The sequence below is a fragment of the Colletotrichum navitas genome (genome assembly GCF_030913465.1).
Source record: "Colletotrichum navitas strain CBS 125086 chromosome Unknown LY79scaffold_28, whole genome shotgun sequence".
NCBI lineage: Eukaryota > Fungi > Ascomycota > Sordariomycetes > Glomerellales > Glomerellaceae > Colletotrichum > Colletotrichum navitas.
The window spans coordinates 1-112,704 of NW_026850574.1; the positions used below are offsets into that span (position 1 = coordinate 1).

Consider the following 112,704-nt stretch of genomic DNA (forward strand, 5'->3'; position numbering starts at 1 on the left):
TATAGTTATAGGTTATTATAGCCTTACTACCTTAAGGCTTATTAGCTTTAGTTAACTAAAGTAGGCAGTAATAATAAGTAGTAGTAGTACTACTAAAGGTATAGCCTTAAGCTTTAGTTAAATTAAAAAAATTACTAATAAAAGCCTATATTTATTTAAATTTAGTAGCGCCTACCTTTATAGGCTTAGTAAAATAAAAGTATTACTTATAATAGGCAGTAAGGTTATTAAGTATAATAATAAGGCTAGCCTAGGTCTTAGGGACACATAAGGTAAGTCTTAATAAAGTAAATAGTTAGATAGGTAAGTAAGCTAGTAAAAAGAATATTCTTACTATTAAGCTCCTTTTAAAAGTCCTCTAGGTTAAAGTTAACTATATTATCCTTATAGTTAAGCAGTAAAAGCACTTAAAGGGTTATAATTTTGTTATCTAATGTGTTAATTATATTAGCCTTACTAGTAGTTAACAGAGGAATATCTAATACTATAGTAATATAAAGAAAACAATAATAATAGGGTAAAGGGTTAATTAGTAATAAATAATATAGTTAATAATAGGTTAACAGTAATAGGTTAGCAGTAATAGGTTAGCAGCAATAAGTTATTAACTTAATATTGTTACGCGTAGGTAGGTAGTCTAGTTAACCCTGAAAAAACGCAGAGGATATAGTGGACCTACATTAACTGGATTAACCAATCAGAATATCCAAATATATCTATTATTTTAATATAATTAATGTTAGTTGCAGTGCGGTACTTCAGGGGCCCATGGGCAGACCCACAATGTGTCTGCCTGTTAACCGCTACCCCTCCAATTCCCCCTCCGCTCCCGGACGCTGTAATTTCAGCACATGAACATGAACTCGGCGCCCCACTGATCAAATCACGTCGTCCTGTTTATTACCCTCGACCGTGGCTCAGTCGCCCACTTTCGGCGTGGCTGGAGCACATGCGGTCGAGCCCCGCAAGTGGAAGGAGGCGGGGACGCCGGGCTTGGCTTCCCGTTCCCGCTTATTCTTACATCTCCCTAGGTTCCGTTGTTTCGTCATCGTCCGAGATGCTCGGCAGATCGAGCAGACAAACAGACGCGAGGCCGAGCTCGTTTGTTGAGACAATCGCCGGACTTGTGGCCCAGTTCACCGCAACAGAGGCACTTGATCGGCTTGTTCTTTGCGACCTTCTTGGATTCGGGGTTTTGAAAACATTTCGATGCCTTGTGGCCCAGTTCACCGTAACAGAGGCACTTGATCGGCTTGTTCTTTGCGACCTTCTTGGATTCGGGGGTTTGAAAACATTCCGATGCCTTGTGGCCCTTTTTCATGCAGTGGGCGCACACGTTGCAGGATTCGCCCGTGTGACATTCCCAGCAAATAGAACAGATCTTCTTGCCCAAGCAGCGTGGCTCTTGCGAATGTCGCTTCAGTCGATCCTATGGAAACAACATCCGGCAGTTAGACAGATGTGAGCAATGTTCCAGAAACGATTAGTTGGGATCGCGGCTTGATCCAGCAGCCTACTGACATTTGAGCTCCGCATTCTTTAAGAAAGGACCCAGGTTTAGCATTTTATTTTTGTGGTAATGCAAACTCTGGTCTCTCAAAAGCAAGAGCATGCCATCGAATGCGTGGTCGATCAACCACTGCGCCTCGGAGGTCGCATACCTAGTCAGTCTGGGCAATGTTGCAATATTGCATGAATTTTTGAGCCATGCAAGAAAGGTATCCTCATTGCCTCCGGTGGATTTTTTTCGCACAGTCAAGGTTGGAATCGTCTTCAGACTTGCTAACCAAGTCGCCGTCATACTCAATGTAGTCTGAATGTAATGAAGCAGACTCGAGTATGATGCGGGCGAAATATCAAGGTCGATAACGTATTCGTTTCGAACCCTGGATAGCTTCAAGTCGTCTTCGGTGACGACCCAGAGGTTCTAAATTGACGATTGGTTTCGTAACCCATCAATTCTCGAAAGTAAGATAGATAGATAGCCCCCTGAATGGAAGGCATGTGAGAGCGCGGCACCTTTGCTGCTGATGCGAACCTGCTCCTTGTCAGAAAAATCGTAGTATATTGTTTGCTTTGTTTGAGCTTACAAATACTTTTTCTTCATGACAGGTCTCTTGAATATGTCCATGGGCCCAACTAGTGGTCCTATTGTCTGCACATGTATCCGTAGAATTCTGGATGGACAACGTTGAAGTACGTTTGTCTCGACATGCTACGCAGGATGTACTCCAGCTGGTCAACCAGAGCAACCAGAAGCTATACCCTTCTTGCTAACCCGTTGTGGATTTGAGAATGGGGTGCTACCATATTATAGGTTCGTCTATATCGCGATAATGAACTCCCGCTAACTGGCACTGTTACGTATTAGCCTGCTGTTGCAAATTTTACTTCTGTTACCTCTGCCTCGAAAAGTGGAAGAGTTGCTGGTGCCTTGTCTGGGATGAAGACTGACTTATTGCCGCCAGCAAGGAGAGAGTCCAAAGAGACCTACAAGTACTGACGTCTCCATGAAGAGTAGCAGGTGAATAAAAGCAGAGCAAGTGGGGACGTGGCAATATGTTCGATCTGTTGCCGAATACGCGTGGAAGATCTTCGCAAACTCGTCTAAGAACAACCGTCCTGAGATATGGTCGATAGGGATAGCGTGCCATAGCACTAGAGAGGCAAAAAGGTTCATTGTTAGTAGATGCCTCGAAAAGATTCCAAAGATAATCAGCGCAGTACATGCCTTAATAACTACTGTTTTTGTAGAGTTCGCGCGTGTCGTGTATATCCCGACAAATGACGCATTTGGCTGTTCCTGCAAGCTGGTTTGTTGGACCCCTTTGGAGTAACTGCTACTTATGTGGGCGTGACAGCACAACGGCGAAAGTGAGGCAATATTGTGATATTGGCGATGTGTGTGAAGAGGAAGAGAGTGGGCTGCCCGAGGTGGGCAGAGGCTGCCCAAAGGAGGGAGGAGGGAGGAGGTAGATCACATGACCCAGTGGGGTCCTCCCTCAACAACGTATTCAACTGACTTTCGAGGAGTTCTGAGTCGGTCCCAGATACTTCATGACTTCTGTAAAGGAGCATTGAATAGCGAGTCCTCTAACGAGTCCTCTAATAGACTCGATGTATCTGGCGCATCGGTCTTCAGGATTTAGGAGATGAACGGGATGCTTTCGATCTCTGCAATGAAAGATAGACCACTGAAAGATTATAGTAGAGCCCGCTTGGCCCGATATGAAATACTCCCAAACGGGATGCCCGGTAAAGTATTATCCTTGATTGTTGCTGATTTGCTTCCAAGTCTCGAACCTGGACAGTACCGTTTGGTTTAAACCTCGCCCTGTCCACGGAATGTCAGCGTCCCTATCTGTAGCTCAGTATCAACCGATTGAAAGCGCGATAAAGTGAGCTTTGATCTGGGGAGCATCGGAATAGCCCTTTTGGATCTGGTTGGAGCAAGAGGAAACGTACTTTTCTTACTGCGTTACTCAGCATAAGGTAGCCGAGATCGAGCAGGTTGACCAATGGCAGAATCTGTTTCATTCTTTGAACGGCACAGCCCATTATTACACTCCTTTCAAGTAGTACTGTGTCAGGACAGCTCTATCGCCTGTGTACTGCGTACCATCGAGGGATTTGCAAGGTTGTGTGGATGTCTTCGATGCTTTATCTTTAGGAATTTCCGGCAAGACTCTGAAGTGGTGCATCCGTAATGTTCGGCTGCTTGACTCAATGTATGTGAGGCCGTCTTTTCTCAAATGTTCGCTTAAGATGGTACCGCTTTTAGCGTTGCCGGCTCTGGTACTTGAGCAAGACGATTCAGCTCCTGAACAGTCCCAGCATTGTCGATGCCCAGCCTCCTTTTGGAAGAAGCCGAAATAAGCGAAATATACTCCGGATGGTTCCTTGTGGGATCACCCTCAAGTTGAGTTGGGTTGAAACCTGCAGAAGGACCAAAAGGGGCGTTGGGCCTTGAGCTGATAGAAGTGGCTCAGATAGTGTCACCTCTTGGTCGGTCATCTTTCCGGTGGTGTTACAGCCAGGTATCCAATTGGAAGGAAATGTGCCGTGGTTAAGGAAGTTTCGGTGGCCAGGTCAATGCTGGTGTTCGAGTGGTCCTTCGCGAGACCGCCCTCGGGATTCACGGACCAAATATCTGATTCATGGTCTCTGCCTCAAAACATCCACCCGCGAGGTATCTTACGACCGCTGAGAATCTTATATAAGTTTAACCGGGTATTTAAGCCCGGTATATGGGCACTTTATCCAAGCACCTGGTAGGTTTTGTCTCCCAGCCATTGCTTGCGACACCGCAATTTACCACTATGTAGTGGACTTCTCATCGAAACAATGGCTGTGTTGCGGCAGCAGCTTTGCAGCAAGCCCATCACAACGACAAAACTTTACTAATGATTGTGTCGGCTCAAAGAAAAATTTCCTTGTACTCATCATTTCCATTACCGTCCATGGCTGTGTTTGCATCAACATTGCCAGATTGGTCCCTAAATGCTGCACCATCCCGTTTTTGTTGGCAGATTTCCCGCACTTTACTTCTGTTGGACCTGTAAGACCCAAATAATTGTTTGATCAGTCGGCGCCAAAGACTCTAACAAACCGACAGACGCAGAGAGAGTTTGGCACGGTTGCTACATACCATCTAGCCTTTTTGCCCTAACTTGTAGTCCATATGTGTCGGCCCGAAACGGGGATGAACCTGCAGCTGGGCGAAGCAGCAACAACTCCCTTTGCTATTGTTGTCAGAAGAAGAAAAACTGTTCAAGGAATGTGTTTGCCTACAATGCGGGTTTGGATATATCTGCTCAGACCAGACAAATGTTGGGCTGAAGTCCGGGCTGGCAGCGCAGCTGATCGACAGCTGATCTGGGCAACCTGGAAACCTGTACCTAGGCACCTAGATTCCAGCCCATCTGGGCCCAGATGGTGTCACGAGACATATAAGCGTTAGTTGCTACCCCGTAACTAACGGCGTCGTTTTTGGTTACGTGGCAGACGGGCTAGCATCGCCATTACCTATCGCAATATATCTAGATGAACCCGGTCGGGCTGGTATCGCCGTTACCCATCGCGATGGACCCAGATGGGCTGGCATTACTGGCTATTGTTATTGAAGACTGTCCCTTCCATCTTGTGGTGGTTGGGATTACATATTATCTACAAGTTACTACTTGTGACAAAACCTTTCATTTCCCTGTAACAGATTATGTGGTGCAATACACCCTAGATCTCTAAATATGAGTGAGTTAAGCGCACACCTTTGGTCCAGTCACCTAGGTGTTGGCTAATTGAAAGAGTGCAATCTATGACTTGTGGTGTGATAGAAATCTTATTCGGGAGGGATTGAATACCAGCTAGTGACATGAGTTGTCTTTTCCATTGCTGGCAAGGTGGACAAGCAGCGTGGCTGGCTGGTAACACAGGCAGACTGAGCTGAGATTGCTTTGATGCCCCTTCTTTGGTATCTTGTGCTGCAGGAGTCTTAGGTTCTTCATAGATACCTAAAGTGATTGGATTGAAGAGACTGAAGAGGAGGTAATTTGAGATATATACTCCTATTATGTCGGTGGTAATACCCATGATTCAGTTTTAAGCTTAGGGGAATAGGGACTGCTAAAGTGATCATTATCGCTATTGTATCACCTTGTACTGCTTTTTTTGCTGGTTTGTTCTTGTTCTTTTGCATTGAAATCTTAGGTAGGTAGGTAGTTGGTTTTGAAAAGCTTCATCCTCAGCGTACCTATCCTATGCATCTACTCTATGCGGGCTTGCTTAGGTTCTTGGCCCATTTGGGTGTGTTCTACCTCACTCTCTTCACGCTTTTCTTCTTCTTTTTTTGTCTTACTTTCCTCTCACTTTCTTCACTTTCCTCACTTTCCTTCCACCTTCTATCTCACTTTCCTTCTACCTTCTATCTCAATTTCCTTCCACCTTCTATATCACTTTCATCCCACTCTTTGTCTCACTTCCCGCACGACACTCATCAGCACCCAAAATCTTCAACTCTGTCACGTCTATCATAACAAGATCCTGCTAAGGTAAGTTCAGATATTCAATATCTTCTTCTTTTCTGGATGAAGCGTCATCTGCACTGTTGCACTAGAGGCGCGAAATCTTCCGGTTAAATTTGAGCGTGTCTTGAGCGGATGAACTCTTCGTTCTTTATCCATCGACTGCTGTTGCATCAGTCTACCTCGGCGTCATCGCAGAATACATCACGAAACACCTATGGCGTTCTGGTCTTTTTTTTTTCTTTTTTTTTTTCTTTTTGCGTTAAGAAGCTGACGATAGCGTCTCAGAGAGAGGTGAGAGCCGAGATCAAAGATGGAGTCTGGAGCCGGCGATGGTTGGCCTGATGATCCTCCGAAGAACGAAGGCGGAAATGAGGACAGCACTTGGCCAAATGATCTTCCGAACGCCCAAAATGACAGTGATAACACCATTGTAAGTTTCGCAATTTCTCAGGATCAAGTCTCTTTCCACATGATATCTAACTATTTGTTTCAGTGGACGCCTACTGAGTCGCTGAACTCTCCTCACTGCCTGCTCACGATCAAGAACGGAGACCGAACTTGGAAGTCAACCCCCACTGCACAAGACGCAGAGCTGATTGGTAAATGCGGAAACGAAACAATATCAGTCAAGCTCAAACTCGGCACTGCTACCTTTTCTCCGATGATGCTCAAGTACCTGAAGCTTGAGTTTCATCTCTACGAGGGCAAGTTATCTGACACCCGCATTGCCGAGGCGCTGGTCTATTTCAACCAAATGCAACACATCACCGTTGTTGACCTATCCATGGATGATACTCAGGAAGCTCTGGAGAAACACCACGCTGAAGCTGTAGCACGATCGGGTGCGATCAAGGTGTCTCTTGCTACGTCCCGAGTTACTATGAACACGTCAATCCAGCAACGCTTCTCATTGAACGACTTCTACAATCGCGAGATGCACAATAACCCAAAAGTTATTTCACACGGAAGCAGATGTGACGACTTGATTACCATCAAAAAGGCTCTTGAGTCACAGGGTGTCATCAACATTGACCTCTTGCTCAACAAACCTCTCATCCGTAGCGGAGAGGACTTCACGGAGGTCCTGCAACATTTGTTCTCACTGGCACATGAAGCGGACACACTGAAGTATCCAATGGACGCATGGTTTTCAAAGAGCGACCGAAGTCACGACTTGCCTCTCGGACATGTCCCCAGACTTGACGGCACTCTGCCTCGGGGACTAGTCAAGCAGCAGCCCCTGGTGCGTTTTCAAAACGAAGACCAGTACATGATCACTCAGGTCGTCGGTTCCGTGAATCAAGCGTTCGCAGAGCTAGTTGCAGCTCAAGAAGTGGTGTCAACTGAGTTCTCTGCGCATGTCGTCCCTCTGCGAAGCTCCAACAACAACTCTCAGTTCGTGGTCATTATCAAGCCCAAGGGACATGACATCTACCTCCCAACGTATGGAGAGACTTGCCACATCCAGATTCCCAATGCCAAGCTCAATCGCTCGGTTGTTCTTCCCGATGTGGCTGAGGTGGCGGAGTCGCTCCTTGATTTTGTTCACTTCCAACGCCAGGCGAGAGCTGAAAAGTTCATCAAATCTGTCCGTGGAAAGCTTTCAAAGCTCATGGATTCGGAACACGAAGATGAGGTCATCCTGAGCTTGCGGGCCGCTGATGATGAGTCTCCTTTAGCTCACGAGACTCGCATTACAAACTTTGTGATGGACAACACCAACTCCTTGGTTTCCAATGACACCGAGACAGTCATCGAAGATGAAACCATCTGGTTTCCAGCAACAAGAATGGACTTCAAGTTTCCCAAGGTCCCACACGATGCCCAAACATATCTGGCATCATGCCCTCTTGAGGCGAGAGACGACACGGCAGTAGACCACAACGCGCGAAAGACAATCTCTGTGGAGCTACCCTTCGTCGAGCTGGACACATCTGTTTCCCTTGATGACTATATGGAGTCAGTTCTTGCTGATGAGAAGCAACAAAACCTCACAGCCTTTGTTCGACGCACCACCTCAGACAAGACGATTCGCGCAGAGGTATTTGCTATCAATGCGCTCCACAACCCTGAATCAGCCAAGCAGAACGTGACAATCGGAGCTCGCAACATCGATGCTTACAAGTACATTCAGGGGTTTCAGCCTGATAACGCGCCCTCCGTTAATCTGCATGAAAGGTTTCCAGTTCTTGGGGAACTCTCTGGGCTCGACCATCAATCACCATCGTCTTCCTGCCCCGAGAAAATCGAATCGCAATACGAAAAACTGGACTCGGCCAAACAAATGATCATTCGTCATCTCGACAATCTGCCCGCGGGCTTGGCCTTTATTCCGGGAGTCGCAGGCTCTGGAAAAACAGAGCTGATCAAATTCATTGTTGCAGCATGCACGTTCGGACAGGGAACCGCAGAGCCCGTGCCAACACTTTACCTCGCTCCAAACAACCAGGCGGTAGATGACATGGCCATCAAGTTCCAGGAATACTTTGAGAAGCTGGATCTGGCGGGTGCTCCGGATATCATACGTCTATACGGTTTAGACTTCGAGTTCAAATCTGTCACTCGTCTTCTTGCGCCTGGCCTCGACCACTCTTACCAGTACTTCGACGAAGACAAGGCCCAGGATGTCATCCAAGAAATGGACTCCGAGGCTCAAAGTAAAGATCCGACAGACCTAGCCTACCAATTACTTGAGGTTTATCAGTTTGAGAGAATGTGTCTTGACATGAATAAGCATCAAAAGAAAAGTTGCTCGAAGCGAGCTCGGTCCACTAATGTGTCCGCAGATACCGCAGCCGTTGCATATTACCGGGCTCACATAGACAAGTATCCCGAAATCCGTACCATCCTCAGAATCGGCGACCGAGATGGCCGTTTGAGAGATGATGATCTCAAGGCCTTGCGGATGTATGTCAAAGGCGTTTTCAACGACATGCTATTCGATTTCAAGGGAATCATCTGCACGACACCGGTGGTTTCTGCCAATGCAATGGTAAAACGGTTCGCAGCCCAACTGGTGTTCACAGACGAAGCCGCACGCCAATCGGAACTCAGCTCACTCATCAGTATCTGTCACTACAGTCCTTGTGCTTGGTTCTACTTGGGAGACCCAGAGCAGCTCAAGCCTCACGTTAGTGAAGAAGCCAAGTTAACTGACAACCCGTTCCTCAGACAGATGTCTGTGTCTCTACTCGAGAGAGCAGTCTTGGCCGGTGTCGAGCTGGGATGGTTGACAGTTACTCATCGCCTCCGAGGAAACCTTTCACCGCTGCCGTCCAGGATCAATTACGGAAATCTCATGACAAACTATCTTGACGACATGAATTGGACTCCTTCAACTTTGGCATTCGTAGCTGAGATGAAAAAGCTACTCGGCGAAGACACGTGCCAAACAGAACCATCTCGTGTGGTCGTGCAGTTTCCCTTTTCCAAGTCGACTCTGGCTGGCAATTCATCCAGGAACATCACGCACGTACGATGGGTCATATCTCAAGTCAAGAAGATGTTTCGGAACCCAGAGCTGCAGAATGTTGACTCTACTGGGAAGGCCAGGTTTCTGATTCTGCCATTGTACAGAGCTCAAGTTGACTTGTACCGGAAAATGCTGCTGGATGAGCGGAAACAGAGAAACATCTCAGCCGAGGACTATCAGCGGATCGAAGTCCGAACCCTTGACTCTGCCCAAGGTGAGGAGCGAGATCTCGTCATCGTCGATTATGTGCAGACACGCAAGCCTGGATTCTGCTTGGATCCAAATCGTAATTGCTTGGCCACGACTCGAGCAAAGCAATGCGAGATTCTCATCATCAACGCCGGGATGGTCAAGGATCCACGTGCCGAGAAAAGCAAGGTCGGGCAGATTCTTGCAAACGCCATCGAACTTGGGTATGTCTTGGAGGTACCATCGTGCACCAACTGCCAGGATCCAAGCCACACAGACGATGACTGCACTATGACTGTGAGTGATGGGATGGAATGAGGATAGGTCATCAGATGGATGATGGGATGGATGATGGGATGGATTATGAGATAGATGGATTAAAGAACATGTCACCAGACAGGCCATCAGACGAGTTACATCGTCGCAGTCGAAGCATTAGTTTCGGGTTGTTCGTATAATATACCCATGGCTCTGAATTCATGTCTAAGTAACTCAACATCAGAAAGGGAAAAGGGGGCCATCCCCCTCCACCCGTATCTCCACCATCAGCCGTCCTCCCAGAGCCGCCGGCTCATGATGATGGGCCTCGCCGGGTCCCACGGCCCGTAGATCTCGTTCTTGTACTTCTGCAGGCCGATGAGCCACCAGCTGCACCCGCCCATGGCGACGGCCGAGATGAGCACGCTGACGACCATGCCGGCGACGGCGCTCTTCCACGGCCACCCGGCGGCGGTGGCGGCGGTAGCGGCGACCCCGCCGTCGTCGCCCACGATGACGCCCACGCCGGCGCCGGCGCCGAGGACGAGGAGCGCCGTCATGGCGTAGTTGTAGCCCGAGCTCCGGTGCCGCGCGTAGCGCCGGAAGACGGGGAACAGGCCGAACACCTCGATGCTGAAGAGGGTGAGGCTGAAGACCTGGCCGGTGGAGGGCAGGCGGCTGGCGAGCACGGTCGAGGCCATGAGGGCGGCGTTGGTCGACAGCGAGGCGGGGATGTTGACGCGGACGCCGCCCGAGTAGTCGAAGAAGAAGATGTTGATGGTCAGCAGCCAGAAGGACATGGCCCAGATGCTGTCGGGGGAGGTCGACTTGGTCAGGGACTTGAGGATGGGCGAGAGGCCGAGGAGCGTCGAGTAGATGAGGATGGCGCTCTTGACGGTGCTGAGGCGCTGGTTCAGCCGGCTGTTGTCGTCGCCCGGGAGGGGGAAGGAGGAGCGGCGGGGAGGGGCCTGGTTCATGATTTCCTGGCTGTGGCGGCGGTAGGCGGACTGCGAGGTCGCCGAGGTCGTGGAGATGAGTGAGCTCGCCGAGGCGGAGTGGGAGTGTCGCGTCGGGCGCTCGGGAGCAGCGGTGGTGGCGGCGGAGGAAAGGTTTGTGAGGGAGCTGGCGGCAGTCGTTGCTGCCGAGGTGTCGTCGGCGTGCGACGGCGGGCGTCGCATGCTGCTCGTCCTCCGGCTCGGTTCCCTCCGGCCGGCGACGGTGGCACCGCCGGCCAAGCGGCCGAGCTCCTTGCGCTCCTCGTCGGCCTCCCAGCGCTCCCACAGCAGCCAACCGAGGAAGGTTGCCAGGCTGCTGAAGGACACGACCGAGGTGGGCGGCACGCGCTGCTTCTGTATGAGAACGAAGCAGACGATGAAGATGATGACGGAGCAGACGTGCTGGACGATGACGGTGGAGTCGGCGACCAGGGGCCAGAAGTCGTAGGGCTGCAGGCGGGGGTTGCGTTGCAGGCTCTCGAGGAAGGTATCCTGGTCGGTGTAGTTGTCCGGGTAGCTCTGCTTCACCCACATCAACTTCTTCCAGGTGCGCTTGCGCGTGCGGCGGGAGCGGGAGCGGTCGCCGACGGTGCTGTGCCGGAGGTGGGCGCGGTGGGCGCGGTGGGCGCGGTGGTGGTCGGGCGCGGCGGAGGCATCGGGAAAGGAAGGGATGGGTCGGCGCGGCGGCGAGGTGGCCAAGAAAGCATCTTCGGGAGCGAGGCGAGAAGGGTCTTGGCGGGTGATGTTGGTGTTGCTGTTATTGGTAGTGTTGGTGCCGCCGGTGCTGGAGCCTACCGGAACGGTGGAGGAGCGGGTAAGGGGCGGGGGGAGAGAGGCAAAGTCCGTTGGCGTCGTCGGCGACATGGGGCCGGGACTGCCGAACACGGCGTGCGAGCGAACCAAGAGAAAGGATAAAAAGCCCGAGGCTCAGTTCAATGGCTTCGGGCGGGATGCGTATTCGATGATTGCCGGTGCTAGGACCGAGCGAGAGACCCTTTCTCAGCCTTGCCGGCGCGAACAGACTGTTGTCAGGGCGAAGGCGTGCAAGGCTGAAGCAGATTGGACGAGACTAGCCCATAAGCCGAGAAGAGAGGCAGGTCCAAGAAAAAAAAAGAGAAAAAGGTACGTGCACAGACGGGGAAAGGAGATTGGTGGGGGGTGACCGAGTCAGTGGGCTGCGACGGTAGTGTAGGCACGGGTCCATGGATGACTCTCCATGGATCATCGACAAGGGCTCTCAGGTCAGTGGCCCGATTGGGAAACCCTTCTTTTCTTTTTCCCTCCCAGCGAGCTAGCTAGCATCAAATGTCGGCGGCCGAAAAGCGCGGCTCCCGGCCGCCGCTGAGCTAGGGAGCCGAGCCTGTAAAATCCCCAAAACAGCTACCATAGGCAGCTCAGGGCCGTCGTAGTATTCTTATTTCGTGGAGTGACAGTGGCTTGGCCGATGGACCGGTCGAGATCTCGTTGCCAGTTTCTATCATGCTTAACTCTCTTTTCTTGGTTGCAGGCCTGTGTACTGTGTACTGTATACAGCTTAGCTTAGCGGCCTACGAGTCGCGACTCATCAACACCTCGAGGCCAATCCGCCCCGGCTTCTCAGCGACTGACGCGTAGCCCATCGTCCAAACAGTTGGAGAGGGCCGTCCACTGCCCCGGATCCCTCGATGTCACTTTCTCTGATTGGGGAACTCAAAAGCCAGCAGCTTGCGCGTCTGCCCCTTGGCACGAGATGGAGAGACGTTGTTGAGTTTCTGGTTCTCGAGGCGAAACCAGCCCAGAAGTCCCGTTTACCGCCTGCCACACCATCAATCAACTCTGTCGAGATGATACGACCCGCGGGATCACCATCCCACTTCCAGTGCCATGTAATACGAGTTGCGCATGGCGTGCGCCCGACTCTCGAAGGGAGAAGGTCCCGAACGGAGTTCCACTCACCCCGATGGGAACTGGCTTCGCCGCACCCCGTAAAACCCTTGGCCCGTTGGGATACGAGGGAGAAAGTTCTAGAGAGTGGCTTACTGCAATCCCCATTCCAATTCCCAATTCCCACAGCTACGTGTATAACTTCTAGCCTGGACATTCTTCGCCAGGTGGCTCGCAGTAGCACAAAGCTTGTTACTCGTCCCCTGGGCGGCCCATCATTGGGTAGCCCCCCACCCCTGGCTGCAAGTGGCTCTAGATTGGTGATTGGTTTCTTTGCAAATATTGTTCCCTCACCCCTTGCCCTTTCCAGACGCTTTCCCCACATTGTCGATTGTTGTTTGCTCTCTCGCGTGTCCGCCTGGTCTCCCCCGAAGGCAGGCTTATCCATGCTGCCCCCAATTTTTCTTCCTTTCGCTCTTTTCCTATTTTCTGATTTTTGATTTATATACGGAGTGCGTAGAGTTTCTATTCTCCCTGGCTCGTCCCAGTGCTCTTCGCGCTAGCACGGTCGAGGCCGACTTGTCCAGGTGCCTAAGATCGCCTTGCAGGGACTAGGCCGGACAAGCGTGCAAACCGGCTTGGATGTGGCTGCTTATTTTGGAACTTTTTGACGGTTGAAGAAGGCAAACCCGGTGACAGGAAAGGGGCGAAGCCCACTCTCGAGTCGCTAGTGTTTCGACAGGCCGAGTGTGAATGGCCTCACCCTATGTCCGATGGACGCCAAGCCAACCGTCGCGTAGACAGTCTGCTCCTGAGGCTTCGTTACATCAAATGAATGACAGGGCGATCTGCGACAAACCGGCTCGACATACTCTTTCTCAAACAACAAATCTCTTGGCAGGAATTGCCGGGCATTTGTAGGTGGAGAGTCTGCGGGCCCGGTGACCAGTAAGGACCCATTTCCCTTGGGCACCGCATGGTATTGTCGGTGGGTTGGTCTGTTGAAACCGTTTTGACGTTCGGGCAATCTCACCATAGACGGCAAGAACAGGCGGGTTTCGCTGTTTCTGCCGATGTGGGCCTCGGTTGCGATGGAACAAAACTGTCACAGGAGAGGCTCCAGTTTCCCAGGACAGATGGGGTTCAAGGGCGGCGAACCCACCGGAGAAAGACGTCCACAGCGTTTCAAACCCCCGCGATGCCTCCAAAATAGCCAACGTGCAACTGCTACTGCTGCTGGCATATCTCGGCTTCCTACTGCATTCATACCAAGTACTCCGTATGGCGATTCCAAAACCCCCCGAAGCAAGGAATGCGGGCTGGCGCTTATCAGTGGGACCTTGTCGTCGATCTACTAACGCTTGCTTTGCAGTGTGACACAGTCACTTGTAAACGCATTTAGATTTGCCCCTGGCAGTGGTTCGTACTTGGCAGAGGGACCGTGTTGGCCGTAGGCGTTTCGGTGCTGTTATCGTACGATAGGGGTTGAAAAAAAAAAAAAAAAGACGAAAAGACAAAATAAAAATTCATTGCAAGGCCGTTTCCCGTCTCATGGACACTCAATGGCGCAGTGCATAACAAGGCAGGTTATTGCTGACATGTGCCTCCCATTCTATTCTGTCTTGGGTGCATTGGCCCGGCGGCAACTGTGCAATTTCAATTTCGTCTGTACGAGGTCTGTGGCACGGCAACGCCAAGCATCGTGCCTGAGCACGGACTGGTTGGGCAGGTCGTGGCCTATACCAAGTACGTACATCGTATAACATACCGAGTGTACGGAGTACGCATCCTGGACCAGGCGAATCAAAAGGAACTTGGGCATCGGCTTGTCTCGTTGATGTCGACATAAGCCTGAGCTGGGCCACAAGATGAAGGAGAAAGAGGTTAGCAGACCTGTGTCTGTGCGAGCCAGCGTCCAATTTCGTGCTTGTAAGATGATTGTCCGTCTTTTTTTTTTTTTTTTTTTTTTTTTATATGCTCGATGCAGAATTTGATTGGTTCTGTCTTTGCACTGAGTGCCGGCTGCTTGCGCCCATGCATTCTCTTTTTTTTCTTCTCTCCGCTTGTGGTTTGCTTCCTTTTCCCTTTCCGAAAAAGAATGGCCGCCGAGGAGGGAGGGGAGGAGGGCTGGGCTGGACGCGGCCGTGTTTATTGGTATCTGTGGGAGTTCCGCTCGCAATGGGTCGGTATTATGTGATACTCCCTGTTGCAAATTGTAGGTGGACGACGGGTTGGAGCCGCCGTTCCTGTCCAATTTCTCTCTCTATCACTCTGCGGTAAGTCAACAGCAGCACAAACCCTGGCTTAGACTCACACAGGGTAAGCAGCCACCCACTTGCTCCAGCTTCCACATGTGGAAGGCAGGGTGGGAAATGAGGGTCCGGGTGGGTTTTGGGAAAGCTTGATTCTTTTCTGTGATGTGCCTGGCACGGTGCCCTGTACTAGCCTAGGTAGGTACCTCCTGTTAGACTGGTACCTACCTAGCCACCTAGGTAGGTAGGTAAGATGGGTGTAGGTAGGTAGCCTGGGCTCCCTCCTCCTTCCTCCCTCACTCTCTCCGTTGTTCCTGCCAATAAGCACATGCACAAATCACGAGGCAAGAAGGGGGGGGGGGGGCGCCCCATGGCTTGTTTGTGCTGTTCGTCTTCTCTTTCAATTCAATTCAATTCAATTCAATTCGACGTCTTCCTGACCAAAGCATGAGGATGGCAACCAAGGTCGTCAACACCAAGGGCGGTCGGTACCTTCGGCACGGTGCAACGTCTGGGACTCTTCCCTCCATCAGGAACCATCCCATCTTTGAGCTTCACCTCAAGCCTGTGACGGCAAGCGTCGAGTCTTTTCCAGGCATGAGACCCGCAGTTCTTCCGGCTCTTCTCCTGCTCGGTCGCCGCCGGCTTGCGCATGGGACCCCTCGTCCGTCTTCCGACTGTAACAAATGGAAACCGACATCGGCATGCATCTCTGTTAAGACTCACGCCGGGCGACTAGCCGTACCCAGAGGACCTAATCAGCTAACTAAACTAAAGCAACTTGGCAGTGTGCCGTATAGGAATGCCACCGATCCTAAAAGCGCCTCCCAGTGGTTATGATTCTGCTTAGAGTTCACTAGCGTCACGAACAATGCATCCTGCTGCTCACTCCGCGCCCAGCTTGGCACCGATCTCCAACGTCTCGATTGAATTCGTCGTCTGTCTGGAAACAGAAAGCGGCCCTTTGGGAAGTTGTTGGCAAACCCAGAGACGACCTTCCATGTCATGGCTCAAACCACCAATGGGGCCCGAGCATGCCGAGTCTTCAAAACTCGCAAAGACACAGGGAGGCCCGCGAGCCTTCACCAGAAACAATCATCGTTCGGTCGAGTGAATCAAATCGGCTATTCGGCAGTTTTCCCTCCTCTCCATCGCAGATCCCCATGGTCTGTCATCCATCGGGCGGTGTGTCATCGCCGTCGGCCTGCTCACATTACGCACCTATCTACATTGTTTGTCTGCATTGTCCAATGCCTATTGCAGGGCAAGCAGCGGGCTACTGCCACCTCTTAGCCAGCCTCGAAGTTTAACAAAGGATCCTTGGGCCCATGTTTATTGGTGCCTCGGGCAGATGATGCCATGTTCTTTCTTTGTCTGCACCGGTGCAAGCCCCCCCCCCCCCCCCCAGCTGAGGGCTGGTGGAGAAGCATGCAGCCAGAGGGAGAGAGGGGCCATGTTGGAATTGGAAAAGCACCGGCTGCATCGCACAGGGTGCACCGCTGTCCCCTTGTACAGGGTCCAGAGCATCCCTGCGTCCAAGGCTCAGCCTAGATCCTGGTCTTGGCCTGGAGCCAGCATCCGCTCCCCACCTCAGCCCCTCGCGCCCGTTTTAGGGGAGTAGAGCAGGGCCCCGGGGGAGAGCTGGCTGAAGGGGGAGAGAGAGTGTGCACCACCGCATACAGAGAGGAACAGAGACACCACCGCTCCCGGGTTCGTACAAGCTATGGCATGCCTAAATGCGTTCGTCGGCCTGGTCTTGTCTTGCTTCCTCTGATCATACATAACACTCTACCACCCATGCATGCATGCCTGGTCTCCCCTTCTCCATACTTTGCCCCTACCTACCTAGTCAACGGATGCTTCCATCCTAGCCCCGAGCCCCTCGACCCAGACGACTTGCAGTCCAAGACGTCTCTCTCTTCCTATATTACTTTCAGACCTCGCTCGCCTTGGCACGTCAGTCCCGCGAACACCACCTTCTTCTCATCTGGTCTTTCCTCCCCTTCCTCCTATCAGTCGTCTCGCCTCATCTGCCTCACTCCGAACAACTTAGGAACACACCAAAGCCGTTACTTGTTTTGTTTCATTCGCTTGCGAGGTTTCCTGCCCACCATTACCCTGCCGACCCTCTCCGCCCGGGTTCTTTTGCCCGTCTAACTTTCTGGCCGCCTCGCCGCTGCCTCTAATAGCTCGGCTCCCCAGACTTCTTCACCCAGAATTCTCATAACCACTACCAGCCGTCTTAATCTTTGACGGGCTTTGGATATCGGTGAAGTCCATCACTGAGGGATAGCATCGCGACGACATCACCTGACACCGCATAATCTATCTACACGACGATTTATACAACACAAAAAAACTCATTTAGACCTCATTACCAACAAAATGAAGCCCTCAACACTGCTCCATGCTATGGGCTTCTCACAGCTGGCTTTGGCTGTCCCCGTCCCAGCAATTATTTCGGACATGGCCGCCCACGTCCAGAACGAGGCATGGCGTCTCGCCACAGTCAATCGCGTGCCCATAAGCCACACACCACCAGTCTCCACCATTAAGGACGTCGAGGAATATGTCGGACACAGGATTGAATTCGAATTCGACAACCATCCAGTGTCGCCATCCGAAAACCTGCCCCCGTCACTCGTTCTAGCCGCGCCTCAGCCACTGAAGACCACCTACCTTCAATCACTCTCCACGAGGCTGCGATCTGGAAAGGAAAGAGTGGTGGACGTGGCGGGCGACGGTACTCCCGAGACGATCGTCCCGATGACTCTCGAGGAGGGCCTGGCAAGGCTGCTGCCGTCAAGGACTCGTCTCGGCTGCTGGAGGCACATTCAGGTTCCTAAGCCTACCATGTCCATCTTTAAGGAGCACCCCGACTTGATCGTCCTCGGGGCCTTGCTCGCTCTGGTTGTCATCCTCCTGGTACTGGAGACTGTTGGCACCACATTTCAAGGGTGAGTTTCACGCTCGCAATAACACACGGAACACCATCAACTGACTCTCTCTTTAGGGTCCGTCAACACTACGATCCCAAGGGGGAGATTCGCTTGGAGGGAGACGAGAAGCCTTGCAAGTCGCCGTCATTCAGGTGTGATTCGGTGCCTTACGACAATGAGCTCGATGCCGAAGGTCTGAGACCATGACGGATGACGAAAGTGCAAAGAGAAACAAGAAAAGAAGAAAAAACACAAGGACAAAAAGTCTCATGCCATGAATTCTAATGTGGATATTAAATATTGTGATACCATATTTTTACACCTTTAAAGCGCGGCGCTGGTCTAGGCGGGAATGACAATAACTACTATTTCAACCAACGTGTTTTCCATGTAATATCCAGTGAGTTTACCCTGTCGCGTTGGCAGCTCTGGGGAGTGCCATACTACACAGCGGATAAGGAAGAGACGCGGGGGGAGCACCGTTGAGCTGCTTCGAGATACACGACCTGGTGAAATGGGAGGACAGGCTACAAGCCACCGACGGCCCGAAGCGAAGAAAAGGTGCTGCTGATGCGGCAATCACCCTATGATCCCGACATTCAGGCATCTCGCACCAGGCCGTGTCTCACTACCATCGTAAAGGGGCCTCGGGAGAATGTTAGCAAACAGTATTGGTGCCATGTGTGGTAGAAGACACAAGCGGCTCAAGCTCTGGTGCCATGCGCCATATACAGCGAGAGAGGCTCGTCAACTTTCCCAGCGTCATAGGGCTTGCGAAAGGACTTCCATCCGAGGTAGCGGCGGGTCCCACCTGCCGACCTACGTCTGACAGGACGGGTCTGTAGTATGATGGGGATGGGGGCCGCGGGTCACGAAAGGAGGGCGGTTTTGTCTGCGTCATATGTTCTTCGACGCCTTTGACTTACCCATCCACGTCGCTTCCCGATTGGGTTATGTATGTAGCGTCAACGGTGGTGCGAACAATGTACGAACCGTCATTCGCTAGCCGCCCGCGTCGGGCATGATGACGACTTGGGACGCCGACACGCACAAAGAAGGCCATGGATGGTGACGTTGTCCTGTTGGACTTCGGGGCCCGTCGACCAGTCGACAGCGGGACATGGTAATCAAGCCCTTTTTTTTCTCTTCTTCTTTTTTTTCTTCTATTTTTCCTCTCAGCGGTACGCGATCCAAAGTAAATTACTAAATAGGTAAAGGAAGAGAGGATGGAAACGGCGGCATCGTTCACTCCGAAACTAATTCGCCGGGGACGTTTAAACGGAACTCGGCAGCACAAGCTTTCTGCCATGCTCCACAGATCATCGTGGGGGCGGAAGTCTCGTGAAATGATGCCGGTGGCACGACGCCCTCCCACTCACCGTTTCTCGATGACTTCGGTAGTGCCGTTGGCCGGTAATGCCGATGGCCAATGAGGACAAAACAAAAAGGACCGGCCATCTCGCCTACGACAAATGTCGCCTCGGAGATGGTCGCTTTGGAGCCATTGCGACTCGCGGTTGCCAAACGCCCCTTGCCCCCCCCCCTCCCCCCCCCCAAATGTTTCTATAGAGCAATCTGCCCGGAAGAAGAAGACAGCAGGGACCGCCGAGCAAGGTAGTAGAGGTGATATGGTGGTATTAGCTTCCTAATCGAGGTTGCCGTACCAGGCTTGGGGTGACCAAACACAGGAAGAACAAGGCATGCCGGGTATCACTGCCTGGTCTCGGGTCCGGATGCACGGGTATTCTGGATGGGGTGTGTGTGTGTGTGTTACCGGGATCTATTATTTGTGGGCGGCAGAAACGTGCCGGGTGGGCTCCTTGTGCGCTGGCAAGCCGTGAATCGGACCCCGCCGTGAATCGGGGTCAAACCCCCAGTGTACCCAGCTGAATTGAGGATACAGGAGTTTGAGGCCCCTTCAAAGACGATTCAGAGTACGTCCCAGTTCCTCGTAGTAGTGTAGGAGGGTGTTGATGATGATATGGTTAAACTGACCCGTCACACCGCAAGATCGAGGGTCCTTGCTCTATGTCGTACTGTTTCATGGATGGGGATTTCACATTCGGATCTAAAGGGACAAGACTGGAAACAAAAGGTAAAATTGTGTTACAATCACTGAACAGGGCTTCTCCCGTAACAGTCTCCAGCTGAAAGCTGGCACTGGACGCCTGACTTCCGCGACCAGCACCACAATACGATGTACATCTACATATGTGACACGGCCCGTACGTTCATCGTGCCCCGTAATGCTCGGCAGAAATAGCAACCTCCGCCCTCCCCCCTCAGCCCATACCGAGGAGCCCCCTTATGCTTGCCTTCCACCTTGCACTTCAAAAGACGCGGATATTTTCGGTGCTAAGCTTGATGGACTTGGCCCAGGGGAGGCAAAGACAGAGTTCTCTATCGACATATTGCCTGTTTGTTCGAGCATGTAGGGGCGTAATGTCGGGTGCTATATGGTCTAAACCGTTGCAATCTTGGTCGCCGCCCCCTCTGTGGTACCGGGCCGCTAGGTGCCAACTTCTCGACGTGGGGCGTTTCTTGCACCATGCCAGCGCAAATTGTCTGGAGATATTGAGTTCTTATATCTTGTCAATATAGGGGGCAAGTATTCCTTGTTTAACCACCCGAAACGAATGTCATACACAGTGTCTCAAAAGTTTCAACGTAACACTGAGTATCTATGTTCTTGCGATGTCTTGCGGATACCCGGACGTCGGTGCAATACACTTCGTTGCATGACAATAGCAATAATAGGCTTAATCGTTTGCCTAAACTAACCGGGGAAGAAGAAGAAAAGGCAAGAGACACACAATCAGAGTAATACGAAAGGGAAATGATTAGGCTGATATTTCAAACGGGCCGCTTATCGCATAACCACGGTCTCACTTCAGCTTATACAACCATCTAACGGACTCAATACTTGTTGGCGAGAAGACGGGCAGACTCATTTACCCACCGCGGCTTCCTACTGACGCATGCGAACGCAGGCCATCTCGAGCACGTTTTGCTGTTCGAGGCCCCTATTGTACAATTTGACAAATGGTATCGCTCAAAGGGGCGATCAGACTGTCAGGACACTGTGCAAGGAAAGCTTAGCATCGTGGAATACAAGATCAGTCCAGTAGAGGCTACTTGGGCATCTACGAGGTAGTAGCTGCGAACGGAGCCGCGCCACAGTGTTTGCCAATCATAAACGACCGGCTTATTGGCGAGCAGCCCCTCAGTGGCGGAGGAGTCGGAGTTACCGCGCCTGTGGGATCGGAAGAAAACGCTCTCGTCGGCCACGAACGCCAACGGATCCGAACCGGGCCGACATTGGATTTGTGGGTGAGCGTTCCGCCGTGCATACTAATGAGCGGGGAGTCGGAGCAAACGTGGATGCCTACCTCGCGACTTACATAGCCTTTTCGGTCGACCAATGATATCCAAGGAGCAACAGGTTGGTGTCTCGATCCGGCAACTCATATGGTGTCATGAAATGCCCACACTCACCCGCCCATTCACCTCCCCCAGGAGCCTTTATCTTGGGCGGGAAACTTGGCATGCAGCCCCTTTTTTTTCCACATGGTCATGCGGGAGTTACCTCCGATCGGACGGGCGTGCACACTCACCCCCGCTACAGGAAAAAGATGCACGACGGACCTCGTCCCATATACAGTGAGACAGTCCGACGAACTGGCGCACATCCAAGGCCTTCTCCCGTCCGAGAGACGGCGCCAGCATGTGGTGCGGGGTACGGATTTCCATCACATGCGAGGATGGCGGACTAGTCCATCGATTTGGGGACTCTCGGGCATCACATGTGATTTTTTCTTTCGTATTTTACGAGTTTCAATTCTACAAAACGGATCGCTCAAGGACCGCAATGTTTCCTTTCATAGGTAACAGGATATCGTTACGTAATTTTACAAGGCGCCGGGAGGGACTTGGGCTCAAAAGCACAGGACGTATAAACATGGCCAACAGCTGCCTATTTACAGCTTGTAAGGGCTGGGGCCGATCATGAGCTCGGGGCGGACAAGCTTGTCAAACTCCTCCTCGGAGAGAGCGTTGAGCTGGAGGGCGGACTCCTTGAGGGTGAGGCCCTTCTTGTGGGCGTTCTTGGCAACCTTGGAGGCCATGTCGTAGCCGATCTTGGGGTTGAGGCAGGTGACCAGCATGAGGCTGTCAGGCGTTAGCGAACAAGATCCATGCGGGAACAGGGGAGGGGGGGGAGGAAGGGTTGGGACTTACGATTCCTTCATGATGCTGGCAATCTTCTCCTCGTTGGCCTGCAGGCCGGCAACCAGGTTCTTCTCGAAGGAGCGCATGCCGTCGGAGAGGACGCGAACGCTGTGGAGAAGGTTGCGAATGACAAGAGGCTTGTAGACGTTGAGCTCGAACTGGCCGTTCATGCCGCCGATGGTGGTAGCGACGTGGTTACCCATGACCTGGGCGCAGACCATGGTGAGGGCCTCGCACTGGGTGGGGTTGACCTTGCCGGGCATGATGCTGCTGCCGGGCTCGTTCTCGGGGAGGATGAGCTCGCCGAGACCACAGCGGGGACCGCTGCCAAGGTAGCGGATGTCCTGGGCGATCTTGGACAGGGAGGCAGCAACGGTGTTGAGGGAGCCGTGGGCCTGAACGATGGCGTCGTGGGCGGCAAGGGCCTCGAACTTGTTGGGGGCAGTCTTGAACTCGGTGCCGGTCATCTTAGTGACCTCCTCGGCGATGGCCTCGGCGAAGCCCTGGAAGGTGTTGATGCCGGTACCGACGGCGGTGCCACCCTGAGCGAGCAGGCGAAGGTCGGGAAGGGAGGACTCGACTCTCTTGATGCCGGCGTCAAGCTGGGCGACGTAGCCGGAGAACTCCTGGCCGAGGGTCAGGGGGGTGGCATCCTGCAAGTGGGTGCGGCCGATCTTGATAATCTGCTTGGCGTCGAACTCGTCAACCTTCTTCTGGAGGGCGTCGCGCAGGCTCTTGAGGGAGGGAATGAGCTCGTTCTCGATCTCGAGGACCGCAGCGATGTGCATGACGGTGGGGAAGGTGTCGTTGGAGGAGGCGGAGCGGTTGACGTGGTCGTTGGGGTGGACGGGCTTCTTGCTGCCCTTGACGCCGCCGAGGATCTCGATGGCGCGGTTGGAGATGACCTCGTTGGCGTTCATGTTGGACTGGGTGCCGGAGCCGGTCTGCCAGACGACGAGGGGGAAGTGGTCGAGCAGCTTGCCCTCGGCGACCTCGGCGGCGGCCTGCTGGATGGCCTTTCCGATCTTCTCGTCGAGGCCGTAGCGCATGTTGACGGTGGCAGCGGCGCCCTTGAGGATACCAAAGGCCTTGACGATCGGCGGGGGCATGCGGTCCTGGGGCTGGTTGATCTTGAAGTTCTCGAGGGAACGCTCGGTTTGGGCACCCCAGTACTTGTCCGCGGGGACCTGGACCTCGCCAAAGGCGTCGCTTTCAGTGCGTGTCTCGACCATTCTGGGGGCGGTGGTGTGAATGCTTCGCTGGAGGGAGAAGGGCCTGGCCAAGTTGAATGAACAGGACGAGTTCATCGCGGGGTAAATAGCCGCGGGGGAAGAGGTGGTGTGTCGGGTCGAGCATGTGGACAGCCTCTTCGCGCATGTCCTCGGCACAGCGGTAAGCCGCGAGTTGGCCAGGCCGGAAGCGGCGCGACGAGCTGGCGCCGAACGAAGCATGTCGGGCGATGCTAGCCTTTTTTTTGGTTTTTTTGGAGAAATGGGGGAATTGGAGAGCAGAGAAGCGGCACTTGGAACTTGGATCAAGCCAATTGAGGTGAGATGACGTCGAGTGTGTATGGGAAGAGACACCTAAACGTAGTGCTAGATGTACCGAAGATCTCAAGAGACGGGGGGGGAAAATGAAGGAAAAAGGACTCGGTTGCAGGTAGTAACAAAAGTTCCATCGACTCCGAAATGGTTCCGTTGGGAGAGCTCGAACACCTGTGGAGCTTTGGATGGCCCGTGCAGCCGGCTTATCCCGATTGTGCCGATTGCACAGCAACGGCCGTGGTGATGCGGAGTATGCCGAAAGTCTCCGATTCTCCACGACTTACCTAATACTGATTACCTAAGGCCTCCGCAACCCCAAGCCCTTCCCATTGTGCGTGCGTGCTCGTAATCCCCACTCCCCCGAAGCCCCAACAACGTCGTCGTCGTCGTTGTTGGCCTAGCGGATATTGCTTGCATCACAGCAACAGTAAGAAGCAACCACCAGGCACGTCGTTTACCTTACCTAATGCACTTCGTACAGTATTCAGCCCCCAAGGCCCTTGCAGCGTCCGCAGCGTCCGCAGCGGGAGCAAGATGATAGGGCAGGTAGCCTAACAAGGCGGGTATCCCGGCCCCGCCCCGCTGCAACATGTCATCACACATCACCGTGGCCGCCAGGGCTACTTGGGCTGAGGCAGAGGATCCCCTTCGTCGCCGTCACCGCCGCCGCCGAACCCCATGAGACGGAGAACCTAGCGTGCCTAGAAGCACCGTGGACCCGTTGCTACGGACTTGCCGGTGCTCACAGCCCCTCGGCCCTCCTCCCCAGATCCATCCAGACTTTCACTTGTCCCCCCTCCCCCCCCCCGCTTCCGAAGTGCCGAAGGGGTCTTGGTGCACGGGGGGCCGGTGTTGGGAGGCAGGCTTGACACTGTTGAGGGCCCCAAGATTTGAGGCCATCACGGCCATTGGCCCCCTCAATACAACTACACAGCCCAGAGCGGAGAAAAACGATCAGCAGATCCAAGAAGTACACCTACCTTATCGCACTGGTCTGTTAATCTCAGGGAATGTCCCGGAGCCTTATTCGTCAGCAGCCCATAGCCAGCAGCCAGCGGCCCATGCAGCAGGCGGCGCGAGCTACTGTGGACAGCAACTCCTGACAGGGGACGATGCGAGCCTCCTCAGCTTCCTGCATGGCTGCTGTGGCTTGCTCCGGTCAAAAAGGGGTCGACGACGCTATGCAACTGGGTGGGTTTCACCTACTTTCAGCCCACCTTGCTTCTTATGGATGGCTGGCTGCTTGTAGCGCAGCCTGGCCATGCTTACACCCCATTTTCCCATATCCAGAGTCCCATCTGCAGACCCCTCTCTCATTTGCTCTTACATGTCGTTGCTGCCTACTCCAGCTTGTCTATATTTTCCTCCTCTATCCACCTCTCATCCTAGGCCGGAGCATTAAGCTCGAGTACTTGAATTCCGCCGTGCGCTCCTCAATTGAAGTAAAGAAGCACGCGGCATCCCATATTCTCCCATCCGATAAATTGAAAGAGGAGCCCGAGCCGCCCTCCACCTGTCCACAACCCACATTCTGACGAAAAGAGCCCCTCACCTCCCGTTCCGCACGTTTTGTCTCAACTCGAGCTCTAACCCCCCCACCCCCACCTTATTTGGCCTCTGATCCGAGGTTCAGTTTGCACTCCGACACCAAAAACAAACAGCGACAAACCCGGCTCGAAACCCAGGAACATCCCAACTGTTGCCATGTCTCTCCAGGTCGACGACCGCAGTCGCCGCACCCGTTCGCGCTCTCCGGGCCGTCGCGAGCGCAGTCGCAGCCGCGGCCCCGCGCCTCCGGCCATGGTTGATCCCCCGCGTGAGCCCAGCTACGCTTACCCGGAGGACGATCTCAACGACAGATATGCCCGCGACAGAGGGGCGCAAGTTGTCACCGCCGAGCCCGGTGCCGGCAATACCATGTCGGGAGCCATCCCCTATCCGGAGGACGGCAGCGACGCAATGTTCCCTGGCACCAGGTCCCTCTACGATTACGACGACCGCCGCGGCGCATCATCCTACCGCCCGCCCTCTTCTCCTCAAGACAGCTACTACCGCAGCTCGCGCGAAACCTACCAAGACCAGCAAGCGCGCGCCTCCGACCCTCGCGACGACGACAAGTTGAAATATCTTCCCGCCAAGTACAGCAGTCACAGCCGCAGCAATAGCCGATACGGCAACGAGGCTGAATATGCGCCCCCCAAACCCCCTCGTCCAGACACGGGCGACCTATACCCCCCGCCAAGCCTCCTCGCCCCGTCTCTCCCGGCGGCTACGCTTATGCTCAGCCTCAGCCGTACGAGTACGCAAAGACTGATGAGAAGGCCAGAAAGAAGGAGGAAAAGAAGAAGGCGCTAGAAGAGAACCTTGCTTATGGCTTTGACCCTCATGCGTCCAATACGGGCTTGAACCCCGAGCCCCGGTACTCCGGCCGCGTGCCGAGCCCAGGACCACAGATCTCGGCTGGCGCTCAGGCATACTACGGCAACGACCCCCGTACCTCGTCAAACATCTTGACCGTGGAGCCTGGAAGTCGCAAGCGTGACAAGTCGCCCCAGCCGCCGACTCGTCGCATGTCAAACTTGTCTGTGAACACAGGCCACCACTCACTCAACATGAGCATGTCGTTGGCGAATGCGCCAGGATCACCGTTGCTGGAGTCGTATCACGGTACATACCAGGATATGTCACCAATGCCATCACCAATGCTGCTGGCCTCCTCGCCACATGATCTCCATGTCATGGAGCCCGTCTCTCCGCTCGGCTCTGACGACGAGGGCCGGCGACGTCGGCGGGCGCGGTTCCACGATACTGAAGACGATGCTGCAAGGATTGCAAAGGCACTCCGCAGCGACAGGAAAAATCCCGACACGGAGCCTCTGATTGAAATTCTGCCTGGCCTTACTCACGAACAAATCATGGATCTTCGTAAGGAGTACAAGGCGCTTGTTAAGACTGGTCCGGAGCGCAAAGGTGTCAACGTGGCCAAGCACATCCGCTCCCGCCTCAAGGATTCTGAGCCGAACCTCATGAAGGCCTGCTACGCCACCGCGCTGGGCCGGTGGGAGAGCGAGGCGTACTGGGCTAATTTTTGGTACCAAGGCGACAAGACGCGCCGGGAGCTCCTCATCGAGTCCCTCATGGGCCGCACGAACCACGAGATTCACCTCATCAAGGAAGGATTCAACGACAAGAAGTACGACAACAGTCTGACCAAGTGCATGAAGACCGAGCTGAAGGAGGACAAGTTCAAGAAGGCCGTGCTGCTGGTGCTCGAGGAGCGCAGGATGGAGGAGTACGACCCTTACGGCCGCCGCCTCGCTCTTGACTACCACCTCGTCGAAGATGACGTTGCCGATCTGCGCAAGGCCGTCAAATCGGACAAGGGCGGTGAGTCGCTCATGATCGGCATCGTCGTGCAGAGAAGCGATTCGCACCTCCGCGAGGTGCTCAAGTTGTACGAGCGTACCTACAAGTCCAACTTTGCCCGCGACGCACTCAAGAAGAGCGGCAACCTCGTGGTAAGTGAAGTGTCTCTTTTTGAACCTAGAAACGCAGTTGTCTGACCTTTTCACGCAGGGAGAACTTCTGGCCCACATTCTCAACGGCGTCATTAACAAACCCGTCCGCGACGCCTTGCTCGTCCACCACGCGCTCACGGCGAGCCGCAAGGACGAACTGCGCCGCGAGCTGCTCATCTCGCGCCTCGTCCGCTTCCACTGGGACCGCCACCACCTGGAAGCCATCAAGCGCGCCTACCGTGAGCGGTACGGCCGCGACATGCAGGATGCCGTCCGGGAGGCCACGAGTGGCGAGTGGGGTCTCTTTTGTAGGGAGTTGTGCATTTACCGCATGCCTAACGATGTCAAGAGCTACGAAAGGGTTTCTATGCAAGTCCGATGAGAACTATGCCCGAGGGAAGGAGTATATTGATTATTTGAAAAGGGGAAGGCAAGAGATGTAATGAGACCATGCGGTATGGGAGGCTGCTTGAACGAACTTTATGCTATATCCAGTGCGCCGTTGATAAAATAAGATATGACCATCTTAGATCAAGATGCCCTCCTTTTTTGATATCTCCTCCGCTCCCACGTAAGGGGGACAGAGACGTGACAAAACCATCAACCCCTTCTAAATCGTACGACTCTCCCACCCCCGTCCTCTCTCCTCGACACAATCATCCCCTCTCTTTCTCGAACCGCGTAGGAGCTCCCCTCTGACCGGTTGTCAACCTCCCCAGTCCTCTCGCCCAGATCCGACCTCCTCACCCAACTTCTCGTCCGCCCCCTGTTCCATGCATCCTCTACACCACCACCGCCATCGCCCCTGAAGTTGCTTCGGGGCTCATCGTCCCACAGCGCACCATGCATGGCAAATGAACCCCCGCTATCCACACTCCCATTCCGCCTCCGCCGTCTCCAGCCCCTGCTTCCGGCGGGTCCGTCCCGCTCATGATACCGATACCCTTCCTCGGGGTCCATCCTGCTCGATGCACTACGGGGGGACGCTTCGAACTCCTCGAACAGCAGGGTCCGTCGCCGACCGCGTCTCGGCGGCTGCGATCCATCCGCGTCGTCCAGGACCTCTTCGCAGCGTCTCGGCGCCGTCCGGTGCCTGGCTGCATACCGTCGCCCGGTGGCCGCCGGAGACGGCCGCAAGTCTCTGCACGAGCCAGGGCCGCCGCAAAGACATCTCATCGTCATGCCTCGGGACATCAGGCGACCGGGGCAGTTGTCGATTTTGAGATCCCATTTCTTCGGATCTTGCTATTGTTGTTCAGTCAGTCGCGAGCTCTCTGAAACCCCTCCGCTACATCCCTCCTAAATTGAGGGAGGGCGGGGGAAGGTGGGAGAAGGAGGCGCAACGCACCTCACCGGGACACCTCGAAACCCCAACGACACCGCCGCCCCAGTCGCCTCTCCCCGAGACCGGATAACAACGGCTCCAGAAACAAGGTGCTTGCCTCCTACACTTTCTGCACATTTGCTTCTTCTCGCACTCTTTGCACGCCTTCTCTTTCTTCGCCCTGACGCCGTGGTTCTCATGCCTCGACCCTCGATCCCTTCCCCGTCCACCGCCGCCGACACAGCACTCCACTGTCTCGTAACAGCACTCACTCCACCCCGAGTCCGAACAACAACAATCCTCGCCACAGATTAGACCTTCAGAGGCCGAGTCGTAGCCCGGCTCCCAAGTACCGTCATCATCGGTGCTGTAAGTGGCGTAGTCGCCCCCCTCCCCGAAAAGCACACCATCGTCGTCTTCATCGAGAGAGATCACTTCGCCGGGCCGGTGGTGGCGGGACGACTGCCGTTGCTGACGATGCTGTCCGGACCGTAGCGTAATGACGGCTTCGTCTACAATCTGGCGAATCTCGTGACTGTTCGTCGAGCCCATCTCGGATGGCCCCTGAGACCCGCAGACGGTCTTATTTGCTGCAAAAATACAGTCAGTGAGGCGAAGAAAACGTACACGTTGGTGAAAAGCTTTGTGCTTCACTTTTTTACTCATAATAGCATAGAGAGAAATAAAGAACCTGGGAAGGGTGGCGGAGGCGGGATCTGTTCAGAGCTTGCTGTTTGCCCCCCGCCTTCCCTTTCTCAACGTGTCCGGCTACCCGCATACAGTTAACCGTCCGAGGTCGTTCAAGTCACACCATCAAGCAAGAACACACGCCGTCCAATGCTCAGAAATATTGATGGGTGAGTTGGCGATGGAGCCGAAGACAGGGTACGGACTCGGTCGAGTTCAAGTTAGAACGAGCGGACGTCATAGAATGTGCCAAGAAGAAAAGAAAAAAAGAAGAGGCAGTTTGGCGTACGATTTTCATTCTGTCTCCCTGTTAGTCGTTTGGGCTTGACGCTGTATCGCGCGCTTGCTTGCTGCAGGCGGTCGAAGCGAAGTGAGTGGTACATCTGTTGCTGGACCCCGCTGTGAGCCTGCGCGTAGTTGAGAGTCGTACATGTTGGGTCTGAGAGGTCGGTTGCCAAGGCTGAGCCGAATTATTGAATAAAAAGGCGCAAGATCGCAACACTGGCATAAAAGATGGGTGTGCCAATCTTCAGCCTCTGTTGTGAGGAGGCCATAACTCATTTCATCTTCAGCCCTAAAATGACCAAACATGGTTCTTCTAACTTCCGCCACTTCTTTATGCTTGACCAAGCAAATTGCATGGCATATGGCGTGGTCTTAACGGCGGCGTATGAGATGAGCATCGCCAATAGGTGAATGTAGCGGCCTGTATGCCGGCCGTCCCAGCCGTCCTGAGAGAAGCTCAATGCCTTGCCTTGGTTAAGGTATGCAACAAGACGGGCAAGGCAACCCGCGATACCAGAGTACACAATCTGAGATGGAGGCTATAGACGCTAAGGCTGGGAGGGAGGGGGCAAAGGCTTTACGCGTGATGCTGCGGCATGTAGAGGATTTCAAAGCCAGCGAGCGCATTGGCCAGAGCAGAGCCTGTGACCGACCTACTACCTCCGTCAGGTACGCAATCAAACCGGCTAGATAGACGTGGAACTGGACAGCGTTGATCAGAAGCTCCTGACCTCGGGAAGACAGGCGGGCCGTCAAGAGATGATGAGAGGAGGGAGAATCAGGACAAACGGCTCAGAAATAGGTGTTGTAAGTATTTCTGTTGGGCGAAGTTTGATGTTCTCGGCTACACGAGCATAAATGCTTGCCTATGAGGACGAGAACGTAATAATCTTTTCTTCATGAGCTAGCTTGCTTGGTATTGTATAATCTTGATAACACAACCCAAACGCAAAACGATGCTACTAGACCCCTACGCCGTATAGACCGAAAACAACACTATACACGCCACCCCCAATAGAAGCAAACGCGCCTGTTCCCCAGGCCTGCTTGTACAGATCCTCACAGGCTCTGGCTCAACGCCAAAACCAACACACGCCAGCCATTCCCATTTGAACCTTATCACGCCCTCCGTGTTTTTACTTCCCCACAAATCACACATCTCTTACAAGAAACCCTTGGTGAGACTAGGCGCCCGACTAAGGCTGCTTTTCCGCTTGGGCACAGATATCATCGAGGCCGTGTCGTCGTCGACGCTGAACCCCGTACGCCAGGCACCGCGAACGCTTCCCATGGCGGAGGCGGCTCCTTTTTCGAACCTCAAGGCCTTGATGCTCTCAAGCTCACGTTCGAGGCGCATGGCTCTCTCCTTTTCCTCGCGAAGTTCTCGCTCGGCGCGGCGTGCTTGGAGCTGGTTTTCAGACTCCGACGACTGAAGCTCCTCGATCGTCTGAAGAAGCTTCTCGGCCTTGTCACGCATGCGGGCCACATCATCTTGTAGCTGCGTGTTCTGCTTGTCCTTGCGGTCGATCTGGCCCTGAAGGTCCTTGACAATCCGGTCAACATTGCGGACCGATCGCTGAGACTTATTCCTTTCATTCTCGTGCTCTTCAAGCTGGGACTCAAGCTAAGGGTAATAATGTCAGTCAATGATCCACATAACGGCGGCTGGAACGCTGACATACCTCTTGAATGCGTTTGTGCAGGAATTTAATGTCGTGGCTGGCACTCGAGTAGCCCTTAGTTTCGAGATCGACACATCTGATCTGGATCTCGTTCAAAGCCTTCTCGAGGGCTGCCTTGTCCTTTTGAAGCTGGGTGCTGGCCTCTCGTTCGACCATGGCTTCCTTTTGCATTTCCGATGCCAATGCTTCAGCACGTCTCATCTTTTCCACCGCGGCTGCGGCAATGTCTTCCTTCTGTGCCAGACTGGACTTGAGTTCCAACATCTCCTTGTCGATGTTTGCAGCGTCACGCAGGGAAGCGCTGTCGCCGTTTGTGAGGTCCTCAAGACCAGCCTTGGCCTCCTCAAGGCGAGCCTCGATATTGCGCTTCTCTCGAACGAGGGAGTCCCGCTCGGAGGTAACTTCATCCACTGACGCGCGGAGGGACCGAACTTGGGACAATAGGGTAACGATCTTGCCTTGGGCATCGCTGTGGGCGTTCACAGCCTCATCACGCGAGGACACAACGTCGGCCAGGGTTGATTCCAGGCGCGCCTTCTCCTTTGACCATGTCGAGCTGTTGAGAACTTCATCGTCCCACTTAGAGCGCAGCTCGTCAAGCTCCTCGCGCAAGCGGGCGATCTCCGCTTGCTTAAAGAGCTTCTCCTCACGGGCCAGATCCAGCTCCTTGGTCAGCGTGGCGAACTCGGCCTGGTACTTCTTCCGAGTCTGCTCCATGCTCATTTCCTTGTCCTCAATATCATTGGCTCTCTGGTTTCGGTAGTCCTCGAGTTCGTGCTGCAGGCGCTTTTTGGCTTGGGTTGCGGCATCAAGGTCGGTCGAAAGGTCCTCAAGTTTCTCCTCCAGTCTCTGGTTCTGACGTTGCAAATCTTCGATGGTGGAGTCCATTTTCTCTCTTTCAGACATGATCTCGGCACATGTCTCCTCGGCTTCCTTGGCTTGCGTCTTCGCAAACTGTTCTGCACGACTGGCCTTCAAAATCGCGATTTCCGCCTGCTCCACCTTATTGAAATACTCATCAGCACGACTCTTGTACAGGCTCAAACTGGACGTGACGTCGGCAAGTTTGGAGGTTTCGTTGTCAAGACGGATCTGCAGATCGGAGAATTCTTGCAGAAGCTGGCTTCGGCTGGCGGCTTCTTGCTCACGAGCCATTGTCATTTCCTCAAGCTCGGACCTGGTGTCGCGGAGTTCAACTTCGATGGCAGCCCGGTCGTGGCGCATCCTTTCGAAATGGTTCTTGACGTCTGATAGTTCCGAAATGGCATCCCTATGGCTATGCAGAAGTGAGCGACGCGCCTCTTCTTGGCTGTTGAGCGCGTCGAGAATCTCCTCGTGCGATCGGGTCTGGATATCACGCAGAGATAGCTCGCCACTCCTGATGCTTCTCTCCAGAGCCGATACCTTCTTAGCCGAATCGTCCAGCATGTCGTGCAAGCGCCTGTTGACCTTCTCAAGTTTCTGCACCCGAAGGACCGAAGAGTTCTCGTCGAAATCTTCCGGAGGAGACGAGTTGCGCTCGAGCTGGCTCTGAAGATGCCGGTTCTGCATCTCAGCAATCTGGAGCTGGTTTTGCAACTCCTCGACTTCGGCCTTGAGATCCATGCGGTTGTTGAAGCTCAGGATATCTGCCGTCTTGTCGGAACGAGCCGAGTCAAGAGGTTCTGATTCGATTCGTCGAGTGGGAGTCGAGTTGTTCGAGTACTGGCGTGCCTGCAACTTGGACCGCCGGAATGTGGGCGAACCGTTGAAAGGAGCCTCATTGGGACTCATTTCTTCGAGCTTGCCTCTTACGGGAGAGTCAACCCGGGCGGAGCGCAGCTCAGCCAGCTGTGCCTCAGCGTTGGTCCGAGCAGCGGTTTGTACACGGAGGTTTTGCTGGAGATCCTCAACTTTCCTAACCAGATCGAATTTCTTGCTAAGCGTGTCCTCGTTTGTACCGTCTGCTTGAGGCGGGATGACAACTCCGGGATCGACCGTCTTGAGAACCTTCAGCATCTGAGCCCTCAACTCCTGTAACTCTTTCTCCCTAGCTTCCATAGTCGACTGCAGAGTGCGAACAGTGGTCTGCGCCTGCGTACGAAGCTGGCGTTCAGATTCAACGGTTCGGTTGGCTTCCGCTAGTTGCGCTGTGGCTGTCGACGCCGTCTTTTCAGCATTCCTCGAGGTCTTAGCTTCCCGAGCCACCTCGTGGTTCAGGTCTTCCAAGTTAAGCTGCAACTTTTCCACCTTCTTCTCTAGGCCAGCGATTGTTAACTGAGCCTCGCCGAGCTGTTTGTTCAGCTGTGTGTTCTGCTCGTCAGCTCGGGCCTTTTCACGTTGCAGGCCCAGCACCTGACTCCTCGAGGCTTCGCTTGCTCTCGAGCTCGAGCGTGCGATTTCAAGCCCTTTTTGCTGAAGCTTGTTGAGCAGGGCGCGATTGTCGTTTTCCGACGCCTTGAGGCGACCTTTGACAGTAACCAACTCTCGCTCAAGTCGTTCCTTCTCCTGGTCATTCTTGAGCCCGAATTCGCCAGAGGAGAGAATGAGCTTGTTGAGATCTTCAACTTGTCGATTGAGATTAGCGCACTCGTCCTCGAACCACTTTAGGCGTTCTTGGGCGGCATCCAGGTCTTTTCGCAAGCTTTCCTCTCTTTCACGAGCGGCTCGAGAAACGGCCCGTTCGCCTTCGATCTCAGCCTGCATGCGAGCTTCTTCAGCCTGAGTCTTGGCGACGCGGAGTCGTCTGATCTCCTGCCTTGCTTCGTCGCGTTCCCGTTCGGCCGTGTCGCGGGCTTCCTTGGTCCGTCGCAGGTTGTCTTGTTGAACGTAGAGCTCCTTTTCTATAATAATCTTTGATTCATTCAGGTGGTCGTACTCTTCCTGGAGGTTGTTGAACTTGTGCTCGCTAAGTAGCAGGACATCGTCTCGGGATTGGCGTTCCCTGCTAAGCTCCTTTTGGATGTTGAAGAGCTCATCTTTGAGGTCTTTGATCTGGGCCTCCAGAACCTGGCGGTTCTTGTCTGCCTGAGCATCTTCGGAGAGGCGAGTTTCGAGGAGCTTCTTTGCGTCTTCGGCTTCCCTTTCGAGCTGAGACTGCTGTGACTTGATGGCAGTTATCTCAGCCTGAACCTCCCGAAGCTTGGCTGCAGCGTTTTCCTTCTCGGATACCAGAGATTTCTTCTGTTCCTCGAAGGTGCGGCGTTCCATCTCATACTTCTTGTTATCACCTCGAAGAACAGAAAGCTCGCTCTCTTTCTTCCGCACGAGATCTTCGTAATCTGTCGAAGTCTTGGACAATTCGGAGAGTTGCTGCTGGACCTGGCGGTTCTCGAGAGCAAGCTGGGACTCTCTCGATTTGGATGACTGAAGTTCCTTTTGCGCCGTTCGCAACTTGACTTCGAGATCTTGGTCGACCTTGAGAAGCTTGCTCTCCAAGTCCCGTGCTTTACGATCTTTGAGGCTGAGCTGGCTCTGCAACATCTTGATCTCCTCTTCAAGCAGTCGCTCCTGTTCACTGCGTTCCGATTGCTTTTGAGAAATCTCTTGGATGGAGCGCTCTAGCTCTTCGGTTCGTGCTGAGAGTTCCGACTTTTCTTGCTCCAATCTCGCGATCAACAAAGCCGCTTGCTCCAGTTGAGCTCGGTACTTCTCGACGTCTTGCTCCGCCCTCTTCTTGGCTTTTAACAGGTCGTCGAGTTGGTCCTCCAGTCTCTCCTGGTCTTCTATGGCGCCGGAGAGCTTTTCCTCGAGTTCCGTTTCTCGCACCTGGAGGCGCTTGAAGATTTCTTCCTTGTCAAGGGCAAGTGCGCGTTCACTCTCCAAGGTCTGCTGGATACGGATCATCTCGCTGTGGACGTTGCGCCTGTCCTCCTCTAGCCTGTGGCGGTCTTCAGCCTCTTGCCTCATCTTGTCCTGGAGCTGACGGATCATTGTGTCCCTCTTCTTGACCTCTGTAGCGCTGCGGGTGGCTCCCAAGAGGGGTTTCATCTTGCTGACAAGCTGCCACCACGGGTTTTCCATAAGGTCAAGGTAGGTATTGAAGTTTTTCTGAATGATACGTGTGGCCTCGGTTCGAAACAGCCTTTTGTAGGCGACACGTCGCTGGATGTAGCCGCGTGCAACAGACTGGAATCGAGACATTATCTCGGTGATGAGGGCGTCTCGTTGCTCTTCCAGTTCGGCCAGGACACCAGCTCGGAAGAAGACCTTCGTAAGGCCCACACGGTACAAGCTCTTATCCAGTGCGAGCTTCTCAAGCATCATTGCTGCCACAGCCTGGCCCTCCTGGTAACCTTTCGGCATGTTTTTGCAGAGAACCTCGTAGCGCTGACGGAATTCGGCAAAAGGGAGGCGATTGGGGAAGCCGGTTCGGGCAATACGTATTCCTTCTAGCACACCATTACATCGCAGCTGGTCTAGGACGAGCAGTTTGTTGAATTGTTTGGGCTTTTTCTTGTGGTTTGGCAGGATGCAGCGAACGAAGTGAGGATGAGTCGAGTGGAGCTGGGCCATCAGGCTGTGAAGCTGCTCTTTGTGGCGCTGAGCCACGGTCCGGAAGAGCCCCTTCTTGACCCTGTTGCGACTGGCCCCAGGGTCATCGTCAACGTCGGCGCAATCGGCGAAGAGGTCGGCAATGTGCTTATCTGTGGAGGATGCAAGAAGGCGAGTGATGTTATCATTCAATGGGTCTTTGTTCTTCTCAAGCCAGCCATCAGTGGAATACTCGACTTCAGCCGCGTAGTGTGTAAGGATAAAGCCTTGGCCAAGCCGAGAGGGCCGGTACTTGTTCGACTTCTTGTCCCACAAAGAGTTTAGTTTTTCGGTGAAGGACTTGTCCGTCGCCTTCGGCATCACGCAATCCTCGTCTAAGCAAGAGAATATACCGATGGGGTTGGGCAGTTCGATAAGGTCGATTGTGGGTTGGAGGTCCCGACCAAAGTCGATGAACTGCCACTCAATCTGTTCCCTCGCATATTCTTCTTGCTCGAGAACGAACATGTGGTGGTTGAAGAACTGCTGAAGCTTTTCGTTGGTATAGTTGATGCAGAGCTGCTCAAAGCTGTTTTCCTCGAAGATTTCGAAACCGGCGATATCCAGAACACCGATGAAGCGCGAGTCGTCCAGTCCCATACCCGTGCGATCCAGCTGACGGTTGATACGTGTAACGAGGTCGCCGAAACCTCTTTCATAGATACCCTTGGACAAGGCGTCAAGTCCCAGACGGACCTGCTCAGGGGTCTGAACCTTTTCGACCCATTCGCGGCCTGCCTTGACTCTGGGGTGAAGGAGGCCTTGCAGGAATGGCTCAAGGGGAACACCAAGCAGCTTACACACCTTGGCTGCTTGCTCCTTGGCATCGGGGGCCAGCCGGGCTTGGTCTGCAGCACGACTTTCCTTGACAACGGAGATGTTTCCGAGGTGCAAGACCGCGGCAATGGTACGGATGATTGAGCTTTGGTCCTTGTCTGAGAAGCCCATCACACTGAAGGCCTCCATCAACAAATCCCATTCCTCGCGATCGGAAACTCCAACAATGGTGTCATGACCGGCGCGCGTATACGCAAAATCCTCGACGTCCATGCCATCCAGGAGGAACTCCTGCTTCAGTTTTCTGTCCGCACCCTTGAGAAGCTGGTAGAAGATGTGGTAGTTTCTCTCGTGCCCATTGATCCTCACAACACGAGACTTTTCTAATAAGTACCAGTCGATGAATGCCCCAGAAATTGCGCCACTTCGATTGAACTCGATACGGATGAACTTTCCAAATCGCGAGGAGTTGTTGTTGCGTACCGTCTGAGCGTTGCCGAAGGCTTCGAGAATAGGGTTGGCGCGGAGAATCTGTTGAGAGAGGTTCGATTGTTGAGACTTGCTCTTGACCGGGGACTCTGAATGGGCGACAGCCGCAAGGTACTGGATGACCTTCTTGGTATTTTCGGTTTTGCCGGCACCAGACTCGCCAGTGACGAGGATGCTCTGGTTTTCGCCCTCGTCCACCAGGTTGCGGAAGGCGTGATCGGCCATGGCGAAGATGTGAGGCTTTGTGTCTTCCCTACTCCTGCCCTTATACATATTGATATATTCGTTTGTGTAGATGGGCAGCGAACAGTAAGGGTTGACTGTGACCAAGAAGAGACCAGAATAGGTGTAGATCAGGTCAGCTTGATATCTCATGTGGAGGTTGTGGACCACAGATGCCTCATTCAGATGGGTCAACTCGGCCATATCGTTTGCCTTGTCGAACTTGGCAGGGTTGACTTTGTCGACGCTTTCAGCGTCTACTTCTCGTTGCTGTTTGCCTCTAGATTAGCTACGTTACGAGCACACGCAGACTAGAATACTTACTGTGCCATCGTCGCACTGAACGAGGATCTTGTTGCTTCCGGTTTCTTCAACCACCCAACCCCTCACGAAGGCGGCTTGGGGGTCCTTAAGCCACACATAACGCTTTCCCGAGAAGTCATTCTCTCCCTCGATACCCCTGACCGCGTTGGACTCTCCGCGCATTTCCTCGCCCTTGATGAATGAGGGCGCAAAGGTCCCAGAGCCACTGTTCCTCGAATCTGAGCGGTTGTGGCGGAAGTGACCAGTTCCCGAGAACATAACGGGTGCCGCAGGTGCTGCAGGCGCTATTGACGCAGTCGAATTGTTTTTGACATGCGACGTTGGCGTAGACATAGCCGATAACGGAGATGGGGAGGAGAAGACTGCGGACTTCGGCCGACTGCTGCTAGGACCGGGCGAAGTCCTAGCGAAAGGATTATTGCGCGGTTGCGCCATGATTTGGGAAATCGCTGGAGGAGTGGTGTCGTTAAGATAAGGGGGTTCTCAGAACCGTGGGTTATGTCGTGTCGTTCGTCGCAAAACGTCTCTCGTAGATGTCCCGCTCATGGAGTAAACATTAAGACAGAAGCAAAGCTGACGAAGGGCAATACAGCGGTAATTCGTGAAAGAAAACAATGCGAAAGAAGTCGCCGAGTCGCAGGCTCTAGGACGAAATTGCTGTTGCGAAAACGACAAAACCAAAGCAAGCTCGGGGAGGCTGGGGAGTGGAGGATTGGCATTCGACGTAAGGATGGATATTGTTGACTTTAGGCCATGAACAGGGATACAGGACGACGGTTGCTCAGGGCACGCCTGATCAAAGTAAACAATGGGGGTGCAGGGAGGGGGTACTGGGGACACGTGACAGACGCCAACCCCAATGGTGATGCGAGACCGTCGCAGTCAGTCCAGCTTGAACCGGACTAGCCCCAGCCCGAGGACCCCTCCCTCTTTGCACGGCCTTTGAGTTGGGTAAGTACGGACATTTATTTGGCTTTGGACTTTCCCCATGGATCTTCGATTCGACTCGACTGTCCGAGCCGCCACCCAGCCTCCGTCAGCAGCCGCCAGTTGGTGGCCTTGAACTTTGATGCCGACGCTGCCCTTTCTCCCAAACACACGCGTCCAGCTCCAGCGACATCAATCAGACACCAACGTTCCTCAACTCTCATCTTTGCGACAGGAGGGAAAATTATACACGGGTTTTTGGGGTCGCTTATTCTTGCAGAAGCTTCTCGCTCTATCTAAATCCGGAGAGCCCACCACTGCCTCTGCTGGTTGGTACGCGCCCACATCTGAGGTGCATGACGATTGTTTTTCCGACGAGCTTTTTATTTTTATTTTTTTTCGCGCCGTGAAATCTTCTCTGGTCATCCTAGTTCAGCAAAGCAGGCAAACCACCAACGACCTTGGCCACACCAAACCCCCGGTCACCCCTTCTCTGCAAACTGCCATGCTCCTTTTGTTTTTCCAGACCATAGACCTAACTTACCCAGATTTCATTTGCCTGCTTTTGCTGTTCTAGCGATTCTAGCGCAACAAGCCACGGACCGCCGACGGATTTTTGGGGCAGCATCCACCAAAACCACACACCTCGATCCCTAGGTGACTGCCAGTTGCGCGCGCCGCGCACTTGCCCTTCCGAGGCATCGTCTTTTTTGAGTGGCCTACATTTGGCAGTCAATCGCTTCCAATCGCGGTCGCAGTCCTCCAGGATGAACAATTATTATCCATACGGGTACTCACCATACCCGGGGCAGGCACCACCTGCACAGCAGCAACCCTACTTCCCAACCATACCGCCCTTTCCTCCCCCAACGGCAACCTACCCTCCGCACACGAACGCCTTTGATATCCGTCCTCCCGTACCAGACTCGTACGATCAGAACCAAACGATGATCCCAGGTCTCGGCTATGGTCATTCTCAAGGCTTTGGTTGGCCGCAGCCGCAGCAACAGCAACCGACGGTAGCATCTCAAGTTCCTTACCCACAGTCGTGGCAGCCTCCGCGCGAGGGGCCCAACCTCATCCCAGCAGCGCAGTACTACCAGTCGGACGATGCACACAAGCCCCAGGCACCTATGGCCTCGAGGGTACTTCCACCTACTGCGCCCAAGGGGCTTGTAAAGTCAACGAGTGACGATGCCGAGGAGGGCGAGCTAAGCGACGGTGAACTTGACGATGTCTACGAGCCGCAAGACACTGTTCCCGGTACCAGTGCCCAGCAACCTGACAAAGACTCGCGAGCGGCTACGAAGATGGCCGGCCAGAACGGAAGCGATAATACTGGATGCGCAACTGCCACCTGGTACGGCAGTGCGAAAGATGACGGGATCAAGACTCCCGCAGCTTCTGGCATTGATGGTATGTATCCCACGAGAACACTATTTTGGGTCGCGGCTGACAAACAGACAGAACGAGAGCGGTCCGGATCCTACTCCCCTCACCTGTCTCCTCACGAAGTACACTCGCACATTGAAGCGAATAACCAACACAGTAGCTCTCCGCAGACACACGTGTTCCGTGGCCAGGCTTCCCAGTCTTCCCTGGCCGGCGCCGGTCAGCAGTCGGCCAAGAAAGCCATGGAGGATGCTCGGCAAAGAGCCCGGTCGGCCATTCTCAGCTTGTGGCCGCTAGGTATCCGTCAGCAGGACTATGTCGACGAGGGCATCGATAGGACTGTTGTCAAGGACCTCTTGGCCGAGCTGAAACTGGATCCGGGCACCCCAGGCCAGAGCATCATTCCTGGTCTCTCGACTACTACGCAACCACCGGGTCTCTCTCAGTCGTACGGCCAGTCCAGCTCTCAGGCTATCAGTACGCCTGCACCAGCATCAATCTCGAAACCTACGGGTCCGGTGTCGTTCACGGCGGCTAAATCAGCTGGGGAAGAGAGAAAAGATCGAATTGCGCGTCTATTGGCAGCAAAGGGCGCAAAGCCCGCATCGTCGGCGCCTAACAGCAGTACACAGGTTGCGAATACGAGCGAGAAGACAACTGTTCAGCAACAGAAGCTCGATGCCCTTCAAAAGTCCCGTGAAGCTCGAGCTCAGAAGGCCGTAGAACGAAAGGGGTCATTGCAAGCGGCTCAGTCGAAGGAGACATCCCCAGCATCACCGACTCAGAGATCCTTGTCAGCAACCGCTGTTGCCCCGACCGGTCCTTCTGCGAACCAAAATGCCCAGGCTGGTCTCTCGCAGCAACCGGCTCCTCAAATTGCTCCTGCGTCGACTATTCCTGGTCTTTTCATGGCCGCCCCACAACCTGCCTCTGTTACCCAGCGGAAACGACCTGTCGCAGCTGACTTCGTGTTCAGCTTGAATGCCAACAAGCGGCCATTTGGCCACACACAGCCAAGCAAGCCCTTTGTCATCGATGTCAGCGATGCTTCTGACGACGAGGATGTTGAGATGGAGATAGGGTCTCCCACGGACGATCCAGTGAGCATCCAACGCACCGACACGCCGTCTCGAAAGACGGCGTCTTTCCGTGACTTTCCCCCGTTAACAGAAGGTCTTCGCCAGCGCCAGCTCTCTAGCCCAGCTCCGAGCCATGTCGTCACGCCTCAGTCTGGTATCACAGGCACTCAGCCAAAGCAAGCCCATATTGACGTCATGGATAAACAGATAGAGGCCATGAAACGGAAGATTGCTCTAGCTGAAGCTCGCGCCAAGCTGAAGGCTGCAATGAGCAACCAGTCAGGTGTTCCGAAGTCCAACAGACATACACCAGACACCACTCTTGATTCAGAGAGTAGTAAGCCAGGCATGCGGCGAGTTCAGTCTATGGATGCATCCAGTGCATCTGATCATCTCAACGGTCAGACGTCTCCGGCAATGGCCGAACCCAGTAGTTCCATGCGCCTACCCAGGCTGTCCGACAAGCGCGTCAAGGATGACTCGAGCCGAGCCCAAAAGCTCCGCGTGGTCAGCACCAATCTTCCTCTTATGGAGAGTCGTTTGCAGGCGAAGAGGAGCAAGCTTCGCCTTCTTCAATCGCAAATGTCTCGTCTGGAGAGAGAGATTGAGGAGGAGATGGCGGAGAAGCAGAAGTTGACTGAGCAGATGGAACAGCTCGACCAGGACTCCGATGAATCGGGCGAGCCCCAAAATCAGCTCAAGAGCAATTCTGGTTAGTCCTCGGTTCGAGTACATTCACCTTTCGCAAAGATAGCTAATCAACGTCCAGTCGATCCAGTTGTCACTCAGGCAGCGACAGGACTTCAGCCCAAGGCGCAAAGCCCATTGCCTGCCGCCGCAGCAGCCCTTGCGGACCAGAGCACCGATACAACTGCTGCAGCTTCCAAGGCCGCAGCCATCAACCCCTCCCAGGCCCCTTCGACGGAACGTGACAGTAAAGCTTCTACTCCTCTGCGAGAAGATGCGGTCATTGGTAAAGCCGCAACAAGTTCCCCTAAAGACCCACCCTCCACAGAGAACCCAGTGTCTGCTGCTCCCAAGATTCCTGTCAACCACGAGGTCGTAGGTAATAACGCGGAGTCTCAGCCTGCTACAAGTGATGATGCCTCTGATATTGTCATGGGCGAGTCTGATGATTCGAGTTCTTCGGAGCAAGACCGAGAGCCCTCTTCAAATGCCTCCAATCCCCCTGACAACACCACTTCCGCAGTGGCGACAAGGTCTCCATCCTTCAGTCCAGTCGCGGCAGACAGCTCTGTCTCGCTAGTCAATAGTGACACTGACTTGCAGCAACAAAGTTTTAGAGCCTCACCAATCCCTGAGCAGATCTCGCTAGGAGTCAATGAGTCAACTCCTGAGCAGGGAGTTGATGCCGTTAGAGAAGTACACTTCGTTTCACGCCACGAGCACACTTCAACAACTGACTTATTTGATAGGCCCTGCCCGTTACACATAGCACTGCTGAGCCCTCAACCGCCGACCGCTTCACCCCCTACGAGAGTCCGCTCCAGTATTTCCGTGCTTACCGATATCATCCCAAATTTGCTGAAACCGTCCCTGGCGGGCTTCGGTCCCTCACCTACAGCAATAGGATCGACCCGAACCTCCCCATCTGCCCAGATCAGCTGGCCAGCCGCGACTGTCCCAGGGGTGCTGACTGCATTTACCAGCATTTCGAGTCCATGAAGCTGCCGGGTAGGTCGCCTTCACCCCGCACGGACTAATGACCACGTCGCATGTTCTCGAAGCATGTTGAGCGCTGACGGTCGTCCCCCCACGCTCTAGACGACCAAATTCTCCTCCAGCTTGGCGGTACTACACACGAAGGGCCTGAAAGGGCAAAGTTCAATGAGGGGTTGCGGAAGCTGCTCCAAGAGATGAGATCGCAGAACATCAAGGACTTCCCCAGCATTGCACAAGGCATTGTCGACTATCGCAATCGCTTCATCGGCGATCCGTCAAAGATCTTGCCTCTCGGCAACGTCTCGATCTAGATGACGGCAGATATTACTGGACCGGCATGGCTCCTCATATCTCTCAATCATTCGTAATACCCCCTTAAAAGCACCTGATTGAGTACAAAGCTCGTTTCCCTTTCCTTTGGCGTCAGGCAATATTGTTCATTTCCTTCGTCTTTACATACCCCGCATACCCCAAGCTCAGGCTCCAGAGCCAGCCCAAGGGCCTCGGATGGCGTTCGCATGATACCCCCTCCTTGCGTTACTTTGATAAGTGATTCGACCTGATGTAAACATCAGGAATGAGGCATAGGTACAATGGAAAAACGGCAAGTAGGCAACAAAAAAACGGACCTGAGTGGAGATACCACTCTTCAATAGTGAGAGTATATTGAGGGACAACAAAGCTTTGAGGGGCTTGCTGTCGTCTCGAAAGAGCAGTTGGTTAGCCATAACTGGGCCGTACATAAACAGTTTAAATTATGTTTCCAGCTCCTGCACATCTATCTCATGGCCTGGTGACACGGCGTTCAGTATGTCTCGTAGCGATTATACATCTCAATCAACCAGAGAACATATGCATTGTAAGTGTAAGTATGGGTATGGACGATCAGCCTGTTGGACTTTGGCGAAATGGTTTCGTAACGGTTGTAGGAAAGCAAACAGAAGCACGTTCCTTCCGTGCCTTGTATTAACTGTGTACGTCTATGTCCCTGCTCTCTATTTAAGTCTCTCTTGCTGCATCAGGTTGGAAAAGGACCGCCTGGAGCAAACGGCAATTTCGAGAGTGAAAGACAACCAGCTTTCTCTGAGCTGCACCAAGACTCCTATTCAATCGCAATCGGGTTGTTCGTGCCACCAATGTCTCAATATTAATAATTGCACCTCTTATCCACAAGAGCCCCCTCCCCTCCAATTTTTTGCCACAAACGAAACATCCCTCGAGGTCGCCCTCATCGACGCCGGCACCATCAGACTTCTTGGGCGGCGTCCGTTTGGGTGTTGTCCTGGGCGGCGTCCTGGGTGGCGACCTCGTTCTCATCAATAATAAAGTTCACCATCTTGAAGGCCGGCTGCTCCGTGCGCTCCCTCCTGACTATCTCCCTGCGAGGGGGCGGGTTGAGCAGCTCCTTGCTGCAGAAGGCCGGGTGGAAGACGTTGAGGGCCAGCACGGCGGTGGCAATCATGGCGCCCTCGAAGGCGATGAACAGGTCCTGGCGGGCCATCAGGGGTCCGGTCCAGCCACCGCTCAGCTCGACCACGCGGAAGATGCAGCGAGCGAAGATACAGACGGTGGCGAGGCTCAGAGCGACCAGGAAGGCCTTGAAGCGGCGCGAGGCGCGCAGGCACACCATGGCTGGGTGGTTGTCGAGGGTGAGGGAGAGGTTGGGCAGGTGAGCACCGCGGGCGCGGAGGTAGGTGCGCAGGCCGAAGTCGGCGGCAACGACCATGAAGAGGAGCATGGTGAAGACCTGGAAGGCGAGGCCGGCGAGCATGACGTTGTCACCTGTGTGGGTGGACTCATTGCGGTGGTGGGCGACGGAAGCGAGGGCGCCACCAACGGCCTGGAGGACCAGAGAGGTCAGATCGCAGGGGATGAACTAAGGGTTGGTCAGCTGGAGCGTCCCATTTACGTAGGGCTTAGGGCAGGGGGAACTCACAATTCTGGTGTACCATTCGGGCGGGATCCTCGAGTTTTTCGGCTCGAAAGCGGTCACAATCTGGCGGATGCAGAGGTAGATCGCGGCAGCCATGAACGCCGGGGCTGTGGTGAGTGCGCACACCTGTATCATGAAGCCGGACTCTTCCCACTGGTTAGTCCAGCTAATGATCCTCCCGATGTACCCGACGATCTCGGTGAGCACGCCCAGGCCCATGGCGATGTTGAACGCCAGGCCACGGCGGGTGGCGGCGAAGGTGGCCATGAAAGCGATGAGGGCGAGGCCGAAGAGGACCACGAAGAGAGCGTTGGGGACGAGGGCGATGCGGTACATGTAGTACGACGGCACGCCTTCGCAGTAGTTGCTCATGGGCTCCTCGTAGCAGAAGGCTGGCATCCACTCGGCGTACTCCATCTTGAGCTGGTCTATGACCTCCTGCGGAGGGGGGTTCTCGAAGCTGTACCCGTACTGGGTCAGAACGATTTCGAGGTACTTCTTTGCACCCATTATGTTCGCACTTCTTAATGGTCGCTGATTTGGTTATTTGGTTGAATGGCTGAATGGGGTTGTGGTGGTTGTGGTGGTTGGACTCGTGATGTCTGGTCTCTCTGACAAACCTGTCGAGATCTGTGTGCTTTGTAGAATGAGAAAATCAATCCAGTAATGCCGGGAGGGATGGGCCTATTTAAACCCTTCCTACTTTCTAACGGAGATAGGTTGCCTTAGACTTGCGGTCGTACCCAAAAGGATCATCGAGCTTATTTGGACGCATGAAGTGTGGCTTCAACAGCGACGGGGTACTTGTGAACGTAGCTCACGACGACCCACTGAACCATGAGCGACAACATATCAGTCTTTTTCTTGATTATACTGTGAGGATCGTTCTGATAAATATTCTCATGAAGCCATCCATCTGGGTCCTGGTTGGACCATTGGTCACTTTAACCCACTTGGATAGCATGGCAGACAGACCGACCTTGAGGACGCACAACCTACGGGACCACATACTTTGAACAACAACACAAGAAACCCTCTATGTCCTTGGACGTCGTGCCCTCGAAAGTTTTCAGTCTTGGTATGATTGTAGGAAACCCGATTACTGGCACGTTGGATGTTGAAACCTCCGCAGGGGCAGGTGTAAACGAAGAACACAGGGGAGTCACCAAGGTGCTTAGAAGTTGGCAAGCAAGTTCTGGGGTAGAATAATCATTTACGCCACGTCGTTTATTCGTTGACAGCAGATATACTACACGTGTCGTCATGATGTTTAGGTTCAGACAAAATCCTACGCCTACACACTCTCTTTTACGGCGCAACTGTCACACGCTTCTTCTTCTTTCCACTCTTGTTTTCGTCTGCCTTGGCGTTTCCTAGCCCCTTGGCATCGATCGGGCTCTTAGTGATTACACCCCCTAGAGCCTTGCTCGTGCCAAGGCTTATCCCTCTACCCTCGCGCATGCTGTCCAGACTGAGATGGCTTCCTCCACTTCCTCGTCGGACGCCGATACCTTTAAGCTTGGCTGTCGGCGAATCACGCGTATCCAGTGAACTGTCGGGCCTCTCCTCCCCCTCAGCTGCACGGCTACTGGGTCTATCCGGGGATGGCGACGGCGATTCGTCTTCGTTCACAACCTGGGAGTAAGGGGTCCGCATCCTGGTGGTGTGTTGGGGTGATGGAATTGCCGAGGGGCGGTCTCGAGTCTTGTTCTGTGGGGAGGACGTCTCGATACCGTTGCCATTTTGTCCCTCGTCCACAGTGTTTGAGGTATCACTAGCAGACATATCGCTTTCCTTATATGCGTGCCTCGTATAAGCGTTCCCGGAGCCCAGGAGACTTTCCTGTCTCGCGACCTGGTACCGGTCGTACTCCTCTTTGGTATGCAGAGCATCCGTGAAACTGTCGAGGGCATCAAAGACGTGAGGAAAGACTTGGGCATCAACATCGCGGCCCCACAGGAAGTCGAGATGTTCGTAATGAGGGATCTCCGTAGCTACAGTCTGCGGTGGGAGTTCCTTGATCATGACATTGATATCGACCAATGAGTCGCTGCCGCCGTACACAAGGACGATGGGCGTCTTGATGTTTCGCGTGGGATACTTGGCGACCTTGGTGTACTTGCTCGAGGAACTAATCGAGACAGGGGGGTGGACGTCGTCGTCGTACATCTGGAAAGACTTGTTCCGAATGATCTGAAACCAGTGAACCACACTCTTCGTACTGGTGAAAGAGTAGAGATGCGGGTATGCGGCGAGTTTTTGACTGAGAGCCATGTTTTTCGTCTGCCAGTTGAACAAAAAGGAAAGACCCATATCAATGAGCCTAACAAAGATGGGAGGGTAGAGAATGGACTGCCACATGTTGGCTGAGCTGAGAATAGATCGACGACCGAAGAGGAGGAACAAGACCTGAGGCGAGGCCTTGATCAAGGCGTCGACGATTCCATTAGAAAGGCCGGCAGGAGACATGGCCGGTGCCAAAGCGATGAACACATTGACCTGCTGGTTAAGTTTTGGGTGGATTGCAAGGGTTGCGAAGGCCTGCGCAGTCCCTTGTGAGAAGCCAATGTACGACAAACTCTCCTGCTCCGTCGTCCCGAGGATGTAAGCGATGCTGTCTGGGATATCATGAAAAGCGAACTCGTCGATGGAGAAGTTCCAGAATTCAGGCGACTTGGGTGAGTGATGTACCGACTTCTTGGAATACTTGTTGCCACGGTTGTTACCAAGCTTGAATACCCATCAGCGTTGCGTTCAAACGAATGCGAGGTGGAACACTGACCCAAACATCGTAGCCCTGCTCAGCAAGCACAAAAGGAAGGCATCGCTGTTCACTAGTCAAGCAAACCCAGACTTCCGAGTTCATCAGTAGACCATGGTGAAGATACACGACCTTCTTCTTCAAGCTTCCCGGTCCACTGTTGACCTTCTGCCCCTCCTCTCCTTTTTTCCAGGCCAGGCGGTGTAGGCCAAGGAGATATCCATCTTTGGTCTGAAGGACGTGCTCCTCGGCTTCGTAACCATACAGGTGGCAGAGGTCGACAAAGTCGGAGGCGTCTCTCACGGACGTCGAGATTGCTGCACAACACCCCTTGCGGTTAGTCCAGTCGCATCGCGAGGGTCGAACGGCCTCCAGGGCACCAACAATTCTTACGCTGCTCTACGCGCTTGTTCGCCGGGGCAGAGAACCGGTGGAAGAGACGACGGGAAGCTCGATATAAGAGATGGATGAGCGGCGAAGCTGAGAGAAACCGGATTAGCTGGCTAGGACGCCACTTTTGGGGGGAAGGCGCAAGTTCGTACGTAGAGCCAGAGTCAAGACGCGGATGATAGCTTCCAGTCCGACCAGGAGAAACGACCCCACCAAAGCCAAGTATTCAATGCTGCGCAATGCCATCAGTTCCAGGCCACGTCTTATCCGCGAACTACAGCGTATTGGGGGGGTTAGGACGAAGGATGGGGAGGAGGGGAGGAGGGGAGGAGGAAGAAGCTTAAGCTCAGCGGGCATCGAGGGTTTCTTACACGTTTAGTCGACCGATGAAAGGGATAGCCATCGTGGTACGCGATTTGGTTGGAACGAGATTAGTCTAAAAAAGAAAAGCTGTGGCGCAACAGAATGGGTATGTCTAGGAGGGAAAAAGGAGGGGGATTTCAAGCTATCATCACTCGCAAAACCGAGAACAACAAAAGCTTAAGTTCCGAATTCCGGATTGGCGATGGACAAGGGCGATTTGCGTTGGCGCTTGCGCCAAATGTGTCACCGTCACCGTAGCGTTTCTAGAGGTGGACGGAGGTGGAAGAGAGGACGGGAGGGAGCGATGCGTGTGAGGGTGATGTCACATGTGAGATGCAGCAATGATCTGTGAGCAGGAAGCTCCTAAAAAGGTCCAGGTCCAAGGTCACAGCACACTTGGGGGTATCACCTACTCCTGTCCCAATTACTATCCAATCACCGATCTGACAGTTGTGTCAGTGGCAGGGACTCCGTCGCGTGCTCACTCATGGTTGGGCGACGGGGCCTCGACCCTTGATAGATAGGTACCTCCGTGGTAGTGTGGAGTTTCTTGATTGAAGGACTGCAGGGGACATCGACCTTGGCGGCCTTCTGCACCTTGCAGAAACAACCCGCTGCACTGCACGGGAGCGGGTCCTTGAGACACGCCCTTGACCAATCAGAGGCCGCTTGAATTTTTGCCCAGTACTCGTCGCGAACTCGAAGCTCCGACAGCTCCAAAGGTCGGTCGCACCACCATCCGCATCTGTGTCTATCCACCGAGGGAATGCCACAGCACCGTTGCCGCCATGCCTAGCTCTTGCAAAGAACTGCGTATGCCTTCCCTCACCCACAGCCCTGGGCAGTCTTCAGCATCAATGTACTGACCTACCCAGGCGAGGCCCTCGCACAATGCCTCCAGGAATCCGAGTGCGTCATGGTCCAGCGCAACAGCGCCTCCGACTGCCTTCGCTCCCCCCTCGTCGAGACCCTCCCCACAAAGTGCCAGCAGCTCAAGAAGGGCTTCGGCGAGTGCAAGCGCGGCATGGTCGACATGCGCAAGCGCTTCCGCGGCAACATGCCCGTCAACTACAAGACCATGAACGACGCCGAGGCCGGCAAGGGCTACCAGCTGTACGCCGGGCGCCCGGCCTTCGCTGGCGGCAGGGGTGAAACTGACGGCAACGAGCCCGCTCCCAAGGACTGGCGGGATGTTGAGAATGAGCAGTACAGGAGAGAGCAGGAGGCGGCCCAGAAAAAATAAGGAGACTCGGAAGAGAAGAGCAGGAAAAGGGGCAGCCGAGAGAAGGCACGGACACACCACTTGTACAGTCTACGTGTATGATCTGGACAGCGAAGCATCGGGAGGCGTCATGGAGTTTTACAAGAACTTGGTCTAATCACCGGATGTATGGGTCAACCCCACGGTGCATCTTTTGGGTTCTCACAAGACATCCCGACTCAACGATAAGGTGTAGCATACAATCGCATTGCTTGCGAATTCCGAGATCCTCGTGTGGAAACTCAACTTCGAGCCAGTTGGGTTGGGCATTAGTAATGCCCGGCCTGGTCTGGTTACACGAAAACATAGAGTTCGCTCGGTTCTCGCCGGTGAAATAATAACTGCACGCTTGTCCGGGAAGAGTTACGAGCTCATCAGCCTCACAAGTGTTATTGGTAAGCTCTGATCGAATACTCAAAGTTCATGCTACAGGTACAGTTGCTCTAGGGGACAGAGCAAGCTCATGCATGCGAGCCGCGATATCTCCCATCCCGCCAACCTCCGTGTGATCGTCGTCGGACTTCTAGTCCTCGTCGTCGTCGTCGTCGTCGTCGTCATCGTCGACGAATCCCTGGTTGTCAGATGGCACGTAGTAAGGGCCCCGAGGATCGGCCCAAAGCTCGTCTGCGTCCAGTCCGAGTCTTTCTGCAATCATATCTGTGGCTTCGCGCTTCGCCTGGAGGACTCGGGCAGCCAGGGCCTCGTCATCGTCTTGGTCCTTCTGAGGAGCATAAAGGTCAACGTTGGCGGCTCCAGACAATCGGTGCAGTCTGAAGGCAAGCCACTGAATAGATACAAGCTCCCAGTTGGGGATTTTGCTGCGGTCTTCTGACCAGATAGTGAGAATGTGGCCGGTCTCTAGGGGAGTGGCATGTGCGTTGTCACGCACATTGTCATGATGCCACTCCCCCCACATCTGGCGTGGATCCGCATCCACCGTAGGAGGGCTGTCATCCAGCCCTCCTAACTTAGTCTTCTGAAGCCAATGGAATCTAAGCTCGATTCCGTGCATCAGCTTCATCTCGTCGACAGACTTGGTCTGTTTGCCTGCCGCTCTCTTGTGCGGCGGCTGATCTTCGGCTGCCCCCGCACCTCTTTTCACGGCAGACGGCCCACTTCCAGGTTTCTCCTGAGCATCCGGCTTCTGGACGATCTTATAATCTTGTAGGATGCGAATAGGCTCGAGGCCAAATACCCCATCGTCCCACAACTTGTGAAGCTGATTACTCAGAGTAATCATGTTTGCCGGTGAGTCAAGGAGGTCGAAATCACCAGGCGTAGTCCTTTCGCCTGCGGAGGTCGTTTGGTTCAGGATTTCCAGCATTTTTCTGGAGAAATCAAGGCCCAGAATGGCTATGAGAGGCACGATGACGTTTCGCTGTATTTGTTTGCGTCGCGAAAGCGACCAAAATGGGCACACGTGACATTCCTCTACAATTGCCGAGTGCGTCAGAACACACCGGAAACCGTCTCGTTTTAGGGCCTTTAGGTATGGTATGTTAGTAATAGGAATTGGAAATGTCAGAATTGCAGAAACTACGTACCGCGTTTCTCTGTGCTTCACTGCGCACCCAAATCTGCTCCTTTTCTGATGTAGGTGTCTTACTCACTGCAAGCTGTTAGTCGTTAAACACGGGATGAGAATGGGGATGAGAATGGGGATGAGAATGGGGATGAGAATGGCGATGAGAATGGCGATGAGAATGGGGATGAGTGATATCGGGAGACTTACTCCACCATATCAGTCCGCTCACGTTGCAGCAAGCCATCAGGAAAGCTTGGAGCGTACTCTGCTTGGCGTCGGCATGACCAGTGTGCAAAAGATCGCGGAATTTGATAAGTTGGCCCCATTCCATGGTCAACATTACCGCCCAGCACTTCGCAGATGCGAGTGTCTCTTTGAAAATATCGATAGAGATCACATCTTCAAGATCTTTATCGTGTTGGATAAGGTGGTGAATCTTCCTCATCACCTCGCGCCGACGCCCCAGGGTTGCGTTTTCTTTTATGTCGTCTAGGTAATCGACACGGCCGGCCATGTCTCGAGGCACACGAGCCTTGAAGTTGCTCTCGTACATCTCGACATCGCGGTTCGTTACTCGAGTAAGTGGGTCTGTATCCTCCAACTTCTCTCGCAGACTGTTGCAGAGTCTGTCGATTTTTTCCTTGCTGACGAGCAGCGGCAAGTTTGCGTTCATTGTGATTCCTGAGAGAGTGGGCGCGTTAGAGATGGTACGATTAAAGTCGAGGTAAATGATGAGATGAGAGTGAGGATGGCGAGATGGATGAATAGGGTGCTTACAGGAAGACCAGCCAACCCCAACCAGGTCGACAACAGGTAGGATTGAACACCGCCAAAGAGACGATCGCGCAAACACAGTAGACTAAAATTACCGAAGCTCGATAGAGAAGAGGAAGAAAAAGAGAGAAAGTCGATTGAGTAGATATCTTATAGGTAGGTGGTTAAACCAAGCTACCTGCCCAGGTAGTTAGACCAAGCTAGGTACCTGCCCAAGTCGGTAGGTGGATCCACAAGGTACGTACCGCCACCCACCTACCTCACCTCGACACGTACATCTACAGACACCTAGGCACCTACAAAGCTTCTGCCCTATGGCTTGACAATGTTCTAGACAGCCATGTTACGCAGAGAGCTTTCCTGAACTTAAGCTTCTACCTTGTCAGCTAGAGGAAATAGAGCTGTGACTCAGAGCATAAGGTTTCGGCAACCTTGGTTTTACCAAGGCCATCTACTACAAAGACAGTTGGAACGTGGGGGGTTAACTACCTACATCGTCACCCGCGACAAGAACTTTATCCTAAATTGGGATTGAGTGCGGGGACTGATCTGTGGCTGCTATAACTAGAGCCGAAGCTGAGCAAAGGTGAGCAGAGGGTGAGCAAACATGAACTCGGTGGCTCAGTCGCCCACTTCCGGCGTGGCTGGAGCACAAGCGGTCGAGTTCAGCAGGGGGCGCAGCCGTAGAGGGCAACAGGCGAGTACGGGGTTGGGTCGGCTGTCAATGACGCAGGCAGTTCGAGCAACTCGGCGTGCGTCTCGTTTCTGCAGAGGGCGTAGGGTCTCGTCAGACGTCGTAAGGTCAATAGGAGATATGGCTGTTTTGGCGCGGCAGGCACAATGTCCTCGTCGTCGGACATCATGTTCGCCAGGCGGAGACCAAGTTCGTTATAGAGGCCACAGCTACAGCACAGGCCCGGCCAACCACATACCGCATGTCAGGGTAACGCTTTGCCAGTTGGCGGTAGGTTTCTTCGCTAGCCACGTCCGGATACCAAATGCAATATGGCGTGTCATCGTCGGTTGTTATTTCTGGGATGGCATTACTCATAATAAGCTGGGCGTTGCGGGCACGGGCAAAGGCTCTGTTGTGCGATTCTGAGCAGAGCCTATGGACATGTTCTGACATTGTAAAAGCGTGATAGTGCCGGATACCGCGTATCACGCACGCTGCGACCCAGTGGCCGAGGTCAGTCGGCAGCCGGTGGCCACGGAGTGCGTCCCGATGGTCGTCGCCCGGCGGCGGCCGTGTCGTGAGCGCAGTGTACATCCCCTCAAATTAAAACACTTGTCTCAGTCGGAGGCACTAATAACATGCATTAAAGATGAAGAGGAGGAAACCGGTCCAGTCAAGGACACGGCGGATGGACAAGTCTCTTTTAGTGTCAGCACATGTGTTGGAGCCACTGGAGAGAGTCATATTATCCACGATGACTCAGTGGAGCCAGAATGCTTTTAACCCCTTTAGACCAGGGTTCCAAAGTCCTAATCAACAGAGATAGTCACCTGTTGACCCTAGTAAGCATAGGGGTAGGGGCTCACGCCTAACTGTTGGTGATAGCCGGTTTCCGGCCACCGAGCCACCGCAGTGAGGCAAGAACGAGAAGCGGCAAGTTCTTCCAAAAATGCTTGCAGTAAGATCAGGCAGACAAAGTCTTGGCCAAACTAAGACAACAAGGGAGTATGTTAGGATTGAGAGAATTCGGAGTGCTTTTCATGTGAGTCAGCTACACTCTCCGCAGAAGTCCAGTGAATGGGTGGGTGCGAAAATGGAAAAATCGGTCAGACAGTTGAAAAGTACAGTTGGTGAAAGACTTTCTAAGCTAGCCGACAAGGAAGCAAGTGTTCATGGTCCTCATTGGCTTATCAATGGGAGAGCGGATGGGATCCCGAATTTTCCAATGGGTATGGTCGTATGTGACAGTTTCAGCGCAGAAGGGTGGCTATAATGCCTTGCTTCGCAGTTGGACAGTACAGGTGCCAAGCGTAACGAATCGTAGCTAACGTAGTCGCCAGGTGGACTTTCTCAAGAGAAAATTAGCTCATAGTCTTTGATTTTGTTTGTGTCGATTTCAAATTTGTCGTTGTACGCAGTTAGTAGGCAGGCATCACTGCCTCTTTTGCCCCCTTCCCCATCTCACATTTCGTGACAGGAGCACTCTTACAAGACGTTCAAGACGCTACAGGCTCAGAAATTCAACATCAATGTGAGCAGAGTGGACGAAGAATAAATTCGGACCACCAAACTATTTCTTTGAAATAAACCCAGTAGTTGAGGAAGACTATACCGGCTTGCAGGCCAACGTGTAAGTCTGTATCAACCTAGCAGCGTCCACAACAGCAGCTCCTGCTATTCTTCAAGGACTCGTCCACCATTCCCCAGCTGCTGCCCTACTCGGGCATATTGGCGTGGGCCAGCTGAAAGGAACTAATTAGTTGAAGCCTTTTGGGGATTCTCGAACCACGGGTGTTGGGTATAAAGGATCCTAAGACATGATACACCGGCAACTTTGGATCGTAAGTGCTGGCTCGACCTCCTACGGATGATAGCGTAGGCAGCACAGGAATACCTCCTCGCTGCTTGTGTGTGTAGCTACCAATGTTCACAACTCTTCTTGCAAGAGATCGGGAGAAGAGAAACATCTTAAGCGCCGAGTATAGCCAATATTAACATTAATATCACAGTATAGCCATGCTTTGGCATTCACACCCCTCCACAGTTGGCGGGATACACAGTCTCCGTAGTACCAGCATCCTTTGCCAGTCTCCAATGAATGATCTTCACACTGCGTAATTATCCTCCCGGCACCCCATCTCTCCCACTCCACTCGTCTCGTCCGCCTCAAAGTCTGGTTGGTCGATGCTCCCTCGGAAGCATCTTAATCCCCCGCACCAACGAAAAGGTCCAGACTCAGCAAGGGACCCTCCACGCAATTTCGGGCCCGTACCATCCCTACCTGCAACAAGACAGAAGGGATATAGATACGAGCCTATCCCAAGCGCTTCACAGGGCGTGCCCAACTCTCGGCGTTGTGATGGGCTGACTTGGAAAAATAAAAATAAAAAAGAATTGGCGCCCCTCTCCCGTTCTATCACTCCTCTTTCTCGAGCCCGTCCCTATCTCACGAAGAGACCGGGCCAGGCGAGTAAAGATGGCTCCTGCCTTCTCAAACCTGTCTCCTTATCTCGACGGAGAGACCAGGTCCAGGCGAGGCGGGCGGAACAGAGGACCGGACGGGAAAGAAAAAGAAAGACACCGGTTGCTTCAGGCTCGCGCGGCTCTGTCCAGCGAATTCGCATCGTCCGCGGCCAGCCACACCGGGGTATCGATGGTTGTGCCGCAGGTTTGTTTGCCCCCGGCGCGTGGACTCTTCGGACGGATCATCGACGCTTCAGGGCTCGGCGGAGCCTTCCAGCGGTTGTTGAAAAATGTTTCAGAAAGTGTGTCGACTCTCGACTGGTCTTCGGCAGATGTCCCTGCCGTGAAACAGGAAAGTCGGACAAAAGAATTAGTTTGCTCAACGCTTCAGATCAAGGCTTCCCCAAGGGAGAGATGGCCTTGCCAGCGGAACAAACAAAAGAGGACGGCACTCCTGGCCCTGCTCAAACGTTGCGGCATGGTTGTTGGGGTCTCAGTAGGGTGAGCTCAGATCGTGGCTTGGTGATTGACAGTCATGGCAGCGGAACGGGGGAGGCCGGGTTGAGATGGTGACAAGGAAAAAACGCAGCATCCTTCGGATGAGTTTGGCTGAGAGGATTCGGCTACGCGGCGCATCCTGTAAACGAGAGTAGTATTGCGCTGAAGAGGAGAAGGAAAGAAAATGCTGAGACGAAGGACGGACGAAGATGTCTTTATACACGAAGACGTCAGTCAGGGTAGACAGAGTGGTGAAGGTGGAGTTGAAGTCGAGAAAAGGTTTGGGAACGGGATTAGGTGGAGGGCCAAGCCGCCGTTCGGCGAGATCGGCATTGTGAGTGACGCTCCACCGCCAACCAGGAGAGGCGCTAGCGGGAGTTGACCCGCCTTATTCCGGGCCCTGTAGATGTTGGGACCTGTGGACTGTGTTAGGGTACCATGCAGTTTCTAGCTCGGGTGGTGGAAACGTCTCAACCTCCCCCCTCCTCCAAACACCCGCCACCACAACCTGTGACAATCTTACCCTCGCGTCGACCGACCAGGCCCAAACCCCTTCAATGAAACCACGAACGACTCGCAAATCCTACCAACAAGAACCCGATGGCCTGATGTCTGAAACTTGAAATTGCAAATCACCGATCCGTTACACGCCGCCAACCTGCCCGTTTATCTACTACCTCTGCCAGTGGTCACCCCCGCGCCCCCACCTGTTACCAAACGTCGTCATCCAATTGCTTATCCACGACGTGACGCCGGCATTGGATTCGACGTTCGCCTCGGCATTCCCGTCGTCTCGTCATCTTGCTCTCGTCGTCAGTGGGGCGACCGAGTCTCAGGGACGCATCTTCAACTCGTAGCCAATCCCATAAGCTTAATCAAATTTCTCGGCAGGCACATATTGTCCTCTCTTCCGACGACGACGACGACGAGGAGGCCGGTCCGCCAGCTAAACAGCGATCTTGCCTGTAGCGTAAGCTGAAAGCCTTTCATCCCAAGGAGTGTCTTCTCCGGAAGTCCTCATCGAGTCTGCACGTAGACTACGTCGGTTGGAAAGGCGGGCGGACATATTGCAGCATTAGTGTTTCGTTCCTACGAGCATCTCCGAAACAGCAAAGACCGCTGTATCCAAGATGGCCCCGACTATCATACAGTGGATCCTGGATACCCGGCAGTTGTGGCCCGAAGCCACTGAAACGAAGCAGCTTGAGCAAGTTGTACGTAGTACTTCAATTCTCACCCCGAATCGCGCTTTGCTCCCAACCCCTTTCGCGCGACGGTGCCTTTCAAACCTGCTCCAGCTGTGAGCGAACCCTCCAGAAAGAATGAACCTCGTTCCCAAACCGCACCCCTGAGGATTGAGAAACATACTGACGCGAAACCACTACAAGGCATCCCGAGCCCTCGACCTTCTCAAACCCGAAGAGCGCAAGGCAGTGCTAAAGTATTACCATGTACGCGACGCGAAGTTGTCCCTGGGCTCGCATCTCTTGAAACGTTACGCCATCAGCCGATTCTGCCGTGTCCCCTGGCCTGAGGCTACTGCCATCCGAAACGAGCGTACCAAGCCTATCTTCCGCGCCGCCGACGGTACCTCCCCGCTGAGCTTTAATGTGAGCCATCAGGCCGGCCTCGTCGCACTCTTCGCGATACACGGGTATGACGCTGCGAACGGCCCAGTCGACGTTGGCGTGGATGTGGTATGCACGTCAGAGCGCCGCACAAGGGACCACCGCATATTGAAGAACGAGGGGTGGCCTAAATTCGTTGACATCCACGCTGATGTGTTGTCGCCCCTCGAGGCGAACTTCCTCAAGTGGCAAGCGCTCGCCGCCATCCCGCCGGGATTGAAGCCTGGGGCCTCGGCGGAGGATGCGGCAGACTTCAAGCTGCGCTGCTTCTATGCGCTGTGGTGCTTGAGGGAGGCGTACGTCAAGATGACTGGAGATGCGCTTCTCGCGCCGTGGCTTGGAGAGTTGCAGTTCAAGAAGTTCAGGCCACCGGCTCCTACAGAGAGTTTCGAGGCCGAGGGCGAGGCGGTCATGGATCACGAGATTGTGTTCAAGGGTACCAGGGTCGAGAATGCAAAGATATCCCTCAAGGCTTTGGGCCCAGATTACATGACTTGCTCTGCCGTCCGAACACCTCAGCGGAAAGAGGACGGATTGGCATTTGAACTCGGCCCGTATAAAATGTTGGACATAGACGAAGTGCTTGCTTTTGGGGAGAGTCATCAAAGTTAGTTGCTCTCGTCTCATCATGCTAATCAACACAGACATTCCGCTTCACTGTTTTACACGATGCTCTTTGAAGATACAATCCCATAATCTCTGTGCTTCTTATGCTTTGCTATCGTGGCTGGGCCGAGCGGTTCCCGATGTCATGACTAGATACCAAAATATTTGGCAGTGTCAGAATCAATCATGGCAACGGCACAAATCGGTTGTACAAAGGGGTGCCATGCTCCGCACCAAAACCTATCAACCATCTAGAATGAATGCGGATAATCAAAGATGATTTTGACTATGGGGACCACCTACGAATTGCAAACCATCCATTTCGCAGCTTACGGCACGTCCACAAGCGCCAAGTCGGGCCAATGTGAACTTAAGTCGAAGATGCCCTTTGACCGGATCCACGAAGGCGGATCCTCTTCCTCGGGAATCTCTCCAAAAGCGTCGACGGGGAACAGCCAGAACCCAAGCGCCGGGCGCGGCGCCGCGGCGAGGACCTTGGGCCCGTCAAGCTCGGGCAAACTAGGCCGCAGCCCGGATGCCGTTGTAAAGCACCCGGCCGGCCGGTCTCCCCCGCCCCCAGGCCGCGGGGAGTCCCACCCGCGGAACCACCACTGCAGCTGCAGCCAGTCTAAGTCTTCCTCGTGCAGCGCTCGTGCGGCATCTTCGCGGGTACGGATGTCCTCCTCCCGGTCCGAGGCGACCATCACGCGCACGTCGACGCCTAGGGCTCCCTCGACGTCCTCGGGGCTTATGCCGAGCTTGCGCAGAAGCATCCTCCACCCGAGGGGCATTTCGCGCCAGTCGAGCACGCTGCCGCCGACGTTGCGCAGGTCGCGGGAGACGTCCCGTGAGTCCGGACGCGGGGGCTCGAAGAATGTGAAAGCCGGGAACACGGGAAAGCCGTAGTTGAAGATGTTGGCGCGTATCCAAGTCAGCACGTCGAGGCCGCGGCCGCCGGGGGGCGTGTTCTTGAACCAGATGGTCTTCAGTGCCGCGAGCGTGTCTTTGAACGCCGCGAGGGCGCGCGCGTCGAGTGAAGCGGGCGACAGAGACGGCATCTCGGCGATGCGGAAGTGGTTGTCTTCCACGACCAGGTGCCGGAGGCCGCGACCCCATAGGTCGTAGGCGCGAAGGTCGTGAAGAAAGTCGAAGAAGAGGGACAAGGCATTATTGGCCGAGATCCTCAGGTAATCCCAGTCCAAATTCAGGCGCAGCATGGGGCTTTTGCCCTCCATATCGACGCTGGATTTAAGGTAGCACGGGATGTGCACCGGGTAGAATGCGAGAACGACCGCTTGCGCCTCCTTGTTCACCATCATGATATTGTCAGGAAGCAAAACATGCCGTTTTGGAGTAACCACTTTGTAGTGGTTCCCGCTGACGGGCCGACCTAGACCATTTAGTAAAGAGTATCGTTCAGCAATCTTGGCCTCGTTGCTCGCTCCCGTTTCTACTCGCTTTTCGAGAACGATGTGTATCATACGATGACGCTGGAGGGAATATTGCCAGATGAGAATGCGGAGCTCCGCTGGCAGCTGCGCGAACAGGCTGAAGCTTCGGTGGCCAGCTTTTGGATGAGTTGGGTTGAACAGCTCGAGATGCGGTCGCCTGGGCGTCATCGTCACGGGTGCGACATCTGCGGCCGTGGGGTCTGTTTGTGAAAGTTACCAATGTGACAAGCAGGACGCGCACGAGATGTCCAGAGAAGCGTTCGCAGATTATTGCCCTTCCTCACGTCAGACCGGAATCTGTGAGGAGTAGGTATGGGGCGTTCAGCCATGTCTCACTTTCATCAAGGTGCAGCTGTAGCCGCTTCCCAGGTGACACCGTGGGCGTTCCTCCAATCGGGTGACCCGGTCAAGGTTGTCAGTCAGAGAACCATGGACTCGATTTTCCTCAATGGTGTTCTCTTCGTGTTTCTAAACTCGCATGTCTGGAAATGATCTTGGTTTCCGGGGGAGTAAGGTTTCTCGCTGCGGGTCGAAATAGTAATTGTCACAACATGTCTTCATCATCTTCACATGTCAGCGACGGGCCCAGTTCAAGGTTATTTACAGAAGGGCCAGCTGTTTTTCGAGGTGCGATCCAAAAGTTGGAGAATGGGCAGGAGTGAGACTGTGCTTACGCAGATTCGAACTTGAAAAGTTTCCAACGTGTGATTCCACATTCTGTCCTAGCAATTCCTAGAGCTTCCGATACTTCAGCGTGCTACATATGTAGATCGGCGTGAAACCTATGTAGGATGCCGTGAATAGCATCATTCTCTCATAGATATAGGATCGAAGTCCTCAGCTACACTTTTGACCCCTGATCCTCGAGCCCTTTCCAAATCTTCTCGCCTTCGTCAGCAAGCTTAGGTATTATTGCCCCCTTTCCACTCGGTGGGTCGGCATCATACAAGGGAACGACTCTCGTCGCGTCCTTCGTGACCTCCAAGATCGTCCCATTGCCGTACTCCGGGTTCTCGCAGAGCTCCAGCATGCCTCCCGCAACCCCCTCGGGCTCTATGAACAGCTCTGCGCCCTCACCCTGCGCCAGGTGCTTCTTACCAGGATCCTCCAGCCATAGAGGCGTCTATCGCCGCGCGTCAGCAATCTCTTTTGCTGGTTGAAGTGTAAAGTAAAGCTTGCCATGACCGCCCCTGGCGCAACGGCACTGCACCGAATCCCCATTCGGTCTCGCATACCGCCGAGGCACCGCACGAACTCGTGCAGGCCATGCTTGGTTGTTATGTACAGTGGCGTCCCAATCCCACATGCGTGGCCCGCGATGCTGCTGACATGCACCAGGCAGCCGTTCCGTCTCTGCTGCGTCCAGTAACCGATCGCGAGCTGGCTCAGCCGGATCGGGTGCGTTAGATTCACATCCAGCACGGCATAGATACCGGGCTCTGCATCCGCGCTGTCGCGGGACTCGGTCTGTCCATTCAACTCAGTCCTTGGTGGCTGCCAGAACGAGCTCCACGCGGGCTCGAAGATCCCGGCGCCCGGGATGACGATGTCGATCTGAGGGAAGGAGGTCAAGGCCTTAGCCCAGAGCTTCGTGAGCTGTGGCCAGGAAGCCACGTTGGTAGATTGGAACAGGGCTGAGGGCCGGCTCGGCTGCTGCGAATGAGGGTACTGGGTCAAGAGGGAGGATGCGCCGGGGCGGAGAGCGAGGTCGCCTATCATGACGGAGCAGCCGCGCTCGAGGAGCAATTTGGCGAAGGCAAGGTTGATGCCTATGAGGTGTGAGTGAGGTGTACGTAGTGAAAGGGTGCCGACAGGGTGTACCTGATCCCGCACCAGTGATCAAGGCGTATTTGCCAGCAACGGAAAGAGTCATGACTTCACAAATCTGCAGTATTGGTGTTGCAGTGAGCAAGGCGATTCAGCAGATAGAATAGATCCGTCATGACTGTCGGGTAGCGGAGTCATGAAATACTTCGGGCAGGTGGATGTGTGTCTTAGACAGACATCGGTCTCTGCCTCATCCCTTAATGGGTGTGTTTATCCGATGATACCTTGAGACCTAGACCCGAAAAGGTTATTGTTGACATACAGTGTAACTTGAGACCCCGCCTGTTCTGAGCGGTCTTTCAAAACAGTACATTTTTTTGTGCTATGCTGGTGGTGATCTACTAGTATGTGTGATGTGATCAGGCAGAGGTAGACTATCTATTATAGTGATGCGAGGAGAATTTCTCATCGTCACCGACCAAATTACTATTATAAGCACGTCAAACGCCAGTCTCCAACACATACGACCATACCCACTGGAGAACTCGGGATCCCGTCCGCTCTCCCATAGATAAGCCAGTGAGGGCCGGATTAGTAGTTGAGTCGGTGACGATCAGCGAACACCTGGTGTTGTATGTTCTTTTTGGGAGTTAATCAACATTATGTTGTCTAAATCGGTTGTAAGTAAGCAACACAGCGCTTATGCTGTCTTGACACCTTGTTCCTCATCGACGACTTGTCGAACTGCATCATTCGAAGTCACAACGCCCTCTTGGCGGCGATCATTCTCGTCGTCTTCCGGCTTGCCTTCTCTGGTGGCCCATCCATCGACGTACCGCAACGTCTGCCGGCTCCAAATCCTGTTCATGAAGAACAGCCGCACCGGCACCAAGATGATGATGATGATAGGAAACCCAGGAGCAGCCACCGTCAAGGTGACGCCAAACACAATGCCTGTGAGAACTATCTGTGTAATGGTGAAAAAATGAATCCCAGCCCAGCTAGCGTCTTGAGGCAGAGCAGGGAGTTCCGAAATCGGTGTGAGGAGGTGCCAGACCCTGGCGAGAATCGGGTTCACTCTTAGCGACTGGTAGCCCATGAACATGAACAAGCCTGCGAGGACCGATGTCGGTGTGAAGCCCAAAACATGTTGGAACGGAGGCGAGACGAACAGCAGAATCCCCGCCGCCTGGATGAAGGGCGAGAACCGTTGCTCGTACACCCGCAAGACGGGCTTTGCGGGAGGATCGTCGCAGGGTTCGGAATCCATGGCCTGGGGATCCTCATAGACCGTGTACATTAGAGACTCGGAGTGAAGCGGCGCCTGCGGCAGTAACCCGTTGGCTGGCGGAATTCCAAGGATGCCGCACATAATGGTTGTCGTGCCCAGAAGCATGACATCCCACGCATAACCCCCGGGTTTCTGGACTCCGTACCTCTTGGCCGTGCAGATGATGCTGCTAATCTCGTGGTCAAAGTAAAAGAGGACGGTTATGATGATGCCCGGAATGATTGCAATGAAAACCCACTCTATGGGGAGCTTCCAGAACTCAACAAAGAAATGATCCCGGCTCGGCAACGAGGGTCTGAACGTCTTGGAGACCTCGAGGCGATAGTGTGCGAGTTCGGCCAGGTCACCGACGTACGGCATGCCGATGAAAAAGACGATGGAGATGGCGGCAGCGTACTCCGTCAGGGCCATGCGGACGTACCTGTGGAACAACGGCTTCCATGAGACGGCCGTGGAGAGGAAGATGGCAAGCAGGCAGGTTCCCACGGCGCCGATGATAGAGTATAGGAAGGCGGCCATCGAGACGACGGCCTTTGTACGTTGGATCTCGAGGACGGCCTTGTGGAAGTAGATGATGCTATTAAGGAGGGAGAAAATGTCGGCGCTAAAGTCTGTGACGTATTGCATGGTGTAGTCGTGGGCGTTGAAGATGGCCAGGAGGTAATGCATCCACCCCGAGTGAATGAGCGACCACGCCATGAAGGGCAGGAAGGGAATCTGGAGAAGTCAGCGTGACATCGTACCACGGTGTAAGTGCGGCATACCTTGAATGATTTCTCGCATAGAGAATAGATATTCTCTGCCAGTACTGAGAATGGCCCAGTTACACCAAGGATCGTTAATGGCTGAGCCGAAAACCTGGAAAGCGTGTTAGTCGAATCCCATACAGATGATTTAAACTCCATAAAACCCCCTTCGGAGTCTTTGAGCATCAACTCACAAGGCAAAGATAATTCCGCAAAGCCCCGTACTAAAAACAACCTCGATCGTGCCCCACGACTGCCCCGTCAAGACGTATAAGTCGCTGGCAAAGGTGATACCAGGTAAGATATTGGTGAACAAGACGTATATGGCGCTCGCAATCACAAGCTGGTTGAACACAGTCCAGTCCGAGATATACCGCAGCGTGAAATTCCCAAAGTCCTCCTTGAGCAGCCGGAACGGCCTCAACTTGCCACCTCGGCGGAAGTAACTCCGCCACCTGCCACTGCGTCGTCGTTCCGCGCCCGCGTCACTGATGGATACATCCTCACGATCCCCTCGCTTCTCAGAATACCACTGTCTTAGACGAAGGCTGCTCTGAACGTGCGACTCGTGGGCCGGTGTTATGGCTTCACCCTGAGACCGAGGCGGCACTACCTCGTGGCATTCACTGTCGTCGGGTCGCCCCTCGGCCGCGAAAGTTGAGGTCATTAGAAGGTCCGTCCTGCTCGAACGGAGTATGATAGCAAATAAATATATATGGAACAATGCTAAGCAAAAGATAGGCCCGGCGATTTGTCGTTACCTAGATACACACAACGAAAGCGAAGGAACGACGTCCACGGCGGCGCCAAGAGAGCATTATATCGGATGTCATGAAGGGGGGTCTTCTCGGGTCTTATCCGAAAACTCTTTATTAGACAAATCGGCCCAACGCGCGGCCAGATTGGGTTTTTCGTCCCAACCATCTGTACCCTGGCCCGACAGTCACGGCACCAGCTTTCCGGCCAATGTCAACTTGCACAAGTAGGTATAATACCTGAGCGGTTTCAAGGTTTTCGACAAATTGGATTGCCGAAGTCGCCACGTGCTCTCATTGGCTGTCTTGGCGCAGGTGCTAGTCCACCGGGCTGGGTATAGCTCGGTGACCCGAGAGGCTCGGCATCTGACGTCATGACCGCCGACGAGGCGGATGTATGCCCCTCCAAGTCGGACCAATCACGGCATGCGCCGTAGTAAGGCTGCGAGACACCAACGCCAGGCTGATGAAATTTTGATGAATGCAACTCTCCAACAAACACCCGATTCATCAGCACTGGTCCCGAGTGCCCATCAACCACCCGCACAACAATGAATACTCAACCGATGTAGATCAAACCTATCACAGGGCGCTTGAAAAACCCTTCCGTGGGAACCCCTCCTCAATCCCCTCCACCCCCCCTCCCCCGCTTAAACGATGTTCCCGACTGCCGCGCGCCGGGCCTTCGCGCCCCGCCTCCAGTTCGCCGTCTCCGACTCGATCCCTCGCTCCTACTATCTCGGTCATCACCACGCCGCGCTGCGCGAGATCTCCGCGCGTCTCTCTGATGTTGGACTGGTCCTCGAGTGCCGCGACTACCGCGTACCCCTTACGAGCTGGAACCCCGTCCTCGACCGCGCTGTCGCCGGCCGTGAGCGCATCGTCGTCTACACCCACCGCGACCTCGGCACGGACAGCCCCGCCGCCGTCGAGCACGCCCTGCGCCGCTTCCACCGTGGCCACTCTGCCGTCGGCGGCACTCCGCAGCGCGTCGTGTTTTGGCGCAAAGACGACCCGGCGAGCACGAAACAGCTCCTTTCCGAAATCAGAAGCGTCGCGCACTCCGTCGACAGCCTGACGGGCATGCGCGCGCTGGTCGTCGGCATGCCCAACGTGGGAAAGAGCACATTGCTGAATAAGCTCCGTGTGCATGGGATGCACAAAAAGCCAAACGTCGCAAAGGTCGGCGCGCAGCCGGGCGTGACGCGCAAGCTGGGGTCGCCGGTGCGCATCCTCGACTCCGAGGGAGACGGCGGGTTGGGGCTTGGCGAGGGCGTCTTCGTTCTCGACACGCCCGGTGTCTTCATGCCCTACGTGTCTGAAGCCGAGGACATGGTGAAGCTTGCGCTCGTGGGCTCCGTCAAGGACGACCGCATCCCAATGGAGATTCTTGCCGACTACCTCCTGTATCGTCTCAACCTCACCGACCCGAGCGCCTACGCCAAATATTCCGAACCAACCAACGAGGTTAACGATCTGCTGCTTGGGGTTGCACGCAAGACGGGAAAGCTCAAGGCAGGCGGAGAGGCGAATGCTGACAGCGCAGCAGACTGGATCATTAAACAATGGAGGGCGGGGAACCTAGGCAAGTTCGTGCTCGATGATATCAGCGATGAGGCATTCAAGATAAAAGACCTCGCGAGGGAAGGCCAAGGCCCTCTCAGCATGAATCAAGCGCGAAGAAAAGAGAAGGAAGCAAGAAAAGAAAGAGCTCTTAACAAGAGCAAGGCGATTTAGGACACCAAATAACTGGCTGTCCGTGTTAGAACTATAGAGAGATACCCCGCACTGTGTATCATACATGTAAAATAAAATATTGTTTTCGCGAGAAAGCAGATTTGTACACCAGATGCCTTAGATAAACAAAGTAAAGTCTGACAAGATGGCTGAAGACAAGGCCTAACTCCAACTCGACGTGATTTCGTCGCCATGGAAAATCGCCGGCAACACTGAAAATCGCAAGTGTCCGGGTATCCGACAATTTCTCCTCGACCCTGGCATTACCAACTGACAGTAGAACTGCAAACCTATTGCACACAGGGGAGCTTCTGGCAATCCGTGTTGTTCTTTTCAATAGGATTCCTTCGATACATTTTCAACACCTCAACAAAGCCGTGAACGCCAACAAATTTCAATCCGTAGGGGGCCGTCGGATGCCACCGTCGGCAGGCCTAGATATCATACTCCGAAGCGAAACAGACCTTTGGCCTCGGACGAGCGACGACTCGCTTATATAAACGCCGAGGAAACAACCAGCAGAACTTTGGCTCAGGGTGCATACTGGTTCTGCCACCTCAACAGATCCCGAGTGAGGACATCCATCATCTCTACGCAGTTAAGCGCCTTGAACTCCTTAGTCTCAGATCTGTTCTCGTCTGCCGTGTTGGTGATGGGGGAATTCTGCAACTCCGCTTTGTTGTTGCCGTTGATGTTGATTTTGGGCCCATCCGACGCAGCCGTTACGCAGGGGCTTTGCTGTTGAGAGCTGTTTTGGCTACTTCTTGACCCCGGAAGTGCCTCGGCCGCCAACTCAACCTGTGTCTTGGATATAAAGTCGAGGAACGCTGAAACTCTGCGCTTCATGTCGTTCATCGACACTTTGCTGTGGGTGCTGTTTGCCTTACTCCTTGCACTATGCTTAGGGTTATCCGTGTGGGAGTGTTTTGTTATGCCGGCGCCAGTGTGATCATCATGATTCCTCCCAATATCTCTAGACATCGATCGAGCCGGAGTGTCTTCGTTGTCGTCGCGGTCCTTAGTATACTGATTCCTGCCTTTGCCTCTTTTCTGGTTGTTGCGACTGGTCTTCTTGTGCGAGCTGCCAACTGGCGCCTGGTTCGCTGGCGGCGTGTCCGGGGTCGGCGCAGATGATGGAGGTGCTTCGACCGGCGCTGGTGGGGGCGCCGCCGCCTCCGTGCTGGGCTTGACGGTAAGGCGAGGTGGTGCGGGAGGGACCTCTTCCGACGGATCTGATTCTGCGCCCACGTGAGCTTCAGGTTCCTTGCCCGCATTCGCGGGGGTTGTACCCTCAGCCCGTCTCCGGTCTGCACGACCCTTTCGTCGATTTGCCGCCTCTGCCCGTTGCCTGTCGCGCTCTTCGCGCTCCGACTTTTCACGTTGTGTCCGGGCACCACGAGGCTTCTTTGATTGGCCATTCCGTGCGATGTTTTCCTCGTCTGTGTCATCTTCAATGGCCTCTGTCTTCTCAGGAGGCGGCGACATTGATGGGGAGCTTGTCCGTTGTCTTTTCAAACTCGTCGAATTCCTAAACCTGTAAGCGAATGGCTTTGCAGAACCCAATCGAGCACTTACTCCTCGCTTCCACTGCGACCTCGCTTCGCTCGTCTTGTCCCAAGCTCTGTCTGATCCAGAGCGGTTTCTTCTTTGCTAGCTTCAATGGCCCGTCGCAACTGCTCATCCTCATCGTATGCAGCGTCCCGGCTGTTCATTGTCGACCTTCTTTTCGAGGCTTGGGTCGCAGACGAAGCACGTCCATTCTTGCTTGTTTCCTTGGGTGACCGGGTGCCGTCCTTGACTAGCGAGGCAGCCCGAGACGTGGCGCGCGATGGGCGGTTGAGTGGAAGGTAGTTGGAGTATCGTTGTCTACGAAGAACAATATTAGCAATCGAGAGCGATGGAGGAAGAAGCGGCTCCTGAGACATGGTGCATCCCATCCTTCAGTAGCCGGGGATCAATGGCAGTGGGCAACAAAAGTGTCCAAAAAGGAAGGTAGAGATCGCTTACCCATTGCTGGCCGCATGGATCTTGTGCAAGTCCTTGCGACATTTCTCACAAAAGTATTCGTCGGGGGAACTTTCTTCAGTAAAAATACCAACGCAAGCACCATGCTGCCAGACTTTGCAGACGTCGCACTGGACAAAAAGACCAGAGACCTCATCTGACAACTCGATACTGGCGAAGAAGTCTGCCTCTGGATTGTGCTTCCCGTGCTTAGAATCCCCCTCAAAAGGCGGAGGCCCCGGGTATTCGTCGAAGCCACAGACGCATCGCACAGACTCGTCATCCTCCTGTACGTCGTCGCTGGCGGTAGCCATATCGTAGGGGTCGGCACGAGCCTTGTCGCGGGCGTCCTCTTGAGCACGAGTTCGGCGTCGCGAAGGGAGGGCGTCGTCAAGGTCTTCGGGCGGTTCTGAGGAGAGCGAAGCGCTTGGGGTAGATTTGGCGGAAGAGGTCTTGTTGAGGGATCTGGTGGTCCTTTCTCCCCGACTCGAGAGACTCGACGTTGTTGAGGATTGCTGTGACTGAGAGACTGTGTTGCCTCGGGCTCGTGAAGAACGCCGAGGAGAGGGGGGTGCCATTGAGGCAGCGCAGTGGAAGGGCGAAGAGAAGTGGGCGACGAGGAGGGATTCGGAAGCGGGAGGAGGAAGGGTCGGCGGGGATGTGCGATTGGCGCAGTAGGATGGCTTGTTGTCGTGATGTCGGAGGCGGGAGGTAGAGGGTGCGATTGAGACGTCGGGGCGAGGAGAGGAGGAGTGAAGTAACGAGAGTGGGCAGTGAGCGGGTGTGTTGTTGTGGTTCTGCTTTTGGTGGGAAGGCGGGCGAGCGAGAGGATGCGAAGAAACGGGTGCGACTCGCACGTCAGGCTAATGGGAAGAGAGGACTCGGGTACTCCAACAAGTGTTCTGAGCAGATCGAACAGTTCGCATGTCTGACAATCGAAGACAAGTTACGATCATGTCGGGACAGAACAGAGAGAGAGTGTGTGAGGGAAAAGAGAGCGAGAGGAGCCGGAGTGCGGAGGTGGGAAAAGGTCAGAGAAAGTGAATGCGCACTGGAGACTGGCCATGGGTGAAGGAGATAGTAGGCGACGGACTGGACCAGCACCGCACACGCTTTGGGCCTGGAAAGTGTGGTGCAGTGCGCCGCTTTCTCTTGCTCAGGCGTGCAGTGCCATTGGCAGTGCCAGGGAGCTGTTGCTCAGGTGCCCTTCGAGTACTACACCCCGGGCAGGCAGACAGACAGAAAGAAGCTCTGCGGGGCTAGGACACTGTCAATGTCAATTGTGCTGCATAACCCCTGCACAAAGGGCCTGGGAGACGGATGGGATTTGTGCTCGGTGCTGTCGGAAAAACTTGGCGATGACAGTCTGGGTATCGGCGACTCTGGGCGGCACTGTGTCTTGCCCACAGATTACACTTCGGAAGGCAGAAAAATGGAGTATTGGATACAAGCGAGCAGGGATTTTCTTCCGACCCGTCTTCCAGCACAGCAACGACCCCTCGCCTGAAGGGGGCCAAAATACCTTACGGTCCATGCCTGCCTGTCCCGCGCCGAACAGTTCTCATCTGCTGTCGAAGCCAATATTTTAATCGCATTTCACACAACACACTGTGCAGTGTCTACGTACGCTCTGACCAGTGTCACTCTCACCTTGTTCCCTGCCTTCCGCCTCAACCTCATAGTGCAATCTCATTCACCGGGCCACGCTCACCACTCACACACCTCGACTTGACCCCCAACCCCCCGGCGGTCCATCCACAGCGGAGCCCTGGCTTGCTGACATAACACGTTTCGAGTGGCCCTGGTTGACCTACGTCTCCTAATCACACACTAGACATTATCAAATGCTGTCATTAGCAATCGAAGCTGGGGAATTCGATTTATACATTGGCTTTTCCACTCGATACTTGCAGAGCTCGACTTCGCCGTTGCTGCCGCTCTCTGCATTCGACTCCGTCCTTTTTTTCGATTACACTATTTGTTCTTTGGAGCTCCTGTGCGCACCAAAGGCGAACGCGGAGCAGACCCAGCCCAATTCTGGTGGACCGAGTTGGTATGCCCGCTCCCCTCTTCTGTCGACGAAGCGAGATCCGCCCGTACTGTCTGTACCTGGGCCTTGAAAGTGCAGCACACCCCTTGGCTCTTTGAGTGGAAGGGGAAGCTGCTCTGCTGGTCCGGATATTGCTGAATGCGCACGATGTGTTTGTCTGGCTGGGCGTTGGCCAGCTTTCTGTTGCGGACACATGCTGATGGTTGGGCATACTCAGGAATCAAGGGTTACGAGCTCCCCCCCTCCCCATCTAAGACGGACCCTCCACCTCGAATCTCCTAGCCCGCCAACCACCACCCTCGAGAACCTGTTGCTATATTCCAGGAAGAAAATCAACCCTGCCACTGCTTGCAGCCTCGAGCTTCATTGCGTGAATCGTCTCCCCCGCGGTGGTGTGCCTTGGATGGCTCGTAGCATGAGGAGTTATGGGTATGCCTCGCTCTTCTCCATCTCTAACCTCTGCCACACCCTTGCAACGTCCATCCTCTGAACCATTGCTTTCACGAAATGTTTTTACTGCTGTCCTCTGCAGCCTGTCAGGCGCCTACTCATATGCAGATGAGACGCCGGAGTTGACTGTGGCGGCCGACTGCATAGGCCATGCGCCTTTGAAGCTCACCGGCCTAAGGCTCCATCACTCGACCAAGAAGCTTGCTAACCTCGATGCCTCTTGTTCGGAAGCAGGTCATAATCGAACAATGTCTCCCGAAAGCGTTTCATCCTTGTTCCCACAGAGGCCGATTCGTCCTCTGCCGAAACGTCGCTTGCGGGAACGCCTTTCCCCCGAAGTCGCTGATTCCATCGAGTACCCTCCGGCGAACCAGAATACCAGCCCCCTGTTTTACTACCCAAATATTGTACGAGATGAACTGCCCACAAGGACAGGAGGCCAGAACGGTACGAGTCGAGGTGGCGTTGGTTACGAGAATATTCCACGAGGTAGCGGGGTAGCCGGAGAGAGTGACGAGGAGGAACTGGCCCTCAGCAACAGCAAGGTCGTTCGTCGTTCACATCCGGAGATCTTGAATCGCGCCTCGACAATGCCTCCGAACCCGCAACCACCGCCTTCGACAACATCTTCCGCGGATGGGTATGAGTCTTTCGAGAACACCAACAACAAAAAGAAGCGAAAGATTCCGACTGCTGGAGATTCAGTGCTCTCCGGTGTACACTCAATCGGTGAAATCAACTCAATAGGTGTGTCAACGGCAACGTCTCCGTCAAACGACAACGGCGACCTCGCTGTATCAACATTGTCGTCATATTATGGGGCTGGAAGCTTTGTTGCAAACAACCAAGGCATCTCAGGGCCAGGAAGGGGCCGATTTGGAAGGTCCAGGAATGGAAGAAGCCCCCTCAGAGCTTTATCCGACGCAACAAGTAACTGGGTTGGAAGGGGAGCCAAGGTCCGGCAGCCTCAATGGGCGACGTCAGGTGAGTCAACCTTTTTATTCCAACGGCTTCTATTGCGTCCTTCATCCGCGAAGGGCAGAATGGAACCAATGGAGCTTTGCGGTTACCTGCCTGCTGTAAAGAAATTAAAAACTTGGAGGCCGCGCCTGATCGCAGGCTAAGTTGTTCCTTCCCTCTTTCACTTTCAGCCCATGCCGCTGTACCTCCCTCCCTTTCTCTCCACCAGCCTTCTCTTACTTTCTTTCACAACAGTCAGACGTCGTCAATACCAAAGATGTGCTGCTAAATTCTGCTCCCTGACAGGCGAAAATCACGGAATCATTTCTAGTGCCATCGCCAATGCCGAAAAGGCCCCCTCAGCACCGGGTCAGGAGAATGTGAGCCTCCTGCATCAGCATTCCTCCAGTGTCAAATCCAGCCCCACTGCTACGCAGTTCACGTTCACCTGCGACTCCCCTGTGCCCAAGCCTCAGTGGCCAGGGACTGATCCTGCTGGTTTTCAACCTGGATACGGCCCTGGCGGCAAAGCCAAACACAATTCAATGGCGACTCAAAATCCGGCGGACTTGACCAGCGCTACTGCTGGTCAAACTACAGCGCCAACTGGCAAAGCAAATGCTCAGCCTGGCGGGTCAAAGAAGAGTCGTCGTCGCCGAGCTGAGAAGGAACTTCGAATGGCAGCCAAGCAACGCCGTCAGGAAGCCGAGTACAAATACTACAACAATCCGCCCAAACTTGAAGACATGTGGGTCTGCGAGTTCTGCGAATACGAGCGCATTTTTGGCGAGCCTCCCCACGCCTTGATTCGACAGTACGAGATCAAGGATCAGAAGGCCCGTCGCAAGGAGATGGAAAGGAAGCGTCTGCTGGAAAAGGCCAAGGCTAAGAGCCGGAAGGGCAAGAAACCAGCCAAGTCGCCCGGAAAGACAGCGTCACCTCAGAATCTGTCCCAGGAACAAGGTGGTAACGCGCCCATGGCTGCCGCAGCGAGCAGTTCAACTCATGACGACGAATATGCCGACGATTATGCACATGACGATGAAGATTTCGAGGACTCCTATTCTCAAGAAGATCCGCCGATGCTTTTGAGCGATGATCCTGATGGTGATCAGGAGCACGACTGCACATGTCCAACGTGCGGCGACTGCGGAGGACGCGAGAAAGACGTTGACGATCCTGGCGATATCGTTCAGTAGGAGGCTGCCTATGAAGGCTTTGGCTGGATTTGGAAATGCTGTCTGGATGCCGATCTTTATTTTCTTGGTCTACCCAACACAGCTCCTCCCTCGGCGGCACCTTCAACCCTGATTCGATAGTAAGTGGTTGAAAGGATCACGAATCGAGGGACGATCTTGGAAAGGCGCCAGTTGTGCAGAACATCGATCGCTCTAGGGTGTCGGCCGGTATTCATCGAGACGGCCCATTAACACTGTTGGCAAATTCATCTTGAAAGCCCCTCGCTGACAAAAACCCAACAATCATCATTACTCTCGATCACAACCGTGCGTACCGAGGAAGTCAATAAGGCGCCAGCAGTCTTCAGCACAATCGACGACACTAGGGTATGGGCCAATACACGCTCATACTCCGAGTATTAATTAGATATTGAGCGCCGAAGTATCGGATATCTTCTTGCATGGAAAGAACGCCTAGTCAAAGAGGAGAGCAGAATCCTTGAGATGCGTCTAGACATGAGGCTTAGTTTGAGCTCCTAGCAAGACCTTTTTTATTGGGGGAGGTTCCTACAGCGGTACATAACTAGCTCAGACCACCATAGCTACTTGCTCGCGGAATCATGACATTCACATTAGCCACACTGGTGTCAGTAACTTTTGCCGTATTGGCGTAATGAGCGAGCGGCTTGCCTGTGCATGTTCATCAGATATGACGTCATGAACCTGCACTGACTAGTGGCCTACCTAGTGTAGGCCTTCGTCACAACGCATTGTCTTATTAAGCAGATCTTTTGATGGATCATGTTCCCATCAGACCTCAGAGTCTTTTAGGTTAATCTTCTGCATGCCATCATACATAGGCAGATGAGACTAGATGGCATGGTCTCGGATCGTGCTGTGGCAAGCGTGTCGCCAGCGTCTGCCATGCATTCTAAGCTGCCACGAGGGGCTAGCAATCCACTAAGATGGCGCTTTTTTTCTTCTCTCCATCAGAGCGGATGCAAATATTAGTATATCTGAGAATAGCTTGTCCGACAGGAGAAGGCCGCAGCGCAGAGCCGGAGACAGCACCAACACAGTCACTAGCCACGCTACCCGCGTAGAGATGTCGGCCTTCCTGAATTTGAGGACCCGATACACGGCTGGCCCAGGCCAGAGTTGATCTGCCCCGTTCTTCATGGCCGGTTGATACAATCGGTATAGCATGCATGGGCCTTGAAAGTACTTTCGGAGAATGGAGTTATGGTGAAGTTGGGGAAGGTGGATGGGATCGGAATGGCACCCCGGAGGGTCCCATCCTGAAGCCGGCGGGGTTTTTGATATCGCCGAGTTCTCAGCACTGTTTCGCCGCTAGGAAGAACACAATAAGGGATAAAGGTCAAGATCTTGGCCTCATGGCCCACCAGCGCCGTCTCGCGAAACCCGTCTGCGCGTCGCTCACCCGTGGGGAAGGAAGAATCTCCGAGCAACGATGGCTGTGTGGAAATTCGACCAGGGGTGAGGAGCAGAGGCCCAGATGAGGGGAAGAGACAGGAAAGCTTCGACAGTCAGGCCTGAAACAACCCTGTCCTGTCCGTCGGCCCCATGGTTCTGTGAGACGTCGATCAAAGTCTCCACAGGAGGTTCGGCAGTCAGAACACTGATGCGCACCGGCAGGCGGTACGTCTATGCACACCACACTACGTGTATGCTACCAACCTGCCTAGGAACAGTGTGTCCTTAATTACGTAGTCTAACAGTTAGCTACCTACAGGTTACCTACCTGGGCACTCTCACAGTGGAGCAGGCCGGAAGGACTGATGAGGTTAGTTCATAGGTCGGTTTGCTCACTAAATCAACTAAACTACCAAGATAACCAAATACCATTCAATATTTACCCATGCCCTCAAAGACAGACAAAGACACAGCGGATGGAACAATAGGACAGGCACACGTCACGGATTGATATGTAGCCCCATTCCATAAAAGTTACTTACCTACACGATCGAGAAATCGACAGGTCGGGGACCTCGTGCGACGACCGTTCTCGATACGCGTAGACACCTTGGGCCGATTTTTGTCTTGTTTGGGCCGGCCAATGCCTGCGATACATAGGGTGCCAGGTCATCGAGGTTGTCACAATTGCGTAGCAGCCTAGCCAGCAACGAGCTGCAATGGCCAGCAAGGACATGATTAGCCGCAGGGCCCGTCGGATTGGCACCTCCCTTTCTTCGAGACGCTGGGTCAAACCCGGCTTGGTAAGGTCCAAAAACGGAATGGCGGCAGAGCCGAAACAAGGGTGACTCCAGTTCTAGCCCAGCAAAGGAGAGTCGAGCCAACAGCGGTAAGGTGCATTAGGCAGGCGCAAGCCTGCTGGGCTGCAGTCAGTGATGGAATGGGTCCCAAGGTCCCAAGGTCCAAAGACGGAAAGACTTGAGAAATGAAAGCTGTGTCCCCTCCGGAGCAGGGGAGACCCCCCATTGTGGCTAAACCCAACTCATATCTTCCGTCATCATCCCATCCCATCCTATCCGCGTCCCTCTAATCCACCAACTTCCTCCTACCCCAGCTTGAACTTTTTGTTCCCCCCGGACATCACCACCGCGCCCTCTCCGTCTTTCACATAACCCAAAACTCTCTTAAACGCCTCACCCCCACCTCTTGAGACCTTTATTCTACATTTTCTTTTCATCCGTTCCCCTCCTTGCGCCTTTGTATTCATATATGCATCCAATCCCATGCGACCTGCCATAAAACCGTCTCAGGCCTTGCGCCGTTGATCGACATTTCCGAGACCAGCAAACATGTTTGGAGGTTCGAGGCGCCACCGGCAGGCCAGCCAGGTATGTTATATCGCTGCGAACTGATGCTGCTTTGCCTACAGTTTGACTGCCGTCAGCCACTGCATTTATACGATTCACGGCAACGCATGTGTTCGCGACTGGCGCTCCAGGGAACCAGTCTTGCTTTGATACTGACAGCATGCGATTCCAGCCGTTGACCGCCGCTACCGCAAACCCAAACGCCGCTACCGCCGCCGCCTCAGCATTCGCGCGACGCGCGTCCACCTCTTCCCTCTCATCAGCCGCCGCAGCTGCAGCATTGCGGTCGCGACCCACGACACCAATCAATGTGGCCGAAGTACAGACGAAGCGCACGCAGAAGCGCAGCGCATCGGTATCATCGCATGGGAGCCAGGACACGAGAAGAGGGCTGCAAAGGTCCCCTAGTCAGAGCTCCATGACCGAGCGGACGTTCCGCTCGCCGTCTCCGCACAGGACTCCAATGACCCCCATTGATGCGCCGCCCGTCCCGGCCATTCCGGACGATGTGCGATCAATCACAAGCCAGAGTTCCTCCCACAAGAGAGGTACTAGCCTGCAGATGCAGCCGTTCCGCGTTGCAAGTCAGAAGAACAAAGAGGGTGCCGGATCATGGTTTGGGGCCGCAGTCGAGGGCAATTTGGCCAACGTCAGGAAGTCAGATGACCCAATACGCGTCGGCTCTCTAGAGTCACGCCCGGGAGCTGTAAGCCCAACTTCTTCTGTAAACTTTTCATACCCGAGGATGCCCGGCACATCGCCCCCTGCATCGCCAACCTTCGAGAGCATGAAAATGACAATTAGCCAGCGACTTGTCTCGCCCCGCCCAACAGAGTCGGTGACCTCGCGGACGACGACCACCTCAGAACAGTCCCTTGTTTATGATCCAAATTCCAGGAGAATGGTCCCTAAGGTGGATGCGTTGCCACGAGAGCAGGTTGTTCGGGATGCTACTGAGAAGCCCGTCAAGAAGAAGAAGAAGAAGCAACAGCAAAGATTGGCAAGGAGCGGTTCTCACCTAGCGAAAGGCACCGTTGGCAGAGTGCAGGGTTCTGCGGTTGCCTCTGCGGAGGCTGCGTCTATGCCTGCGCCAAACCAACAACCACAAGTTCGCGCACACACCGATGCACCCGACCAAGTGACTTTGCAGAATCAATCGCATATTGAAGAAACCGCGCAGCCGACCCCGACGCAAAGACAAACACCGGAGCCCGCGCCAGCAGTCGTACAGGAGCCAGCTCTTACATCCTCTGCCACCAGCAGACCTTACACGACTGAAAGCACTGAGCCAACTCACCAACAGCCTGCTGGTAGTTCTGAGGTCGAGCAGCCGGTCGTTCGCGATGTTCAAAAAAGTGATAGAGCCTCGACTCTGCCCACTCCAGAACTTCGTCAAGGCGCCCCTGTTCTAGGAAGAAAACCATCCATGGTTCAGGAGGAATCCGAGGATGAGTTGGCAAGCTCAAACGACGAGGCTGAACACAGTCAACAGCCGGTTGTGCACCGTACAGTTGCTGATGTTATTGAAGTAGTACCCATGAGGTCATCGGCGCCCAAACAGCCATCCTTATCGTCCGAAAGCACGGTTGTTGAGGCCCCAGCAAATATGTCATCCCAAAGGCAACCAAGTTCACCACGCTTGAACCAACCCGGCAGTATCAGGAATGCACGTGCGCAATCTGCCAGTCCTGTACGATCAGCGCGCTTCGCACTGGGCGCAGATCGGCTGGTCATCAGACACGAGCCGCCACCCAGATCAGTCTCGCCCCGAAAATCGGCCATGAAACACTCGACCAGTCCATCTCGCGGCGCCTCGCCTTCAGATGATGGCTCCGAAGCATCAGTGCCAAGTCGATTTGGCAGCGAGGCTACCGCAGTGGAGGCACCAATGCCACGTAAGAAGAGTGTGCGTGTCAGCTTTGATGATGAGAACACTAAGGTTATGGGACAATCAGCCGCAAAAACAGAGTTTGACTCGCCAGTTCTTCCTAGTTCTCAGCAGGCCAAACGGCATTGGTTTAATCATCTGGGCAGAAACAGGAAGAAGGACACTCTTACTCTAGACGACGATGAGGTTATGAAGCCTCGGCCAGCGCTGCCCTCGTTTGGCAGCGTTCGTGAAAAGAAGCCAAGAGATTCCGAGGAAGAGCGACCTCTTGTCCGGCCCCTCGAGTCACCCTCGCCATCCGGGACTGGTGCACCTGAACGTAAACCAGACCGGCCTGTTCCGACCGGCCAGTCCATCGACCACAACGTCGGTATGGTTCTCAGTCAGGAACAGACGGCCAGAAATGCTGCGAACATATCAAAATTCAGGGAGCCATTACCGCCCGTAGTTACTTCCTTAGAGGGCAGTGGTTACTACTCTCCCAGCAGCTCAAGTAACTCCGACGCCGAGGATGGAGATGATATTTTCCAGGACTCGGAGGTTGTTCAGGAGCCTGAACCTACTATGTCTCCTGAGCAAGTTAAGGAGGAGATTGTAGCCGTTCAGCCTGAGTTGACCGCTGATACTCCCGTCCTATCGATCCAGACAGCGCCAGTAGTTGGAGAAGATGGTCATGACCACAGGGAGGAAGACATCCCTTCAATATCCGTCATACAACCGACTCCGATTCCTAAGGAGACGGAGGGCAACCGTTCAGCAAGCTTGTCTGAGCAAGGCTACTTCGATGTTCCTGGAGGGTTTCCAGAGGACGAGAGCGAGGACAACGCTTCTCATCCTAATTCTCAGCCGAGAATGGCCATCATGAAGAAAGACCAACCGGCACAGGCGACGGGAACCAATGGCGGAGTGGATTCTTCTTTCAAAACCGCTCACCACTTAGCCCCCGTGACAGAGTCAGATTCCGAAGGTGACAGTATCTATAGCGACGCCTACGAGGATCTTTCGGACGTCGATGGTGACGGCTTCATGTCTTTGGACGCCGTCATTGCATCCCCCATTCAAGACAAGCTCTCTCATAAACCATACCAGAAATCAGTAGAAAAGACGTCTCAGCAGACGCCGGAGAACTCTAGTGTCACCATGTCCCAGAATGACACTCAATCTTCAAACGTCTCCGGCAGCTCGCGGCGGCCTGAAGATCAGCCTGAAGATGATTGGGAGAGGGCCAAACTTTTTTGGAGGGGATTGACCAGCGACAAGCGGAAGCAGTTGGAACAGGAAGCTCTAGAGGAGGCCGGGGCTGAAGGAGATCTCGAAGAAGTGATGCAGCCTGTAAAGGTCAAGAGAAAGAAATCTGTCCGGAAAAGCGATCCGGCGACACAACAACAAGTGTCTGCTAATCCAGAGCGGGTCTACCAGATTCAGCCCGGAACGCGAGCTATCGATGAAGAGGACGAAAAAGACTCCCCCACAACTCTGCGAAAGACTCTTCGTGATCGACATGGTCAAGAAACTGGGTCTGCAAATGGAAGGCTCCAGAAAGCAAGGCGTGGTGGCCAGGCTCAAACATCGCCAGCTTCTGGTGCAGGCATGCGAAAGACATTGCGACCAGACGCCTCGGGCTCTCAGATCGTTCATCCATCGCAACCCACTGCTATGAATGGCTTGAGGAAGTCCATGAGGCAGAACGGTTCATCCCCCCAAGCAGGGCTCGCACCTCAACCTCGTATGAATCCAACAGTCGACAGCCGGCCAGTCTCTCTCCAAGGCCCTCCGTCAGGCCAGGATTCCCGGTCCAAAACTCTTCCCATGGATAACTCAATGTCGAGTGTCGAAATGGCAAAAGCTATGCAAGCGACTCTCCGTCGCCGTGCATCCGACTCTAGCGAAAGCAGCTTTCGACGGGCCCGTCCCAAACAGGAGGGCTTCGGTTTCCGCAAATCTATGAGAACAAATACAGAGACCGACCTGTCGGCAACCGGTAGAAATTCGCGGTTCAGTCTTCGGTCGATGTCTCCTCCCGCTTCACCCATTTCACGGCCTGGCAGCATGGGCAACCGGACGACTATGCGCGGCACGTTGCGCAGCGACTCTAGCGACGGAAGTACGAGGCGTATGCGTCTGCCCACTTTTGGAAAGTCTTCGTCGTCAAAGAAGACTACTGGCAAACCTGGTAAGAGCCGGTTTGGCGACTCAAGCGACGAGGATAATGCTGGACAGTCCGGGTTCCGCAGCCGCTTTGCCGAATCCAGTGATGAAGATGAAGTATCGGCTCCTGCGCCAGTCACTCGCAACATGCCCAAAAGCAAGCGCGCATCGAGTTCTGCCGCGGCTGCGGCGATGAAGGTCCCTCCTACTCGCAACAATGAAAAGGCAGAAGAGTCACCGGACCTGCCTGACAGCAGTGATGAGGAGGTGGTGCGGTCACCAGCACAGCAGAAGCCCCTCTCTCCGAGAAGGGCTTCAGGCGCTAGCGGTCGTCTTGCGAAACCTCAGTTGGACGGACAAGGGCTGCACCGTTCGGGCTCTGGACGCGGCGCACTCGCTGAGTCTACAACGCCTTCTATGGGTACTCAGGTGATGTCCCGACCGGACAGTCATCAACGCCGTAGCAGCTTGCTTTCCGTCCTGCTACGAAAGAAGGATAACGAAGCCGGCAAGATCTTGCGGCCCGCCGCCAGTGAGAGTGGCGCCAGGATGGACACCAAACTAGAACGTAGCGCCTCTGAGATATCAGCTCTTCGAGGAGCGACCCCGTCGTCGAAGCCGCAGAAGCGGACAACACACGACAACTGGCCGCTCGTCGAGACCCTTGATGACGAGAAGCGACCCATGACAGCAGATAACAACAGGCCGATGGATGCATCGAGGCCGGTATTCATGAAGCGTCGCAGCACAAATCAGGTGCTCATCTCGGGTTTGTCCAATGACCGAGAGGGCAGTGCCCAACTTGATATCTCTGGGAAGAAGAAGAAGAAATTTGGCGCGCTCCGACGTATGTTTAAGCTGGAGGACTAGAGGTCGAGTAAAATGCGCTCAGATGTTTGCTGCATGCCTTGATCAGCAGCATCGCCTTTCCCAGAGAGCCTTACCACTGGCTTAGCGCGCGCACACACTGAGGACTGTCGCATTTCCTCAACGACAATAGTTCCGACAATCACATATCGAATTTATCTAATATTAGCCAGCTCCTCCGCCTTGAGACGCTTGGCCTATAACTTTCATTCATTTAATCGTCACCATCATCACCGGCGGGAGCAGGCGCTTTTTGAAGTCCCGCATGGATTGATGGGGGAGGGGGGCAGCTCTTCTCACACGCCACTACCACATCTATACATGCACGCATACACATCGCCTCAAAACGCGCTTGTTTCTTCACGTTACTTTACACAACATACGGTCTTTCCGCAGGCAGCAACACCAGCCAAGGTGGCAACCCGTTTCGACAGAGGGGGGCGTATACAGGGGAATCGGGAAACTTGAAAAATAAGGGAGGGAAAGGTTCACGCTGAAGGGAAAGTGGGTGGGAAAATGTCCATGTGCACCATGCTCTCTTTAATAGTGTTACAATGATACCAAACAGCAGCCGTGGGGGTATTAGCCATGCTCGAATCAAACATGATCGTTGATGCCGCAATCCGACTTATTCCGTTATCATCCTCTTCAGGAGTAGCTCGCATTGATGCCATCCCTTGACCCGGTCTCCTGGAAGATTCTTTAGCGCCATCATGCGAGGATAGTTTTGATGGGATTTGCTGTGGGGGGGTTCTCGCTCTCGCTGTGCCTCGTTGTGCAAAGCGAGCAGGGTATCATATCCCGTGACGATGCAGAGCCACAACCTTCTTCTTGAAGGAGAGGGGGGGGGAGGCTAAAAAGAACCGTCAAGTCCTTGAACATCAGAGCTTGTACATACAACTTTTCTCATGACCAAGCCTCGCGCGCCAGCCCGTATCATTGGCGGCGGCGCGGGGGTATTTGACCCGAACGCGACAGGTCTCCCGACAACGGGGCACGATCCTTCCGCGGGTTGAGATGGCATCTTGACCAATCGAGCAGCTATTTCGACCTCTGTAGTCGTCCATGAGCCGGCAAAGGCCAGGCATCATCAGCATTAACCCCATGCCGCCATGGACCTGATTTGATAAAACCGTCGTCGAAGCTGTTCTTCGACAATAGCATTGTAACACTAGCCCTTGCCCAAACGGGTGCTTCGAGAAGGAACCGAATCTAACGCCATGGTGGGTAACGCTCCAGCCCAAGCGGGCTAGGACGGTTCATGGTTTGATGAACAGTCAGTGGGCGGCATTTTGTAGAGCCATTAGCGCGTTGGCCCTCGACCGACGACGTCCCATACATCACACGCCGTTCCAGGGGAGGGGTCGACTGGTGTTTCGCTTTGACCTTTATGCTGTCATGAATCGTTTGCCGGCCGGAGAAGGATGGCGGAGGGCCCGGGAGGCTGTGAGATACCACGAGCGAGCTTGTTGAAATTCGACCTCATTGGCGTTTGCGTGGCGCGATGTCGCTTCTTATTATCCCCTGCTACTGACTGGCACAAGGGAGCCTCGGCTGTTTGTCGTAATGTCCTCATCTCGGCGGATTCGAGTCGTCTTCTGTCATGGTAGCCTTTGCACTTGCGTCGACCAACATGGGATGAGCTTGTCGACCGAGAAAAGGAGGCGGGAAGGGAGGTGATGATCATGGTTCATGATGCACTGCTCGCGAGACAGCACGTCATCCCCCCTTCCCCGAGAGTGGCAGGTTGTGTCCGGACTTTTGTCAAGTGATGAGCCAATAATTCCATGCATTGCCGTTCCGGGGAGGAGTTGTGGTGTCGCAAGGTCGCGGCGCCTGGTCACCCGACGTGGCTCTTGTATGCTCCCCCGCATTGAAAGCGATCAGAAGACCACGGTGACAAGGGGAAGTTGGGGAATCGGAACGGGAGCCGCGCAAGATGGGGAAAAGAAAACATCGATTGCCTACACAGGTAGTAGTAGTAGTTCGGCCCTGGCACCAAGGTTTGCGAGGCACGCCGAGCTACGTTCTGCAGAGCGCTTCGTTTGGTTCGGACAAAGGGTAGTTTCAGCAGTCTCGTGGTCGGTGGAAAAAGACGTGTGTATGTGGTGTGATGTGACTGGAGCTCTTGAACTATCTTCCCCTTCCCAGTCTCCACACCTCCAATCCTTCCACACTTGGATCTTGCACTATGAGCCGCTGTCAGGGCACGTCAATTCAGAGCTAACAGGTCTTGAGCTGTTTCGGGCAAGGAGATGGAGAGCGGTGAGAAGGCAGCTGTGTTGTCGGTGAGCAATGCGCCGTAAACCGTGAGGAGCAACGGTTACCACGTTGGGTCCCGGCAAACTTTGCTGTCTCGGCCAAGGCCGGAATTGGACCAGCGGGGGGGCATGCGCCAGGCCATATACATACAACTAGTGGACTGCCACGGCGTGTATGGCAACACGTGTATCCGTAGTTTTGCTGGGGAGAGCCGCCCTTTGTCACTGCCCTGGCAGACGGGGATGCATGGGTACATGTCGGCCGAGTATTCGTAGGGCATACCATATCCAGGCGGCAGCCGGAAATCGTCCCAACAAGTTGGCCGGGCTTGCTTCGGCATAGACGTTCAGTCGGAAGCAAACGCAGAGAGCTGTGCGTGGCAAGACGTGACCTCTCCCTCCGCCTCTTCACCCGTCTTTAGCAAGACATGAGCACCCGTAAGCGTGGAAAAGGGTAGGAGACGTGCTGCTTCGTCTCATGTGATAACCGCAAGAACGGCTATCGGACTCGGCCAATTGCTATCTTGTCACTTGAGCCAGCAGGTACATCGGATTGAAATATGACGGGCGGGCTTGGAGCTCGGGTGTGTGGCAGATGTTGGGATGTAGGGTTGATGCCGGACGGCTCCCAAGTCCCAGGGGGGCGAACACCACCAGAGGTCACACCAATTTGTTCTAGAACGCCATTTCTGGGGTCGTGGGGGCCGCATCCCTGCTGGGGTTATTTTCGCGGTTTACTATGTATAAGCCTGGCTTCCGAGAGGCTTTGCACATACCGCACAATGTACTCCGTACTGCTATAAGGCTTGCTTTCCCTCCTGGTCGCACACTGTAGTAGCGGGCGACGGTGGCGGGCATGCATGTACGACGGTGCTCAGCAGGGAGGTGAAGGATTAACCAGATCTGTTCTGTGCCTTTGAGACGGCGTATGCCGGCCATGGAAGGGTTTGTTTAGTGGCAGTTTGCATCAGTTTTGATGTCGGTAGACCACCCATTTTTCGCTGCTTGCCCAGGTTCCCGCCCCCAAGACGATGTGTGTCTCACCGGGGCAAGGCGGCAGAGTCGGGATTGGGTAGTAGTATGGGGGTGATGCCGGTTGCTTCTCACGATACGACCGGGGGATCTGACATACAGGAAATTACTGCAACCCAGCCGGCCCCATCTTCAGGCTCGCAGCGGCTGGAGGACAATCAAACGAGGGCGTGGTCTTGCTGGTTCCTTGGTGGCGTTGAAGAGCTTTGCGGGCGCGCGTGTTCCTATCAGGCTCTGAAAGAGCATTGTCGACAACCAGGGACGGTGGTCACGGACGGGACCCAAAGCTGACTGAAGGTTGATGTGGACATGGCTAATACATGCATGTAATGGCAATAGGTACGTAGGTTATCGTGGCTGGGGAGTCAAAAGACGCGAAGACGAAGCATATCTATTACCGGTCTAGAGCTTGATGGGCCGAGGTCCAAGGTCCAAGGTCCAATCTCAATTGGCAATGCCTTTTCAAACTCTTTGGAGGGCATGAGGTGCGGAGCGGAGGAGAAAACCACATGCAGAAGAAGACGAGGAGGAGGTGCTTGTTTTTGGAGGTCAAGCTGGTGGGCAGGATGAGTGGTCGCCAAGATAAGCTCAGGTAGGTAGGTGTACGATAGTGTGTACCTGGCGGAATGGAACTAACGTCAGGTAGCTTTAATCCACTGCGCCTGTAGCATTACCTTACCGTTACCTATCCACCCAGCTGCCTAAGTGGGGCATACACCTAATTGATAGAAGTACCTAGGTACTAGGCAGTACACGGTACCTGCACCACAGCAGGCGGCGAGGCCGTGTTTGGGCGTGCGCTCAAGTCACAACTGAAGCGTGCGCAAGAAGCCGGTCAGGTGTTGCTCTCTCGCTCTCACTTACTACGTAGGTATCTCTGCATGCGCTGCCCCCTTCTCTGCTCAGTGTTCAGGGCGGAGTCTTCCTAGCTTGGTTGCTGCCGTCGCCCGTCGCCGTCCCCCCGTCTCAAAGCCCCGTTTTCTCCCTAACCCGGCAGCGACTTTCGGGTTCTACGAGGACCCAGAGCGACGTCTGGTCGGGGAATCTGGAATAGCACAAGGGGGAGAGGGAGAAATCACGCCCTTTCGTAAAGGGATGGAAGTCAACTTATCTACCTAGGTAGACCCCAAGGTAGAATGCCACAGTGTCGCGATCGGCACGTCCATGTTTGTTGTGCTTGGTCTGCGGAGAGACCGAAAGAGAAGCCCGAGAAAAGAGCTTAACCTGCGCCACGACCGTCCCTATCCTTATGGGGTCCATGCCTCGCATTTCATCAGACTGAATATGCCCTCAGAACCTACCTGGCAGAGACATCGGTCAGCCCAAGGATGAGACGGCTGGCAGACCCATCCCGAGAACCTCTTGCCTCGTTGAACTGCGGAACACTCCAGAGCCTCGAGTCTTGTCTTGTGTGTTGTTGCATGCTGTTGATGCTGGTTGCTGTTGGAAAAGTACCGAGCGCAATGGTCAAACATCAAAGGGGGAAAGATAAAGTCCCGTGCTCTATTCCCAAGGGACCAGGCAACGGTCACCAATGCCAATCCCAACGTCAGCTTCTGGATATCTTGCTTGAGCCATCCGCCATCCGCCATCCGTCCTTTCTGTTCCTGCTTTCCCCCCTCCCCACTCTCGTGCCCATGTCCCTGGTCGGTCCCAAGTCCCCTGCTATTAGGTACCTACCTAGGCTGGATAGTGGGTAGGTAGTTTAGCAGGCGAGAGAGCATATTACTGAAGCCCACTAAAGCTTAGACTCTAGACCATCTCGTCTGTTGTATCTCCACGAGGGTTTAATGGAAGGGAAGAAACATATACGTCGCACACACACGCATACCATGGTATGGTCGTCTGTCAGAAAGTATAGTGCATGTACCTACCTAGTAATTAGTCTATTGCAGTGAGGTATTGTAGGATTGTAGGTCGTAGGTGGAGCAGGGGAGCTGAGGTAAACATGCGGTATCCTTGAAAGCAGCCACCACCGGCAGGCTGGATTGCATTGCATTTCTCAACTGCCACCGGACAGCGAACCAAACCGGACGAGACCCCACGGCCACGTTCCCTCTACATACAGATGCCAAGTCTAGTTCAGTGAGCCTTTTTCCCCCTTCTTCTTTTTTCCTTTTTTTCCTTTCCCAGAGCTGGCCAAAGCAGAAGCCATAGTTCACAACCCTGGGGGGCTTGGGCGCTAGAATGCACCTGACTAGACTGACTGGCTTGAAGACAGGGCGCCTAGCAGCACCCACTCACTCCCTTCTACCCACATCCACATCCACGCCCACACCCGTACCCATACCCATACCATACACAACACCCGCGCAAAACCACATACTGGACAAGGACACGCTGGACGCTGAACAGGCACTATACCGTGATTGCGGCCCACGTCAAAAGACAGGTACCTCAGGCTTAGGAGCCTGAACTGAGAAAGTCCCCTTTCCTGGCCCATTTCTTTCCACTCCGTATTTTTTTTTTGCCTCTTCTCTGCTCGAAAGTCGCCCCCTTCTCTTTCCTTTCTCCTTCCTTTCCTCAGGGTGATCCGAGGCGCGGCAACACACCGCATCTCACCCATATACAGGTACCTACCTACCTTACTTTTACACACCGTCTTGCCTTTTTCCACCTCCGGCTGCCATCGTACCCTTCTCCCTATCAAGTCTGGACAAACTGGGTTTTTTTTTCCCCTCCCCTCCCCCCATTCTTACTCCCCCCTCACCATTCCTCCTTCCCTTTTGCGTACTCCAATTTACGCCATCTCCCCTCATCCTCTTGCCTGCCACACCCGCCCAAGACCGATGCCAACTCCTTTGCAGACGATCACGAGAACATACGCCGCTTATATGGGCTCCGGACTTGACTCACCTGTACACCGTCCTATCCAACGATTCGATTCTACCTTGGACACGGACCCGATAGCTCTGGCCCCTTTTGTTTACCAAGCTCTAGCCTCTTACTGCCAAAGTCTGCATTCAACGCTGCATTCTTTTAATATCCAAGTCTTTGACTTGTTCTAACCTAACCTAACCCAACCACGCCTGCTTCGCCTCAGCTCACCTATCCTATCTCACCTCGCATGTTCCGCTCAATCAGGTTTCGACATAAGGCACCGACTGCACCTTGAGTCTCGTCTCTCGCCTTCTTCTCATCCCAGCGTCGGCATCCATCTTTGCATCGGCATCGGTTCTTGCTCAGCGGTTCTGCTTGAGGCCCTGCGTACCTCCCCTCCCCACCACGGCTAGTTACTTTTGACAAACGCCGAGCCATTGCTCATATCACCACAATCCCGCTAGTTTGTGCCGCTGCCATCTGCACACCGGCAACCCAATCCTTCTTGTCAACACCGCCAATTCATGAAAACGGCCATCCGGACCCAGACAATCTGCAACAGACGGGTCCCACCGCCTCTTTTTCTTTTTTTCTTTCTTCTTTTTTTCTTTTTGACGTAGTGTACTTCGAACCCTCGAATCCGAATCGCATCAACCGCTCGGCTCAGCGAAACCTCCACCTATCTTATGCCCGCAGTTGCATGTGGACCGAGTGACCAACCCACGCTGCAGCTTGCTTCTCACTTGCAGCCGTCTGCGTCTTGTCTCCTATCGAGCCGAACTGGTCATCACGTCAACTTTCCTCCACGTCATATTGACCTGTAGCGCGATCATGAACACCCTTGTTCCACTCAGGTAATCTTCATCACAACTCGCAAGATTGCCCCGGACGGCCGGGCCATCTATGCCTTCCAACTACCTATCTGAACCCTTGACTTTTCTACCTACCTCCTTCAAGTCCTTTGCCGTCTCTGCCGTTGGCCATCTGGTCTCGGTAGGCAATACATTCGCTTCGGATGGATTTACCCAAGGGCCTGGTCAAGGATGACAGGCGCATCTATGATGATGTCGCGTCACTCACGCAGCCTCTTCCGGCAGATTTCATCATAAGAATGTGGCGCCGTAAGTCATGTCCAAATCGGCATCCAGCCATTTCAGCGTCCTCCCCAAAGCTCTAATGCCGCATTGCAGTCTACACCACAACAAACCTCAAGCTAGTTGATCCCACCGCACGTCGTCTAGAAAACCTTTGGTGGCATGTGATGGGCAGCGACAGGTGTAGGCTGAAAGCAGCCACCGTGGCCAAGCTTTGGGAACATATCTCATACGGCCCTACCTTTGTGCCTCTCAAAGGCTCACCAAACCGCTGGGAGGGGCCCTCGGTACTTCACCCCACCTTGCCTGACACCACACTGGCCTTTGCTAATGGCAATGCACAGACGCCCCGTTTCAACAGCCAGCATGAATCCGATCCGCTTCTCAGCGCTCAGCAGATGAACCAGGATATCAAGATGATTTCAGAGCAGTCGGCACTCAAGGAGCTCTCTGCTTCGTCGTCCCGACCACCACCGCCGCATCCAATCCTGAAGAAAACCAGGGGGGATTCAAAATCTGGACCCCGTCCGACGGCTCGGTTTGTATCGCCACCTGAGTCTGCTGACGAGGACTACAAAACCAGCGAGGGGGCGTCGTCCGGGAGCACAGCAGCCAGTGGCCTGGAAATGCGCATCTCATCAATAGCATCACCGACAAAATCGAGCAAGAAGAAAGCACCGACCCCGGCCAAACGCTTCGTTGCCTCGGCTGCGAACAAGAGAAGACCAGTCCTTCCAAGAAGGATGAGTTCACAGTCCTCAACAAGCTCTGACGTCATGGCCAAAGACACTGGTTCTGCAAACGGAACCAAACACGTTGGGACTTACACCGTGATGCTGCCCCATGCTGAGCAGAGTGTAACCCAGGGTAGTATTGGTCCCGAAGAGGTCGAGAAACCCCCAAGCGCCAAAGCGTTGGGAAAGAGGCCCGTGAATCGGTCATTGACGGAAACAAAAAGCTCTTTGAAGTCATCTCCAACCGTTGTAGCGCGGCAGAAACCGCTTGTTGTTCAAACGACAAGCCGAGCACCAGCACCCGCGCCGCTGAGCAGATCCATAAGCGAACTATCTGGCTACGAGGGAAACGGAGCGAGAAACGAAGACCCCAGGACGCCTACGAGCATTTCAGCTGCATCGCCCGTGCTCTCGTCACCAAGGACCGGGTCCTTTTCGTCATCGCGTTCACGCCTAGAACCGACAACATCGATTTCTGAGTCTTATCGGCCGAGAGAGGCCAGCATAGGTCGCGGTCCTGCTCAAGGACTACTCTCTAGCGCCACAGCGAGCACGTCCAATGTTGCGGCCGTCGGCCATGTTTCAATATCTGGGGAACCAGACCGTCATGCTTTGGAGGCTTTGGGGTCGCTTAGCGAGGAACCGAAAGAGTCCCCTCGGCGGGCTTCGTCATCGTCACACTTCACTCCAACCATGCCAAGTTCTACACCCGACGTACCACTGGCCCGGACGAGAAGCCAACTGACTCTACTACTAGAGCGCGAGAAAGAGCGCATCGGGGACAGATCAAGACCGAGGCCGTAAGACGCACTGCAAGCAGTGCCATCTCTTATTATCATATAATCTATGTACTAATCGCGGAGCACAAACTGCATTGACCAGGGCTTATGGAGTTTGAGGAACACAAAAAACCAGAATCGTCCGACTACTATCATTCCAAGAGCTTGCCGGTCCAGACGGTTGTAGTTGGGCGTGGCCAGCTCCTACGTTTATTGTTCTTTTGTTTCTCTTCGTCAGCTCGGCAAGACCGACTCTTGGTCGAGAGTCGATCGGCGAGTACCTATGCATCGCATGAGGCGTTCTTTTTTACAGACGGTTAAAGGAGGGCGACGGCCCGTCAAAGCATTGCAGTGGAAACAGCGAGTTACAAAATAGTTATTCGGGTGGTTTTCTTGTTGTTTCCTTTTTTTTGGGGGGGGGGCAGGCCGGTAAGAGGAGGTTTATTGGCGTTCACAGCCGTTCAAGCAAGGTGGCGAATCGTTCCGAGGCTGGGTTAAAGTTGAACCGGGAGGATGCTTCTGGACCGACATTGCACAGCAACCGGCCCAACTACATCTATTGACACCCTAGATAAGAGAGCTCTTTTGTGTTCAACGCGTCGAGGACCAAACCTCATCCAACGTATCACTGTATTGGCGATGTGACTGCGCAGATGAGTGCGTGTTATGTTGACTGAGACACGGCAGGGGATGGCATCAGGTCTAAGAAAGACCTAGGCTGGTTTCTGAGATGAATGCCTGACTCGGCTTGCTTAACAAGGCCGCAAGGTGCGGCCGCTACAAGTCAAATGTTACTGGGAATCCTACCGATTGCCCAATGGTTTGACTCGAATAAGGGAAGTAAGCGACAGCATGCTCTACCCCGGTCCGTTTGACCATCAGACTGGTAAGTGTAAGTAAGGGGTGGGGGGGGCGGAGAGGTGGGAGAAAAGCAAAACGCAACTGGTCACGAGGATTAATGATTTCTGCCTTAAGAGGGACCGCCTTAGAAACGTACGTACCTCTCAGGTCGTAGTTTCTGCGACAAAGGACGAGGCGGGTGGGCGAACCTCCTCGAGAGCGATACCCACCCCGCCTTCGCCCCCATAGACTATAGTGCAGCTCATCAGGCAAACCAAAAAGAAAGAAAAGAACGATGGCTTGAGAAAGCAGAGTCCTATCGAAAAAACGGAGATCAGAGGATTCACTTCCTCCAGGCCGGTCCTGACGCCTTACGCAAAACCCACCCCACGTCTCGGCCCCCCCTGACCTGCCATATTGAGCACGAGTGGCAGCAGGGTGGCTGGATGGATGAGATGAGATGGGACGGGATGGGATGGGAAAGCTGTTTGAAGCTACCTACCCTGGAGCTCGACAAGGGCTGCCCACTGCGGGGTAGGTACACAACGACACACCTTCGGAGCCGGGAACGAGGAGGGGTAGCTCACAGCTCTGGCTGATTAGCCGTTGCAAGCCGTCTGCTGACTAAGACGACATGCAGTATCTTCTTCCGGCGGCCCAATATCTTCCCCCACAAGAGGCTGGGCTCTTTTCATCTAGTTGGAGGCGGCGCTGTATCAGTGTCAGGAAGCTTCGAGCTGCCCATCCCTGCGGCTATCGGTTCGTGCAGTCTGGTACAGCAGGGCTGTGTTCAGCTACTACACTGAACTTCGTTCCTCACAAGCACCCATTCCACCAGCCAGCCAACCAGCCAGCCAAAATGAGGCAGCACCCCATGGGCCCTGCATGCGCATGCAGCGAGGGCGAGAGGCGTGCTTCGGTACTCGCCTCCTGCCCCCCCAGTGTCCTCCTCAGCGGGTGTGCAACCCGACCCAGCGCCCAGCGCGCCCGTTTCCACCGGTGTCGTCGCACAACATACACAGCACGCATGCACCCCATCTAACCTCTTCCCACACACTCCCCCTTTTGCCTGGCAGCGTGCATTCGCTCCCTTGACCGTGCAGCCGTCGATACAGTGCGTGACTTACATGTATGGCCTGCGGATGCAGGCAGTGACTTGGACGACGGGGGAGGGGGGGTTCCAGTGGCCACATGGCACCCGCCGCGAGCTTCACCATGGGACATCTGCTGCTATTGATACCAACTTCGCGCTTCCGAGATACCAAGATTATCTACCCTAAGACGAGGGTGGTTCGGGAGGTCGAGATCGGTGAAGGAGGATGCAAGGCCGTGTAAGTGGAGGACCGGTGGGGGTACGCTTTCTGAACGACCGTCGGTCGTCTGGGTGTCGCAGTGGAAAACGCGTCGACGGCTCCGTCAGATAAGCCTCGCCACATTGTATGTCTTGCTTCCTTTCACAGGCTGAACCAGGGCGGGGAATTATCACTAGACTTTTTGAGTAATATAATATTAATTTGCAATACTCCTTTGACAATCAACGGATAGATGTCAATGTTCTTGGAACCAAACGCCCATCATTTCAGCACCGAATGACGTCTCTCGCCTTTTATGCCTTTTCTTCCCCATTCTGGCCATCAACATGTATGTAATCGTTCTCTTATGTAACAGTGTAACCGCCGTCGACTCGAAGGTCAGCGCCCGTAACGTACTGGGCAGCGTCGGACAGGAGGAAAGTCACGGGGCCCATCAAGTCCTTAGGCTGACCCATCTTGCCCTGGGGAATTAGGGATGTCCACTTCTGCTTGAGGTCCGGGTTGTCATCGAGGATCTTCTCGGTCCTGTGGCAATGAGTTAGCAGCTTTTTATAACATTCAGTTGGCCACGATATCGGGTGCTTACAAGGCTGTGAGCATGTAGCCGGGCGAAATGCAGTTGACGCGGATGCCGGCGTGGGCCCATTCGACAGCCAAGGAAGCAGCCAGGTGGCGGACACCAGCCTTGGCGGCATTGTAAGGTCTATTCGATATGTGTTAGCTGATAAATTCTCGAGCAACTCTGGAGGAAGAGCGACGTACGCCTGCGGCTGAGGGACGTTGACAATCGAACCAGACATGCTGCCAATAAAGACCATGCTGCCAGGCGACTTGCGCTCCATGAGGTGCTTAGCAACGCCAATCGCAAAGAGGTAGGTACCGTCCACGTTGACGCCCCAGAGCTTGCGCATGCGATCGATCGGATAGTTAACAGCGTCGAAGTTCTCGGTGAAGCCGGCCGATGTGACTAGGTTGTCAATCTTGCCGTGAGCAGCGAGGACCTCGGCAAGGCAGGCCTCAACAGACGCCTGGTCTGAGACGTCTGCGTGATGGGCAGTGACCTTGGGGGCTCTATGATGTATGGTTAAAATCCAATTGCGTTCATAAGAAATCAATTGAGTGTTCGGATAGCGTACCTTTTTGCTTCGGGGTTTTCTCTCTTGAATGCCTCGATCAGGTTCTTGGCCTGGAGCTCTGCCTCTTCCTCTGTTTTTCTGTTAGAACTAGTGCTTGTGGAATGCGAATTATAATTCAAGGCTTACTATTGAGGTCGACAATGGCGAGATCGCTGCCAGAGTAGACCATGCCCTGGCCCATAACCAAGCCCAGACCGCGGGCACCACCGGTGACGACGCCGACATTGCCCTCCAGAGAGAAAGATGCAAGTGTGGGCTTGCCAATGCCACCGCCGTGGCCACGGACAGGCTTACTGGAAGGAAGCTCGTGGTCCTCGGGGTACTCGACCGTAACGTCGGGGTCGGTTCTTGAGTACTGGCCGGGATGGGGCTTCTCTCTGACATTGGGGCTGCCGCTGATGGATCTCGACTGTTGTTGGTGCTGAGGCCTGGTAGTCGTGATGCCTGCTTGGGCAGTCTGAGTGGACTTGGCGCGTGTCTGGGCGTGCTGAGTGATGGGACGGCCCATCCGAACGAGCCGGGCGCTGAGGGGACGAAACATTGTGACTGTCTTTGTATTGCGCAGAGTGCTGTCGTCCGTAAGACGTCTCCAGCGAAGGTGAAAGTAAGGTTCTCAACCAGAAAGGGAGGATAACAGATGTAATCCTGTTGGATTTTGGAGGCGCCGTTTAGTTTTGAAACTGAACGGCGGGATGATGTCAGCGTGCGAACCTTTTATTGTTGGGCAGCGACTTGGATGATCTGAGATGAAGCTAGTTCTCCCTCGCAGAATGGAACTGGCGATCAGTTGGGGCAGTATTACAACACCATCAGTCGAGTAACGCATCGACTTGAGCACCGATGTGGTTGATGACGTGGGATCAGCGGAAAAGAGGCTGCTGGTTGCCTCTGATCGCCTTGATGTTGGCCTGTATCGGGAAATACAAGGTTGGGTGTCGGTTGGAGGTAGCTCGTCGGTGGGAAGGGGGATGAGAGAGCAAGAGGGCTGGAATTAACTGGGAGGCCTGAGGAAGTTTAGGAGGGGGGGGGGGGAGAGCAGGAAGAGGTCCATTTATGAATAGCTCAGGATGCAAGCACGGAAATGGTGGTTTAGGTAAGGCAGCCCAGGGAAGGGGGACTGGCGGTGGTGTGAATTGGCCGATTGGCAAGGAAGGGTATGGATGATCAGTTCACGATACTTGGGGGACGTGGACGCGTCTCGACCTCCGTGTGGAAAACTTCACGTCTTGACTGTTGAGTCGAAAAGAAAGTCTCAACCATCACGTTGCAGGTTGCAGATGCCACTATCACACTGCCTCGCGGGGAGCTGCCCCGGAGCTAACTCAGCTGGAGCCCGAGCAGACATGCTGCTGCCCACCGCCCACACTAGAACCACAACCCCGGGGCGGGGGTGGATATGAGGGAGGGAACTTGGGGGCATGTTGCCGGGATCCCCGGCTCGGGTGGCCGATTCTCCTCGCCTCTCTTCTCATCGATGGATGCCCAATCGAATTGCTCACGGTGATGGCATGCTAGTACTGTACTCCGTACTGTACCTTAGTAAACCACCTACTTGACACGGTCTATGCTGTAGGCTATAGACACTCCCCTCCGAGATATCGCAGCGAACCGGAGAGAAGCAACAGAAACCCCTAAAACCCTGGTCAAGATTTCCACGCCCTCCACTTTTGCCCCCAAGGAACGGTTGGTAGAGAAAGGACGAGAATCTTTGAACAAGCTTGCGACCCAAGCTCCAACCTTCTTTTTTATAGAGTCTGGTTCCTGGGGCCAGGACGCATTACGCGCTTTCTCCACAGCTACCCCGACTATCCTGCGCGGGACGGAGGTTCTGAAATGCTATGGGATCAGGGGGGACCGGTCTGGCCATCGCTAGTCCTGACCTCCAGGTCGGAGAGCGGCCACAGGCTACGCCCAGCATTTTCCCTATTGCATTGTATGCACCTGTGTATGCAAGAGCCTAAGAGGAGAGACCAATGGGAAACACTGTCATGTATAAACTATCAAACCTACAATGCCATCACGTTGAACGGAATGGCCATGCGGCTGGTGCGGCCGTTATCATAGTGTACTGATGATCCATTGTAGTTGGTGTATGCGGTGTACAGCTCAGTGAGTGTTGTCGTGCTTGCGAAACACGAGGTTCGAAAGCGGAAGCGACCGACTGACCGACATGCACCGAGTTTCATGCCTACCACCACTCACCCACCATCTTATTCCGGTCGCCCCCCAGGGCCCAGAACACGAAAGACATCCATACATCTTGCCACTCGAATAGTAAACCAGGGTGCCGGCTCGGGAATGCCATATTCGGTCATCCGCCTGAACCTGCCGTCTTCCTTGCAGATTAGGGGCCTTGGAAGCGCACCTCTGGTTCTGGTTCTGGTTCTAGTTCTGTTCTGGCCAGCTCTGGCATCCGTTCCCAGACATGCAACCAGCCATAGACAGTAGTACACCTAGACTATGGCTGATGCATCGTGTTTGCACCCCAGCATCGTGTCTGCCGGGTTTTGCTTGCTATTTTGATGGTGTTTGGCGTGCAAGTCCGGAGCTTGCAAATTGTGACAGCGTCTGGCGCCAAATTTTCATTAGTCCCATGGTTTCTCGTCAGTTCAACGCAACAAGCTTGACGTCCACAAAGGAACTAATCCATTGGACCGACACCTATCATCTACCCTGGAAGTAACAAAATGATGTCCCATATTTTGGCCCCGTCTTTTCCGTCATCATGCAAGATGGGCATATTCCTTGTTGAAAGCCCTTCCAATCACCATTCTCCGAATCTCAGAGGTACCGGCCCCGATCTCATACAGCTTCGCACTAGGAACTTGTCAGTGAGCCGTCCTCGCAAGCCAATTTTTTTCTTCTTTTTTTGCAGCACTTACTCTCTTAAAAGTCTGGAAGCCGGCATCTCTTCCATGTATCCCATGCCACCAAGAAGTTGGATGCCGTCCAGTGTGCACTCTGTCGCTCTCTCGGCAGCATACAGGATAGCACCGGCGCAGTCCTGTGTCCGGATCAAGCCCTCCTCGTCGACAGCTTTGGCCGTATTGTAGGTGTAGGCACGAGACGCCTGGAGCTTCGTGTACATATCCGCCAACTTGCCCTGGATGAACTGGTTCTGGGCGATGGGGATGCCGAACTGCTTCCGCTGGTGGGCGTAGGGCAGAGCCACGTCCAGCGCGGCCTGCATGATGCCTAACGGGCCGGCGCTAAGAACGAGACGTTCGAGGTCGAGGCCTTCCATCAACACGCGCACGCCACCGTTTACCTTACCGAGGACGTTCTCTTTGGGCACGAATACGGAGTCAAAGTTGAGCTCGCCAGTGTTGCTGCCTCGCATACCCATCTTGTCCAGCTTTCTTGCGCAGCTGAAGCCCTTGGCCTTCGTCTCGACGATGAACGCCGTGACGCCCTTGGAGCCTTTGTCGGGCTCCGTCTTGGCGTAGACGACGATGATATCGGCATCCGGACCGTTGGTGATCCACATCTTGGAGCCGTTCAGGACGTAGCCGCCGTCGACAGCTGTCGCTGTCATTCTCATGCTCACCACATCGCTTCCGGCCCCAGACTCGGACATTGCCAGCGCACCGACGCTGGTGCCAGCAATCAATCCGGGGAGGTATTTCTGCTTTTGTTCCGGAGATCCATTGAGCTGAAGCTGATTGACGCACAATTGGGAGTGCGCGGCATAGCTAAGGCCAATTGAGCCAGAAGCACGCGAGATCTCCTCCATGACGACGCAGTGTGCTTGATAACCCATGGCCAGACCACCGACTTCTTCGTCGGCCGTCATGCCCAGAAATCCCGCCTCGCCGAGCTTCTGCCACATCTCGTTGGGAAATGCATTACTCTTGTCCGTGTTCGCGGCGACCTCCTCCGTGATCTCGCGCCTTGTAAATTCCTGCACGCGTTCGCGCAGCTCCGTCAGGTCGGCTTGTGATGGTGCCTCAAACCCCTTGGGGTGCTTAGAGGAGTGGTGTCGGGTTTGGAGAGCGGGGCTCGCGAGGGGTCGCAATTGACGCGCCGGTCGCGCCAGCGATCTGAATGCTCGGATACTTGACATGGCAATGACTTTCAATAAGAATGAATGATGGGGATGAGAAAGGAAGAAATCGTAAACACAACTGGAAACTCCTCCCGTTGTTGATGATCCAAGTTGCATTAGCTTAATGCCGAGCAGAGGTCCAAGGTGCTTCGGCTACGGGCGGCTTGCTGCGGGCCGAGGTCAGGTATTCGACATCATTGGAATGGTATCCCGTCAGCAAGCGAGTGGCCCTCGAACCTCTCCTTCTCGTCTTCAAAGGGCATCGTCTGCAGTTGTAGCCCAGTCTCCTTCATACCCCGAGTCCCTACACCCGTTGGCAACATCCTCGCACACGTCTAAAATGTCTTTCTCACGGTCATCGAGGGACGTCCTGCTTCTGTCGCGTCAATTGACACGGCCGGGGTTCAGAGCACCCCGCCTCCCGCGTTCCGCCCGTACCGTTGCGACCTTCACGCCGCCGCATCAGGCCAGCGCCATCTCCCGAATCCAGACCAATGTCGACCCGACGTCCGAGGAGTTTAAGGAGAACAAGCAGCACATGGGCGAGGTTATGAAGAAGCTGCAGGACCTGACGAGAAAGGTACACCTCGGAGGTTCGGCAAAGGCGAGGGAAAAGCACCTTGCGAGAAAGAAGATGCTGCCGCGCGATCGAGTCACCGCATTGATCGATCCCGGCACGACCTTCCTGGAGCTGTCGCCGCTAGCCGCTCATGAGCTATACCCGGAGGCTGACGTTCCTGCGGGAGGCATCATCACCGGTGTCGGCGTTGTGGAGGGCGTGACATGCGTGATTGTCGCAAACGATAGCACAGTGAAGGGCGGGACCTACTACCCGATTACGGTCAAGAAGCATCTGAGGGCACAAGCTGTGGCCCAAGAGAACAAGCTGCCGTAAGGAACTTCTAGTCGCCCTCGGTAGACGATTGCTGACGCATGCATAGTTGCATCTACATGGTTGACAGCGGCGGGGCCAACCTCCCCCACCAAGCGGACGTGTTCCCGGATCGTGATCACTTCGGACGCATTTTCTACAATCAGGCAAGGATGAGCTCCATGGGGATTCCCCAGATCTCGGTCGTTATGGGTCCGTGCACTGCGGGTGGTGCTTACGTCCCCGCAATGAGTGACGAGAGCATCATTGTTGAGAACCAAGGTCACATCTTCCTGGCTGGTCCGCCGCTGGTCAAGGCTGCCACCGGTGAAGTTATCAGTGCCGAGGAGTTGGGCGGCGGCAAGATGCACTCTTCTGTTTCGGGTGTGACAGACTATTTGGCAGTCGACGACGCTCATGCCATCACACTTGCCAGGCGCAGCATCAGCAACTTAAACTGGCCCACAAAGTCGCCTTCTACGGCGGCACCTGTGCAGAACTATGCTGAGCCGCTATACTCGCCAGAGGAGCTTCTCGGCATTGCTAGTACGAACCTGCGGAAGCCATTGCCCATTAAGGAGGTCATTGCTCGTATCGTTGACGGTTCTGAGTTCTCCGAGTTTAAGCGTGACTTCGGTACGACTCTGGTCACTGGGTTTGCCCATATCCATGGTTACAAGGTTGGCATTGTTGCTAATGATGGCATCTTGTTTGCCGAATCATCCGTGAAGGGCGCGCATTTCATTGAGCTTTGTGCTCAACGAGGCATCCCCTTGGTGTTCCTCCAGAACATCTCCGGCTTCATGGTTGGCTCCGCCGCCGAGCGTGGCGGTATCGCCAAGCACGGTGCTAAGCTTGTCACTGCCGTTGCTTGTGCCGATGTTCCCAAATTCACTGTCGTCGTAGGCGGTAGCTATGGTGCTGGCAACTATGGCATGTGTGGTCGAGCCTACAGCCCCCGTTTCCTATGGATGTGGCCCAACTCTCGCATTGGTGTCATGGGTGGTGAGCAGCTGGCTGCGGTGATGGAGACCGTTGGAAAGGCCGACCCCGAGCTGAAGGAGAGGATAGAACGGGAAAGCGACGCAACCTACTCGTCGGCTAGGTTATGGGTCAGTTACTTGGTTGTCCACATCATGTGATACTTGCTAACAATGTTTATAGGACGACGGCATCATCCCTCCTCAGCACACCCGCCAATATCTGGGCTTGGGTCTAAGGGCTGCCATGTCAGGTCGGAATGAAGTCAAAGCTGGTGATACCAAGTTTGGTGTATTCAGAATGTAAAAAGCTTAGATTCTGTTTACGTGAAAAACGAGCGCACAATAAGCCATTTTGTTACCTATCAAGTAATCCAGCAATCAAGTATCGCATCATATGATGTCTGGTTAGACTACGACGGGGCCCATAACACTTAACTATCGTGTCAATTGATATGACAGTAGACGTTGATGCGGTCTCAAATCCAGTAGGGGATTTCTATATGTACTCCCTCTGTTATACTCGGCAATGGATAATTTTGTTCAACCCTCAAGATGATGGATGCTATTGCAAAACAGTCGGTTTTGAAATCGATTTGGAGAAACACAACTCTCTCTCTCTCTCTAAAGAAAAAGAAAAGAACAAAAATCCTGGACTCGTACGTTGAAAGAACGCGAGTTTGTTCTGCAGCAGATCAAAAAGAACCAGTCGCACGGGATTGCCTCCGACGATCCACCGGCCAAACCCCTGCCGAACGCCGGCGGTGAAAGCCCTGGGCCTGTCTCCCAGCCCTCTTCTCCTTATCACCTATAACTTCCAGCTGTTCCCCTTTTCGAGACATTTTACCACCCCGCCCCCACGTATTCTTGCAAATCAGACACCAGCAGGGCTGGCTTGGCCACAGTCGCAATGATCCACGTGCTGGCATTTATGCAATGTGGACGTCCGATCTCGTTGTTGTCAGACACAGGACATACTGATTGATGGTCTTAGTGGTCTATCTCCCAGCCATTACACCGGCTTCCAGAAGTGCCGGCGATCTCCAAGGGTTCGGTCAGCGCAACCGGTGTGAAGAATATGACGGAGCAGTGTTGAACGTGACACGCGGCTATAAGACTTGCCCCGAAAAGGACGTTCTCCGGCCACAGAAGCGAAGAACCAATGTCTTTCGCTTGTTAGTCGCAAGACAAGCATCTCACCACTTGCATGAGGTGGCTTATCATATTTCTCTTCAAACTGTTCTCAACCATGTGGTCTCATTCGCTTCATCCTACTACTTCTTTGTTCTTCCTTACTTTCAAGTCCTCAACAAACAGCCTGTGCGGCCAGCCAGTGTGGTACGCTCGTACCCTAGTCTCACCGATGGCCAACCCTTGCTTCACCGGTCTGCGCTCACCTGACTAGCCCTGCAGTCCTGGCGTCCCTCTGTCTTTCTGTCTCTCTCTCTCTCTCTCCCGCGCTCGTAACCGCGGCTCCGGTAAAGGCCTTTGGATACTGGGATGAGGATTCTAGGCGGGACGCGATGGGTGCATTAGGGCTTTCATTCACACCTCTTCCATAATAGCTCTTCTCTTGGCCCAGGGATGCCGACGTGCAACTGCATGAAACGGAACCGGTCAATGGGCGGTGCTATGGTTTTGCCCAGACACTGACCGATTGAGAAGGAGTAACAACGGAGGAGAGGCCAGATAAGGCATGGTCGTCAGCTTGATTGAGCCTCCTTTCGTGATACGCCTCACCGCCACGAGGCCTGGGACAGGTATAAGAGGAGGTGGTTGCTTAGTTGGTGAGCTGCCTGAATCTGGCTTCGATGACCCAGGTTGAGCTAGCTGCCGAAAGGCGTTCTTGGTTTCTAGATTTACCCCATACTGAACCTCCCATCCTCATCCGCTGAGGGCAGTAAACGGTATCATAACGCAGCAGTCCGAATCTCGTCTATCTAGGTCTGCCTCATTGTCCGACGAGGATCGCATCACAGAAAGCCAGTGAACCGAAAAAACGACATTGCGACAAGATGACTCCATCGGCATTGACTGGAGAGCCAGAGATGTACGCATCAACTATCGCCGAGATGGCCCGTGGCCGGAAGTTCTTCCCCTCCCACAAGTTCATCATTAGCTGCGGTACCGTCACGGTCGATAAGCGCGGGCGGCGCGTGCTCCTAGTCTACAACAAGCGCCACCGCATCTACCAACTTCCCAAGGGCCGCAAAAACATCGGCGAGGACCTACTCACGGCAGCCCTGCGAGAGACTCTAGAAGAGACGGGCGTCGCAGCAAGGCCGGTCACCTTGCGACTCCGAACGAGGGCCACGCCCGTGAGCAGGCCGCCAGGCGCACCGGAGGTATCGGAAGAGTTTGTCGACACGGAGCCCGTGGCTGTGTGCCACTACCCGGACCCGGCTTCTGGCGCGATGAAGATGGTGTTTTATTTTGTGGCGGAGAGGAGCTTTGATGTTATGTCAGACGGGGGTGCCAGGGAAGACCGCGCCAAGTTCGATGTCGTCTGGGTCGACGCCGCCGAGGCGGCTGATAAGTTGGCGTTCAAGGAAGATGGTATGGTTGTCGAGAAAGCTCTGGACGATCTAAGGACGTCTGGGTACGACGTTTAGTTTTGGAATACGTTAAATTGTTGCTTGTAAGTAGATGGTGTCCACAGGATACAAAAGAAAATTAGATACTCCGCAGGGAGGTCGGCCTGAGTACAGGTACGGACAGCATCTGTTTCGTTTCTTCTTCTTTTTTTGCCCTCTACATCTATCTGACTTATAAATAGTCATCTACAGAATGAGAGTGAGCATTGAATTGGCAGCACCGGAGTGCTTTTGTTAAATACATCGTTCATGTTTCCTCCTTATCTGAGAACGCATCGCTCTTGATTCAACTGATCTTCTTGCTGCTTGTATAAAGAGGAGCTGACTTATAGCTTGATGGTATTTGAGCATAAGATTTGGACTTTATCAGTTGCGTTGGAAATTAACCATAGTCCAGAACTGGGACGACCTGGCGTATAAGGTGCCAATCTGCCTTTCGGAATCATGCCCCGTAGGTGCCCTAAAGCAGCCATCAAATACCGGAGCGGCCGGTTGACCTCAAGACGGGCACCGACAACGGGCCGTGGAGGCCCACAACAGGCGGGGTCAAGGCATCCCCCCCCCATCCCCAGCAATGGTGACATCACCCCACCCCACCTACGAACCCCCCTCCAAAGCTCCCAGAGAGAGAGCGAGGTTGTGGTCTACGAGAAGGGGTAAGAGGCTAACGCCACAGATCTCTTTCCGTTTGCCTGGTTAGTTGAACGTCACCCCCGGCACATGTAGTGCCCCGCCAACAGCTCGCTGCCCAATCGTCATTGAAAGAAACCATATGAGCTCCCACGCTATTAAAGCTGCCCGCTCCCGATGGCCGCTGGTCTTGAAACAACCTACATCCTCCCCCACCACTGTGACAGCTTCTCGATCAACGTCGACAGCAACACTCACAAGCTCTACCGCATCCAAGAATCTCGCAACCTGCTTTGTTAGCTTTCCTCGACAGTCACACCCGTTCTCTACACAAGCCGCCAAGATGTCGACTATGCCTGCTCAGCACGGCCACTCCGTGGGCTGCTGCAACATCCCGCCCGTAGTTTCCAAGGGGTACGAAGCCAAGGGCACTTACGAGGAGATTGGAGGCAAGAAGACTTGTAAGTTACCAGTCGATCCCAACCAATTGGGCCCAGATCTTTAGTACACGGTCTGCCACTCTGCCTCCTCGCTCAACGACGTCTGCCAACCGTGGACCCAACAGTACTGACCAGACAAAATTCCAGACGTCACCGGTCCCTCCGATGCGAAGAAGGCTATTGTTGTTATCTATGACATCTTTGGATACTTCCCTCAAACCCTCCAGGGAGCAGACATTTTGGCCACAAGCGGTTCCGAGAAGTATCGCGTCTTCATGCCCGACTGGTTCGTCGGCGAGCCCTGCCCCATTGAGTGGTTCCCTCCCAACACGGAGGAGAAGCAGAAGAACCTGGGCGGCTTCTTCCAGAAGTTCCCGCCTCCGAAGATCGCCGGTATGGTCCCCGACTACGTCAAGGCTGTGCAGTCCAAGTTCTCTTCTGTCGAGTCCTTTGGTATCATCGGTGTAGGTTTCCCTCGTAACTCATTGACCGTTGCTTGTAAACTGACGGCATCACAAGTACTGCTGGGGAGGTAAGGTCGTCTCCCTCGTCACCTCTGGCGAGAGCAACCCATTTAAGGTTGGCGCCGAGGTCCACCCCGCCATGGTTGAGGCCGAGGATGCCAAAGGTATCAAGATCCCCCTCATCATGCTCGCCTCCAAGGACGAGCCTGAGGAGGATGTCAAGAAGTTTGAGAGCAACTTAAGTGTTGCCAAGCACGTCGAGATATTCAAGGACCAGATTCACGGGTGGATGGCTGCCCGTTCGGACTTGGAGGACCCCAGAGTCAAGGAGGAGTACACCCGTGGCTACAAGACTGTCCTTGAATTCTTTGCCAAGAACTTTTGAGTGAAGACCGGGACTTTCGAGCTTGCTACAGCAGACAACAAATAACAAAACTGTTTTGCAGTACTAATGCCCATATATTAACGACGCCTTATAGCTGGTTCGGCAGTGTTTCATTTGTTGCACAAGCTTAGAAGCATGGTCCATCCCGGCCTAAAACTCAACTGCAAGTGGCTCGGTACCCAATGTGTTCGATGGAAATGATGCAGTCTTAGAATATAACAATGACAGTGCATATATTGGGTTCAAGAAGCTATAAACGTCGGACGGAAATAGGCCTACAGGTTGAAGTACAACTAATTCTCGCACACCCAGCGCTGTCTTTGAACCTTCCCGCAAACTCCAACAAACAGAGGCGATCGGCTTAAATTGCCGGTTAGCGTTTCACTTGATATGTGTTGTCCCATGTGCTCGAGAACAAGGGCATGGTATTCTCTTTTATCAGATTACCCCAGTTGGAGATAATCGCAAGGGAATCAAATCGGTATAAGCCTTGAAAGCACATCATCGATAGACCCGAGCTGGCTCGGCGGCCTCCTCAAAGCAGTCGTAAGCCAATTTGAAGCCCCTCCCCCTTCACACTGTATCCGAAGCTCCTAGTACTGAAGCATGAGATATGGCTACGATAGAGACAGAATTGCAAAGCTCTAAAAGATTGATCTAAACTGCCCTCAGCTCCACCTTAGTACACCCAAGTATTCTCCCTAGCCGGCACTTGACACCGAGAACTGAGCCACAAGTAGCACACGGACTGATATAGCCTCTCTCGTTAGACTTGGTATGACTGCTCAGTTGCTGCTCCAGGATCTGCGCTACGTCATGTGGCCGGCGTCAGCCGTTGGGCCGCCTGTCTCAGGCCTCAACACTTCTTTTTTACGCAAGATACAAGTCGACGCCGATGAACAAGTCGATGCTTCTTTGCTCTCTGAGTGATGCTGTGCTTCGAGACACGTTTTTCATCGAGTCAAGGCTTGGCAACACTGACATCCCCATATTACTCGATGCCTGGAGTCAGGTGGTATCAATATTCAAAATGCATCAAATGAATGCTAATTAGTGGCAGAAAGGCGCCGGGCGACAAACGATCACAAGGATGGATATTGGGAAAATCACAGGCAATCTCCAACTTGTCTCGCAGCATGACGAAGGGAAGGCAATGCCATAAAGTACTCTTCATAATGCATTTTATTCTTCAACCATAGCCATACCGGCAGTTTTACGCTCCTGCAATCAATCCATCCCACCTCAGCCATTTACGGCACAAGCCTCTTGGGGGTACGAGGGTAGTAGCTGGCCAGGTGCACAGAGGGCAAGTTCAAGAACCAGGCAACAACACGGTCGAGACCGATACCACCGCCGCCGTGGGGAGGCACACCGGCGCTACGGAAAACGTCGACGTACTCCTTGATACCCTGGCTGTTCGGGTCGATACCCTTCTTGCGCAGGCGGGCCTCGAGGACGCTAGGGATGTGGATACGCTGGCCTCCGGAAAGGATCTCCTGGCCGCGCATGAAGAAGTCGTAGGCGTTGGTAACCTTAGGGTTCTCGGGGTCCTCAAGGGCATAGAAGGGGCGCGCTCCCTCGGGGAACTTGTCGAGGACGTAGAAGTCGGTGTTGAACTTCTTGCGGATCAGGGCGCCCAGGGCCTTCTCCTGGGGAGTGGACATATCCTCGTCATCCGAGACGTTGCGGTACTCCTCGGGACCCTCCTCACGAAGGAGCTTCTGTCCCTCGGCGAAGGTGAGGCGGACCTCCTTGCCAGGCTCGGGGAGGAGGAAGTCTTCCGAGGGGTAGACGGCGCGGACGGTGTCAATAGCGTCGGCGCAGCGCTCCTTGAGTCCGCGGAAAATGTGCAGAAGGACCTTCTCGAGCATATCCTGGACCTCGTGGTAGTCGTCCTCAATCTCCATCTCCAGATCGAGACCAGTGAACTGTGCTGTTTTAGCCAGTGGTCTTGCGTTTGCATTCTATGTGTACCTACCTCGGTCATGTGTCTGGGGGTGTTGGAGTTCTCAGCACGGAAAACAGGGCCAATGCAGTAGACTCTCTTTCTGCCACCGGCAATCTCGAACTGTTTGTAGAACTGGGGGGACTGGGCCAGGCAGGCACTCTTGTCGAAGTAAGGGAGCTGGAAAACGTTGGCACCACCCTCGGAGGCGGCACCAATTAGGCAAGGGGGCTCAAATTGAACGAAACCCTGGGCGTCGAGGTATTCCGCAAAGAGCTTGCGGGTGGCCATGCGTATATCGGCTATGGCCTGCTGGACGGGGGCACGCTTGTGCATGACGGGGTTGTTGAGATGCGTCGACATGCTCGCGCTAGGAGTGGTGTCGATGCTCACGCCTTCAACACCGGCCTTGACGTCGTCCACGGTTTTATCAACCTCGGGGGCATTGGGATCCTCATCATCGAAGCTGTTGATAGGACGGTTCGAGACGGCCAGGCTCATGCCCAAGGCCTCGGGGCCGGGGGCGATGACGTAGAGCTTGGTGATGTGCAGCTCAAAGTCACTGACCTTGCAGCTCTTAACGGGCTCGAGGGGCTTCTGCACTGTCGCCTCAACGAGGACGTACGACTCGAGCGCGATACTGCCGATCCACTTGACCATTTGCTTCGAGACGGGCTTACCCTCGGCGCTCGCGGCGATGACGCCCTGGATGGCCCAGTTACGCTCCTCGCGGAGCTCAATGAAGCACATCTTGGCGCCCTGCATGCGCGAGTTCTGAATCCACGCGCGCAGCTTGATGGCCTTTCCGACATGCTCTGCGCTGATGCTACGCAGGCTGGTGCGCTCGGCGTCGACCTTGGTCTGGGGCTTGACGTCGCCGTAGTTGTCCTTGGCCAAGTCCTCGCCGCCCGCGCCGCCGGACGCCTTCGCGGCGGCCTCGGCGGCCTGGCGCTCCGCAGCTTTACGGGCCTTCTCGGCCTCCTTCTTTGCCTTGGCCTCGGCCTTCTTCGCACCCTTCTTTGATTGCTTCTCGCCTCCCTCGCCGGCCTCGGGAGCGGGGGCGGGGGGGTTGGATTCGGTCGGCTTGGGATCGGTCGGCGCGTCAGCCATGATTGCGGGTTTGAGATTCGATGGGGGAAAAAACAGTAGTGAACCAGAAAAATGAGGATGTGATAGGTCGAGCTCGATTTATCTATGCCGGTTCGATGACTCTTGTGATTTGACCTGATTTCGGTGTGACTGTTCCAGTAACACCGCGAACCTGGAAATTTCGCTGGCGGGGCAGAGATGATGACCCCTCGCTGCGGGCAGCAGAGAAGGTGGTGGGGCCTGAGCTGAGCTGCCCTACTACGCTTATCGATAAGCACGTCCGTGTGATTTCATGCTGGATACTTCTTGTTGACCCTGATCTTGATATGTGACTAGCTAGCCATAGGTATTTCCTTATTACAAGTTTCATTTTCATACATCAATTGGCTTCAGAACGAGCCAACTGCTACCAATTAGTATCTCATGCAATTCCTTCCCTTGCTTGCCATGGTGCATAAGGCAACCAATTCAAACGCCGTCCGTCGCCAGTAAAAGGTACGCTGCCGCCCCGAGATGAAGAAGTTAAAAGAGTAGTTACACAGCAGCAGCATGATCCCCCAAGAATATAATCGGACTACAGGCGAAAAAGTACCGTCTACCTTCTCTCGGATATCAACTAAGCGACCAAGGATTGTGAGTCGGACTTCTCGCAAGTGAAGAGGTTGATGTAGTAGTCTCCTCTGGCAGCGCAGGCCAAAATGGGCCTGTGCGGATGGAACGCAGTAGCTGCTATAGGAGAGCCCCTGTTTTGCTGCAGGAAGCTGGAGTACGGCTCGACACGTGACAGCTCTTGGCCTTCAAAGTTGAAGACCTTGACAGCATGCGCGGATGTGCCACTGCGGGGGATATGATTAGTATCGATGGCTTCTCGATAGGGGGTTCGTCCGACTTACACTGCAAACACCGGCAAGTGCTCATGGGTGCTGGCCGTTCGGAGCGTGTCTCGGGTCGTTTGGTAGACGTGAAGTGGCCGATCCATCCGGATGTCCCAGAGCTTGACTTTGCCGTTTCTGCTTGCACTAAGAAGTTCTCGTTGTCCGCCACGCTGCAGGTGGACGCTCTTTATCCACTGCCGGTCTGTTTCATCCTTCCACTTCTTGATCATGGAGTCCTGAGGTCTGATACGAGTATCAAAAACGCGGACGGCACCGTCGCCAAATCCAGCCACAACTGTGTGGCCCGTCATCTGATCAGAGGTTAAGGAAGTGACACAGGAGCCAGACCGGGCGGGAATATCAATAATGCAGGTTTCGGAACCCGCAGACCACACCCGAATGACTCGTACGTCGCCAGCCACTAGCACTCGGCCTAACGACTGCTGCCAATCGAACACCATGCCGGAGTTGACGTTACTAGGGACCATGTGTGTGAGAGCCCGCCAAGAAGAGGCCAGGCTGATAGACTTGTCGGAATCGTAGTTCTGATAGATGCGAATGACACCATCTGACGAACCGGTCATTAGAAAAGCCTGGTCGTCCTCATTGATGAATTTCATATCGCTGATTCTTGACCCTTCCGGGTTACCATTGGAGAACTTGCTCAATCGAGCATGCTTCTTCCAGTCCCACACACACACCGTGTTACCATCGTCCGCGACAGCAAGATGATCTTCGAATTGATGGAACGTCAGCTTGGCAGGCTGTGAGCCGTTGTTGGTGATGCCCAGCTGATTATTCCACTTGTGACTGCCGGCGTACTGCTTGAGCGGCTGCGTTTCTGCCAGAATGTGGTCATTTCGGGACCGTCTCCAGAGCCGCTCGTTGTACTCGGTGCTGCCTGGCTCATCCGACTCGCTCGGCTTCATCTGAGGCTCGCAGAAATACTCGATTGACCACTCTAGGAAAGTGCTCTGGAGGGGGAGAGAGGGGGCTTCGCCTGGCTTCCGGTCCTCAAAACCAGCAGAGACAGGCTCTCTGGCAATGTGGTAGTTCGCATGGATAGCTGTGGGATCGCTCTGCTCTGGCGGCACTTCAGCAAGCTCCGGCGCCTTGATCTTCTGAGATCCAGCCCGATGCAGACTAGGCGAGGGCGCCGGAGAGGAGTAATTAGGTTTCTCATTAGCATCAGCTTTGCCATCGTTGCCAAAAAGGGGCAATTGGAATAGCAAGCTTGCTGTGCGACGTAACAAACCGGGAGAAGGCAGTGGTGGGGTTGCCAAAGAGTTGGAGACACCAATGGCATGGCTTCGCTGATTTAGGTTCAGGTGGTTCTTTGTTGAAGCCCGCTTTGCCCTCTTTCGAATGTCGTCAATGAGAGTCTGGGCGTGCTCACCCACGGGCGAAGCCATCACGGCCTGATGAACGTAGTCCACAATCATCGTCGCATCACGCTGAACCTCAGGGTGAGGGTCAACATTCAGCATCAAAGCGTGCTTCCAACAAGCAGAAAAAACAGTGTTGTGTGCAAAGCCATGGACCGTGGGCTTAATGGTGCCATCTGCGTTTCGATTTTCCTTCCTTGCGTAATGCAGCCCCATCTTGTGGTCCATGCCGTCCTGTCCTGGTGGGAACAAGAGATATTCTCTCTCTTCCTGAAGCTGTTCGTATGCGGCAACAATGAACTTGCTTTCAAAGCGGAGTATGAATCTTGAGAGGAAGACAAGGAACTCCCGGCGCACCATTGGACTGCCATCATTGGCCATGTCCAGCAGTGTCCACGCAATAGACTCTTCAATGCGAGCAACCTCGTCAGTGAGATCAATAATGCCCAAGAACGTGGTCATGGCATACATCATGGCTGCTCGGACCTCAGGCACTGGGTCCTTGGTCAGGAATGATAGCTTTGCGGGAGCGTTCTCCCTGATGCCACGCCACTTGGCCTCCGGCAGTTCTTGCCAAAGCTGACTGATGCAGAGACATGACCACTGTCGAAGCAGAGGGTTTTCTTGGTTCTGCAGGTGCAACAAGCAGTAAGTCATGATATCAGTTTGGTTGCAGACGTGCTGACCCGGCTTGTAATCCTTGCAGAGCATAGAGAGAATAAAGGCACACATCGCTTTGTGCTCGGGCTCGTTGACCACAGGCAAGCTCTCAGATGGTTTGAGAATCTGGGCGAAGTAGTTATAGCCGCTGTCTTTGATAAGATCCTGCTGGCAAGAGATGTCGACTGCTAGAATCCTAGTCCATATGAAGATCATAACGGGTTTCAGTTCTGCCGCAGCGGACTGTAACAGCTTCAGGACATAGGGGAAGATGCCTATGCTCAGGGCAAGCTGAACAGCCCAAGGACCTAGGTCGAGGAATCTCCCAAGCAGAATCAATGCCCTGACCCTGTGCTGTTGGCTCAGCAAGACTTGAAGTACCACTGGAAGCTGCTCTGGTGGTCTCTGAGACATGGCGTCTCCACGGGTGAGGTAGACGTCGAACGCCGTCAATTGCTCCGTGAAGAAAGTCGAGTTTTGGTACTCGTACTCGATTCCTTCGTTCTCCTTCCTCTCCAGCATGGGAAGTTGAGCTAGAGCCATGTCCACAGCCAAATCCCAGCTTGCCCACAACGGATGCTGGCGGGTCACGGGGAGTTCGGGAAAGGACTGCGGGTGGCAACCGTACACAGACATAATTCTCTGCGCCAGAAGAAAGTTGCGGAACAAGGCGGCGACCATAAGGTCCTGCCTGAAGAACTTCCGGAACAGGTGTCGGGGTAGTGTTGTCCAAGCGATGGTATCCGTGATGGCTGTGAAAATCCAGTTCAGTTCACCGAGGGGTGTTCTTCGCTCCTGTAATCTTCCCGGAAGCTTCTTGGCGCGCTCTGGAGTAAGGTTTGTTTTGAGGGGGTTCTGAAGGACGAAGAACCACAGAGCCATTTCAATGGGAGTGGTGAGACAAGAAGTGAACAAGTCGGCTGGGAGGAGAGGATTCGTTGGGAGATTCTCCTTGACACCACAGGCAGCCAAATGGATATAGGGCTGAAACACCGTCTTTTCATAATTCGGATCTCTTGCGGCCGCTTCGTTCTCCTCCTGTTCGTGCTTCTCCACGAACCTGTGATAATTGTTGAGAATGTTGCCTGCCTCGGAACAATCCCAGACGTAGATCGTAGGGGCGTGTAGCCACTGCTGAAGATCATACAGAGAGACTGGGATGTACTGAGTGTAGTTCTTGTTGAAAACCCAGATCTCACCACTGGCAGTAGGCTTTGGCACTCCATGGCCGTTGTAGTGAAGCAGGACTCGTTCATCCTTTGCATTCCTGCGCAGGGATTGGCAGAACTTCTTGGTTTCCTCCACTGACGGATCCAAGTATTGTTTGTATCTTGTTCGGATGGCAAGTGTCTCGTACTGCGCCTGTAGTGCCTTGCCAATGTTTTCCAGGGCTTTCTGAGGAGGCGGGGTCGTAGGGTCGGTCCACGCTTCGAGCTTCGCACCAGGGTTCGTCTTGAGCTGGTCGGGAGGTTCGACTGATATATTAAGGCAGACGGCCAGGGCAGCAGAAACAGTTTTGAGTCTGTCACGCATGCGCCAATCCTGAAGCTCGTGTAACGTTGCCTTTGGTTTGCCAGTTGTCTCGTGTCGTTTGTCGGTCCAGTACATGTACCAGTTCTGGGAGCAGGAGTCAGCATGAGTTAACATATATGACAGGATGTCAGCAATTCCCAACAGCCCAAAACAGCGCCGCCAACGTATTTTGATTCGGATTGGTTCAATGCTGGCGGTGTAGCTATCACGCCCATCCAAACGGGTGACTGCATGGCCACAGAGGTTCAGGTAGGATGGAATGTAGACCTCGACTTGGATGGAATGGTGCCCGGCGTCACTGCTCAGGACCGGGATTCGCACGGCAGTCCATGGTCGTGACGTACAGACCCGGCATTACACCACAGGTTTCCTCTTCTTGCGCAACACGCGCAGACATGGACTACTGTCAGACCAGTCCAGCTGTACAGTATCGCCACGAGGCCGCCAAGTGGGGAGGCGCAGAGCTTGAAATGGGAAAAAAAGGAAGCAGGACCAGAGATGGTGGGCAATGAAATGGGATGCCACTTACATTCGCTATCTGAGCCAGGATTTCCGGCGACTCGTGGTATTCATCGAAGCCATGCCTGGCGCCCCAATGCGGAATATCCTCCTCAGAGTGGTCGATTTCCTCGGAGCGGTTGACTACAAACTCGCTCTTCGACCGCATGAGCAATGGCTTCATAGATGGGCGTTTCGGTCGGTCGGAATCCGATTGTTCGCCGGCGTAAAACCCGACAGAGAGGTTCTGCTTGTTTCCAGGCGCACTCGATGGCCGTCTGGAAGTGCCATCATCATGGCTCGTTGACCGTTGAAGCGCTAGAGGCTGAGGAGCAGCATGTGGCAATGGTTCGGCTGTCGCATCGGCAAATGCGGTGGATCCGTTGGGACCCTGCATCGGCGGCATGTTGGTAGGACTTCCATTAACACCAAGCAGCGCGGTGCTGTTCGTCGTTCGCGGGATGCTTGTGTGGTGTCGAGGTTGGGAGCTGGATAGTGAGGGCTTCGAGGTGCTCGGCTGTCGAAGATGGGTGGCGGGTGAGGGGCGAGGGAGGGGGTGATCTTGCACAGAGGCAGCAGTCATATTGTCAATGACTCTGTCGAGATGTGTGCTTGGCGCAAAAACCACCTGTCAATAGTTTACCGCGGCGACATTTCGACCCTGGGCGTCGCGCGGATAAGGTGATAGAGATGTGGCAGGCGATTGCGTCGGTAATGCGAATTTGGAGTTTTTGGAGGACGGGAGTGACAGGTCCAACGTTGGGTGAAGGCGCAGCGCCGCGGCTAACACCCGCCCAAACCCCAGCTCGACGTGGGCAGGTGCGGCAGAGGTAGGAGGTGCCTTGGTCCACAGCACAACATCCGCCCAAAATTAGGAATGACCCTCTGGGTACCTACCTAAACTACCTACCTAGGTAGGCTGATGTCAGCTTCGGTCCCCGACCTATCAAGATAGAGAAGAGCCGCCTCTGTATCACTTGCCCCAAAAGCTTCTTCTAAACTTCCAACCAGCGTTCCTAATTATTCACATCTACTGGTTAATATGAGCAGATTGATGCCAATCAATCGGATATACCGCAAGAGTATACAATTCAGGAGTTCGTCTTATCTACGCCCCGGCGCAGTCATCCAGTCATATGATGATTATGATGATGATGATGGCAACGGTATCCGTACAGATACAGCCAGCTGGGTCAACCCCCAGCACGTTAGAGGCACTGGGTAAAGACGTTGTGTGACCCGACCCTGACCGCCTTTCAGCTCCACATCTCCGCATTATTCGTCCAGTCTCTTGTCCTCTCGTCTCCCAGCCGCTGGCCGCTGGTCGGTCGCAGGGTGTAAGTATGTACCCACCGTATCGTAGGTCGGTACCTTAGGTAGGTAGGTAAAACAGTCAGATGGCGGGGATGAGGTAAGAGGAGAAAATGGCGCTAGTCCGAGGATGGTCTTCCGACTGTGCTAAGGGTACCTAATCGTCGTGTACCTGTGTGGTGGCCTTAAGAGGGACCGCCTTGCCTCATGCAACCAACCAACAAGACTGCCTGGGTCCATTCAGCACAATCCCGCCTTCTTTTACTACCTAAGGCAGGCAGCTAGGTAGGTACCTAGGCAGTGTAGGTATGTATCCGTAAGAGATGGCGCGAACACGTACGTCCACTCGGACATTCGCAATTGGAGTGCGCGTTCCACCGCTGTATTCTTTAAGGCCCGTAGGTGTCTACGGTCCTTCCGCTGCTGGACAGTCAGGTTTGTATTGCCTCCCAAGGACTCTGTCGCGTGTACCTGCGTTATCGACCGAATTTAGGCGGCCGACGATATCTTAAGGGCACTAGCTAATCGAAGACAACATTCCTTGTAACATCATTCAATGACGGTGGGGAATGGGCAGACGGGAAGGCAGGCGCGTTAGAAACAATGTCTCGTCCAAACGGCCGGCTCTCTCTATTTTGGCCCATAAATTCACTTTTATTTTTATTTTATTTTTACCCCCTATTCTCTCCATTGATGATTTCACTGGGGCGTCTTTTCCTTTGCCTCCTTTCTTATTTCATTTATTTCTACTTGTATGGATCATTGCGTTTTCGTCTCTGATCTCCGCGCACGTCATATCGCGAACCAAGATGACATGTCCTTTCCACGATATGAGGTGTGTGCAAATCTCAATCGTCGTCACCCGTTGGTGATTCACCCTGCTATGACGACGCATCCTCACGTTTCTGGTCCCCAACATGCTATATAGCATAGGCAAGGTCCTTCGTCGGCCAAAGGGTTACCGAAAGGCCGGGAATCCGCTGTGAAGACCCGATCGCGGCTACGTCTTGTCTTTCAATATTAGAAATATTCAAAAGTCTCGAGATGGGCTGATTGGTCCATAATATTCGTAGTCATTCAATGCGTCCATGCGTCATCAGAGCCGTGGTCGCGAGGCCCCATTGAGTTTGTTTTCGGAGCCTCATCGTACCTCTGTCGCTTCTCGATGACCGCCGCTTGGCCAGCGCACCGTTTCCCGCCTGCTTCAGGCCAACATTGATTCTCACCAGAATGCTCGCATCTTACCCTCGGACGCGCCATCTTAAGAAAAGCATTCTTGCAACTGCTGGGCGCATAGTCTAATTTGCCAGAATCATGTGCCCATTCCATCCGAGCCTTAACTCTGCGCCACCGGTG

At 54.1% G+C, this 112,704-nt stretch overlaps 34 protein-coding genes across 34 annotated transcripts; 17 read left to right on the forward strand and 17 right to left on the reverse strand.

Annotated features, from left to right (window-relative positions):
* The first annotated feature begins 515 nt into the window (after window positions 1-515).
* LY79DRAFT_192300 (uncharacterized protein) lies at window positions 516-1,680 on the forward strand. Its single transcript, XM_060551399.1, has one exon. The coding sequence runs from the start codon at window positions 737-739 to the stop codon at window positions 1,463-1,465; it is 729 nt and encodes a 242-aa protein (XP_060414278.1). The 5' UTR covers window positions 516-736; the 3' UTR covers window positions 1,466-1,680.
* Window positions 1,681-1,872: 192 nt separating this feature from the next.
* LY79DRAFT_192339 (uncharacterized protein) lies at window positions 1,873-2,939 on the reverse strand. The gene is made up of 5 exons (XM_060551400.1): window positions 2,732-2,939; window positions 2,456-2,658; window positions 2,279-2,357; window positions 2,091-2,229; window positions 1,873-2,038 (listed from the first exon to the last, which is right to left on the reverse strand). The coding sequence occupies exons 2-5, from the start codon at window positions 2,652-2,654 to the stop codon at window positions 1,928-1,930; spliced, it is 528 nt and encodes a 175-aa protein (XP_060414279.1). The 5' UTR covers window positions 2,655-2,658; window positions 2,732-2,939; the 3' UTR covers window positions 1,873-1,927.
* A 6,586-nt stretch (window positions 2,940-9,525) lies between these two features.
* On the forward strand, window positions 9,526-10,002 carry LY79DRAFT_515186 (uncharacterized protein; the record flags this gene model as incomplete). The annotated part of the gene is made up of 1 exon (XM_060554688.1): window positions 9,526-10,002. One exon carries the CDS (start codon window positions 9,526-9,528, stop codon window positions 10,000-10,002), a length of 477 nt encoding a protein of 158 aa, XP_060414280.1.
* Window positions 10,003-10,037: 35 nt separating this feature from the next.
* LY79DRAFT_659175 (phosphatidylinositol N-acetylglucosaminyltransferase) lies at window positions 10,038-12,095 on the reverse strand. Its single transcript, XM_060562739.1, has one exon. The coding sequence runs from the start codon at window positions 11,799-11,801 to the stop codon at window positions 10,230-10,232; it is 1,572 nt and encodes a 523-aa protein (XP_060414281.1). The 5' UTR covers window positions 11,802-12,095; the 3' UTR covers window positions 10,038-10,229.
* A 4,630-nt stretch (window positions 12,096-16,725) lies between these two features.
* LY79DRAFT_192405 (uncharacterized protein) lies at window positions 16,726-17,323 on the forward strand. The gene has a single exon (XM_060551401.1). It carries the CDS (start codon window positions 16,781-16,783, stop codon window positions 17,207-17,209), a length of 429 nt encoding a protein of 142 aa, XP_060414282.1. The 5' UTR covers window positions 16,726-16,780; the 3' UTR covers window positions 17,210-17,323.
* Window positions 17,324-17,437: 114 nt separating this feature from the next.
* On the forward strand, window positions 17,438-18,198 carry LY79DRAFT_579564 (uncharacterized protein; the record flags this gene model as incomplete). The annotated part of the gene is made up of 2 exons (XM_060560035.1): window positions 17,438-18,009; window positions 18,066-18,198. The coding sequence occupies 2 exons, from the start codon at window positions 17,438-17,440 to the stop codon at window positions 18,196-18,198; spliced, it is 705 nt and encodes a 234-aa protein (XP_060414283.1).
* A 3,770-nt stretch (window positions 18,199-21,968) lies between these two features.
* Window positions 21,969-23,669, reverse strand: LY79DRAFT_590067 (L-Aspartase-like protein; the record flags this gene model as incomplete). The annotated part of the gene is made up of 2 exons (XM_060561101.1): window positions 21,969-22,158; window positions 22,228-23,669. The coding sequence occupies 2 exons, from the start codon at window positions 23,667-23,669 to the stop codon at window positions 21,969-21,971; spliced, it is 1,632 nt and encodes a 543-aa protein (XP_060414284.1).
* Window positions 23,670-25,466: 1,797 nt separating this feature from the next.
* LY79DRAFT_579566 (annexin ANXC4) lies at window positions 25,467-27,662 on the forward strand (the record flags this gene model as incomplete). The annotated part of the gene is made up of 3 exons (XM_060560036.1): window positions 25,467-25,900; window positions 25,978-27,280; window positions 27,339-27,662. 3 exons carry the CDS (start codon window positions 25,467-25,469, stop codon window positions 27,660-27,662), a joined length of 2,061 nt encoding a protein of 686 aa, XP_060414285.1.
* Window positions 27,663-28,253: 591 nt separating this feature from the next.
* On the reverse strand, window positions 28,254-29,156 carry LY79DRAFT_590069 (uncharacterized protein; the record flags this gene model as incomplete). Its single annotated transcript, XM_060561102.1, has 2 exons — window positions 28,254-28,421; window positions 28,629-29,156. The coding sequence occupies 2 exons, from the start codon at window positions 29,154-29,156 to the stop codon at window positions 28,254-28,256; spliced, it is 696 nt and encodes a 231-aa protein (XP_060414286.1).
* Window positions 29,157-39,456: 10,300 nt separating this feature from the next.
* LY79DRAFT_669552 (uncharacterized protein) lies at window positions 39,457-42,974 on the forward strand (the record flags this gene model as incomplete). The annotated part of the gene is made up of 5 exons (XM_060563658.1): window positions 39,457-39,925; window positions 39,977-41,692; window positions 41,750-42,363; window positions 42,417-42,675; window positions 42,766-42,974. The coding sequence occupies 5 exons, from the start codon at window positions 39,457-39,459 to the stop codon at window positions 42,972-42,974; spliced, it is 3,267 nt and encodes a 1,088-aa protein (XP_060414287.1).
* An 812-nt stretch (window positions 42,975-43,786) lies between these two features.
* Window positions 43,787-45,247, reverse strand: LY79DRAFT_703401 (RTA1 like protein). Its single transcript, XM_060564964.1, has 2 exons — window positions 44,600-45,247; window positions 43,787-44,539 (listed from the first exon to the last, which is right to left on the reverse strand). The coding sequence occupies exons 1-2, from the start codon at window positions 45,104-45,106 to the stop codon at window positions 43,910-43,912; spliced, it is 1,137 nt and encodes a 378-aa protein (XP_060414288.1). The 5' UTR covers window positions 45,107-45,247; the 3' UTR covers window positions 43,787-43,909.
* A 544-nt stretch (window positions 45,248-45,791) lies between these two features.
* LY79DRAFT_553253 (Alpha/Beta hydrolase protein) lies at window positions 45,792-48,452 on the reverse strand. Its single transcript, XM_060557761.1, has 5 exons — window positions 48,119-48,452; window positions 47,900-47,979; window positions 47,742-47,837; window positions 47,379-47,674; window positions 45,792-47,326 (listed from the first exon to the last, which is right to left on the reverse strand). Exons 1-5 carry the CDS (start codon window positions 48,148-48,150, stop codon window positions 45,905-45,907), a joined length of 1,926 nt encoding a protein of 641 aa, XP_060414289.1. The 5' UTR covers window positions 48,151-48,452; the 3' UTR covers window positions 45,792-45,904.
* Window positions 48,453-48,714: 262 nt separating this feature from the next.
* On the forward strand, window positions 48,715-49,731 carry LY79DRAFT_553255 (cytochrome c oxidase assembly protein PET191-domain-containing protein). Its single transcript, XM_060557762.1, has 2 exons — window positions 48,715-48,923; window positions 48,986-49,731. Exons 1-2 carry the CDS (start codon window positions 48,899-48,901, stop codon window positions 49,351-49,353), a joined length of 393 nt encoding a protein of 130 aa, XP_060414290.1. The 5' UTR covers window positions 48,715-48,898; the 3' UTR covers window positions 49,354-49,731.
* On the reverse strand, window positions 49,732-51,835 carry LY79DRAFT_553258 (uncharacterized protein). Its single transcript, XM_060557763.1, has 4 exons — window positions 51,674-51,835; window positions 51,104-51,577; window positions 50,916-50,980; window positions 49,732-50,854 (listed from the first exon to the last, which is right to left on the reverse strand). The coding sequence occupies exons 2-4, from the start codon at window positions 51,567-51,569 to the stop codon at window positions 49,895-49,897; spliced, it is 1,491 nt and encodes a 496-aa protein (XP_060414291.1). The 5' UTR covers window positions 51,570-51,577; window positions 51,674-51,835; the 3' UTR covers window positions 49,732-49,894.
* A 500-nt stretch (window positions 51,836-52,335) lies between these two features.
* LY79DRAFT_579572 (uncharacterized protein) lies at window positions 52,336-52,799 on the reverse strand (the record flags this gene model as incomplete). Its single annotated transcript, XM_060560037.1, has 2 exons — window positions 52,336-52,573; window positions 52,603-52,799. 2 exons carry the CDS (start codon window positions 52,797-52,799, stop codon window positions 52,336-52,338), a joined length of 435 nt encoding a protein of 144 aa, XP_060414292.1.
* Window positions 52,800-54,422: 1,623 nt separating this feature from the next.
* On the forward strand, window positions 54,423-55,576 carry LY79DRAFT_192586 (uncharacterized protein). Its single transcript, XM_060551402.1, has one exon. The coding sequence runs from the start codon at window positions 54,531-54,533 to the stop codon at window positions 55,380-55,382; it is 852 nt and encodes a 283-aa protein (XP_060414293.1). The 5' UTR covers window positions 54,423-54,530; the 3' UTR covers window positions 55,383-55,576.
* Window positions 55,577-56,437: 861 nt separating this feature from the next.
* On the forward strand, window positions 56,438-57,547 carry LY79DRAFT_590076 (phosphopantetheinyl transferase; the record flags this gene model as incomplete). Its single annotated transcript, XM_060561103.1, has 2 exons — window positions 56,438-56,521; window positions 56,696-57,547. The coding sequence occupies 2 exons, from the start codon at window positions 56,438-56,440 to the stop codon at window positions 57,545-57,547; spliced, it is 936 nt and encodes a 311-aa protein (XP_060414294.1).
* A 323-nt stretch (window positions 57,548-57,870) lies between these two features.
* On the reverse strand, window positions 57,871-59,160 carry LY79DRAFT_590077 (uncharacterized protein; the record flags this gene model as incomplete). Its single annotated transcript, XM_060561104.1, has 1 exon — window positions 57,871-59,160. One exon carries the CDS (start codon window positions 59,158-59,160, stop codon window positions 57,871-57,873), a length of 1,290 nt encoding a protein of 429 aa, XP_060414295.1.
* A 528-nt stretch (window positions 59,161-59,688) lies between these two features.
* On the reverse strand, window positions 59,689-61,077 carry LY79DRAFT_553268 (short chain dehydrogenase). The gene is made up of 3 exons (XM_060557764.1): window positions 60,814-61,077; window positions 60,172-60,761; window positions 59,689-60,115 (listed from the first exon to the last, which is right to left on the reverse strand). Exons 1-3 carry the CDS (start codon window positions 60,863-60,865, stop codon window positions 59,834-59,836), a joined length of 924 nt encoding a protein of 307 aa, XP_060414296.1. The 5' UTR covers window positions 60,866-61,077; the 3' UTR covers window positions 59,689-59,833.
* A 382-nt stretch (window positions 61,078-61,459) lies between these two features.
* Window positions 61,460-63,463, reverse strand: LY79DRAFT_515216 (HCO3 transporter family-domain-containing protein; the record flags this gene model as incomplete). Its single annotated transcript, XM_060554690.1, has 3 exons — window positions 61,460-62,767; window positions 62,815-62,908; window positions 62,991-63,463. The coding sequence occupies 3 exons, from the start codon at window positions 63,461-63,463 to the stop codon at window positions 61,460-61,462; spliced, it is 1,875 nt and encodes a 624-aa protein (XP_060414297.1).
* A 745-nt stretch (window positions 63,464-64,208) lies between these two features.
* Window positions 64,209-65,288, forward strand: LY79DRAFT_579577 (P-loop containing nucleoside triphosphate hydrolase protein; the record flags this gene model as incomplete). Its single annotated transcript, XM_060560038.1, has 1 exon — window positions 64,209-65,288. One exon carries the CDS (start codon window positions 64,209-64,211, stop codon window positions 65,286-65,288), a length of 1,080 nt encoding a protein of 359 aa, XP_060414298.1.
* Window positions 65,289-65,819: 531 nt separating this feature from the next.
* Window positions 65,820-67,870, reverse strand: LY79DRAFT_669562 (PHD-finger domain-containing protein; the record flags this gene model as incomplete). Its single annotated transcript, XM_060563659.1, has 3 exons — window positions 65,820-66,816; window positions 66,864-67,154; window positions 67,296-67,870. The coding sequence occupies 3 exons, from the start codon at window positions 67,868-67,870 to the stop codon at window positions 65,820-65,822; spliced, it is 1,863 nt and encodes a 620-aa protein (XP_060414299.1).
* A 2,170-nt stretch (window positions 67,871-70,040) lies between these two features.
* Window positions 70,041-71,951, forward strand: LY79DRAFT_515056 (uncharacterized protein; the record flags this gene model as incomplete). The annotated part of the gene is made up of 2 exons (XM_060554677.1): window positions 70,041-70,776; window positions 71,059-71,951. 2 exons carry the CDS (start codon window positions 70,041-70,043, stop codon window positions 71,949-71,951), a joined length of 1,629 nt encoding a protein of 542 aa, XP_060414300.1.
* A 1,416-nt stretch (window positions 71,952-73,367) lies between these two features.
* On the reverse strand, window positions 73,368-74,100 carry LY79DRAFT_579580 (uncharacterized protein; the record flags this gene model as incomplete). Its single annotated transcript, XM_060560039.1, has 3 exons — window positions 73,368-73,595; window positions 73,693-73,726; window positions 73,907-74,100. The coding sequence occupies 3 exons, from the start codon at window positions 74,098-74,100 to the stop codon at window positions 73,368-73,370; spliced, it is 456 nt and encodes a 151-aa protein (XP_060414301.1).
* Window positions 74,101-74,776: 676 nt separating this feature from the next.
* LY79DRAFT_192690 (uncharacterized protein) lies at window positions 74,777-79,772 on the forward strand. The gene has a single exon (XM_060551403.1). The coding sequence runs from the start codon at window positions 74,892-74,894 to the stop codon at window positions 79,635-79,637; it is 4,746 nt and encodes a 1,581-aa protein (XP_060414302.1). The 5' UTR covers window positions 74,777-74,891; the 3' UTR covers window positions 79,638-79,772.
* Window positions 79,773-86,762: 6,990 nt separating this feature from the next.
* Window positions 86,763-88,054, forward strand: LY79DRAFT_669565 (uncharacterized protein; the record flags this gene model as incomplete). Its single annotated transcript, XM_060563660.1, has 4 exons — window positions 86,763-86,868; window positions 86,938-87,128; window positions 87,186-87,754; window positions 87,829-88,054. The coding sequence occupies 4 exons, from the start codon at window positions 86,763-86,765 to the stop codon at window positions 88,052-88,054; spliced, it is 1,092 nt and encodes a 363-aa protein (XP_060414303.1).
* Window positions 88,055-90,660: 2,606 nt separating this feature from the next.
* Window positions 90,661-92,493, reverse strand: LY79DRAFT_192746 (short chain dehydrogenase). The gene is made up of 5 exons (XM_060551404.1): window positions 91,770-92,493; window positions 91,644-91,713; window positions 91,270-91,578; window positions 91,094-91,210; window positions 90,661-91,032 (listed from the first exon to the last, which is right to left on the reverse strand). The coding sequence occupies exons 1-5, from the start codon at window positions 92,182-92,184 to the stop codon at window positions 90,852-90,854; spliced, it is 1,092 nt and encodes a 363-aa protein (XP_060414304.1). The 5' UTR covers window positions 92,185-92,493; the 3' UTR covers window positions 90,661-90,851.
* Window positions 92,494-94,366: 1,873 nt separating this feature from the next.
* On the reverse strand, window positions 94,367-95,706 carry LY79DRAFT_590086 (acyl-CoA dehydrogenase domain-containing protein; the record flags this gene model as incomplete). Its single annotated transcript, XM_060561105.1, has 2 exons — window positions 94,367-94,460; window positions 94,526-95,706. The coding sequence occupies 2 exons, from the start codon at window positions 95,704-95,706 to the stop codon at window positions 94,367-94,369; spliced, it is 1,275 nt and encodes a 424-aa protein (XP_060414305.1).
* A 322-nt stretch (window positions 95,707-96,028) lies between these two features.
* Window positions 96,029-97,846, forward strand: LY79DRAFT_669568 (carboxyl transferase; the record flags this gene model as incomplete). The annotated part of the gene is made up of 3 exons (XM_060563661.1): window positions 96,029-96,579; window positions 96,630-97,671; window positions 97,724-97,846. The coding sequence occupies 3 exons, from the start codon at window positions 96,029-96,031 to the stop codon at window positions 97,844-97,846; spliced, it is 1,716 nt and encodes a 571-aa protein (XP_060414306.1).
* A 1,708-nt stretch (window positions 97,847-99,554) lies between these two features.
* Window positions 99,555-100,151, forward strand: LY79DRAFT_669569 (NUDIX domain-containing protein; the record flags this gene model as incomplete). The annotated part of the gene is made up of 1 exon (XM_060563662.1): window positions 99,555-100,151. One exon carries the CDS (start codon window positions 99,555-99,557, stop codon window positions 100,149-100,151), a length of 597 nt encoding a protein of 198 aa, XP_060414307.1.
* A 955-nt stretch (window positions 100,152-101,106) lies between these two features.
* Window positions 101,107-102,052, forward strand: LY79DRAFT_590089 (dienelactone hydrolase; the record flags this gene model as incomplete). Its single annotated transcript, XM_060561106.1, has 3 exons — window positions 101,107-101,224; window positions 101,351-101,667; window positions 101,723-102,052. The coding sequence occupies 3 exons, from the start codon at window positions 101,107-101,109 to the stop codon at window positions 102,050-102,052; spliced, it is 765 nt and encodes a 254-aa protein (XP_060414308.1).
* Window positions 102,053-103,206: 1,154 nt separating this feature from the next.
* Window positions 103,207-105,273, reverse strand: LY79DRAFT_553310 (aspartyl-tRNA synthetase). The gene is made up of 2 exons (XM_060557765.1): window positions 104,031-105,273; window positions 103,207-103,980 (listed from the first exon to the last, which is right to left on the reverse strand). The coding sequence occupies exons 1-2, from the start codon at window positions 105,105-105,107 to the stop codon at window positions 103,303-103,305; spliced, it is 1,755 nt and encodes a 584-aa protein (XP_060414309.1). The 5' UTR covers window positions 105,108-105,273; the 3' UTR covers window positions 103,207-103,302.
* Window positions 105,274-105,381: 108 nt separating this feature from the next.
* Window positions 105,382-110,842, reverse strand: LY79DRAFT_553311 (WD repeat domain-containing protein mip1). Its single transcript, XM_060557766.1, has 3 exons — window positions 110,069-110,842; window positions 105,980-109,623; window positions 105,382-105,922 (listed from the first exon to the last, which is right to left on the reverse strand). Exons 1-3 carry the CDS (start codon window positions 110,618-110,620, stop codon window positions 105,703-105,705), a joined length of 4,416 nt encoding a protein of 1,471 aa, XP_060414310.1. The 5' UTR covers window positions 110,621-110,842; the 3' UTR covers window positions 105,382-105,702.
* Window positions 110,843-111,777: 935 nt separating this feature from the next.
* Window positions 111,778-112,380, forward strand: LY79DRAFT_192901 (uncharacterized protein). The gene is made up of 2 exons (XM_060551405.1): window positions 111,778-112,183; window positions 112,277-112,380. The coding sequence occupies exons 1-2, from the start codon at window positions 111,918-111,920 to the stop codon at window positions 112,332-112,334; spliced, it is 324 nt and encodes a 107-aa protein (XP_060414311.1). The 5' UTR covers window positions 111,778-111,917; the 3' UTR covers window positions 112,335-112,380.
* The last annotated feature ends 324 nt before the right edge of the window (window positions 112,381-112,704 follow it).

What these genes read in the sequence shown, in the direction of transcription:
- LY79DRAFT_659175 (XM_060562739.1), bottom strand. Translation starts at nt 11,801, where the DNA reads ATGTCGCCGACGACGCCAACGGACTTTGCCTCTCTCCCCCCGCCCCTT.
- LY79DRAFT_192300 (XM_060551399.1), top strand. Translation starts at nt 737, where the DNA reads ATGTTAGTTGCAGTGCGGTACTTCAGGGGCCCATGGGCAGACCCACAA.
- LY79DRAFT_192690 (XM_060551403.1), top strand. Translation starts at nt 74,892, where the DNA reads ATGCGATTCCAGCCGTTGACCGCCGCTACCGCAAACCCAAACGCCGCT.
- LY79DRAFT_553310 (XM_060557765.1), bottom strand. Translation starts at nt 105,107, where the DNA reads ATGGCTGACGCGCCGACCGATCCCAAGCCGACCGAATCCAACCCCCCC. An exon ending in CCCCCAGACACATGACCGAG is followed by an intron (nt 103,981 to 104,030) that starts GTAGGTACACAT and finishes AAAACAGCACAG; the next exon opens with TTCACTGGTCTCGATCTGGA.
- LY79DRAFT_553258 (XM_060557763.1), bottom strand. Translation starts at nt 51,569, where the DNA reads ATGAACGCAAACTTGCCGCTGCTCGTCAGCAAGGAAAAAATCGACAGA. An exon ending in GAGCGGACTGATATGGTGGA is followed by an intron (nt 50,981 to 51,103) that starts GTAAGTCTCCCG and finishes AACAGCTTGCAG; the next exon opens with TGAGTAAGACACCTACATCA. An exon ending in GTGAAGCACAGAGAAACGCG is followed by an intron (nt 50,855 to 50,915) that starts GTACGTAGTTTC and finishes CCATACCTAAAG; the next exon opens with GCCCTAAAACGAGACGGTTT.
- LY79DRAFT_703401 (XM_060564964.1), bottom strand. Translation starts at nt 45,106, where the DNA reads ATGGGTGCAAAGAAGTACCTCGAAATCGTTCTGACCCAGTACGGGTAC. An exon ending in CCGAATGGTACACCAGAATT is followed by an intron (nt 44,540 to 44,599) that starts GTGAGTTCCCCC and finishes ACCAACCCTTAG; the next exon opens with TTCATCCCCTGCGATCTGAC.
- LY79DRAFT_553311 (XM_060557766.1), bottom strand. Translation starts at nt 110,620, where the DNA reads ATGACTGCTGCCTCTGTGCAAGATCACCCCCTCCCTCGCCCCTCACCC. An exon ending in TCCTGGCTCAGATAGCGAAT is followed by an intron (nt 109,624 to 110,068) that starts GTAAGTGGCATC and finishes TCCTGCTCCCAG; the next exon opens with AACTGGTACATGTACTGGAC. An exon ending in CACTTGCCGGTGTTTGCAGT is followed by an intron (nt 105,923 to 105,979) that starts GTAAGTCGGACG and finishes TATCCCCCGCAG; the next exon opens with TGGCACATCCGCGCATGCTG.
- LY79DRAFT_192901 (XM_060551405.1), top strand. Translation starts at nt 111,918, where the DNA reads ATGGGCAGACGGGAAGGCAGGCGCGTTAGAAACAATGTCTCGTCCAAA. An exon ending in TGTCCTTTCCACGATATGAG is followed by an intron (nt 112,184 to 112,276) that starts GTGTGTGCAAAT and finishes CATGCTATATAG; the next exon opens with CATAGGCAAGGTCCTTCGTC.
- LY79DRAFT_553253 (XM_060557761.1), bottom strand. Translation starts at nt 48,150, where the DNA reads ATGGCTATCCCTTTCATCGGTCGACTAAACGT. An exon ending in TTCATCGGTCGACTAAACGT is followed by an intron (nt 47,980 to 48,118) that starts GTAAGAAACCCT and finishes GGCATTGCGCAG; the next exon opens with CATTGAATACTTGGCTTTGG. An exon ending in AGCAGGGCTACGATGTTTGG is followed by an intron (nt 47,327 to 47,378) that starts GTCAGTGTTCCA and finishes TGGGTATTCAAG; the next exon opens with CTTGGTAACAACCGTGGCAA.
- LY79DRAFT_192405 (XM_060551401.1), top strand. Translation starts at nt 16,781, where the DNA reads ATGCCTAAATGCGTTCGTCGGCCTGGTCTTGTCTTGCTTCCTCTGATC.
- LY79DRAFT_192746 (XM_060551404.1), bottom strand. Translation starts at nt 92,184, where the DNA reads ATGTTTCGTCCCCTCAGCGCCCGGCTCGTTCGGATGGGCCGTCCCATC. An exon ending in CGCCATTGTCGACCTCAATA is followed by an intron (nt 91,714 to 91,769) that starts GTAAGCCTTGAA and finishes ACAGAAAAACAG; the next exon opens with AGGAAGAGGCAGAGCTCCAG. An exon ending in AACGTCCCTCAGCCGCAGGC is followed by an intron (nt 91,211 to 91,269) that starts GTACGTCGCTCT and finishes CATATCGAATAG; the next exon opens with ACCTTACAATGCCGCCAAGG.
- LY79DRAFT_553255 (XM_060557762.1), top strand. Translation starts at nt 48,899, where the DNA reads ATGCCTAGCTCTTGCAAAGAACTGC. An exon ending in TAGCTCTTGCAAAGAACTGC is followed by an intron (nt 48,924 to 48,985) that starts GTATGCCTTCCC and finishes TGACCTACCCAG; the next exon opens with GCGAGGCCCTCGCACAATGC.
- LY79DRAFT_192339 (XM_060551400.1), bottom strand. Translation starts at nt 2,654, where the DNA reads ATGGCACGCTATCCCTATCGACCATATCTCAGGACGGTTGTTCTTAGA. An exon ending in CTCCTTGCTGGCGGCAATAA is followed by an intron (nt 2,358 to 2,455) that starts GTCAGTCTTCAT and finishes AATACGTAACAG; the next exon opens with TGCCAGTTAGCGGGAGTTCA. An exon ending in CATTCTCAAATCCACAACGG is followed by an intron (nt 2,230 to 2,278) that starts GTTAGCAAGAAG and finishes GACCAGCTGGAG; the next exon opens with TACATCCTGCGTAGCATGTC.
- LY79DRAFT_192586 (XM_060551402.1), top strand. Translation starts at nt 54,531, where the DNA reads ATGCTCCCTCGGAAGCATCTTAATCCCCCGCACCAACGAAAAGGTCCA.
- LY79DRAFT_553268 (XM_060557764.1), bottom strand. Translation starts at nt 60,865, where the DNA reads ATGACTCTTTCCGTTGCTGGCAAATACGCCTTGATCACTGGTGCGGGA. An exon ending in GATCACTGGTGCGGGATCAG is followed by an intron (nt 60,762 to 60,813) that starts GTACACCCTGTC and finishes CACACCTCATAG; the next exon opens with GCATCAACCTTGCCTTCGCC. An exon ending in TTGCGCCAGGGGCGGTCATG is followed by an intron (nt 60,116 to 60,171) that starts GCAAGCTTTACT and finishes GCGCGGCGATAG; the next exon opens with ACGCCTCTATGGCTGGAGGA.